General features: G+C 51.9%; 1 protein-coding gene and 2 pseudogenes across 1 annotated transcript; 1 reads left to right on the forward strand and 2 right to left on the reverse strand.

Moving 5' to 3' along the window:
• Nucleotides 1-3,370: 3,370 nt before the first annotated feature.
• Nucleotides 3,371-6,810, reverse strand: LOC140410267 (uncharacterized; annotated as a pseudogene).
• A 22,506-nt stretch (nt 6,811-29,316) lies between these two features.
• Nucleotides 29,317-104,616, reverse strand: LOC140410270 (uncharacterized). Its single transcript, XM_072498237.1, has 3 exons — nt 103,088-104,616; nt 46,522-46,527; nt 29,317-30,851 (listed from the first exon to the last, which is right to left on the reverse strand). Exons 1-3 carry the CDS (start codon nt 104,107-104,109, stop codon nt 29,750-29,752), a joined length of 2,130 nt encoding a protein of 709 aa, XP_072354338.1. The 5' UTR covers nt 104,110-104,616; the 3' UTR covers nt 29,317-29,749.
• Nucleotides 49,346-63,488, forward strand: LOC140411056 (uncharacterized; annotated as a pseudogene).
• Nucleotides 104,617-112,593: the final 7,977 nt, after the last annotated feature.

Below are 112,593 nucleotides of genomic sequence, written 5' to 3' on the forward strand. Positions count from 1 at the left end.
GCAGTAATTTGCTTTTATTACTCTCCTGATAACTTGCCCTGTACTGTACAGTTTGACAGCTCCACTTCTGACGGTTTCAGAGTGAAGAATGGAATGACCGAAGAATGTGTTCTAACCCACTGTCACTTTGATATTTTCTTTTCCATGTTCCTGCCCTCGGCCTTCTCTGCAGAAATGGAAGGAATTTCCCTGCACACTAGGACAGGCAGTAAACTCTACAATCTATCCAGACTGAAAGTGAAGACAGAAATAGAATTTCTCGACACTGCTGATGTCATAGAATTTAGCGCAGAAGGAGGCCATTCAGCCTATCGAGTCTGCACCGGCCCTTGGAAAGAGCACCCTACCCAAGCCCCCACTTCCACCTCCACCCTATACCCGTAAACCAGTAACCCCACCCAACCTTTTTGGACACTAAGCGCATTTTAGCATGGCCAATCCAATTACAAATACTTAGATTGTCTCTCCCATGCCTGCAACTTGTTCAGCTTTACTATAAGCAGCAAGAAAACCATAGTTTTGGGACAGGGTGTTGTCAACAAGTTGTGATTAAAATGAAAATTAAAGAATCTGATAACTGGGAATTTGTTTTGGTGTGTGTAGGGTTGAACAAAAAGCAAACTTTTTAAATGTGAATTGGTCAGGAAGTCAGAAGTGAAGGAACTGGAGTTTTTGATATACCGATTAGCCTAGCAACACCATAACCAGATATTTATCAAAGAGAAGTGGGTAACAATAGAGCATAGAATTTCAGACGTTTAGGCAAAGATGGTAAAAGTTGAAAAGAGAAGATGAGGGGCAGCACGGTGGCATTGTGGATAGCACAATTGCTTCACAGCTCCAGGGTCCCAGGTTCGATTCCGGCTTGGGTCACTGTCTGTGCGGAGTCTGCACATCCTCCCCGTGTGTGCGTGGGTTTCCTCCGGGTGCTCCTGTTTCCTCCCACAGTCCAAAGATGTGCAGGTTGGGTGGATTGGCCATGATAAATTGCCCTTAGTGTCCAAAATTGCCCTTAGTGTTGGGTGGGGTTACTGGGTTATGGGGATGGGGTGGTGTTGACCTTGGGTGGGGTGCTCTTTCCAAGAGCCGGTGCAGACTCGTTGGGCTGAATGGCCTCCTTCTGCACTGTAAATTCGATGATAATCTATGAGGGTGAATTACACACTTAAAAGGTGAACTCATGTAAGAACTGTCGTTAAGGGGGATCTCTGCTTCTGCCAGACCTGCTGAGTTTTCCCAGCATTTCCTGTTTTTAGCACATAAGAGACTGCTGGCCTATCGTCCATGGTCTGGGTAGCTCTGGGGGCCGGGGTGCTTGTGGTGTCCACCAGTATGGTAATATGTTACACCAACAGTATGTATCTCCGGAGTGTCTCACTGGCCCTGGTAAAACCATTCTGGTTTAGTTAGGAAGGTTCTCTTAACCTTTTGCTGATTTTGGGCTGTTTTTGTTTGATTGGGATAGCATGTTCCAAAGAAACAAGACTTGTCTGTTCTGAATTTCTGTCCTGGACTTCGTGATGACTTTTGCAATCTCCATTTACAGGATATTAGAGGCGAGGATTTGCAGACCAGACATCACATCAAGATCTGTCAGTCATTAGATTCATCACGACTTGAATATCTTCAGACTCTGAAAGTGGAAGGAGACATGATTGTCTGTTCTGTCTGTGGGAAAAAAATAGAAACATTATTGTGACTGGAAAAGCCCCCAGACACATACACACACCCGAGTGATAGTGTTCCAGAGACTGACTGGTAAGACCTTTAACCTGTTACACATCCAGAATAAACATCACACCATTCAGTGGGGAGAAACCCGACACGTGCGTGTGGACGAGGATTGAACTGATTGTCCAAACTGGAGAGACACAAGGACACCCGCACTACGGAGAAAAGGTGGAAATGTGGGGTCTGTGACAAGGGATTTATTTTTCCCATCCCAGCTGGGAGCCCATCGACGCACTCACACTGGGGAGCGGCCCGTACACCTGCGCCGTGTGTGGGAGGGGATTCACTCTGTTGTCCCGCCTTGGGTTACATCAGCGAGTTCACACTGACTAGAGACCTTTTAAATGTTCCGATTGTGGGAAATGCTTTAAAATCTCACCGGACCTAATCAAACACCAGCTCATTCACACTGGTGAGAGACCGTTCGCTTGTTCTCAGTGTGAGAAGAGATTCAGACAGTCATCTCACCTCATTCAACACCAGCGAGTTCCCGTCGGGGCGAGGCTGTACACCTGCTCCGTGTGTGGGAAGGGATTCACTTCATCATCCAACCTGGTGACGCACCAACGGGTTCACATAGTGGAGAAGATATTTACCTGTTCTGTGTGTGGGAAAGGGCTTTCTCAGTCATCGAACCTGCTGACACACCAGCAGGTTCACACTGGCGAGAGACCGTTCACCTGCTCTGTGTGTGGAAAGAGATTTGCATGATCGTCTCACTTGCTGACACACCAGCGAGTTCACAAGTGACTGCAAAGGAATTTAATAAGTTTAATGCAATCAGGCAGAGTAACATGTTTTTGTGAAAGGGACATTGTGTTTGATTAATTTATTAGAGTTCTTTGAGGAACTAACAAGAACGTGGATAAAGGGGAAGCTGTAGATGTGGGGAACCTGGGTTTCCAAAAGGCATTTGTTATGGCTCGACATAATCAGACCATAAGAATAGGGACAACAGTAAGCTATTCAGCCCTTTGAGCCTGCTCCCCCATTTAATAAAATCATGGCCGATATAACACTCGCTATGTCCAATATCCTGCCGTTTCTCCGAAACCCTTAATTCCGCTACTTATTAAAATCTAGCAATCTCAGCCTTGAAAATGTTCAGTGACCCGCCCTCCATAGCTTCCAGGGGTAAAGAAGTCCAAAGATACTTTGAAATCAGAAATTACTTCTCAAATCCATCTTCAATAAGCATCTCCTTATTCTGCCACTATGACCTCTGGGGCGAAATTCTCCCCCAACGGCGCGATGTCCGCCGACTGGCGCCAAAGACGGCGCCAATCAGACGGGCATCGCGCCGGCCCAAAGGTGCGGAATGCTCCGCATCTTTGGCGGCCTAGCCCCAACATTGAGGGGCTAGGCCGACGCCGGAGGGATTTCCGCCCCGCCAGCTGCCGGAAATGGCGTTTGTTGCCCCGCCAGCTGGCGCGGAAATGCGGCGCATGCGCGGGAGCGTCAGCGGCCGCTGAAAGTTTCCCACGCATGCGCAGTGGGGAGAGTCTCTTCCGCCTCCGCCATGGTGGAGGCCGTAGCGGAGGCGGAAGGGAAAGAGTGCCCCCACGGCACAGGCCCGCCCGCGGATCGGTGGGCCCCGATCGCGGGCCAGGCCACCGTGGGGGCACCCCCTGGGGTCAGATCGCCCCGCGCCCCCCCCCAGGACCCCGGAGCCCGCCCACGCCGCCTGGTCCCGCCGGTAAATACCAGGTTTAATTTACGCTGGCGGGACAGGCAATTTCTGGGCGGGACTTCGGCCCATCCGGGCCGGAGAATTGAACGGGGGGTCCCGCCAACCGGCGCGGCCCGATTCCCGCCCCCGCCCAATCTCCGGTACCGGAGACTTCGGCGGGGGCGGGGGCGGGATTCACGGCGGCCAACGGCCATTCTCCAACCCGGCGGGGGGTCGGAGAATGAAGCCCCGGTCCTCCACTCTCCCATGAGTGAAAACATCCTGCCAACATTTACCGGTATTACCTCCTAAGAATCTTATATATGATTCAGTCATAACACCTCTCATTCTTCTGAACTCCAAGGAGTACCGGCACAACCTGTTTAATCTTTCCAATTAAAGGTTACTACACAATAAGAGCTCACGGTGCAGGGTTAACATATTAGCATGAATGAAGAACAGGGAGCAGACAGCAGATAATTTCAGGTTGGCAACTACAACTATTGAGAGTGCCACAAGAATCAGTGCTGGTGCTTCAATCATTCATAACCTATGTCAATGACTAATATTTGCTGATGACATAAAGATAGATGGGAGAGTAAGTTGTGGAAAGGACAGCTGCAAAGGAATATGGTAGGTTAAGTGAGTGAGCAGAAAGTTGACAGATGGAGTATAATTTGGGAGAATGTGAACTCATCCATTTTGCCAGGAAGAATAGAAAAGTTACAAATTATTTAAATGGAGAGAATTTGCAGAATTATGGGTACAGCGGGATCCAAGTGTCCTGGTATATGAGTCATGGAAAGTGAGCATGCAGTGAATAAGAAGACAAATGAATGATTGGAGTTTGTTGCAAGGGGGATTTCTCCAGTTGTACAGGGCAATGGTGAGACCACATCTGGAGCAATGTGCACAGTTTTGGTCTATTCATTTTAAAAAATATAATTGTATTAGATGCAGGTCAGAAAAAAAATAATCACTAGAATGATTCCTGGGACACAGGAATTGTCTTGTGAGGAACAGTGGACATGTTGGATCTGTACCGAAGAATGAGAGGTGACCTTATTGAAATATATCAGATCCTGAGGGGACCTGACAGAGTTGCACACTGAGAGGATTTTTTTCTCTTATGAGATAAACGAGAACCAGGGGACACAGTTTAAAATAAGGGTCTCCCATTTAAGATGGAGATGAGAACGTTTTCATATCTCAGAGTGTGTAATTCTGTGGAATTCCCTTCCTCAAAGAGCAGCAAAGGCTGGATCATTGAATATTTATAACACAAGTTCGACGGATTCTTGATTAACTAGGGAGTCAAAGGTTATAGGGGGTACACAGTAAAGACAACATAGTTCATAGAATTTACAGTGCAGAAGGAGGCCATTCGGCCCATCGAGTCTGCACCAACCCTCTGAAAGAGCACTGCACCCAGGATCATTGCCCTGTCATACCCCTGAAACCCCAGCTAACCTTTGGATGCTAAGGGGCAATTTAGCATGGCCAATGCACCTAACCTGCACATCTTTGGACTGAGGAAGGAAACAGGAGCACGTGGAGGAAACCCACGCAGACATAGGGAGAATGTGCAAACTGCACACAGTCACCCAAGGTCAGATTTGAATCCAGGTCCCTGGCACTATGAGGCAGCAGTGCTAACCACTGCCTTGATTTTATCAATTAGTGGAGCCAGCTCGAGGGATTCAATAACTGACTCTTGCTCCTAAATTGTATTATCATATAGTTACTTGTTAATTTCAGACTGGAAACATAAACCTGCTGTTTCACTTTTGTCAGGGACAGATCACGGTTTTACACCAATCTCCGATTTGACAGCAAATTTTCAGCATTCACCACTGTTCTTCCCAACTCTAAACCAAGTTGTAGAGGAGCTTTCCATGTCTAGAAGCTCTGAACCATGGAATACAGTGGCTGGAACAGATTTCTAACACGCCTCTGGATTAACCCATAAGTTCAGCCATAGATGTGATTTAACAGCAGCAAGAACAGCGGAACCCAAACCCAGCCGTCACTCGTGAAGTTGTTGGTGTCTCAGTAGTTGGGATGAGTCAGTGAATCCTTTTCCACACATGGAGCAGGTGAATGGCTGCTTCCCTGTGTGAACTCATTGGTGATGCAGCAGGGAGAATGCTCAACAAAATCCTCCCCACACACAGAGCAAGTAAATGTCCTCTCCCCACACTGGGTGAACTGGTGTCTCAGCAGATCATTGCTGCTTTTAAAGCTCTCCTCACAGTCAGAACATTGAAAAGTTCTTGTCTCAGTGTGAACTCGCTGGTGTCTCAGGAGATTGGATGAATGAGTGAATCCCTTCCCACAGTCTGAACAGATGAACGGCCTTTCCCCAGTGTGAACACGCTGGTGTATCATGAGGTCAGACGATGTCCTGAACCCAGTGCCGCAGTGAGGGCTCTCATCAGTGTGAACATATTGGTGGCGAATCAGTTCCCTGGAACTTTTATAGCACCTTTCACAATCTCGGCATTTAAAGAGTCAGTGTGAACACGCTGGTGTTTCAGCAGAGTGGAGGAATCGGCAAATCCCTTCCCACATTTGGAGCAGGTCAATGGTCTCTCCCCAGTGTGAACCCGCTGGTGTGTCAGGAAGGTGGGGGATCTAGTGAATCCCTTCCCGCATTCAGAGCAGGTGAATGGCCTCTCTCCAGTATCATTTCTCTGGTGTGTCTGTAAGCTGGATAACTGAGTGAATTCTTTCCCACACTTGGAACAAATGAATGGTCTCTCCCCAGTGTGAATATGTCGATGAATTTCCAGGTCAGATGGATAATTGAAACCTTTCCCACAATCCACACATCTCCAAGGTTTCTCCATGGGTGTCCTTGGGTCTTTCCAGGTTGGGTAATCAATTAAAGCTTCGTCGACACACAGAACACATATACGGTTTCTCTCTGCTGTGTTGTTTTCTGAGGCACTTTAACTGGTTGAAGCTCTTTCCATAGTTCCCCAGTCAGTGCACTGGAACACTCTCACTTGGGTGTGTCTCTCTCGGTGCTTTTCCAGTCACACTGATATTTGAAATCTTTTCCCACAGACAGAACAGATAAACATTTCTCCTTCCACGTTCAAAGGCTAATGGTATTCAGGTCACGATGAAGAGCGAGACACTGTCCATTCTTAATGTGATGTTTGGTTATGTCTATATATCGTCGTCTCACCTGGAAAAGGAGTTGATAAAGGTTGTTACTGCAAGTCCAGGATAGAAATTCAGAACATACAATTCTAGTTTCTATGGAACATTGTTTTCCCTCAAAACTGTTAATCTTTACCCCACACAGTCTCCTTTTCCCTCTGCAGGATCCAGATGAGTTCCTTTCCTCCACTCCCAGTGTTCTCCCTCCTTCTCGTCCGTTCTCCAATTCCAGTGTGCAGACTGAGAATTAAAAGAAGTCAATTTTTTTCTCTCTTTGTCACTGGGACCATGAAGCCCCCCCCCCCCCACCTGCTGTCCCCTCACCAAGATGGACATGCATGCGCCCTGGTGGCTGGACAGCCCTGCCTTCCTCGTTCAAATGGCCACCAGTAGCCTGTGTAACCTGGGCCTGCCACTGGGAAGGGATGCCCACCTCCCTGATCTGCCCTGATGCCCTGTTTCTTAAGCAGTCCCTCAATGAGCCTTCTCCATTGAGACCAATCAAAATCCAGGGTCTCCATGAGTTGGTGGGAAGATTTGATTTCTTCGATGGGTGCATTGAGGACGTCTCTTCAGTGTTTCAGCTGATTTCCTGAGAGTCTCCAGTTGTGACTGAGGTCTGAGTAAAACATTTACTTTTGGAATATTGTGACAGGGATTAAAACAACATGTCCCACCCAGCAGAGCTGGTTTTCAGTGAATCTCACCTCGATGCTGGATATGTTGACTTGGGAGAGAACATTGCAGTTGGTCCATCTTTCTTGTGATCAAATTTGAAGGATTTTGTGGAAGGAAAGACTGGTAATACTTCTCCATTGCTTTGTGGTACTGATTGTGGGCTGTCTAAGTCGACAAAGCATTTTGGAGCATGGGAATCATTGCTGCCCGTTACACTACACCCTGAATCTTGGATTCGACATCCTGATCCTCAATGGGGTTAAACAGTACATTTCTGCCAGGATCACTGACAAACAAGCCAGAGGTCCAGGCAAATGCTCTGGGGACCTGGATACCTGGATTACCATCATGGTAACTGGTGGAATTTAAATTCAATTGATTAATGTGAAACTGAAACCTCCTCTCAGAAATGATGATTGTCAATTATTGTAACAACTTATCTGGATCATTAGTGTCCTTCAGGAAGGAAATCTGCCATTCTTGCGGGATTTGGTCTATATGTGACTCCAGACTGACAGCAATGTGCTTCACGTTTAACGGTCTTCTGAAATGGGCACAGCAAGTCTCCCAGTTCAAGGGCAATTAGGGATGGGCAAAAATGCTTGCCTTGCCAGTTACGCCCACATTCATTGACGAATAAAGAAAATACCTTTTTCCTCAATTGGCTGATGGCTAAGCTGTCACATTAGAGCCGATGAAGAATTTTGTCAGCTATGTCTACCTTCGTCGAGAGGAGGCCCACAAGATACAGAAAATGGTCCACATTTTCGAGGAGTTCACCATTATTTGTCATCAACGAGGAATAGGTGGCAGGGCACACAAGATATTACAAAAGGTGGGTAGAAAGTGCACAGGAGATCTAACCGCTCATAGTAACAAAGGCATGTACAGATTCTTCACCACTGTAAAGGCAATCTGTGACCCAAGCACTCAGTGGCCCACCCACTGAGCGCCAATCATGGAGGGGAACTCATTCAGGACAAGGAGGCAGTCAGCGTTCACGAGAGAGAAAATTATGAAATACTCCACAACCAAGACTTCATCTCTGACTTCAATTTTCTCAATTCCTTTACTCAATGGCGAGTCAGCTCAGAATCAGTGCTACCCCAGTCCTGAGTGAGTGAAAAAGCCAGTCGACAGCTGAAAAACAATATATCAGCTGCCAAAATTCCTAAACAAGGCAGAGTTACACAGCTGCACAACCTCATATTTCTCATCTGGGAAAAGAGATGCATGCCAGGGCAACTCAGGCACACTGCAGTCATATTCAAGAAGGGAGACAAGAATAGTGGTTAGCACTGTTGCTTCACAGCGCTAGGATCCCGGGTTCGATTCCCGGCTTGGGTCACTATCTGTGCGGAGGCTGCATATTCTTCCCGTGTCTGCTTGGGTTTCCTCCGTGCGCTCCGGTCTCCTCCCATAAGTCCTGAAAGACGTGCTGTTAGGTGAATTGGACATTCTGAATTCTCCCTCAGTGTACCCGAACAGATGCTGGAGTTGGGGATTTTTACATTGGCTTCATTGCAGTGTTAATGTAAGCCTACTTGTGACACTAATAAAGATTATTACAATTACGTCCCTGCCACAGGGAAGAACATTGCACGGATGCTCCTCAATAACCTTCTCTTAGTGACTACAGATCTCCTTCCAGTTACCGTGCCATTTTCCTCTCAGCGAGAGGCAACAGACATGATCTACACACCACGGTAAATCCAGGAAAAATGAAAGGAACACACCAACTGTGGTTCTTTGACTTTTATGAACTCACAAAAGGCTTTCATAGTGTTAAATGTAAAGTTTTATCCTGTATCCTTCTCCAATTTGACTTTCCTCAGAAATTTGTCATCATCCTTCACCTACTCCAAGATGATATGAGAGCATTGATCCTCATCAATGGAACCACCACAGACCCGAACTCAAGAAAGACTAAGATCAGACAAGGCTGTTTTATTCCACCAACACTCCTCCACTTTCCTCTCTGCACCTTGCCTTGAAGAACCGACCCACAGGTCTGGAGATAATTTACAGGACAGGAAACTTAGATCACCTTCAAAACTAAACCAGAATCAGTCCAACCTCAGACATTTGAACTCCAGAATGCATTTCCTTGATCTGTATGTTTTTTAATTCATTTATGGGATGTGGGCATCGCTGGTTAGGCGAGCATTTATTGCCCATCCCTAGTTGTCATTTAGAAGGTGGTAATGAATTGCCACCTTGAACCGCTGCAGTCCTTGAGGTGTAGGTGCACAAAGTGCTGTTGGGGACGGAGTTCCAGGATGTCAGTGAAGGAACAGCGATATATTTCCAAGTCAGGATGGTGAGTGACTTGGAGGGGAACCTCCAGGTGAAGGGGTTCCCAGGTATCTGCTGCTCTCGTCCTTCTAGATGGTAGTGGCCATGGGTTTGGAAGGGGATACCTAAGGAACCTTGTTGACGGTGCACACGCTGCCACTGTTCATCGATGGTGGAGAGTTTGAATGTTTGTGACAGAGGGAGCAATCAAGTGGGCTGCTTCAGCCTGGATGGTGTCGAGCTTCTTGAGTGTTGTTGGAGCTGCACTCATTCAGGCAAGTGGAAAGTATTCCATTGCACTCCTGACTTGTGCCTTGCAGTTAAATGGTGGACAGGCTTTGGGGGATCAAGAGGTGAGTTACTCGCCATAGGATTCCTAGCCTTTGACTTGCCCTGGTAGCCACAGCATTAATATGGCTAGTCTAGTTCAGTTTCTGATCAATGATAACCAGCATGATATTGATTGTGGGGAATTCAGCGGTGGCAATGCCACCTAACTGCCTTGATTCCATTACCTTTAAAACTCTTGCCTCACAAACAATCTCAGCTTGTAAATTTTCAATTGACCAAATGTCGACAGAGTTCTCGATTTCCTGTGAAGTGATTTCTGACATTGCTGCTGAACAACCCAGTCTGTTACACAAATGTGTATCACTGATTTGTTCGGTTAAATTGCGATATTTTCTTAACTTTGTATGCAACAAACTGAAAGAAACACAATAATAAAGACTAAATGGCGAAGATGGTGTAAATCTGAACTAAAAACAAAGTTCTGGAAATTCTCAGCAGGTTTGGCAGCGTCTGTGAGGAGAAACAGAATCAACATTTCCAATCCTATATAATTCTAAAGAACTTCGTATTTCCAGAATTCAGATTTCATTTTAAACTGCAATTAATCTAAATGTTATTGTGCAAACAGATATCTGATGTAAATCTGATTTCAGACTTTCCTCTGAACAGTTCACAAACTGACCTCCATTCCTTCACCAAAGACCCGGATAGAAAATCAACACCACAAAATGGCGGCCGCTGGTTGCCCAGGTAACCCGCGTCTGTCATCGGAATTCCTCCCCCCCCCCCCCCCCCGTTACATCTTCCCTCACCAAGATGGTCATCCATGCGTCCAGCTCTTTGAACAAAGCCGCCTTCCTCTGCTAAGATGGCGGCCGAGAAGCTCGCTCTCAGTGCGCAGGTGCAATGTGGGTGGGTGTGTTCTGAGCATGCTCAGTGTCAGTCACAGAGAGGGGATTGTGAACAAGAGGGGAGGAATGGACACCGCGGCTGGACTGGGAACTTTATCAACTGCTGGGGTCGGCCTGAGGCCCCGAATAGGCCGTGTTCACCCCGCGGGGATGGGGTGGGAGGGAGTGGGAAAGGTTTTGTGAAGGCGATTTCTAGGCAGGGTTCAGCTCGTGCAGGTTTGGTCTCGAATCCCAAATTGGGTGGTTGTGTTTAAAATAGTTTTTTATTTATTATTTATCTACTGAGAAATATATTCATTTGTTTAAAATGTTTTACAGCATTTGTGAAACGACACGATTAAATTAGCAATAGCCTAATGTATTTCTGATGAGAATTTTAATATTGTTGACTGACAAATGAACATAACGTTTTGGGGAAGGATCGATCCTAAAATTATGTTTTAATTTACTCTCGATTTCAGTTTTTATTTCAAAATATAATTGAGAATATCAGTCCAGGAGCAAATGGTAAAAACACCAGCTGCACTTTCGATCATCTCTCACTTTCTGTGACTGTTGCTGCCTTTGTGCCTCTGGGGGAAGTGGGCAATTTTAGCATTGCCAATCACCTAACCTGCACATCTTTTGACTGTGGGAAGAAACCGTAGCACCTGGAGGAAACCCACGCAGACACTGGGAGAACGCGCAGACTCGTTCACAGACAGTGACCCAAGCTGGTAATGTATGGGAAGGGATTCGCCCAATAACTACTCTACTGACAGACCTATTCACACTGGGGAGAGGCCATTCACCTGCTCAGTGTGTGAGAAGGGATGCATTAATTCTTCCCAGTCGCTGAAACACCAGCGAGATCACAGTGGAAAGAGACCATTCACCTGCTCCAAGTGGGAAAGGATTTGCTCAGTTAAACAACCTGCGGAGACACCAGCGAATCCACAGCGGGGAGAGACCACACACCTGCTCCGTGTGGGGGAAGGGATTCACTCTCACAACATCTGCTGTCACATCAACGGGTTCATAAGTGACAGCTGGGGTTGGATTCTGCTGATATTGCTGCTGTTCATGACGTCTAGGATTGAGAGTTTGACAATATTTAAATTGTTCCTTCTAATCTTAAATGTCTGGAGTTTCATGTTCCAGATACATTGTTGATTTTCATGGTGGCCATGTCCCTTTTTTAAAGGCACTATCTGATCTTTCCCTTAATTCAAGAACTCCAAAACAAACTGGTTTACAATAAAATTCTGAACTTTTATTTCGGTCCTTTTTCAATTAAAAAAAAAAGTGTCCAATTCTTTTTGTCCCCAACATATTTTGAATTGTAGGTGTGAGACCCACGCAGGCACAGGGAGAATGCACAAACTTCATATGGACAGTGACCCGGGGCCGGGATCGAACCCGGGTCCTTGGCGCAATGAGGCAGCAATGCGCCATCATACCGCCCTCGCTTTTATTTCCATCATAAATTGATCTTTGGTGCAAAATCCACAATTCAGTGTCTGAGAGATTCCACTTCTGAGAGATTAACATCTTCAATTAGAAAGTGCTGATTAATTATCGCTTCCCATTTTTACTTACATATTCTTCACAGTGATTCCCTTAGTATAAAATTAAATTATCAAAGACAACAAAATAGTGAAACATTTTACAACATTTATAAAAAATGATGACTAGAATGGGCTTTGGACCAATAAGGAAGATACAGCTGTGGTGTCACCAGGGCCTGTGTGTTGGAAGGACAGTACTTGTCACATAAGATTATCCAGTTTCTTGACAGTGACCTACCAAGATGGCCACTGGAAGTCAACCCAAAGCCTCATGGCAGACTAATGGAAAACACCTATCAGGAATCAGTGCAATGAGGATCAGCTGCGTAGCCTTGCTAGACTATATAAGCAGAACACTGAGTACGGCTAGGGGAAAAGCCAACTGGTGAACGCAAGGAAGCCTTCGAAAGTGAAGAATTTGCCCTGTGTTGCTGACCTCGGACACTGAAAACGCTGATGTGGATTGAACTTTGGCCTGTATGAGGACCCGTACTGGTAATGTGACTGTCGCTGGAACATTTTGCGGTGAGATTTCCCGAGGAAACAAATTCACTGTCCAGGTTTAAATAGGGATATCTTGTGTGTAAAGTTAGACTCAAAAGAAGAGCTAGGTGTTTACTTTCTTTTCTGTTTTTGCTAAGTATCCTAAGACCTTTAAAGAAATGTTCAGTTTTTGGTATTTGAAAACTGAGCTATTGATCTGAGTGAACATCCCACCGATCAGCATCCCCAGCTCCTTGGAACATCACACAGGATAGCACTGCTGGTAATGAGAGTGAGATGGCCAAAGTATCAAGTAATTAATTTGCCTCATTATTTCCCAGGGAGACACAACAGGTCATGGTGACACTGAATGATGAGTTGAGTAATGAGATAAGTTCATTTAAAGGTATTGAACAAATTAATCACACTGAAAGAAGATTAAGTGGTCTGGCTGGATTGAAATCATTAAAAATAAAATTTTAGGGAAGAGCTGTTACTAGTCAGCATGGATTTCGAAAGGGAACATCTTGTCTGACCAACCTATTGAATGTTTCGAGGAGGTAACAGAGAGGGCAGATGATGGTAATGCAAAAACCTGGATTTTCAAAAGATATCCCAAAGCAGGCTAATGAATAAGGTTGGGGAATGTGGAATCGGGAGGGGGGGGGAGTGGCAGAACGGATAGCTCGCTGGCTTCAATGCAGAAAGCAGAGAGTGGGGGTAAAGGGGAGATCAAGGATCAGTGCTGGGACTACTGCTGTTCACAATTTACATCAACAATTTTGACTTTGGAATCAAAAACACAACTTTGAAATTTGGGGATGACACCACATTGGGGATTTGGTCAATACTGAGGAGGACTGCAACAAATTACAGGGGGTGGGATTCTCAAATCAGCAGCTGCCGCGAATTTGGCATCGGAACCTATTTGGCATCGTTTCCCAATTTTGGCATCAGCCAAAGGAGAGTCCTGCCCAGGATATTTATAAAACCCAGAATGGGCAAATAATTGACAAATGAAATTCAACATGGAGAAATTTGAGGTAATATATTTTGGTGGGAAGAATAGGGAAGACATAATCTTTGGAAGGTGTTGAGGAACAAAGGCAACTTGGAGTATAATGGCATCAGTCAATAAAAATTGGACACCAGGTTAGCAAAGATGTAGGAAATGCAAAACAAGCAACAGGGTTTCTTTCTAGAGGGATAGAATTGAGAAGTCGGGTTCAGTTCTTCATTCCACCTGGAGACAGACTGATACTGCCTGCACCTAAGAGAGGCGTTTGTCTGCTCTATGTGTGGGAAGCGATTTGGCAACTCCTCCAGATTCCAGAAACACCAGTGAGTTCACATTGGGGAGAAGCAGTAAAACTTGTGTGTGTGTGTGCATGGGAAAAGTCACTCAGTTATCCAGTCTTTGGATACATCAGTGAGTTCACACCAGTTCATTTGCTGCTATATGTGGGAAAGGATTCACTATGTCCAGCCTCACTGCACATCAACAAATAATTCTGGAAAAACCCAGTGGTTCTGGCAGCATCTGTGGAGATCGCAACAGAATTAACATTTCATGTTGAATATGATACTTCTTCCTCATCTCTGAAGAAGTCACATTGGACTTGATAGGCTAACGGTTTCTCTCTCCACAGATATTGCCAGATCTGTATTTTTCCAGCATTTTCTGCTTTCATTTCAGATTTCCAGCATCTGCAATATTTTGCTTCTCTTTCACTGCCCATCAAGTTGTTCACTCTGTTTAGAGACCCTCTATTTCTTCTCTGTGTGAAGAGTTTTAAAAACAGTAAAGGTCGGATGAATTCTAACTCACAGAAACAATCTACCTGCACTGAGAGTGGGACAGGAGTTACTCAGTCATTCAACCTGCTGACACACCAGTAAGTTCCCATGTGTGTGTGGCTGGATTCCGTTGTTATCCTGACCACTGTCTGAGCCTGAAGCAAACTTTTCATCACCTCAGTGTGGGTTTCACCGTGAGTTGATTTTCTGATCCATAAATTGCTAAATTCCCTTTGTGTCCAAAAAGGTTGGGTTACTGGGATACGGTGGAGATGTGGGCTTAGGTATTGTGCTCTTTCCAAGGGCCGGTGCAGACTCGATGGACCGAATAGCCTCATTCTGCACTGTAAATTCTATGATTCTATATGTGCTCCGTCTCCAAGGCACCCGTTTCCACCTCTCTCACATCTCCTGACTCTCCTGCTCCAGTGTGTTTGCTGTTGAAACCCTCATTTAGATCTTGCTCTGTATTGCACTATTCATTCTATGCATTTCAAACCGTTTAAAGAAGGTTTTCCATATTACTACCAGGAATGGACCAGTTTTCAGGGGAAAATGTTGGATAGGTTAGGTTTATATCCACTAGAGAATAAGAGGCAACTTGATCTAAACCTTTAAAGTCCTCGGGGGAGGGGTGGGGGGGGGGGGGGGGGAGATATTGACAGGGTGGATGTGAAGAGGATATTTCCTCTTGTCAGAGAATCTAGAAACAAGGGTCACAGTTTAAAAATGAGTGGTCGCTCATTTAAAACAAAATTTATTTTGCTAGAGGCTCGTGAGTGTAGAACTCTCTTCCTCAAAAGGCAGTGCAAGCAGAATCTCTGAATATTTTGAAGGCAGAGCTAGATAGATTCTTTATTAACAAGGAGGTGGAACCGGTTATTGGAGATAGGCAGGAATGTGGGATTGAGATTATAATCAGATTAGCCATGGTCATATTGAATGGCAGAGCAGGCTCGAGGGGCCGAGTGACCTACTGCTCCTAATTTGTAAGTTTGTATTCAAAAGCTCTCCTAACCTACCTCTCATTTTCCATCCACTGTTTCTCCAGAACACTGGTATTTTTAAAAAGTAATTTATGGATGTGGGCAAGGCCAGCATTTTTTGCCCATCCTGATTGTACTTTGAATTGCGTGGCTTGTTAAGATTATCTCAGGAAGCAGTTAAGATTCAGCAATTGCTGTAGGTCTCGACTCACATGTAGGGCAGACCAGGTAAGGATGACAGATTTCCTTTATTAAGGGGGATTGATGAACAGATGGGTTTTACGATAAAAATACTCTGGGTGTTTAGTTTCATGGTCACCACTAAGACTAGCTCTTAACTACAGATTGTATTAATTGAATTGAATTTCCACACTGAGATTTGAACCCATGTCCCCAGAGTGTTAGCCTGGGCTTCTGGATTACTAGGCCAGTTATGTTACCACTAGACCTCCCCATATCCTAACCTGCAGTTAGTCCCATTTAACCATTACTTATTGATCAACATTGTTTCTTGGTCTGGCAATGCCTCAATATTACAATTCCCAGATTTGTTTCTTTCAATCCCCTACCTGGTCTCACCTTTCCCCATCTCTGTAATCACTTCCAGTCTGACATTCCTCCAAGATCTTTCCACTTCTCCAATTCTGGACTCCTGCACCCCCTCAATTTTCTTCACTCCACCAGTGCATTCAACTGCCTGGGTGCTAAACTCTGGTTTCCCTCCCTGACCATCTCCACCTCTCTAACTCTCTCTCTTCTCCTTTAAGAGGCTTCTTGGAATCTACTTCTTTGACGCAACATTTAGTAACCTGTCCTTATTTCTCATGTTGTGTCTTTGTGTTAAGATTTGTTTGATAACGCACTTTGGGTGCTTGACTATGTTAAAGGTATTAAATCAAAACCAGTTGTTGCTTCTGTTAATCACATTTAGGATTGAACATCTGAATTTCTTTCTGCTGATATTAATCTTTATATAATTAGGCTGGAGGTTTTGTTTCACACACCATGCTGTCCTGTTCCCGATTATTCAGTGACACAGATATTTCTTCCAGATTCAAAGGTGCTGATATTCAGGTCCCGATGGATCGAGTGGCTCTGTCAACCTGACATTTGGTTTGAGATTTCTGACTAAATCCGCCCCTTCTAATATCCTGTAAATGAGGTTTACAAAACTCATCACCATCAGTACAGGATCAAAATTCAGAACAGGGAACTCGTTTTTATGGAACATGAGTCACTCAGATTCAGAATGTAAACTCTTTCTCACCCCATATGTGCTGTCAGACCTGCTGAATTTTTCTGCATTTTCTGTTTTTATCCCTCCTTACAGCTCCTAACATAGACCCTCCTTGTTCTCCTGAAGGTGCCAATTCATGCTGATCAAGGTTCAAAGGGCTGCGGGCCAGTTTTGGCGAGGTACGATGAGTTTAGTTTATTTGTTTGGTAGGTGAAGAGGTTAGCCAAGGCAGCAGGTAGTCTGCAAGCTCGGCGGGTGGAGGGGGGGGGGGGGGGGGGAGAGCAGGGGATACTGGGTGGGGGAGGGTCAAGGGGATGGGCGGGAGGGGTAGAGATCTAACAGTGACCAAGGTATTTTGTTTGCCTCATCATTTTGGTGGGGCTGGTGGCAATCTTAGGTGGGCCTGGGACCTAGGAAGTTGCAATGAAGCGATGATTCATCACAATGGTAATGGCTGACTCAAAGAGAGGAGGGTGAGAGACCGCACGAAGGCTAGTCGATTCATCACAATGGTCATGGCTGACTCAAAGAGAGGAGGGTGAGAGACCCCACGAAGGCTAGTCAACTGGGATGTGCAGGGTTTGGGGTGGGGGGGGTGCGGGGGGGATGAAAAGGGCGGGAGTCTCCTCTCATTTAAAGAGCTTGGGGGTTAATGTGGTGATTTTACAGGAGACTCAATTACGGGTGCAGGACCAGACTAGGCCATGGAAGGCCTGGGTGAGCCACGGTTTTCACTCAGGCTTTGACAGCAGGGCCCAAGGCGGGGCCTGAAGGGTGGTAATTTTAATCAATAAAAGGGTCCGTTTCCAGGAAGGTCCTGGCCGACCAGGGAGTCGCTATGTGATGGTTGCAGACACACTGGAGGAAAGTCAGTGGTCTAGGTAAACGTGTCCACCCTGAATTGGATGATGTAATGTATATAAGGCGGCTGTTGACCTAGACACACACCTACTAATTCTTCGGGGGTCAGGGAGAGAGAGAGAGAGAGAATTGGATCGCTCCAAGCCAAAGTCGTTGGCCCCTTCTGGGATGGAGAAGGTGCCTTCTGCATTCATGGAGGAGACAGGAAGTGCGGACCCATGGCAGCTTATGACCCTGGGGGTAAAGAGTTCTCATTTTTAAAAAAGTTTCCATTAATCGACGATTTAGCGGGGCCAATCCACCAACCTTTTATACCTTTGGGTTGTTGGGGTGAGACCCATGCAGACACGGGATGAATGTGCAAACTCCGTGCGGACAGTGACCTGGGGATTGAATCTGGGTCCCCCGCGCCGTGAGGCAGCAATGCTAACCACTTTGTCACCGTGCCGCCCACAGTCCTCATTTTTGTCGCCAGTACACAAGGTGTACTCGAGGATAGATTACTTTGTCATGGTAGGACTCTTCGACCCAGGGTGAAAAAGACGGAATATTTCGCAGTGGTTATTTCTGACCATGCTCCACGTTTAGTACATCTAGTGTCGGAGGCAGGCCAGACACAATGCATGGGATGGAAGTTGGATGTAGGGCTTTTGTCGGACATTGGTTTCTGCGGGAGGCGTTTTGAGAGCCATAAGGGAATATGTGTAGTTCTATGAGAATGGGACGGTCTCGCCCTCTACACTGTGGGAGGCATTGAAGGTGGTGATTAGAGGGGAGACCATATCAAATAAGTCACACATGGATAGTGAGGCTAGGAAGGAGTGGCAGAAGTTAGTTGATGAGATCCTGGGCGTGGACTGTAGACATGCGTGATCCAATTCTGGATCTCGTGACATGCACGAAAAAGCTGCAAATACAGTTTGGCCTGCTGTCTATGTATCGGGTGATGCACCAGTAGAGCCGTTTGAGGGGTGTGGTGTATGAGTATGGGGAGAAGGCCAGCTGTCTGTTGGCTCATCAGCTAAGGCGGCAGGAGGCTGCCAGGGAGATCATTCAGGTTAGGGAACCGGAGGTCGGCTAGTTTCCCTCCCAGACAAGCTGAATAGGGCATTTCGAGCATCCCCTATACGTACGTGCTTTTGGCACCGAATCACTGAGCTTCCATTTTCTAGCTGCCAGCGATCAAGGAAAGTGGACTGTGAAGAAAATGCAAATAGGCAGAGTACCTACTGGCTAGGATCACACATCTGAATCTGCTGGAGGGAATTGCTCAAGCAGGATAGAACAGTACGAGTGTTAGCTCTGTACAGAGTTCCAGGGTCTCTTGTTAACAGCCAAAAAAGAAACTTAACTCCGGGAAGGGTGGGGGGGGGGAGCAGAATTAATATGATTTTTTGATGTCTGGTTATGTCAATTGTGCCAATGCAAAAAAGGATACAAAGCTCTTGTGTGTTATATGCAGGGAAATACTGGCAGATCAGAAAAGGTCTAAATTTTGAAAGAAGACACTGCCCACTGGGTCTGTGTTCCAACAGAATAGTACGAAGTCTTACAACACCAGGTTAAAGTCCAACAGGTTTGTTTCGATGTCACTAGCTTTCGGAGCGCTGCTCCTTCCTCACCTGAGGAAGGAGCAGTGCTCCGAAAGCTAGTGACATCGAAACAAACCTGTTGGACTTTAACCTGGTGTTGTAAGACTTCGTACTGTGCTCACCTCAGTCCAACGCCGGCATCTCCACATCATGGCTTCCAACAGAATGGCAATCAATTCCCCCCCCCCTCGCCTCCATAACTCTGCTTGCACCCAACCCAGCATCATATCTATTCATATGGACTCTCAGCAAAATTTCCATTAATTTTCTCCATGAGACTGGGTCACCCAGCAAATTCCATCACACCGGCTCCACCTTTCGTTTCTATCACTCCCGGTTTTCTCCCTCCTCCACTCTAGCTGGGTTCAGTTTCCAAGCCTCTTTGAGCAGTGTGCATACAATTAATAATTGGCGGCATGTGGCGCAGTGGATAGCACAGGGACTGCGGCGCTGAGGACCTGGGTTTGAATCCCGGCCCCATGTCTGCGTGGGTTTCACCCCCACAACTCAAAGATGTGCAGGTTAGGTGGATTGGCCATGCTAAATTGCCCCTTAAGTGGAAAAATAAAAATAATTGGTTACTCTAAATTTAAAAAATAAAATAAAATAGTTGTTAATTTTCTCTCCTGGTCACTGGGACTCTCCTCCCAATATTTATTGCTGCACCAAGACAGGTAAAGCAAGAAAACCTTGAGGCTGTAAATACAGGACCTGCAGGATTTTATTGGGGATTTGGTTGTTTTAGAATCCTCCCCGGCCACCTCCCAGGGTTTCTTTCCTTCCCACAGATCAGAGTCCTCATTGATTTGAGGCTGAAGTGTAACCTCTGATTTATTGTCCCCCCTCCCCCATCCTCTGATGTGAACCGTCCACCACTCGCTGAACCAGGATGGCGGCCATGAACTTGGGCCTGTCGCTGGGAGGGAGAAGCCCCGCAGATGCAAACCAGGGAGCCGACAATAATTCTGAAGGGTTTGTGGATCCACAAAGTGTTTCCAAGTCCTCCCAGTCCAGCCGCCGGCTCCATCACCCCCTTTAACAAAGAGTCATCCAGACTCAAAACATTATCTCATTCTCCTCTCACAGTCCAAAGATGTGCTGGTTAGGTGGATTGGGTATGCTAAATTGCCCTCAGTGTCCAAAGGTTATGTTGGATTACGGGGCTAGGCCACGGGATCAGACCTAGGTGGGGTGCTCTTTCAGGGGGTCGGTTCAGAATGGATGGGCCAAATTGTCTCCTTCTGCACTGATGGGATAAACAAGCGGCTCGCCATCACTGCACGTACACCAATTAACAATGCCCAGGGAGTGACTGACAGCAGATGGAGGCCAATAGGATGTGCGAAGCGTTCCCGCGGCATCTGCGACAACGGATGAACGGACATCGCACGACAATCGCCAGGCATGAATGTTCCCTTCCAGTCGGGGAACACTTCAGCAGTCAAGGGCATTCAGCCTCTGATCTCTGGGTAAGTGTTCTCCAAGGCGACCTTCAGGACGTGCGACAACACAAAATCACTGAGCAAAAACTTATAGCCAAGTTCCACACTCATGAGTATGGCCTCAACCGGGACCTTGGATTCATGTTGCATTATATTGACAGCAGTTCCAGAGCAATAGGAAGAGGAGGCGGTGCTGGAGGACCCAGGGCAAGTGGATCGGAGTGAATGAGGGTCTGAGCCCGGATCTCCCACAGTGGAGCAGAGATCCAGGCTCAGACTCTGGGTGAAAATCCCATCGTAGCAGCTGGTGAAATTTAACTGCAATTCATAAAAACTTGAATTGAGAGCTGTCGCAGTAAGGGTGCCAGGAAATTATTGTCAATTATCGTAAAAATCCACATAGTTGACCACTGCCCTTTAAGCCATGATGTGGAGATGCCGACGTTGGACTGGGGTGAGCACAGTAAGAAGTCATACAACACCAGGTTAAAGTCCAACAGGTTTGTGTCGAATCACTAGCTTTCGGAGCACTGCTCCTTCCTCAGGTGAATCATCAGAAAGCTAGTGATTCGAAACAAACCTGTTGGACTTTAACCTGGCGTTGTAAGACTTCTTACTGCTCTTTAAGGAAAGAAATTGCCATCCTTCCATGGTCTGGATGACATGTGATTCATCAGACATACGGCTGATTCAAACTGACCCCTACAATGGCCCAGCAAAGCCACTCAGTTAAATTAATTGAGAATCGCTTATTGTCACAAGTAGGCTTCAAATGAAGTTACTGTGAAAAGCCTCTAGTCGCCACATTCCGGCACCTGTTCGGGGAGGCTGGTACGGGAATTGAACCGTGCTGCTGGCCTGCCTTGGTCTCCTTTAAAAGCCAGCTCTTTAGCCCTGTGCTTGAAGGATAATTAGGGATGGGCAAGAAATGCTGGCCTTGTGAACGATTCCCACATCCCATGAAGGATTTTCTTTATCAGAAGAATAGGGAGCCTACTTATTCTTTGGCAGGTGCAAGTCTAGGTGGGGTCCAGGACAAAAGGGATTTCAAAATACAAGTACAAAATCACTATAAACCGTGACACAGGGTTAGCAAGGTCGTAAAGATCAAGCCAAGCGTTCAATTTTATTTCAAGAGGGATATAAATGAAAAGGGCTGGTTTAGCTCAGTGGCCTAGACAGCTGGTTTGTAATGCAGAACAAGGCCAGCAGTGCGAGTTCAATTCCCATACCGACTTACCCGAACAGGTGCCGGAATGTGGCGACTAGGGGATTTTTGCAGTAACTTAATACTTGTGACAATAAAATATTATTATTATTAGTCGGAAAGTGATGTTCAACCTATGTCAAGCCATAGCGAGACCACACTTAAAGAGCACTGTGCGCAGTTCTGGTCACCATATTATAAAAAGGATATCAAGACATTGGGAGAGGGAAGGGAGAAGATTGAGAATTATACCATAAAATCAGTATAGACTGGGTCTATGAAAAAGGCTGACCTAATAGAGGTCTTCAAAATGATTAAAGATTTTGACAGAGAGGATACAGAGAATGTTTCCAATAGTGGGGGACAGTAAAACTGGAGATCATTATTACAAGATAGTCACCAAGATATCCAGTAAGGAATTCAGAAATAAGTTCTTTACCCTGAGAATATGGAACTCGGTACCACATGGAGTAGTTGATTTGAATAGTATAGATGTAATTAAGCAGAAGCTGGACAAATATGATTTCAATGAGGGAAGATTTTATGGAGGCTGGAACACAGCAAACTCCCCGGCATGGGATGATTGGGGTGAATAGCTTGTTTCTGTGCTCTATATTCTGTGTGAGCGGGAAGAAATTCAGAATAGTGAATTTATTAACATTATTATTCTGCCAAACCTCACTTGATATTGAAATAGGGCACTATCAAAATATCACTGTACAGAGGGATAATGTCCCTTTAAATATGCAGGTCAAACGCCAGCCATGCTCAGTGTAACAACAGCACTGAGCCTGCATTGCGCCTTTGCAGTGGACACCTGTAAGAAATGGCCATTGAGAGGTTGAATCAACCATAATGGAAAGTCAGTTTTCTCAAACTGAGTGAGTGAGCTCGAGGATGGGTAGGGGTTGAGAGGTGGGTTCAGAGAGAGAGAGGGAAATTAAATAAAATGAGAATCCAATGGGGGTTAAGGGGACATCGACATTGTGGTGGGAAATCAAGAATCTCCAAGCAAAGATGGCGCTGCAAGAGGGCAATATGTGGTGTTGAGCTCAGGTGCGCTGGGGTGGTTTGTGAGCTGTGCCTAGGAGAGAGCAACTGAGCCAGCACACCGACTGGGAGTGGGGACTAGAGCTGCACTGGGACAGAGGAAATCATGGTCAAAAATAAAAGCAGAATTTAATTTTTGATGTATTATTTATTAATTCAAGACATATATAAAAATGTAAATAGATAAACTTTTAAGATATGTGAGACAACAGCAACCTGACCAAGAATCAAACTGTGAGTCTGTCAAGCCTCAGTGCACTCCTCCACAGTGATGAGACCTGGACAGCATTCACTGGTCAGGAGAAAAGGCTGAGCAGTTTCCACCTTCGCTATCTCAAGATGTATCCTCAGGGACTTAAAGGAAACAATTGCAGAGAAATTGGATGCATTGATTGTAATCTTCCAAAATTCCCTGGATTCTGGAAAGGTGCCAGCGAACTGGAAACTCGGAAATGTAACACTGTTATTCAAGAAAGGAGGAGGACAAAACAACCATTTAACCGAACACTTGTCTTTGGGAACATGCTGAAATCCATTAAAGAAGTAGGAAGACATGATTTTGTGAACGGGAAATCATGTTTGACAAATTTCTTGGAGTTATTTGAGCATTTAACAAGCAGGGTAGATAAAATGATACCAGTCGATGTAATTAATTTAGATTTCCAAAAAGCATTCTAAAAGGTGCCACATAAAGATTACTTTGCGAGGTACCAGCTTCTGATGTTGGGGTAATACATACAGTTATAGAATTTTACAGCCTAGAAAGAGGTAATTTGGCCCACTGTGTTTCTGCCAACCATCAAGAACTTATCTGTTCTAATCCCATATTCCAGCTCTGGGATCGTAGCCTTAGATGACATGGCATTTCAAATGCTCATTTAAATGCTTCTTAAATGTTGTGAAGGTTCACCGTTTCAGGCAGTGAGTTCCAAATTACCATGGGTGAAAAAGATTTTCCTGAAATCCTCCCTAAATTACCGCCCCTTACCTTAAATCTATGTCCCAATTTTACCTCGGGGACAGGTTTCTTCCTATCAACACTATCTATGACCCTCAATTTTGTACACCTCAATCAGGTCCCCCTTCCCCCCCTCAGATTCACTGCTCCAAAGAAAACAATATCAACCTATCTTCATAGCTGAACCACTCCACTTCTGCCACTAAGCCAAGTTTGGATCCTATTTGCCAAATTCCCCTCATTCCCAGGGGCTCAACATTCTCCCAAGTGGGACCTTGTCAAAGGCAACACTGAAGTCACTGTAGATTATATTAACTGCATTGCCATCATCTACACAACTAGTCATCACCTCGAAAAATTCAATTCAATTTGTTTGGCATGAGCTCCCCCTGACAAAGCCATGCTGACTATCCTTGATTAATCCTTTCCACTCAAAATTAAGTGAACATCAATTCTCTCCCTCAGAAATTTTTGCAATAATTTCCATACCACAGATGTTAAACTCACTGGCCTGCAATTACCTAGTTCTTCCCTACTTCCTTTCCTGAATAATGGTACCATATTAGCTGTCCTCCCGTCCTCTGGCACCTCTCCTGTGGCCAGAGTTGGAAATTAGTGTTCAGAGGCTCTGCAATCTTCTCCCTTGCCTCACACAGCAGCCTAGCATACATCTCATCTTTGCCTGGGGATGTATCCACTTTTAAAGCTGCTAAAACCGCTCATACTTCCTCCCTCAATGCTAATCTGTTGAATTATATCAACGTCCTACTCCCGCTTTCTACATACCTACGTCGTCCTTCCTTATAGTGAATACCAAATACTCATTTAATACCTGATTTACGTCTTTCAGCTCCACACACAGATTGCCACGTTAGTCTACTGGGTCTTACTCTTTCCCTGGTTACGCTCTTATCATAGAATTATAATTGTCCTTAAGATACTGAGAAGACATCTTGGGATTTCCTTCATTTTGTCCACCAGTGTTTTTTCATCCCCCCTCTTTGCTCTCCAAATTTATTTTTTAAGTAATCCCTGCACTTTCCATACTCCTCTTGGGCATCCACTGTTTACAGACCTCTGTTTCTGTCATAAGCCTCCCTTTTTTTCCTTATGCAATGCTGTATATCCCTTGATATCCTCGGTCCTCTGGACCTTTTTGTCCCACCCTTTTGCTTTAAGGATAGATAAAGTTGGGATAAATGATCATTTTCAGGATGGCAAACTGTAACACATGGGATGGCACAGCGATTAATGTTGGGGCCTCAAATGTTTACAATCGATATCAATGACTTTGGTGAAAGGACTGACTGCATTGTCGCCAAACTTGTTGCTGATATGAAAGAGGTTGTGAGGACACAAAGAGTTTACAAAGGAAAATATATAGGAGAGGCGAGTGGGATAAATTTGACTGGCGAAGTATACAATTCATCCAATACAAATGAGTAATGTGATATATCAGTTTCAATGTTGCTGTGATGTCAACAACGTGGCCGTACACTCCAATGGCTGCTGGATCGTATCAAAATGCATGTCTCCCTGGGGGTCACGTGATGTAAACACGGAAGTGGTTGCATTTTCGGGAACTCTTGCACTACTCATCTTTTAATCCTTTTTTTATCCTGATACACAACCCTTATTTATTTGATCCCAATGTGTATAACCTGTGCTATGTTTCTGGCATATCCCAATTGAATTTTGGCAATGGGAAGCTGAACTCAGTTCAGAAAATCTTTGTTTGATTCTGGTGGTTGGAGGTGGCTGTGGTGGGGACCAGGTTGCCGTGGCGGTTTCGCTGGTGAGCGGACCCCCACTTCGGCGGTGCCGTTGACATCATGATGATGGCTGTCATTGTGAATGAAGTTGTGGGTGATGGTCTCGGCTTCCTGGCACAGACTATTGGTGCCCATGCTGATGAGCTGTGAGATACCCGAAGGAGAATGGATGAAGTGGAGAAGAAAATCTTGTCAGGCGATGGGGTAGTTTGCTCGGTGGGGGCTCACCTTCAGTCCTTGGAAATCCTGCTGCATGGTATAGTGAACATCCTGGTTGATTTGGGTAGACGGGGCCGGAGGAGTATCTGCGTGCCCGGTGTCCCGTTAAGAACTGGGGCTGAATACCCGGCCGAATTTGAGAACTAGCTGCCATGTTTTCACAACCTTGATTTTAAGGCTGAGCGTTTTGAGTTCAATGAAGCACATTGTATCTGGTTTTCGAGGCCTGGGGTCGGTCGAAACTCCAACCACTGGCCTTATGTTGCCCTGTCCTCAGTGTTTGTCAAGAAGGGCTGGAGGTGGCTGGATGTGATGGGTCTTCACCACCCACTGGGCCTGGATACTTTATTTACCAGGGCTTCGGAACGACATGGAGGAGGTACAAAGGTATCAGTGAAACTCTGGATGGATCCTGGTTATTGCTCGACAATCCTGTCATGTATTTGGCCTTGCAAAGCTCCATGGATGGTTATATTACCCTGTAGGCCATCATTAATCCTTAACATTTTTCCCTTGTGATTATACTCCTGATTCCGTGCATTTTATCCTGACAAGGGTTTAAGATATATGAGCACAGAGGTATTTGTCACCTGTTATCCTGCAAAAAAAGTCAGGATTGACTATTTTTTCTCTTTGCTGATATGCATCCACCAGGATGCTCCAATAGTGGAACAAGGGAGGCCTTAGTTTAAGGTGTTTGCATTCAATCTTCCTTTTGATGTGTGGTACCACGGGAGTGAGGTGAGTCTGGGGATCTGCCCACACCCTGCTTCTGGTCCTGTGTTGAACTTTACTCCTCTGGTTCAGTGTTTGCAATACGGAGGTATTTCTTAATTTGGGGATAGATGTAGGACACCTTCTGTCTATTGGGGAGCATATGACATGAAGGTTATGCAGTATTTATCTATTATTTTTGTGCAGTAATCCTTACATTTACACTGAGAAAGTACATTTTTTGGTACCCTGCACTTCATTTATAGATACGATGAGTAACACCACAGCAGGGTGGCAGGTAGGTGGTTTGGCAAAGAGGTGGTTGGTATAGCCTTACAAGTCCTCATTGTGGGTGAGAAAAACTCCCTCAATAGTTCGAACTATTGAGGTTGCATCTTTCTTTTGTTATCCTTGCTTGTCTCCTATGAAGACGGAGACAGATCATGGGCTGGATTCTCCGCAGCCCCATACCAAAATCACGTTTGGTGCGGGGACAGAGAATCAACTTTCCCAACGAAATCGGGCCAGGCGCTGGTCTGGCGATTTGCCAGGCCTTGAAAATCTAAACGTTCGCGAATTACTCCACGCGGCTGGTGCCATTGCCAGAGGCCCATCCAGCGAACCTCCGCTCCCGACCGGCCGGGTTCCCGACGGTGTGGAACTAACATGTTATGGCCGGTTGGGACTCTTGCATATCGGCTGCGGTATCAGCCCGTGGCCGGCCTGGTGGGGGGGCGGGGGGGATCAGCCACCGGGGGGCCTGGTGGGGGGCCTTATGGGCGGCCGGGGGAGAGCTCGGACCGGACGGACCCTAAGGCACACGCCTGATCGTAGGGGCCTACATCTTCTAGATGCCTCCGCGGTCAAAGTCCGCCATGGCGCTCTGCGTGGCGGCCATAGGCCGCCGCCGTACGCATGCGCGGAATCGATGCCGGAAGTGCTAAGGCTATACCAACCACCTCTTTGCCAAACCACCTACCTGCCACCCTGCTGTGGTGTTACTCATCGTATCTATAAATGAAGTGCAGGGTACCAAAAAATGTACTTTCTCAGTGTAAATGTAAGGATTACTGCACAAAAATAATAGATAAATACTGCATAACCTTCATGTCATATGCTCCCCAATAGACAGAAGGCCCCCCGAATCCGCAGCCAAAGCTGTGTGAAGCCCTCCGGGTCCCTGCTAGCCCCCTGAGGGTAAGTGAATCGGCTTGCATTTTTTTCAAGAAACCCGGGAGTGCAATGCCTGCGTTTTTACACCGGCTTGGGGACATAGTCCCATTTTGGGAGAATCCAGCCCCATGTATCCTGGAAGGGCTGGGTTCTTTTTTTTCCTGTTGTTGGCGCCTCTGGTGCTGTTACAGTAGGGGGCAATATGTACTGGTGTGTCCCTGGGTGTGGACAGTTAATCCTTGGATATCTAGCCTTTCTTAGGTTGGTCTAAATTGACTTGCTGCGCGGATAGTGACAGTGATCGCTTGATTACTTGGCTCATGGAATGTACGGTGGGCATATTATCCTGTTCCTAGGTTTTCTTTGGTGAGGGAAAATGAGTGGAATCTCATTGATGTCAAGGCCTTTGTGGTGCCTCTGCGCTGCCTAAAGACAGTGGCAATAGGTTTTGTTCAACGTATAAGAGTGATGGGAGTACACTTGGCCTATCGGCCCCTACTCTTGTGTGTGTTGATCCTGGTTTGGCTCGATTGATTAGGTTAGCGCAGTTGTAACTGTGTTTATCTGGGTCAGTTTGAGGGTGTGTTGAACAGGGGAGCAGGTCACTCTCCCTGAGATGTCCCCTGGAGGCTTCTGGACTGCTCTTATCGAGATTTGGTTTCCCTGGGGATATAGTATCTGGTTGGCTGTGTGGCCTGAGTGCGAGTCTGTGTTTCAGCTTAGCATTATTAGTCTTTCTTCAGTTGGAGATTAGGCTGGATGGAGAAGTCATCCTTCTCAAAATGGTCTGATATAGGAACTCCCAGACTGTCCTCCTTCTTAAGGTTAGGGCTTCCTTGGGGGAGTGGGTTATGCTGCTCTGTTCCTAGTATTCTTTTTGTGAAAGGGTACATTGGTTGACCACGTCTGGTGTCTATTGGCTAATCCTCGTGTTGTTCTCGCTCTCTCAGCAGTTTCCTTTTATCGGGTAGGTGAGCTGCTGATACAGCCTCTGATTGGTTATACTTAATTTTGGAAGGTTTCCCTTATTCTGACAGCAGAGGACAGCTGGATCTCTCCCCAACATATCTCGTTGATGGGTGTCTCGACAATTCTTCTCCTTGTCAGTGGGGTATCCTTGGTGGAAAAGAACTTAAGTTTTCCGGTTTGTGTGTTCAACTGAGCTACAACTAAGAGGGAGGAACCCCACGTAAAAGCTACCTCAATACTCAGTCTTTGGAAACGCTCCTGCAACAATGATTGATAATCTGAACCATTTGAACGAATATTTGCTAGCGTTTTCTGTATGCGTATGTGGAATAATAACTCTATGCTGTCATAGGTTTGGGGGATTTGTTGAGTCTTGTGGTAAAATGTAAAACCTTCAATAAAATGATTCATTAAAAAAAACGTGTGCCTCTTCGGCAGCTCACAATAGGTAGATTACTCACCACACTCAACCAGATCATGATTGTAAAACTCAGAATTTGCCAGGCCATTAGATATGATTCCGTGATTCAAGAACACTTGCTGAATAATGCAGAGTCTGCTAAGAATTGCACCACAGCCAATTTAAGATGATCAGACAGGCTCACAATGTGGCTCACTCACGCTTGGCTAAAAGTTACATATATTCATAAACAGGACCTATCCTCTCCGAGCAGAAGGTACATATCTAATCATTGTGCTATTTACAAATTAAACCAAGGTCTGAGGGATAATGTTCATTGGTGAATTCTTCATTGAAACACCTCTTATGATCATATTTGCATTGTTAACAAACCAGCATAATTTTCCGATGCAGTATAAATTGTTGTTCCCTTTCTTGCACCTGTCCTGATGAGTTCAATATGTAAAGCTTTGATGGCATGTCTCTCCTTTTTGTCCGTAATACGCAACCAAGTAAGTACCTACAGAATTAGAGCATGTCTCTCCCTTGTGTCAGTAATACTCAACAAAGCAAGTACCTACAGAATTGGAGCGGTGCAGTTAGTTATGAACTTGCTGGTGCTTCACCAGGTAGGATGATCGACTGAATCCCTTCCCACACACAGAGCAGGTGAAGGGCCTTTCTCCAGTGTGAACTCGCTGATGGCTTAGTAGATTGGAGACTTGTGCGAATCCCTTCCCACACACTGAGCAGGTAAACGGCCTCTCCCCAGTGTGAAGCCGCTGGTGACTTAGCAGATGGGAGATTTGTATGAATCGCTTCCCACACAACGAGCAGGTGAATGGTCTCTCCCCAGTGTGAACTCGCTTGTGTGTCAACAGGTCTGATGATTGATTAAATCCCTTCCCACACATGGAACAGGTGAACGGTCTCTCCCTGGTGTGAATTCGCTGGTGTGTCAGCAGGGTTGATGACCGAATGAATCCCTTCCCACACATGGAGCAGGTGAATGGCCTCTCTCCAGTGTGAACGCGCTGGTGTGCCAGGAGGCTTGCTGACTCAGCAAATCCCTTTTCACACACGAAGCAGGTGAATGGCCTCTCCCCAGTGTGAACTCGCTGGTGTCTCAACATATTGGAGGCTTGAGTGAATCCCTTCCCACAAATAGGGCAGGTAAATGGATTCTCACCAGTGTGCACTCGCTGGTGCGTCAGCAGGTTGGAGACGTGAGCGAATCTCTCCTCACACACAGAGCAGGCGAATGGTCTCTCTCCGGTGTGAACTCGCTGGTGTGTCAGTAAATTAGATGACTGAGTAAATCCCTTCCCACACACAGAGCAGGTGAACCGTCTTTCCCCACTGTGAACTCGTTGGTGTCTCAGCAAGGTTGATGACATAGTAAATCCCTTCCCACACACAGAACAAATGAATGGTCTCTCCCCAGTGTGAACTCGCTGATGTGCCAGCAAGGTTGAAGACAGAGCGAATCCCTTCCCACACACAGAGCACGTGAAAGGTCTCTGCCCAGTGTGAACTCGCTGATGTCTCCGTAAAGTTGATGACTGAGTGAATCCCTTCCCACACTCGGGGCATGTGAAAGGTCTCTCCCCAGTGTGAACTCGCTGGTGTCTCAGCAGATCGGATGACTGAGTAAATCCTTTCCCACACATAGAACAGGTGAATGGCCTTTCCCCAGTGTGACTGTGTTGATGAGTTTCCAGCTCAGATGGGTGACTGAATCTCTTCCCACAGTTCCCACATTTAGACGGCCTCTCCCTGGTTTGGTCACACTCATGCCTCCCCAGGTCCGATGATCGTTCAAATCTGCATCCACACGGGGGACATGTGTATAGTTTGTCCACACTGCAAATGCTGCTGTACTGTTCCATATTGCCAATAATCTTCAGGTCCTGATAAATAGTGAGTCCAGGAGATCGGTCTGGTATTTTCTCTGTGCTTCCTGTCTGCAAACTCTTTCCCTGTAAAGGAAGTTACCATCAGCAATAATTAAAAACTGAAGGAGGAATTCAGAGCAATTTACTAACTTTACCATATATTACTCCAGAGTGTGCATGAGGTATGGTAATCCTCAAGGTAAATCACCAACAGACATTAGACAATAAACCGTATGACATAGGAGCAGAATTAGGCCACTTGGCCCATCGAGTGTGCTCCGCTATTCAATCATAAAGAACAAAGAAAATTACAGCACAGGAACAGGCCCTTTGGCCCTCCCAGCCTGCACCGATCCAGATCCTTTATCTAAACCTGTCACCTACTTCCCTCTGTTCCCCGCCCATTCATATATCTGTCCAGATGCATCTTAAATGATGCTATCGTGCCCGCCTCTACCACCTCCGCTGGCAAAGCGTTCCAGGCACCCACCACCCTCTGCGTAAAAAACTTTCTACGCACATCTCCCTTAAACTTTCCCCCTCTCACCTTGAAATCGTGACCCCTTGTAATCGACACCGCCACTCTTGGAAAAAACTTGTTGCTATCCACCCTGTCCATACCTCTCATAATTTTGTAGACCTCAATCAGGTCCCGCCTCAACCTCCGTCTTTCCAACGAAAACCATCCTAATCTACTCAACCTTTCTTCATAGCTAGCACCCTCCATACCAGGCAACATCCTGGTGAACCTCCTCTGCAACCTCTCTAAAGCATCCACATCCTTCTGGTAATGTGGTGACCAGAACTGCACGCAGTATTCCAAATGTGGCCGAGCCAAAGTCCTATACAACTGGAACATGACCTGCCGACTCTTGTACTCAATACCCCGTCCGATGAAGGCAAGCATGCTGTATGTCTTCTTGACCACTCTATCGACCTGCGTTGCCACCTTCAGGGTACAATGGACCTGAACTCCTAGATCTCTCTGTACATCAATTTTTCCCAGGACTCTTCCATTGACCGTATAGTCCGCTCTTGAATTAGATCTTCCAAAATGCATCACCTCACATTTGCCTGGATTGAACTCCATCTGCCATTTCTCTGCCCAGCTCTCCAATCTATTTATATTTTGCTGTATTCTCTGACAGTCCTCCTCGCTATTGGCAACTCCACCAATCTTAGTATCATCTGCAAACTTGCTAATCAGGCCACCTATACCTTCGCCCAGATCATTTATGTATATGACAAACAACAGTGGTCCGAGCACGGATCCCTGTGGAACACCACTAGTCACCTTTCTCCATTTTGAGACACTCCCTTCCACCACTACTCTCTGTCTCCTGTTGCCCAGCCAGTTCTTTATCCATCTAGCTAGTACACCCTGAACCCCATACGACGTCACTTTTTCCATCAACCTGCCATGGAAAACTTTATCAAACGCCTTACTGAAGTCCATGTATATGACATCTACAGCTTTTCCCTCATCAATCAACGTTATCACTTCCTCAAATAATTTTTTTTTTCCTGTTATTTTTCTCATCCCCATTCTCCTCATAACCCCTGATCCCCTTATTGATCAAAAACCTATCTCTCTCTGTCTTAAAGACACTCAGTGATTTGGCCTCCATGGCCTTCTGCGGCAAAGAGTTCCACAGATTCACCACCCTCTGGCTGAAGAAATTCCTCCTCATCTCTGTTTTAAAGGATCGTCCCTTTAGTCTGAGATTGTGTCCTCTGCTTCTAGTTTTTCTTTCAAGTGGAAACCTCCTCTCCCCGTCCACTCAATCCGTCCTCCCCTCAACAGTCAACTGGGACTATGGCGACTTAAACTCAAGAACCTTCAATCTCTCACCTCTAAATTTAAATCAGTCACTCTCAGAATGCCTGTCCCTTTAAATCATGAGTGATTGCAGAGGAACAGTGTCCCTTTAAATATGCCGAGCTGCTGCCGGGAGACGCGCATGCTCAGTCGGCTGTGCGCGTCGGACTCCTGAGCAAGGCGGACATTGCAAGGCCGAATCGTGGACGGAAAATTAATTTTCCCAAATTGAGTGAGCTCGGGGATGGCGTCGAGGCGGGTGGAGAGAGAATAAAATAAAATACAAACCTGAGAGTCCGACCGGGCGAACGGTCACCGCCGAAGCAGATGCGACCGCGACGCTGCGATGCGTAGACCACGTGATTCTGAATGCTCGTTGATGCCTTGAGTGACGTGCACACTGACCAATAGGAAGAGGGGGGGCAAAGCTGGAGGAGCGAGGAGGAGGTGGGTGCTCCAACTAATGGCAATGCGGCAAGGGGGCGGGCCATCTGGAGGGAGCTGGTGCGGATTGTGACGCCCTGTCCCCAGGTGAGAGCAACTGAGTCAACAGAGACGAGAAGTGGGAACAGGGATAAGGGAACCAGAAGTGACAGACATATACATATGTATATTTTATACGGATATAACAAACTATATAGATATATATTTTTGTATAGTGAGTGTAGTAAATGTAATAATTGGAGGCTACCAGTGACAAGGCATCTCGTAAACAGGAGATCCAGAGTTCAAATCTCAGCGGTGCCTTTAGACGTGTAGTCGATGCACGGTTTTAGATTGCGAGATGAAGAACGAATGTTGGAAAACTGGGAAAACCTGATGAAAGCATAAAATCATGGGAAAATCTGTACCACCAACTTTAAAGCACACTTTGTCCTGTTCTCTATCATATGTTATGGGCAGGAGGGTAGCATAGTGATTAGCACAATTGCTTTACAGCTCCAGGGTCCCAGGTTTGATTCCCGGCTTGGGAGTCTTCACGTTCGCCCCATGTGTGCGTGGGTTTCCTCCGGGTGCTCCGGTTTCCTCCCACAGTCCAAAGATGTGCAGGTTAGGTGGACTGGCCATGCTAAATTGCCCTTAGTGTCCAAAATTGCCCTTCGTGTTGGTAACTGAGTGATGGGGATAGGGTGGAGGTGTGCAGTTGGGAAGGGTGCTCTTTCCAAGAGCTGGTGCAGACTCGATGGGCCGAATGGAGGGCTCCTGCAAAAATGTCAAATTACAAATTCAAACTATGTTGTAATCCATGTGTCCATCTCAACTCTAGAATCAATCTGGCTGCAAAGGGCCCCATGCTCTTGTAGCTGTATGTACCATCACTCATTGGGTGATCCGGTCCATAACCCTTTTGATGAATGCCCCTTAAAGAGGCTCGCTGCTACATTCATCTCCCATAAAGTCTTTTGTTACGTAGTACATTGATAACTTTACTTTCAAAACATTGGCATATCAGAAACTCATCCTGCCAGGGCACTTTCTTTATCTCTGGGAGTTCCACTGTAGAGGTAGTCAGAGTTGGACTTGCTTCACCCGGACTCTGCTGGGACCATAACGTCACTTCCCACTACTTCCTCACTTTCATTTGGAGCAGCAGTTAGGCCTATTACTGGCTGGTCAGATACTTCGCTCCTTGGACAAACAATAATACTATTTGCTGGCACAATTGGATTAGGCAGTAGCACTGGCTCTCGAGATAGCTTCAGTCTCCTCAAATGATCTGTATGTTTCTTCAAGAATTTGTCCTGGACTTTCACTTCACAGGGCAATGGCCACGTCTTGGCCATCACAACTCCAGGACCCAACTTGGTCCACTTACAAAGTTCTTTACAAATCATCTATCTCAAATGCTCATTCCAAATTTGACAAATCATGGTTCCTTTCCTGGCAACTCTGCCTTGTCGCCACTCTCACTGCCACGTTTGGAATCACCAGGCGCAACCTGGTTCTAAAGCGCCGATCCATCAGCAGCCCAGCTGGAGCTGTTCCAGTGGTTCTATAGGCTAACAGGAACCTTGCTATCTTGGTTTCTATTGGCGCAGGCAATTACTTCATCGCACCAACCTTAAAAGTCGGAATTGCGTGCTCTATCTTTCCATTTGATGAGGGGTTATGAAGTCCATTTCGGATTTGCTTTATTCCATTAAATGTCATGAACTTCTGGAATTCAGCGCTTTTGAATACCGTTCAATTGCCCGAGACAAGTACTTCTGGTGTGCCCTGGGTGGCGAAGCATTGGCGCAGTTTCTCAACATGTGGTATATGAAGTTGCGGACTTCATTCCAAATACCTCCACCCTATTCAACTGGCATCCATTTGCAAAGGAACATCGTGCCTATAAATGGGCCAACATAATCCACGTGACTGTTCACCTATGCCCGACCAGGCCATTCCCACAGGTGTAGGAGGGCTGTAGCAGGTAGCTTGTGCTGAAACTGGCACTGGCCGCATTGTTTCACAATCCTTTCTACGTCAGCATTTATGCCAGACAATCTAGCGGAGCTTCTCGCCAGTATTTTCATCTTTTACATGCTCCGATGTGCACATTGCATTTCTTCCAGCAGTAACTCTCTCCCTGGTATGGGGAGAGAGTTACCACTCTCACTCACCAAATGAGAACACCATCCTCGCAGCTAAGCTCATCTTTCCTGAGCTGATGATGCTTAATTTCCTCTGCGGATCTCTCATTCTGCCTCCCATACAGTATCCAGTTTAGTCTTAGAAGAAAGTGGGTCTCTATTGGTCCAGTACTTAATCTGGCGTGCTGCCAAAGAGTCCAGAAAGTTTAAAACCTTTACAATCTCTTGTATTACCGGAGGGGTAGCATGCTTTCAGGTAACAGAAAGCTGAGAATCGTACGGCAAGTAACTCACTTCATGACTCCCCAAAGCCTATCCAACATCTACAAGGCACAAGTCAAGAGCGTAATGAAATACTCTTCACTTGCCTGGATGAGTGCAGCTTCAACAATACTCAAGAAGCTCAAAACCATCCAGGACAAATCAGCCCACTTGATTGCTCCCCCTTCCACAAACATTCAAACCCTCCACCACAGATGGACAGTACAGCTGTATGTACCATCTACAAGATCCACTGCAGTAACTCGCCACAGTTCCTCAGACAACATCTTCCAAATCCACAACTGCTACCATCTAGAAGGACAAGAGCAGTAGATACCTGGGAATCCCATCACTTGGAGGTTCCCCTCCAAATCACTCCACACCCTGACTCAGAAATATATTGCTGTTCTTTCACTGTCACTGGGGAAACATCCTGGAACTCCCTCCCTTACAGCACTTTGTGTGCACCTACACCTCAAGGACTGCAGCGGTTCAAGGAGGCAACTCATTACCACTTTCAGAAGGGCAACTAGGGATTGGCAATAAATGCTGGCCTAGCCAGTGACGCCCATATCCCGTAAATGAATAAACAAAAATTTAAGGTGACTGCATTGGCTATGTGAGCCCGTAGCTGATGTTCGAAGGTATACACATAAGCTGACAAGAGCAGTGGTCATCACCTACCAGAAGCAAATGGCAGAATCACTTTTTGTCTTCCCTGAAAAGCCCTAAATGTGACTTATGGTCTGTGATGATAGATTGAACTAATGGTGGATGCCTGCCCCACAATCCCCCGCTCCCCGGAATCCGCTCTATCCCTCTCACTAATTTCCTGAGGCGCTGCGATTGCGCGTGCCCCCCCGGGACAAGGCCACTCGCGCGGCATTCTGGGAGGCTACTGTGTTGCGAGTCAGACACACTGGAAACGGGAGAAGAAACCGGAAAACAGCGGCGAGGATGGGGGAGGGGCTGCAGGATCGCTTTAATGGTCACCCCTTATCCCCGACACCAGACCCTCCCCCCAACCTGGGGTCATGTTGGAGAGGGGCCATTGATTGTGCTGGGAAACAACAGCAAGAGGAGCTCAGAGCTGGAGGAGCAAAGGCAGCAGCGAAAGAGAAAATGCTGGAAATCTCAGCAAGTCTGGCAGCATTTGTAGGGAGAAAAGAGATAACGTTTCGAGTCCTTATTAAAGGTTTGACAAAGAGTCATCGGACTCCAAATGTTAGCTCTTTTCTCCATACAGATACTGCCACACTTGCTGAGATTTTCCAGCATTTTCTCTTTCGTTTCAGATTCCAGCATCTGCAGTAGTTTGCTTTTATCCTTCAGGCAGCAGCGAGATGTGTCCCCATTCTGGGGGCGATTGAGGACTGGAACCTGAGTCAGTCAGTCAGGGGAGTCAGTGTGAATCCCTGGGAAATCATTCAGCTCTCCCCAGCGACTTCAACCTGGGGAGAGCTCATTCGCCTGCTCTGTGTGAGGGGAGGGATTCACTCAGCATTCACCTGGTTCACACACCATTGAGTTCACAAGTGACAGAATGGAATAGATTCTGGGGTCACATGTCAATCATGTTCAAGGATTGTGCAGCTAGGTGGCGCAGTAGTTAGCATTGCTACCTCACGGCAGGTTGGATCCCGGCTCTGGGTCACTGTCCGTGTGGAGTTTGCACATTCTCCCTGTGTTTGCATGGACTTCACCCCACAACTCAAAGATGTGCAGGATAGGTGGATTGGCCTCGATAAATTGCCCCTTAAGTGGAAAAAAAAATTGGGTACTCTAAATTTATAAAATAAAAAATCATGTTCAGGATTAACATTCTGAAAGTTGAAGTTTGTTCTGTTGATGTTAATAAACTATATAAATGGGCTGCTGTTTAATATTCTGGATAAATGTCAAATAACATGTCAAGCTTTGTGTTAAACACATTGTTGTAGATTTTTGTCTTTCCCACCTGGGTGTCTAACATCACTTGGCTGAAGCTCAGAAAGGACAATCTGGGGGGAGGATTCTACTGCAGGAACAGAACTTCAACTGGGTCACGGCCCCTTAGGGCCACTGAGAGGAAAAAGCAGAATTCTGTTTTCTGACATCAAACTCCCCGTTTGGGTTAATCTTCAGGCGTGTAAGAAATGTGTCCCAGTTGCTTCTGTGTAGCACATACCATCTAAAGATGATCAAGCTGAAGCTGTGTTGCATCCATGGTTGCAGAGAAAGTGGACGGAAAAATGAAAACTCCCTGAAATCCTCTGATTTATGTTTTGTCACCATCATGTTTCAAAGCTCCCAAGCACAGAGCTGAAGCTCCTTTACAACTGTGGTTGTGCAATCTGAGTCAGGCAGACTGGGAACGTGCTGTTAAATCAGAGATTGGTGTAAAACTGCTCTCTCCTGACTGAAATGGCAGGATTCAGTTTCCAGTTTAGAATGGCTATGGTGATTATCCTATGAAGTTTTGAAGGTAACAGGCCTAACTATATGAGTCGGAACCCCCAGTGGGTGCAGAAGGGATGAGGCAATTTCTGGACCAGTTGAGGTTCCCGAGGGTGGAAGAGGGTCTGGTGGAGGGGCTGGGGGCACCGATCGAGATAGAAGAAATTATTAAGGGGCTAGAGGGTATGCAGTCAGGCAAAGCTCCGGGGCCAGATGGCTTTCCGGTGGAAATGTTTAAAAAAATTTCAGAGATGTTGAGCCCACTGCTGATGAGGCGAGAGAGAAGGGAATCCTCCCCCTACAATGTCGCAGGCCTCAATCTCACTCATTGTGAAACGGGAGAAGGACCCTGAACAGTGCGGCTCTTAAAGGCCAATCTCGTTGCTAAATGTGGATGCCAAGCTATTGGCTAAGATCTTGGCCATGAGGATAGAGGATTGTGTCCCGGGGGTGATAGAGGAGGACCAGACCGGATTTGTTAAAGGCAGGCAACTTAATGCTAATGTGCGGAGGCTTTTAAATATTGTTATGATGCCCTTGGAAAGAGAGGAAGCAGAGGTTGTGGCAGCGATGAATGCAGAGAAAGCTTTCAGTAGGGTGGAGTGGGAGTACCTGTGGGAGGCACTGGATGGGTTTGGTGAGGGCTTTATCGGGTGGGTGCGATTGCTGTACCAGGCGCCTGTGGCAAGCGTGCGCACGAAGCAGCTTAGGTCGGGGTATTTTAAATTGCACCGGCAGACGAGGCAAGGGTGTCCCCTTGTGGTGAGCCACGTATGGCTACGTAAGGCTGTTCGACTGTTCTATTAGTTATCCTTATCTCCACTGTTGTATATACTTATTGTTATTGCTGTTCTGTTATTGGTTGTTGCTGTTGTACTGTTGGAATGTTATTATTGGTGCTGCTGTTGGCTCTGCCTGTGGCTCCGCCCAGCTGTGGAGGTATAAAGCCTGTTGACCTGGGTCGGCCTGCAGTGCGGGAGGAGCTACAGGTCGGCACATATTTAGTTTATGAAAGCATCGGTTCACTGCTTCTCAGCGTCTCGTCTGAATTGATGTCTATCAATTTAATAAACTACATTTTGATAATGGATGCTGCCCTCAAACCTGAACGTCTCAAACTGGATCCGCAGGCCGCTGAAGCGCCGGCTATCTTTGAGCATTGGCTCAGCTGCTTCGAGGCCTACCTCGAATCCTCGACTGCTGCGGTTTCCCCGGTACTCAAGCAACGTCTCCTCAACGCCCGGGTGAGCCACCGGATCTTCCAGTTAATCCGAGATGCGGGCTCGTATATGGAGGCTGTAGATGTACTCAAGGAACAGTTTGTGAGGCTGGTCAACAAGGTCCTTGCCCGACACCTCCTCACCACGCGGCGTCAGCGCCAAGGTGAGTCACTCGCGGTATATCTTTGTGAGTTGAGGGTACTCGCCCGCAGTTGTAACTGCTGGGCCGTCTCTGTATCGGAGCATTTGGAGCTAATGATTCCGGACACTTATGTGGCTGGAGTCCGGTCCAGCTATGTCCGGCAGTGCCTCCTCGAGAAAGGGGCTCTCGACCTCGAAGCAATAGTGAAGCTGGCTACCTCATTAGAAGTGGCTTTCCAGAACCTCGAGGCCTTCTTGTCCGACCACGCGGCATCCTCGGGGACGTCAGAGGCGAAGCCATCACCCGACCCAGGCGTATCTCACTCCTGCGCCGCACGGCTGCCGGCCAGCTCCGGAGGACCTTGCTGTTATTTCTGCAGGCAGGGCCAGCATCCCCGGCAATGCTGCCCAGCTCGCAGCGCTGTGTGTAATGAGTGCGGCAAGAAAGGTCATTTTGCAAAGGTGTGTCTGAGCAGCTCTAAAGTCCCAAAATCAAAAGGCTGTCAGCCTGAGGTTCACAGACTCCACAACGTGGCATCGTGCCTGTCGGGACCGCCCCCTTCCGATGCAGCCCGCCACGTGAGACCAGTGGGCGCCGCCATAAGACCATAAGACATAGGAGTGGAAATAAGGCCATTCGGACCATCGAGTCCACTCCACCATTCAATCATGGCTGATTTCAACTCCATTTACCCGCTCTTAATAGCCTTTAATAGCCCTTAATTCCTCGAGAAATCAAGAATTTATCAACTTCTGTCTTAAAGACACTCAACGTCCCGGCCTCCACCGCCCTCTGTGGCAATGAATTCCACAGACCCACCACTCTCTGGCTGAAGAAATTTCTCCTCATCTCTGTTCTAAAGTGACTCCCTTTTATTCTAAGGCTGTGCCCCCGGGTCCTAGTCTCTCCTGTTAATGGAAACAACTTCCCTACATCCACCCTATCTAAGCCATTTATTATCTTGTAAGTTTCTATTAGATCTCCCCTCAACCTCCTAAACTCCAATGAATATAATCCCAGGATCCTCAGACGTTCATCGTATGTTAGGCCTACCATTCCTGGGATCATCCATGTGAATCTCCGCTGGACCCGCTCCAGTGCCAGTATGTCCTTCCTGAGGTGTGGGGCCCAAAATTGCTCACAGTATTCTAAATGGGGCCTAACTAATGCTTTAGAAAGCTTCAGAAGTACATCCCTGCTTTTATATTCCAAGCCTCTTGAGATGAATGACAACATTGCATTTGCTTTCTTAATTACGGACTCAACCTGCAAGTTTACCTTTAGAGAATCCTGGACTAGGACTCCCAAGTCCCTTTGCACTTCAGCATTATGAATTTTGTCACCGTTTAGAAAATAGTCCACGCCTCTATTCTTTTTTCCAAAGTGCAAGACCTCGCACTTGCCCACGTTGAATTTCATCAGCCATTTCTTGGACCACTCTCCTGAACTGTCTAAATCTTTCTGCAGCCTCCCCACCTCCTCCATACTACCTGCCCCATCACCTATCTTTGTATCATCGGCAAACTTAGCCAGAATGCCCTCAGTCCCGTCATCTAGATCGTTAATATATAAAGAGAACAGCTGTGGCCCCAACACTGAACCCTGCGGGACACCACTCGTCACCGGTTGCCATTCCGAACAAGAACCTTTTATCCCAACTCTGCCTTCTGCCTGACAGCCAATCGTCAATCCATGTTCGTACCTTGCCTCGAATACCATGGGCCCTTATTTTACTCAGCAGTCTCCAGTCTCAGCAGCCATCTTGGCCGACATCGTCGATGCCGCCATTTTGTTATCGCACTGCTGCCACAGATAGTCCTTCGCATTACCCAGTCCCGGCCTTACCATCTGCGAAATTCGATGATGGCTGTCAAACTCAACAGGCAGGAGGCATCCTGCCTCTTCGACTCCGGGAGCACAGATAGTTTTTTCCACCCAGATATGGTAAGGCCCTCCAGGTCCTCCCCGTCTCGCAGACTATATCCCTCGCGTCCGGTTCGCACTCCGTACAGATCCGGGGGTATTGCGTCGCAAACCTGTCAGTACAAGGCGTAGAGTACACTAAATTTAAGCTCAACGTCCTCGCTCATCTCTGCGCTCCCCTCCTGCTCGGGTTAGATTTCCAGTGCAACCTCCAAAGCCTAACACTAAAATTCGGGGGACCCCTGCCCCCTCTCACGATCTGTAGCCTCGCGACCCTGAAGGTCGCCCCTCCTTCGCTCTTCGCAAACCTCACCCCAGACTGTAAGCCCGTCGCCACCCGGAGCAGACGGTACAGTGCTCAGGACAGGGCTTTCATCAGGTCAGAGGTTCAGCGGCTCCTGGAGGAAGGGATCATCAAGGCCAGCAACAGACCCTGGAGAGCACAAGTGGCGGTCGTCAGGACTGGGGAATAGAACCGGATGGTAGTCGACAACAGTCAGACGATCAACCGGTACACGCAGCTCGATGTGTACCCCCTCCCATGCATATCTGATATGGTCAATCAGATTGCGCAGTATTGAGTCCTCTCTACGGTAAACTTGAAGTCCACGTACCACCAGCTCCCTATCCGGCCGGAAGACCGCCACTACACTTCCTTTGAGGCAGATGGCCGCCTCTTCCATTTCCTCAGGGTCCCCTTCGGCATCACAAACGGGGTTTCCGTCTTCCAACGAACAATGGACCGAATAGTGGACCAGTACGGGCTGCGCGCCACGTTCCCGTACTTGGATAATGTCACCATCTGCGGCCATGACCTGCAGGACCATGACGTGAACCTAGACAAATTCCTCCGCACCGCCCGACTCCTTAATTTAACCTACAATAAGGAGAAATGCGTTTTCCGCACAACCTGGTTAGCCATCCTCGGCTATGTCGTGGAAAACGATGTACTAGGGCCCGACCCCGACCGCATGCTCCCCTTCCCCACTGCCCCAAGGCCCTGAACCGATGCCTGGGGTTTTTCTCGTATTATGCCCAGTGGGTCCCCAACTACGCGGACAAGGCCCGCCCACTCATTAAGTTCACCATTTTTCCCCTGACGGCTGGGGCCCGCTTGGCTTTAAACAGCATCAGAGCCGACATTGCCAAGGCCGCGATGCACGCTGTGGATGAATCCCTTCCATTCTAGGTGGAGAGCGATGCGTCTGACTTTGCCCTGGCCGCTACCCTCAATCAGGCAGGAAGGCCTTTCGCCTTTTTTCCAGTGCCCTCCATGCCTCCGAGATTCGACACTCCTCCGTCGACAAGGAGGCACAAGCCATTGTGGAAGCTGTGCGACACTGGAGGCATTACCTGGCCGGCAGGAGATTCACTCTCCTCACAGACCAACGGTTAGTTGCCTTCATGTTTAATAACACGCAGCGGGGCAAGATTAAGAACGACAAGATTTTGCGGTGGTGAATCAAACTCTCCACCTATAACTACGACATCTTGTATCGCCCTGGGAAGCTCAATGAGCCCCAAGATGCCCTGTCCTGCGATATATGCGCCAGTGGGCAAACAGACCGGTTGCGGGCCATCCACAACGACCTCTGTCACCCGGGGGTCACCCGGCTTCTTCACTTCGTCAAGGCCCGCAACCTGCCCTACTCCACTGACGATGTCAGGGCTGTGACCAGGGATTGCCAAATCTGTGCAGACTGCAAGCCGCACTTCTATCGGCCGGACAAGGCTCACTTGGTGAAGGCCTCCCGCCCTTTTGAACGCCTCAGCATGGACTTAAAGGGCCACTCCCCTCCACTGATCGTAATGTGTACTTTCTCACAGTCATTAACCCAGGGCTAGACCGGTCTAGCTCGAGGACAGGCAGGGTGCCAGGAATGGCAAAGGAGCTCAAGGGGCTAATGGAGCAGATGGGGGGGGGGGTTGGACCCATGGAGATTTGGGCAGCCGAGAGGGAAGGAGTTGTCCTTCTACTCGCACATGCATAAAGTATACTCCCGGATTTTATTTTATCCAGAATAGGTCTTTACTGACGGGGGTAGTGGACACTTGGTGTCCACATTAAGGAATTCTACAGCAGGCTGTATGAGTTGGAACCCTCAGCTGGGCCGGAGGGGATGAGGCAATTCTTAGGGAGGCTGAGGTTCCCGAAGGTTGACGAAGAGTTGGTAGAAGGGCTGGGGGCCCGGATCGGGTTGGAAGAGATAGCAGAAGGGCTGAAGGCCAGGCAGTCGGGTAAAGCCCAGGGACCGGATGGGTACCCAGATGAGTTTACAAAAAGTTCTCTGGGATACTGGGGTCACTGCTGATGAGGACCTTTAATGAGGCAAGGGCGAGAGGGGGGCTTTTACCGACGATGTCACAGGCCACTATCTCATTGATCCTGAAGTGGGATAAGGACTCGGAGCTATGCGGGTCCTACAGACTGATCTCCCTAGTAAACGTAGACGACAAACTGTTGGCTAAGATCTTGTCCTCAAGGATTGAAAACTGCATTCTGGACGTGATTGGGGATGACCAGACAGGATTTGTTAAGGGGAGGCAGTTCGTGGCCAATGCAAGAAGGCTGCTGAATGTAATTATGAGTCTCGCTCTACGCAGATGACCTACCAGAAGGGGTGGAAGAAATTATGGGGATTCTGGGAGGTTTTGGCCGGTTTTCGGGTTACAAATTGAACATGGGGGAAAAGTGAGATGTTCGCGATCCAGGCAAGGGGGCAGGAGAGGGGATTGGGGGGACTGCCGTTTAGAGTGGTGGGGGGAAGCTTCCGGTACCGAGGCATTCAGGTGGTGCGGGAATGGGAACGGCTGCGCAAGCTAAATCTGACCCGACTAGTAGACCAAATGAAGGAGGAATTTTGAAGGTGGGACGTGCTCCCGCTGTCACTGGCTGCGAGGGTACAGACAGTGAAAATGATGGTCCTCCCGAGATTTCTGTTTGTGTTTCAGTGTCTCCCCATCTTTATTCCACGGTCCTTTTTTAAACGGGTCAACAAGATGATCTCTGGCTTTATATGGGTGGGTAAGACCCCGTGAGTTAAAAAGGGGATACTGGCGTGCAGCCGGGTGGAGGGCGGGCTGGCGCTGTCGAACTTTAGTAATTATTACTGGGCGGCGAATATAGCCTGGGAGCGAGTAGAGGCAGCGTCATGTAAGGGCACAAGTTTGGGGGCGTTGGTAATGGCACCTCTGCCATTCCCGCTGACACGGTACTCCACTAGCCCCGTGGTGGTTGCGGCCCTGAGAGTCTGGGGGCAATAGAGAAGACACATGGGAGCAGAGGGAGCATCGGTCTGGTCTCCAATCCACAATAATCACCGGTTTGCCCCGGGGAGGCTAGATGGAGGGTTCCGGAGATGGCAGAGAGCAGGGATTGAGAGGATGGGAGATATGTTTATAGTGGGGAGCTTTCCCAGCCTGAGGGAGTTGGAGGAGAAATTTGAATTGGCGGGAGGGAACGAGTTTAAGTATCTGCAGGTGCGGGACTTCCTACGCAGGCAGGTCTCAACCTTCCCGCTCCTACCACCAAGGGGGAGACCGGATAGGGTAGTTTCCAGAATGTGGGTGGGAGAAGGAAGCATTTCGGACTCATGGGGTCAGAGGAAATGCAGACCGAGGAGCTGAAACACAAATGGGAAGAGGAGTTAGGAGGAGAGATAGAGGACAGTCTCTGGTTGGATGCGTTGAGCAGAGTCAACGCGTCCACATAATGTGCCAGGCTCAGCTTGATACAGTTCAAGGTCGTTCACCGAGCTCACATGACAGTGGCCCGGATGAGCATGTTCTTTGGGGTAGAACATAGGGGCTCAAGGTGTGCGGGAGGACCAGCGAACCATGTTCATATGTTCTGGGCATGTCCGAAGCTTAGGGGATTCTGGCAGGGGTTTGCGGATGTCATGTCCAAAGTGTTAAAAACAAGGGTGACGCCGAGTCCAGAGGTGGCGATTTTCGGAGTGTCGGAAGACGCGGGAATCCAGGAGGAGAAAGAGGCAGACGTTCTGACCTTTGCCTCACTGGTAGCCCGGAGACGGATATTATTAGCTTGGAGGGACTCAAAGCCCCCGAAGTCGGAGACCTGGCTAACTGACATGGCTAGCTTTCTCTGCCTGGAGAAAATCAAGTTCGCCCTGAGAGGGTTAATGTTAGGGATCGTCCAGAGGTGGCAACCGTTCGTCGACTTCACCGGGGAAAATTAACCGTCAGCAGAAGGGGGGAGGGGGGTGGGGGGGTTAGGGTGGGGTTTAGTTTAGCTTAAGAGTAGGGTGTTAGAAAAGATGGGACCTGTGAGGGAGGAAGATGGCTTTTGTACTATGTTTATATTTGTGTGTACACTATTTCTTCTGTTATTGTTACAAAACCATAAACACCTCAATAAAATGTTTATTAAAACAAAGTACATGAAAAGAAAACTAAAATAAAAGAAAATACATAATAGGGCAACACAAGGTACACAATGTAAATACTTATACACCGGCATTGAGAGAAGTATACAGTGTAGTATTAATCAGGTCAGTCTATAGAGGGCTGTTTAGGAGTCTGGTAACAGTGGGTAAGAAGCTGTTTTTGAGTCTGTTCGTGCGTGTTCTCAGACGTTTGTAGCTCCTGCCGATGGAAGAAGTTGGAAGAGTGCGCAAGCCGGGTGGGAGGGGTCTTTGATAATGCCGCCTGCTTTCTCCAGGGAGTGGGAGGTGTAGATGGAGTCAATGGATGGGAGGCAGGTTTGTGTGATGGATTGGGCTGCGTTCACGATTCTCTGAAGTTTCTTGGGGTCTTGGGCCGAGCAGTTGCCATACCAGGCTGTGATGCAGCCTGATAGGATGCTTTCTACAGTGCATCTGTAAAAGTTGTTAAGAGTTAATGTGGACATGCCAAATTTCCTTTGTTTCCTGTTGTGCTTTCTATTTTTTATAATATATTCTATTACAAGCATGTATCAAAACAGGTCACAGCGATTAAAAGCCCCGGGAAGCAATCAATTATACATTCTACAGATTTTCCCCCTTTTTCACCCCATTCCTCCCGCCCCCCCCCCCCCCCCCCCCCCACAACGAACAGCCACTCAAACACGGTCACAAACATCCCCCACCTTTCCTCACACCACCCTAAAGAGCCCCTAAACTCTTTATCTTCTCTAACCGTAGGAAGTCGGACAGGTCACCCAACCAAAGCACTACCCCCAATGCCGCCCGCCTCTCCAAAATTCGCTGCCGTGCAATCAGAGAGGTGAAGGCCATGACATCGGCCTTCCCACTCTCCATGACCTCCAACTTTTCTGAAACCCCAAATATCGTCTCCAAAGGGTCCGGGTCCACCTCCCCCTCCATGCTCCTGGCTAAGACCGCGAACACTCCCGCCCAGAATCTTCCCAATTTTTTGCAACACCAAAACATGTGCGCGTGATTTGTTGTCCCCGCCCACACCTCTCATACTCATCTGCTACCCCTGAAAGAACCCACTCATTCTCGCCCAAGGCATATGCACTCTGTGCACCACTTTAAACAGTATCAGGCTCATCCCTGCACATGAGGAGGTCCCGTTTACTCTAAGCAGTGCCTTACTCCATACTCCCCAATTGATCTCCCCTCCCAACTCCGCTTCCCATTTCTCCTTGATCTTCACCACCCGCTTGCCTCCCTGCTCCCCCAGCCACTTGTATATATACACCCAATTCTTCCTTCCCCTTCCACATCCAGAAGCAGCAGTCGCTCCAGCAGGGTGTATTCTGTTGTTCTTTCTTGGTGGTAGCATCGACGTGGGTGGACCAGGACAGATTTTTGGTGACATGCACCCCTAGGAATTTGAAGCTGTTAACCATCTCCACCTCGGTCCCGTTGATGCTGACAGGGGTGTGTATAGTACTTTGCTTCCTGAAGTCAATGGCCAGCTCTTTAGTTGTGCCGGCATTGAGGGATAGATTGCCATTGCACCACTCCACTAGGTTCTCAATCTCCCTCCTGTATTCTGACTCATTGTTATTCGAGATCCAGCCCACTATGTTGTCAGCAAACTTGCAGATGGAGTTGGAACCAAATTTTGCCACGCAGTCGTGAGTGTACAGGGAATATAGTAGGGGAATAAGTACGCAGCCTTGCAGGGCCCCGGTATTGAGGACTATTGTAGATGAGCTTTTCTTGTTTATTCTTACTGATTGTGATCTGTGGGTCAGAAAGTTGAGGATCCAGTTGCAGAGTGAGGAGCCAAGTCCTAGGTTTTGGAACTTTGATATGAGCATGGCTGAGATTATGGTGTTGAAGGCGGAGCTGTAATCAATAAATAGGAGTCTGATGTAGGAGCCCTTGTTGTCGAGATGCTCCAGGGATGAGTGTAGGGCCAGGGATATGGCTTCTGTTGTGGACCGGTTGTGGTGGTATGCGAATTGAAGTGGATCAAGGTGTTCTGGGAGTATGGAGTTGATGCGCTTCATGACCAACCTCTCGAAGCACTTCATTACGACTGATGCCAGGGCCACTGGACAGTAGTCATTGAGGCACGTTGCCTGGTTCGACTTTGGCAACAGTATGATGGTGGTCTTCTTGAAGCAGGTGGGGACCACGGAGCAAAGTAGGGACAGGTTAAAGAGGTCCGCGAACACATCGGCCGGCTGATTCGCACAGGCTCTGAGTGCACGACCAGGGATCCCATCCCGACCCGTCGCCTTCCGAGGGTTCACTTTCAGAAAGGCCGAACTGACTTTGGAAGCTGTGATGGTGGGTACGGGTGTGTTATGGGCTGCTGGGGAAGTCAACAGCGGATCATTGGTTTCCTGCTCGAACCAAGCATAGAATGAATTGAGTTCATCAGTCGACGAATGGTTGCCACCTCCAGGTGAACCCTAACAGTGACCCTCTCAAGGCGAACTTGATTTTCTCCAAACCGAGAAAGCTAGACATGTTCAATAACCAGGCCTCCGACTTCGGGGGCTTTGAGTCCCTCCAAGCTAATAATATCCATCTCCGGGCTACCAGGGAAGCAAAGGCCAGAACATCTGTCTCTTTCTCCTCCTGGATTCCCGGGTCTTCTGACACCCTGAAAATCGCCACCTCTGGACTCAGCACCACCCTTGTTTTTTTTTAACACCGTGGACATGATGTCCACAAACCCCTGCCAAAATCCCCGAAGCTTTGGACATGTCCAAAATATGTGGACATGGTTCACCGGTCATCCCGCACATTTTGCTCACCTGTCCTCCACCCCAATGAATCTGCTCATCCGGGCCACTGTCATTGTATCAGGCTGAGTCTGGCACATGTTGCAGACGCGTTGCCTCTACTCAACGAGTCTGCCCACAGACCATCCTCTATCTCACCTCCCAGCTCCTCCTCCCACTTGTGCTTCAGCTCCTCGGTCTGCGTCTCCTCCGATCCCATAAGCTCCTTATAAATGTCCGAGACGCTCCCTTCTCCTACCCACCCTCTGGAAACTACCCTGTCCTGAATCCCCCTGAGCGGTAGGAGCGGGAAGGTTGACACCTGTTTACGAAGGAAGTCCCGCACCTGCAGATACCTGAATTTGTTTCCCCTCGCCAACCCAAACTTTTCTTTCAACGCCCTCATACTCTCAAAGCTCCCCTCGATGAACATATCCCCTATCCTCTCAATCCCCGCTTTCTGCCATATCCGGAACCCCCGGTCCATACTCCCCACGGCAAACCAGTGATTATCACAGATTGGGGCCCAGACCGATGCTCCCACTGCTCCCACCTGCCACCTCCACTGGCCCCAAACTCTCAGGGCCGCCACCACCACTGGACTGGTGGAGTACCGTGCCGGTGAGAATGGCAGAGGTGCAGTTACCAACGCCCCCAAACTGGTGCTCTTACATGAAGCCGCCTCCATACGCATCCCTGCCGACCCCTCCCCCCCCCACCCACTTCCTGATTGTTGCTCGTTATGTTGATGAACTGCCTTACTGATGAATTCAATGACGACCAAATTCGGAAGTACAGGAAATACTGAGGAAAAATACAACAAAACCCTGGTATATAAAATGCACACATCATTAAAAGATGGGATTTCTGGAAATTCGCTTCAGCTCTTTCTTAATCTGGAGATCAAATGACTTTTGTATATTTATTGCAGCATCTAAAAGATTCTTGTTATTTTAATACAGAGTTCAAATGTTAGAATTTAACTACATTTTCCTATGTTAAAAGTGCTATATCAATACAAGTTGTTGATTTAAAGTGGTAGACTCAGGACTGTCACCTTTTTTAAAAAAAATATATATTTTTATTGAAGCATTTGTAAAATTTTGTAACAAAAACAGAAAAAGAACAATAAACATTAAGCATTAACATAGTGCAAAAATATTTCCCCGAACGGCTCGGTCTTCACAGACCACCTAAAATAACACAACAAAAGAGAGAAAAAACATCAACACAACACTTACCCCCACCCCCCCCCCTCGGAAAGATGCTACTGCCAACATTTTGAATTACATTTCCCCAAGAAAGTCAACGAACGGCTGCCACCTCTGGTAGAACCCTAACATTGACCCTCCTAAGGCAAACTTTGTATTCTCGAGGCTGAGAAACCCAGCCATGTCATTGACCCAGGTCTCTACACTCAGGGGTTTCGAGTCCCTCCACATTAACAGGATCCGTCTCCAGTCTACCAGGGAGGTAAAGGCCAGAACGTCAGCCTCTTTCACTCCCTATACTCCCGGGTCTTCTGACACCCCAAAGATCGCCATCTCTGGACTCGGCACCACCTGCGTACTTAGCACCTTGGACATTGCCTTTGCAAACCCCTGCCAGAACCCTTCAAGCTTCGGGCATGCCCAAAACATATGGACCTGGTTTGCTGGGTTCCCCGCACACCTCGCACATCTGTCTTCTACCCCGAAAAACTTGCTCAACCTCGCCGCCGTCATGTGTGCCCGGTGGACCACCTTAAACTGGATTAAACTAAGCCTAGCGCATATGAGGAGGAATTGACCCTACTTGGGGCTTCCGCCCATAGACTCGGCTCTAACGCCCCTCCTAACGCCTCCTCCCATTTGCCTTTAAGCTCCTCCACCGGGGTTTCCTCCACCTCCGATAGCTCCTGGTAGATATCCGACACCTTCCCCTCCCCACCGGAAACTACTCTATCCTGTATCCCCCGTGGTGGCAGCAGCGGGAAGGCCACCACCTGTTTCCTCAGGAAGGTCCGCACTTGTAGATACCTGAAGCCGTTCCCTTGCGGCAGTTTAAATTTGTCCTCCAGCGCCTGCAGGCTGGGAAAACTCCCATCTATAAACAGGTCACCCGTCCTTCTGATACCCGCCCTCTACCTGCTCTGGAACCCGCCATCCATCCTGCCCAGTAGAAACCTATGGTTATTACATATCGGGGTCCAGACTGACACTCCTTTCATCCTCTTGTGGCTCCTCCACTGCCCCAGATCTTCAGTGCCGCCACCACAACCAGACTTGTGGAGGAGCGGGCCGGCGAGAATGGCAGAGGTGCCTTTACCAGCGCTCCCAAACTGGTGCCTTTGCATGACGCCGCCTCCAACCGCTCCCATGCCGACCCCTCCCCCAATACCCACTTCCTGATCATAGCAATGTTGGCCGCCCAGTAGTAGTTGCAAAAGTTCGACAGCACCAGCCCACCCTCCCCCGACTACATTTCAACAGCACTCTCTTTACTCTCTCCACACAAATCCCGGGATGATCTTATTAACCCGCTTGAAAAAAGCCTTAGAATTATAGAATTTACAGTGCAGAAGGAGGCCCATCGAGTCTGCATCGGCCCTTACAAAGAGCACCCTACTGAAGCCCATGCATCTCCCTAATCCCGTAACCTAGTAACCCCCACTTAACATTTTTCGGACACTAAGGGCAATTTATCATGGCCAATCCACCTAACTCTCACATCTTTGGACTGTGGGAAGAAACCGGAGCACCTGGAGGAAACCCACACAGACACGGGGAGAACGTGCAGACTCCGCACAGGCAGTGACCCAGACGGGAATCGAACCTGGGACCCTGGAGCTGTGAAGCAACTGTGCTAACTGCTATGCAACCTTGCTGCCCACATGGTATGAAGGATGGGAATACTTAGGGATGAAGATGGGAAGGCACTGGAATACAAATAGACCGTCATTTTCACGGTCTGTACCCTCCCCGACAGAGACAGCGGGAGCATGTCCCATCTTTTAAAGTCCCCTTCCATTTGTTCCACCAGCCGGGTCAGATTAAGCTTATGCAACAAATCCCACTTCCAGGCCACCTGTATACCCAGGTAACAAAAGCTCTTCTCTGCCCTCCTCAGCAGCAGCTCACTCAGTTTCTTCTCCAGTCCTTTCGCCTGGATCACAAACTACTCGTTCTTCCCCACGTTCAATTTATACCCCGAGAATCTGCCAAATTTCCTTAAGATCCGCATGGCCTCCCCCATCCCCTCCAGTAGGTCCAAAATATACAGGAGGAGATCATCCGCATAGAGGGAGATCCGATGTTCCACCCCCTCCCCCACCCGGACCAACCCCCGTTAGTTCCTTGAAGCCCTCAGCGCTATGGCGAGAGCAAATACTAACGGGGAAAGCAGTGATAGACATCAATTCAGACGAGACGCTGAGAAGCAGTGAACCGATGCTTTAATAAACTAAATATGTGCCGACCTGTAGCTCCTCCCGCACTGCAGGGCTGACCCAGGTCAACAGGCTTTATACCTCCACAGCTGGGCGGAGCTACAGGCGGAGCCAACAGCAGCACCAATAATAACATTCCAACAGTACAACAGCAACAACCAATAACAGAACAGCAATAACAATAAGTATATACAACAGTGGAGATAACGATAACTAATAGAACAGTAGAACATTATACAACAGCCTTACGTAGCCATACGTGGCTCACCACATTCACCCCCCTTTTAAAAAAAAGTTCGACGGGGGTGAAAGGGACTCATGAGTTCGGTCAAACAGGAGGATGAATTGTTCGCTGCAAATGCCTCTGCTCCGGTGCGGCGTGTACACTGGTGTCAAAACCTTCGGCTCCGGGAGCACATCGTCCGCACAACCGGGTCCCGGATAGGGTGACGACGCAGAGGCAGAGCTAAAGGACCCTGTGGGAGATGTTGGTGAAGGTGTAGGTGGGGAAGTGGGTGGGGAGGTGGCTGGGAGGGGCGCGGTGATAATGGGCGCAGGGGTACCCGCGGGAGCCAAAACTGTGTTCAGTTTTGGTCTCCTTACTTGAGAAAGGACGTACTGGCACTGGAAGGTGTGCAGAGGGGATTCACTAGGTTAATCCCAGACCTGAAGGGGTTGGATTACGAGGAGAGGCTGAGTAGACTGGGACGTACTCGCTGGAATTCAGAAGGATGAGGGGGGATCTTATAGAAACCATATAAGATTATGAAGGGAATAGATAGGATAGATGCGGGCAGGTTGTTTCTACTGGTGGGTACAAGCAGAACTAGGGGGCATAGCCTCAAAATAAGGGGAAGTAGATTTAGGACTGAGTTTAGGAGGAACTTCTTCACCCAAAGGGTTGTGAATCTATCGAATTCCTTATCCAGTGAAGCAGTTGAGGCTCCTTCATTAAATGTTTTTAAGATACAGATAGATAGTTTTTTGAAGAATAAAGGGATTAAGGGTTATGGTGTTCGGGCTGGAAAGTGGAGCTGAGTCCACAAAAGTTCATCCATGATCTCACTGAATAGTGGAGCAGGCTCGAGGGGCCAGATGGCCTACTCCTGCTCCTAATTCTTATGTTCTTATGTTAACTGTGTTTCACACTATCTCCCAAAGGGGCTGAGCTTCCGGGCTGCCAATAGACTGCTCCTCATTGTTTTTTTTTAAATTTAGAGTACCCAATTCATTTTTTCCAATTAAGGGGCAATTTAGCATGTTCAATCCACCTACCTTGCACATAGAATCATAGAATCATAGAATTTACAGTGCAGAAGGAGGCCATTCGGCCCATCGAGTCTACACCGGCTCTTGGAAAGAGCACCCTACCCAAGCCCACACTTCCACCCTATCCCCATAACCCAGTAACCCCACCCAACACCAAGGGCAATTTTGAACACTAAGGGCAATTTATCATGGCCAATCCACCTAACCTGCACATCTTTGGACTGTGGGAGGAAACCGGAGCACCCGGAGGAAACCCACGCACACACGGGGAGGATGTGCAGACTCCGCACAGACAGTGTCCCAAGCCGGAATCGAACCTGGGACCCTGGAGCTGTGAAGCAATTGTGCTATCCACAATGCTACATCTTTGGGTTGTGGGGGTGAAACCCCTGCAAACATGGGGAGAATGTGCAAACTCCACACGGACAGTGACCCAGAGCCGGGATCAAACTGGGACCTCGGCGCCGTGAGACTGCAGTGCTACCACTGTGCCACGGTGCTGCCCTCCCCATTGTTAATGCTCATTATTAATGCTTTGTTGTTGCTTCTGTCCAGACGTTGTTTAATCTGAATTTCAGTTTCAGTGAAATGGGTGGAATTGGATGGTCAGAACTGCTCACAGTCCCTGCAGGGTAAAGTTGAATGGAATTTCTGGAACATTGTGGCCCTCAACCCCCCCCCCCCCCCCCCCCCCCAACCCCAATATTAGTCATTGGTTGGTGTGAGGCAGAATGTTACCGACCTGATTAGGTAGAGTCCCTTTGTGTGCCTGAAAGTGTGTATGTGTGTGCTGTGTGCAATCTGGTATCTGCACAGCCAGGTCCCATTTCTTTTGTAATAATATAAAGTATCTGCTGCTTTCCAGATCCTTTTCTTTCCTCTCACTATTACCCTCGGTCAGTTCACAAATTCCTTGTGTATATCATCCTGAGACACCCACAATCTCCATCGAGAGTTCCATTTGTTTTACAAACTGAAGCAATGGGATTGTTGCTATCACAGGTTTCTTCTGAAGTACGTCAGTCTGATTTTGAGGCCTTTTGGGTCAATGCACTGATCCAGATCTTCCCAGATCAATCCATAATTTACATCTAAATTTCAGAATTTTACATGACTCCTGTAGTAGAAAACATTTAATCCCGATGGACCTGATTTACACCAAACTACAGAGATGACCTTGAGATCAGTTTTCTTTGTAATCAGGCATGTTCTGAATAATGACAATATTAAACTTCTTTGTCAACGGTCCTATCTCTTCAGTCGGTTCATTTATTGCAACATTCCCTGTCTGCCCAGTTATTCTTTTCAGTCAGCCCATGAATTATTTGTGTATTTTTTTCATCATGTTGCCACATCTCACGAACAAATGTTTAAATATTTGCTCCACGCCCATCAGGGGGGGGGGTTCTGTTTGAAGCCACAAGCAGAAAGGTCCAGTTTTCTGCTGGGGTTTGAATGAAATCAGCTTTCCAAATGATGCAGAGTTTCAGTCAATGATGGAGATCTGGTCTCAGCCCCGCCCCTCGTTTTCTCCGATTGGTTGGAGGACCTGGATCGTCGGCCTGATTCCACGTTCCCGCCCCCTCTTTCTATTGGTCCGAAGCTGTCGTCAATCACTGTGCGCGCATTGTGACTGAGCGCATGCGCTGCTGGAGTTGGACATCAGTACGGAGGCGCGTTGTCGGAGTCTAGCGCCTGCGCAGTGTTACTGATGACGCTGGACACGGGAGATGTTTGTCGCGGAGAAACGGAGGCGCCGTTAGGTGGGTGGGAGGATTTGGAAACACTTTGTGGATCCGCAAACCCGTTACAATTATTGTCAGCTCCCTGGTTTGCAACTGCGGGCTTCTCCCTCCCGGGAGCAGGCGGAGGTTCACGGCCGCCATCCTGGTTCAGCGAGTGGAGGACGGTTCACATCAGAGGATGGGGGAGGGGAGGGGGAGGGGCAGGATGGGGGAGGGGAGGGGCAGGATGGGAGGGGAGGGGCAGGATGGGGAGTGGTGGGGGGAGGGGCAGGATGGGGAGTGGTGGGGGAGGGGCAGGATGGGGAGTGGTGGGGGAGGGGCAGGATGGGGAGTGGTGGGGGAGGGGCAGGATGGGGAGTGGTGGGGGAGGGGCAGGATGGGGAGTGGTGGGGGGAGGGGCAGGATGGGGAGTGGTGGGGGAGGGGCAGGATGGGGAGTGGTGGGGGGAGGGGCAGGATGGGGAGTGGTGGGGGGAGGGGCAGGATGGGGAGTGGTGGGGGGAGGGGCAGGATGGGGAGTGGTGGGGGGAGGGGCAGGATGGGGAGTGGTGGGGGGAGGGGCAGGATGGGGAGTGGTGGGGGGAGGGGCAGGATGGGGAGTGGTGGGGGAGGGGCAGGATGGGGAGTGGTGGGGGGAGGGGCAGAATGGGAAGTGGTGGGGGAGGGGCAGGATGGGGAGTGGTGGGGGAGGGGCAGGATGGGGAGTGGTGGGGGGAGGGGCAGGATGGGGAGTGGTGGGGGGAGGGGCAGGATGGGGAGTGGTGGGGGGAGGGGCAGGATGGGAAGTGGTGGGGGTGGGGCAGGATGGGGAGTGGTGGGGGGAGGGGCAAGATGGGGAGTGGTGGGGGGAGGGGCAGGATGGGGAGTGGTGGGGGGAGGGGCAGGATGGGGAGTGGGGGGAGGGGCAGGATGGGGAGGGGCAGGATGGGGAGTGGTGGGGGGAGGGGCAGGATGGGGAGGGGCAGGATGGGGAGTGGTGGGGGAGGGGCATGATGGGGAATGGGAGTGGCATGATGGGGAGTGTGGGGGGCATGATGGGGAGGGGGGGGCATGATGGGGGGGAGGGCATGGTGGGGTTTGGGGGGGCATCTTGGTGAGTGGGGGGGCATGATGGGGAGAGGGCATGATTTGGAGTGGAGGGCATGATGGGGAGTAGGGGGGGGCTGGGTGGGGAGTTGGGGGAGGCAGGATGGTGAGTGGGGGCGCAGGGTGGGGGGCGGGGTAGGGGCGCAGGATTGGGGGTGGGGGGCAGGATGGGGAGTAGGGGCAGGATGGGGAGAGGGGGGGCAGGATGGGGGAGGGGTGGGTGGCAGGATGGGGCGGGGTGGGGGGCAGGATGGGGAAAGGGGGTGGAAGGTAGGGCAGGATGGGGAAAGGGGGTGGAAGGTAGGGCAGGATGGGGAGAGGAGGACAAGAAATCAGACTTTGGCCTCAAATCTGATCCCAGGGAAGGAAGAAAATCCTGGGAGGTCGGCGGGGAGGATTCGGAAACACCCGCTGGAGACGAGACCCCATATCTCCAATAGGACCCATTGATTTTATTGTCAGTCTGCAGACAGAAACTGGAAAACTGAATCCAGACAGAGGAAGGGATAAAACTGGGAGAGGAGGAAAGAAATGGTGCAGATCATTTTCATTTCATTCATTCAGGTGGTGAGATGGATGTGCTTATCAGCCCAGGGAGCAGGGAAAGTGTGTGGGATAGGGATTTACAGCTTTGGGGAAATGACAGGAAAACCTATTCCATTGGAACTAGAATTGCCTGTGCTTACAGTTGAGTTTTGTCAACTAATTTTTGTGGGACACAGGAGGGGAACATTTCCAGGCAGGAAACTCAGCTGTTCCATGTATGGGAAGGAATTTATTCAGTCAACCAAACTCCTATCACATCAGTGAATTCACGCTGAGAAGCTATTCACTTGCTCTGTGTGTGTAAGGATTCACTCATTCATCTGGACTGAGGATACACCAGCGAAGTCACTGAGGCGAAGCCATTCAGCTGCACTTCCTGTGAAAAGAGGCAGTATTCCACCCTCCATGCACACCAGCGAATTCACACTGGAGAGAGACCATTCTTCTGCACTGACTGTGGAAAGAGTTTCAGCTGTTCATCTGCTCTCCTGGCACACCAACGTGTTCACACTGGAGAGAGACCATTCAGCTGTTCTGTGTGTGGGAAGAGATTCACTCGGCCCTTCAACCTAGTGACACATAAGCAAATTCATAAATGGCTGCAGGGGTGGATGCTGCTGTTATTGCTTCTGTTTATCACATCCAGGATTGTTAGTCTGACGATATTGAGTTTGTTTCTGCTGATGTTAATCTTATAATTAGCTGGAGTTAAATATTTGGGAGATAGAACTGGTTTTCAGGGCTGCAGTGTGCCTTTTGAAACACCTGTCTGTGATCATTCCCCTTAATTCAAATATGCTGCAAGGTTAGATCCATCCAATAGAACGTGGGTGACACAAGAGTTAACACAATCTACAAGTACAAACGTGACAGACGAGATGCCACAATAGCTTTGCCCAGCAAAGCTCAGTCTCATTCACTCTCATGATAACGTGCCCTGTACTGTACAGTTTGACTGCTCCACTTCTGACAGTTTCAGAGTGAAGAATGGAGTGAACCAAGAATGTGTTCTAACCCACGGTCACTTTGATATTTTCTTTTCCGTGTTCCTGCCCTCGGCCTTCTCTGCAGAAATGGAAGGAATTTCCCTGCACACTAGGACAGGCAGTAAACTCTACAATCGGTCCAGACTGAAAGTGAAGACAGAAATAGAATTTCTCGACACTGATGATGTCATGTTGTTAACTCAATTACAAATAGTTAGATTGTGTCTCCCATGCCTGCAACTTGTTCAGCTTTACTATAAGCATCAAGAAAATCGTAGTTTTGGGACAAGTTGTGATAAAATGAAAATTAAATGATCTGATAATTGGGAATTTGTTTTGGTGTGTGTAGGGTTGAAAGAAAGCAAACTTTTTAAATGGGAATTGGTCAGGAAGTCAGAAGTGAAGGAACTGGAGTTTTTGATATACCGATTAGCCTAGCAACACCATAACCAGATATTTATTTAAGAGAAGTGGATGACAATAGAGCATAGAATTTCAGAAGTTTAAGCAAAGATGGTAAAAGTTTATAAGAGATGAGGGTGAATTATACTTAAAAGGTGAACTCATGTAAGAAATGTCATTAAGGGGGATGTCTGCTGCTGCCAGACTGCTGGATTTTCCCAGGACTTTCTGTTTTTAGCACATAAAAGACTGCTGGCCTCTCTTCCATGGTCTGGGTAGCACTGGGGGGCAGGATGCTTGTGGTGTCCACCAGGATGGTTAATATGTTCCACCAACAGTATGTGTATCTCAGGCTACAGAGTGTCTCATTGGCCCTGGTAAAACTATTCTGGTTTAGTTAGGAAGGTTCTCTTAACCTCTTGAGGCTTTGTTGCTGATTTTGGGCAGTTTTTGTTTGAATGGGATAGCATGTTCCAGATAAACTAGAATTGTCTGTTCTGAATTTCTGTCCTGGACTTCGTGATGACTTGCAAACTCCATTTACAGGATATTAGAGGAAAGGATTTTCAGACGGGAAACTGAAACCAAACATCACGTCAAGATCTGTTCGAGTCATTAGATTCATCACAACTTGAATATCATCAGACTCTGAAAGTGGAAGGAGACATGATTGTCTGTGGGGAAAAAATGGAAACATTATTGTGACTGGAAAAGCTCCGAGACACATACATTCACCCAAGTGATAGTGTTCCAGTGACTGACTGGTAAGAGCTTTAACCTGTTACACATCCAGAATAAACATCACACCATTCAGTGGGGAGAAACCGTACACGTGTGTGTGGACGAGGATTCAATTGATTGTCCAAACTGGAGAGACACAAGGACACCCGCACTACGGAGAAAAGGTGGAAATGTAGGGACTGTGACAAGGGATTTATTTGTCCATCCCAGCTGGAAGCTCATCGACGCACTCACACTGGGGAGAGACCGTACACCTGTGCCGTGTGTGGGCGGGGATTCACTCTTTTGTCCAGCCTTGGGTTGCATCAGCGAGTTCACACTGATGAGAGACCTTTTAAATGTTCCGATTGTGGGAAATGCTTTAAAATCTCACCGGATCTAATTAAACACCAGCTCATTCACACTGGTGAGAGACCATTCGCTTGTTCTCAGTGTGAGAAGAGATTCAGACAGTCATCTCACCTCATTCAGCACCAGCGAGTTCACACCGGGGAGAGGCCGTATACCTGCTCCGTGTGTGGGAAGGGATTCACTTCATCATCAAACCTGGTGACGCACCAACGGGTTCACACAGGGGAGAAGATATTCACCTGCTCTGTGTGTGGGAAAGGGTTTTCTCAGTCATCAAACCTGCTGACACACCAGCAAGTTCACACTGGGGAGAGGCCGTTCACCTGCTCTGTATGTGGGAAGAGATTTGCACGATCGGCTCACTTGCTGACACACCAGCGAGTTCACAAGTGACTACAGATATTGAATTCTAAAATTTAAAATACTAAATTTAATACGAAAAATTTTGAACTTGATACTCAACCGATCCTGCTGTCATTTTCCCTTTGTGTTAATTCTTGATGTTGGTTCCAGCATTCTGGATATCATTATGTGTAACATGGCCACCATTACTGAGACTAGTTTTATATTCGATAGATTCTACCAGTTAACGTGCTGGAATTTCCACACATGCCACCAGAACATTCTCTGGGCCTCTGGATTACTAATCCAGTGATATTTCCACGCTGGCACCATCTCTCAGGGAGGTCTTGTGGCGCAGTGGGTACCGTCCCTGCCGCTGAGCTCCAGATTTGAATCCCACCCCAGGACTTGATGACCAATGAAGGTGCTTTTACAATGTGCCCGAACTGATTGAGTATCAACCTGCAAAATCCTTTCAACACCAGTGGCAGACAATAAGAGCAAGAAAGGCATGGTAGAACAGTGGTTAGCACTGTTGCTTTAGGGTCCCAGGTTTGATTCACGCTTCATGGGGAGATGGTTGTTATAGTTTCTCTTTCCGCACCTGGTAGCGAGCAAGGCAGACTTGGAGTCTGCGGAGTCTGCACATTCTGCCAGTGTTTCCTCCGGGTGCTCTGATTTCCTCCCACATGTCCCGAAAGACGTGCATGTTCGGTGAATTAGACATTCTGAATTCTCCCTTAGTGTACACAAGGCGCCGGAATGCGGCGACATGGGGATTTTCACAGTAACTTGATTGCAGTGTTAATGTAAGCCCATTTGTGACAACAATAAAGATTATTATTATTATGATCGGGAGTGTCGTCCCTCAAGTATAAGCATCTGGCAACAAACTAGTGACCTGTTCCAGAATAAAACTAGTTTTTGAACAGATGAAAGTCTGCCTTGCTCGCTACCAGGTGCGGAAAGAGAAACTATAACAACCATCTCCCCATTATTAGATTATCAAATGATTATCCCCACGATAGATGATCAAATGTAACTGTTAATCCTTTAGTGTCAAAGTGACTAACTGGAAGTTCAAAGTGACTTGTTGATAGAAAAGAGAGGTTTCGGCAAGGATCTTATCTTGCACGCTGGTATTTGCACAATTCATTTAAAAAAAGAAAATACAGAACAGGTGGCTTCTAGTTATCTGAAATTTACTGACTGGACCAAATTGTAGTTGGAGAGCTTGCATGAAGGAGATCAGAGAGTATTTATCAGATGGATAAATTCATATATTAATAAACATTGAACAGTCAATTGATAAAAGGTTGGATAGGTATGATCCCATTCTTTCAGAACAATGTGCAGTGAGAACGCTGAGAGTCCATTCAGACCTCAGAACATTTAACTGTCAACTGTGCCTTGGAGTTGAGGAATCATCTGTAAGGCTGTGCTTATATTACATTCATAGTCCATCTACCAAGGCTCGGCTCATAGGGAGCCAGAGGATCTGCTGTTTTACACAGAGGTGTTATACCATGGAATGGTCCATTTATCTCGGAAAGATATCTGCATTTCCATTTTTGGATGGTAATTATGGCAGTTTTCTTGGGATGAGATTGGAAACACAAGCACAGAGGTATCAACCCTGTGTTAATGTCATGACTGTTAACACAACTGTAAAGGGCTTTAGAGCTTTTTACTGTGGCTCAGGCTCTATGTAAAACATGCTGTAGTTTATGACTATAGGATGGTAGTCAGTTGCCTCTCTAAACAGTGAACATGTGGATACAATCACAATGCAGAAAGACTGTTCACCAGTTGTACATGGAATAGGATTCACTCGGTCATCACATTTACTGACACACTAGCACCGTGTGTAAAAAGGCAAGTCAGCACCTCGAGCCCACTTTGCCAATCAAAACGATAATCTCCTCTCCTCTCAGCCCCAACTGCACTTTCCTGACTGTTCTCCATAACCCTTCAACCCATTACTACTTAAAAATCTGTCTTATCTCCTCCTTAAATTTACTCAAATGCTGTGGCATCCACTACACTCTGGGGTAGTGAATTCCACAGATTCATGACCCTTTCAGAGAAGTAATTCTGCTCATCTCTGTTTTAAATCTGCTACTCCTTATCCTAAAACTACTTTGGCCACCTGTTACCTCTCCAGATTTAAATTTTATTATTTTTAAAAAATGTATTTTATTTCAAACTCAAACCAGCCATAATTACAGAGAACATCCAGACATACCATTATTATTATATTACCATTAATATACACAATTTGTGCAAATTCTTTCCATTTAATATCCCCCCTCCCCCCTGTTGACAAACAATTCCTTACACATGGATAAGAACGGATACCATCTTGCGCAGAACCCGCCCTCTGACCCCCTTACGGCAAACTTAATCTTCTCCAAACTCAGAAATTCCTGTATGTCCCCCAGTCATGTTGCCATCCTTGGCGGTGCTGTCGATCGCCAATTCAACAGTATCCTCGCCGGGCAATCAAAAAGGTAAAGGCCACCACATGGGTCCCCTCCCACCACACCACTGCAGCTCTGGCATTTCCGACACCTCGAATATTGGCGTTAGGGCGCACGGCGTTACGCCAAATCCCAGTATCTCTGAAAAGACTTCAAACACCACTCCCCTCCCCAAAACAACTCCAATTTCTCACACCCCAAGAACATATGGGCATGGTTCGGCGGCCTCCTCTCACAGCGAAAAGAAAAATCCACTATTCCTGACGCTATGCACCCTGTGAGCCACCTTAAATTGAATAAGGTTCATCCTTGCGCATGAGGAGGTCGCATTGAGCCGGTGCAGAACCTCACTCCATATCCCCCATCTTAGGTCGCTCCCCAGCTCCTCCTCCTCCCATTTTCCCTGAATCGTATTCACCAAAACCGTCTCTTTCCCAACCATTCATAGATATCCCCAATTCTCCTCTCTCCCCATATATTTGGAATTAGCAGTTTTTCCAGAAGCGTATACTCTGGTAACAAAGGCAACCCGGGTAGTCCTTTCCATGGAAAATCCTGCAGCTGTAGGTATTGGAACTCACTTTCCCTAGGCAACTAGAATTTCTCTCAAAACTCAGCCCATTCCACAAATCGCTTCTCTCGATAACGGTCCCTCCCTCCCTCGGTCCACTCCTTCCCCTCTCCACCTCTCACACATCCCATCCACCCTGCCAGGTGCAAGCCTAGGATTCCCACATAACGGGGCCAGCACCGACTCCCGGCCGAGCTTCAAGCACTTCCTCAGCTAGTTCAGAATCTTTATCAAAGGGATCACCACCGGGCGATTAGAATATTTCCCTGTGGCAAATGGGGGGGTTATGTTAACATGGCTCTCAGAGTCAACCCCTTACAGTATAACTTTTCAAACAAGTGACCTGCAGGTGGGTTGTGGGTGGGTCTCAGGAGGGCTGCAGAGCGATCAGTTGTGGCGTTTCTGATCGCGGGAGAAGCACCCAACAGCTGCGACTGGCTTTTAGGTTGAGAATGCCAACCCCGACTGCCAGCAACCGCAGCCTTGCCCCATCTGATTGGCACCCAGATTATCCAATGGGTAAATAGCTTTCCTAATGACTCATCCAGTGCCCCATTGTTCCTGTGACCTATAGGAGGAGGCGGTACCTCCGGTGGTGGGACAGTTGGGGCTCGGGGCTGTGAAGGACATGGAGAGCAGCCGAGTGACGTTTGTGCGAGGTGTGAGGGTGGCGGGTCACGGTGCTGGCAGTCAACACCAGTTCACTGGCTTTCACAAGTACTTCAATGCCAACACCATCACGGGGAGGAGGAATTATGTGATAGCTACATATACTGGATTGCAGGAATTTGTTCTTCAAACTGAGATCCAAGAAGGCACCAGCAGCCTTCACAGAAAGTAAATGACGTGTAGTTCTTCTCTAGGGCAGGACAAGTGGAATTTTAGCACCAGCAGGTGAAATCTGAGTGAATGTTTGAAACCTTGTGACACTATAATGATGTATTCTCTGTTTTAAATCTTCATAAATAAAACTCATGGGAGTCCATGTGCTGCTTAAAAAAAAGAGAACGCAGTCTGCATGCATGCCCCCTCAGGTGGATCTGGCAGTGCACAGGCCCGGTGCAAAGCAGGGTAGATTGTCACCTCCCGACATCAGTACGCTGTCCCAGTACCGTCTCCTGACATCAGCACGCTAACCCAGTGCTGCCTCCTTCTGACATCAGCACGCTGTCACAGAGCTGTCTCCTCCTGACATCAGCGTGCTGTCCCAGTGCTGTCTCCTCCTGACATCAGCGCGCTGTCCCAGTGCCCTCTCCTCCTGACGTCAGCACGGTGTTCCAGTGCCGTCTCCTCCTGACGACAGCACGCTAAGCCAGTGCTGCCTGTTTCTGACATCAGCACGCTGTCCCAGTGCCGTCTCCTGACATCAGCGCGCTGTCCCAGTGCCGTCTCCTCCTGACATCAGCACGCTGTCCCAGTGCCGTCTCCTGACATCAGCGCGCTGTCCCAGTGCCGTCTCCTCCTGACATCAGCACGCTGTCCCAGTGCCGTCTCCTGACATCAGCGCGCTGTCCCAGTGCCGTCTCCTCCTGATGTCAGCACGTTGTTCCAGTGCCGTCTCCTCCTGATGTCAGCACGCTGTCCCAGCGCCGTCTCCTCCTGATGTCACCACGCTGTCCCAGTGCCGTCTCCTCCTGATGTCACCACGGTGTTCCAGTGCCGTCTCCTCCTGATGTCAGCACGGTGTTCCAGTGCCTTCTCCTCCTGACATCAGCACGCTGTCCCAGCGCCGTCTCCTCCTGACATCAGCATGCTGTGCCAGTACCATTTCCTGACATCAGTGTCCTGTCCTAGCGCTGTCTCCCCCTGACGTCAGCACTCTGTCCCAGTGCCATCTCCTCCTGACATCAGCACGCTGTCCCTGTGCCGTCTCCCCCTAACGTCAGCGTGTTGTCCCAGTGTTGTCTCTTCCTGACATCAGGGCGCTGTCCCAGTGCCGTCTCCGCCTGACATCACTGTGTTGTCCCAGTGCCGTTCCCCCTGACGTCAGCACGCTGTCCCTGTGCCGTCTCCTTCTGACGTCAGCGTGTTGTCCCAGTGTCGTCTCTTCCTGACATCTGGGCGCTTTCCCAGTGCCGTCTCCGCCCGACATCAGCGTGTTGTCCCAGTGCTGTCTCCTTCTGACTTCAGCACGCCGTCGCAGTGCCGTCTCCTCCTGACATCAGCACACTGTCCCAGTGCCCTCTCCTCCTGACGTCAGCACGCTGTCCCAGTGCCCTCTCCTCCTGACGTCAGCACAGTGTTCCAGTGCCATCTCCACCTGACATCAACACGCTGTCCCAGTGCCCTCTCCTCCTGACGTCAGCACGGTGTTCCAGTGCCATCTCCACCTGACATCAACACGCTGTCCCAGTGCCCTCTCCTCCTGACGTCAGCACGCTGTCCCAGTGCCCTCTCCTCCTGACGTCAGCACACTGTCCCAGTGCCCTCTCCTCCTCACAGCAGCACGCTGTCCCAGTGCCGTCTCCCCCTGACATCAGCACGTTGTTCCAGTGCCGTCTCCCCCTGACATCAGCACGTTGTCCCAGTGCCGTCTCCTCCTGACGTCAGCACGCTGTCCCAGTGCTATCTCCACCTGACATCAGCACACTGTCCCAGTGCCCTCTCCTCCTGACGTCAGCACGCTGTCCCAGGGCCGTCTCCTGATGTCAGCACGGTGTTCCAGTGCCCTCCTCCTGACGTCAGCACGCTGTCCCAGTGCCATCTCCACCTGACATCAGCACACTGTCCCAGTGCCCTCTCCTCCTGACGTCAGCACGCTGTCCCAGAGCCGTCTCCTGATGTCAGCACGGTGTTCCAGTGCCCTCTCCTCCTGACGTCAGCACGCTGTCCCAGTGCGTCTCCTGCCATCAGCACACTGTCGCAGTGCCGTCTCCTGATGTCAGCTCGCTGCCCAGTGCCGGCTCCTGAGATCAACAGGCTGTCCCAGTGCCGTCTCTTGAGGTCAGCACGCTGTCCCAGTGCCGTCTCCTGAGGTCAGCACGCTGTCCCAGTGCCGTTTCCTGAGGTCAGCACGTTGTCCCAGTGCCGTTTCCTGAGGTCAGCACGTTGTCCCAGTGCCGTCTCCTGAGGTCAGCACGCTGTCCCAATACTGTCTCCTGACGTGAGCACGCTGTCCCAGTGCCGCATCTTCCTGGCGTCAGCACGCTGTCCCAGTGACGCCTCTTCCAGACATCAGCACGTTGTCCCAGTGCCGTTTCCTCCTGACATCAGCACGCTGTCCCAGTGCCGCGTCTTCCTGACATCAGCACACTGTCCCAGTGCCCTCTCCTCCTGACGTCAGCTCGCTGTCCAGTGCCAGCTCCTGAGGTCAGCAGGCTGTCCCAGTGCCGTCTCCTGAAGTCAGCACGCTGTCCCAGTGCCGTCTCCTGACATCAGCACACTGTCCCAGTGCCCTCTCCTCCTGACGTCAGCTCGCTGTCCAGTGCCGGCTCCTGAGGTCAGCACGCTGTCCAGTGCCGGCTCCTGAGGTCAGCACGCTGTCCCAGTGCCGTCACCTGAGGTCAGCACGCTGTCCCAGTGCCGTCTCCTGTCATCAGCACGCTGTCCGATGACGTCTCCTCCTGACGTCACCATTCTTCCCAGTGCCGTCTCCTCTTGTCGTCAGTGCACTGTGCCACTGCCATTTCCTCCTGACGTCAGCACGCTGTCCCAGTGCCACCTCGTCCTGACATCAGCACACTGTCCCAGTGCCCTCTCCTCCTGACGTCAGCACGCTGTACCAGTGCCATCTCCCCCTGACATCAGCACGCTGTCCCAGTGCCGCCTCTTCCTGACATCAGCAGCTGTCCCAGTGCCTCCTCTTCCTGGCGTGAGCACGCTGTCCCAGTGTTGCCTCCTCCTGACATCAGCACACTGTCCCAGTGCCGTCTCCTCCTGACATCAGCACACTGTACCAGTGCCATCTCCTCCTGACATCAGCACGCTGTCCCAGTGCCGCCTCTTCCTGACATCAGCAGCTGTCCCAGTGCTGCCTCTTCCTGGCGTGAGCACGCTGTCCCAGTGCCTCCTCTTCCAGACATCAGCACCCTGTCCCAGTGCCGTCTCCTCCTGACATCAGCACACTGTCCCAGTGCGCGTCTTCCTGACATCAACAGACTGTCCCAGTGCCCTCTCCTGCAGACGTCAGCTCGCTGTCCAGTGCCGGCTCCTGAGGTCAGCACGCTGTCCCAGTGCTGTCTCCTGACAGCACGCTGTCCGATGACGTCTCCTCCTGTCGTCAGTGCACTGTGCCGCTGCCATCTCCTCCTGACGTCAGCACGCTGTCCCAGTGCTGCCTCTTCCTGACATCAGCACACTGTCCCAGTGCCCTCTCCTCCTGACGTCAGCACGCTGTACCAGTGCCATCTCCTCCTGACATCAGCACGCTGTCCCAGTGCCCTCTGCTCCTGACGTCAGCACGGTGTTCCAGTGCCGCATGTTCCTGACATCAGCAGCTGTCCCAGTGCCGCCTCTTCCTGGTGTGAGCACGCTGTCCCAGTGCCGCGTCTTCCTGACATCAGCACACTACTGTCCCAGTGCCCTCTCCTCCTGACGTCAGCTCGCTGTCCAGTGCCGGGTCCTGAGGTCAGCACGCTGTCCCAGTGCCGCGTCTTCCTGACATCAGCACACTACTGTCCCAGTGCCCTCTCCTCCTGACGTCAGCTCGCTGTCCAGTGCCGGGTCCTGAGGTCAGCACGCTGTACCAGTGCCATCTCCTCCTGACATCAGCACGCTGTCCCAGTGCCCTCTGCTCCTGACGTCAGCACGGTGTTCCAGTGCCGCCTGTTCCTGACATCAGCAGCTGTCCCAGTGCCGCCTCTTCCTGGTGTGAGCACGCTGTCCCAGTGCCGCGTCTTCCTGACATCAGCACACTACTGTCCCAGTGCCCTCACCTCCTGACATCAGCACACTGTCCCAGTGCTGCCTCTTCCTGACATCAGCACACTGTCCCAGTGCCCCCTCCCCCTGACGTCAGCACGCTGTCCCAGTGCCGCCTCTTTCTGACATCAGCAGCTGTCCCAGTGCCGCCTCTTCCTGACATCAGCAGCTGTCCCAGTGCCGCCTCTTCCTGTCGTGAGCACGCTGTCCCAGTGCCGCCTGTTCCTGGCGTGAGCAGCTGTCCCACTGCCGCCTCTTCCTGACATCAGCACACTGTGCCAGTGCTGCCTCTTCCTGACATCAGCACACTGTCCCAGTACCCTCTCCTCCTGACGTCAGCTCGCTGACCAGTGCCGGCTCCTGAGGTCAGCAGGCTGTCCCAGTGCCGTCTCCTGAGGTCAGCCGCTGTCCCAGTGCTGTCTCCTGACATCAGCACCCTGTCCCAGTGCCGTCTCCTGACATCAGCAAGCTGTCCGATGACGTCTACCCCTGACGTCACCACGCTTCCCAGTGCCGTCTCCTCTTGTCGTCAGTGCACTGTGCCACTGCCATCTCCTTCTGACATCAGCACGTTGTCCCAGTGCCGCCTCTTCCTGACATCAGCAGTTGTCCTGGTGCCGCCTCCTCTTGACATCAGCACACTGTCCCAGTGCCGTCTCCTCCTGACATCAGCACACTGTCCCAGTGCCGTCTCCTCCTGACATCAGCACACTGTCCCAGTGCCGTCTCCTCCTGACATCAGCAGCTGTCCCAGTGCCGCCTCTTCCTGGCGTGAGCACGCTGTCCCAGTGTCGCCACCTCCTGACATCAGCACACTGTCCCAGTGCCGTCTCCTCTTGGCGTTAGTGCACTGTGCCACTGCCATCTCCTCCTGACATCAGCACCCTGTCCCAGTGCCGCCTCTTCCTGACATCAGCACCCTGGCCCAGTGCCATCTCCTCCTGACATCAGCAGCTGTCCCAGTGCCGCCTCTTCCTGGCGTGTGCACGCTGTCCCAGTCTCGCCTCCTTCTGACATCAGCACACTGTCCCAGTGCCGTCTCCTCCTGACATCAGCACACTGTCACAGTGCCGCGTCTTCCTGACATCAACAGACTGTCCCAGTGCCCTCCTGACGTCAGCTCGCTGTCCAGTGCCGGCTCCTGAGGTCAGCATGCTGTCCGATGACGTCTCCTCCTGACGTCACCACGCTTCCCAGTGCCGTCTCCTCTTGTCGTCAGTGCACTGTGCCACTGCCGTCTCCTCCTGACGTCAGCACGCTGTCCCAGTGCCCTCTCCTCCTGAGGTCAGCACGCTGTCCCAGTGCTGTCTCCTGACATCAGCACGCTGTCCGATGACGTCTCCTCCTGACGTCACCACGCTTCCCAGTGCCGTCTCCTCTTGTCGTCAGTGCACTGTGCCACTGCCGTCTCCTCCTGACGTCACCACGCTTCCCAGTGCCGTCTCCTCTTGTCGTCAGTGCACTGTGCCACTGCCGTCTCCTCCTGACGTCAGCACGCTGTCCCAGTGCCCTCTCCTCCTGAGGTCAGCACGCTGTCCCAGTGCTGTCTCCTGACATCAGCACGCTGTCCGATGACGTCTCCTCCTGACATCACCACGCTTCCCAGTGCCGTCTCCTCTTGTCGTCAGTGCACTGTGCCACTGCCGTCTCCTGACGTCAGCACGCTGTCCCAGTGCCCTCTCCTCCTGACGTCAGCACGCTGTCCCAGTGCCGCCTCTTCCTGACATCAGCAGCTGTCCCAGTGCCGCCTCTTCCTGTCGTGAGCAGGCTGTCCCAGTGCCGTCTCCTCCTGACGTCAGCACGCTGTCCCAGTGCCCTCTCCTCCTGATGTCAGCACGCTGTCCCAGTGCCGCCTCTTCCTGACATCAGCAGCTGTCCCAGTGCCGCCTCTTCCTGTCGTGAGCACGCTGTCCCAGTGCCGCCTCTTCCTGTCATGAGCAGGCTGTCCCAGTGCCGTCTCCTGAGGTCAGCACGCTGTCCAGTGCCGGCTCCTGAGGTCAGCACGCTGTCCCAGTGCCGTCTCCTGTCATCAGCACCATGTCCCAGTGCTGTCTCCTGTCATCAGCACCCTCTCCCAGTGCCGTCTCCTGTCATCAGCACGCTGTCCGATGACGTCTCCTCCTGACGTCACCACGCTTCCCAGTGCCGTCTCCTCTTGTCGTCAGTGCACTGTGCCACCACCGTCTCCTCCTGACGTTAGCACGCTGTCCCAGTGCCCACTCCTCCTGACGTCAGCACACTGTCCCAGTGCTGCCTCTTCCTGACATCAGCACGCTGTCCCAGTGCCGCCTCTTCCTGACATCAGCAGCTGTCCCAGTGCCGCCACTTCCTGACATCAGCAGCTGTCCGAGTGCCGCCTCTTCCTGTCGTGAGCACGCTGTCCCAGTGCCGTCTCCTGAGGTCAGCACGCTGTCCCAGTGCCGCCTCTTCCTGACATCAGCACACTACTGTCCCAGTACCCTCTCCTCCTGACGTCAGCTCGCTGACCAGTGCCGGCTCCTGAGGTCAGCAGGCTGTCCCAGTGCCGTCTCCTGAGGTCAGCCGCTGTCCCAGTGCCGTCTCCTGAGGTCAGCACGCTGTCCCAGTGCCGCCTCTTCCTGACATCAGCAGCTGTCCCAGTGCCGCCTCTTCCTGACATCAGCAGCTGTCCCAGTGCCGCCTCTTCCTGGCGTGAGCACGCTGTCCCAGTGCCGCCTCTTCCTGGCGTGAGCACGCTGTCCCAGTCCCACCTCTTCCTGACATCAGCAGCTGTCCCAGTGCCGCCTCTTCCTGACATCAGCACACTACTGTCCCAGTGCCCTCTCCTCCTGAGGTCAGCAGGCTGTCCCAGTGCCGTCTCCTGAGGTCAGCACGCTGTCCCAGTGCCGCCTCTTCCTGACATCAGCACCCTGGCCCAGTGCCGTCTCCTCCTGACGTCAGCTCGCTGGCCAGTGCCGGCTCCTGAGGTCAGCACGCTGTCCCAGTGCTGTCTCCTGTCATCAGCACCATGTCCCAGTGCTGTCTCCTGTCATCAGCACCGTGTCCGATGACTTCTCCTCCTGACGTCACCACGCTTCCCAGTGCCGTCTCCTCCAGTCGTTAGTGCACTGTGCCACTGCCATCTCCTCCTGACGTCAGCACGCTGTCCCAGTGCCGTCTCCTCCTGACGTCAGCACGCTGTCCCAGTGCCGTCTCTTCCTGACATCAGCACACTGTCCCACTGCCGTCTCCTCCTGACGTCAGCACACTGTCCCACTGCCGTCTCCTCCTGACGTCAGCACGCTGTCCCAGTGCCGTCTCCTGACATCAGCACGCTGACCCAGTGCCGTCTCCTCCTGACGTCAGCACGCTGTCCCAGTGCCGTCTCCTGACATCAGCACACTGACCCAGTGCCGTCTCCTCCTGACGTCAGCACGCTGTCCCAGTGCCGTCTCTTCCTGACATCAGCACACTGTCCCAGTGCCGTCTCCTCCTGACGTCAGCACACTGTCCCACTGCCGTCTCCTCCTGACGTCAGCACGCTGTCCCAGTGCCGTCTCCTGACATCAGCACGCTGACCCAGTGCCGTCTCCTGACATCAGCACGCTGTCCCAGTGCCATCTCCCCCTGATGTCAGCACGCTGTCCCAGTGCCATCTCCCCCTGATGTCAGCACGGTGTTCCAGTGCCGTCTCCTCCTGACATCAGCACGCTGTCCCAGTGCCGTCTCCTCCTCACAGCAACACGCTGTCCCAGTGCCATCTCCCCCTGATGTCAGCACGGTGTTCCAGTGCCATCTCCTCCTGATGTCAGCACGCTGTCCCAGTGCCGTCTCCCCCTGATGTCAGCACGGTGTTCCAGTGCCGTCTCCTCCTGATGTCAGCATGGTGTTCCAGTGCCGTCTCCTCCTGATGTCAGCACGGTGTTCCAGTGCCGTCTCCTCCTGACATCAGCACGCTGTCTCAGTGCCGTCTCCTCCTCACAGCAGCTCGCTGTTCCAGTGCCATCTCCCCCTGATGTCAGCACGCTATCCCAGTGCCGTCTCCTCCTGACATCAGCAACCTGTCCCAGTGCCGTCTCCTCCTGACATCAGCACACTGTCCCAGTGCCGCGTCTTCCTGACATCAGCACACTACTGTCCCAGTGCCCTCTCCTCCTGACGTCAGCTCGCTGTCCAGTGCCGGCTCCTGAGGTCAGCACGCTGTCCCAGTGCTGTCTCCTCTTGTCGTCAGTGCACTGTGCCACTGCCGTCTCCTCCTGACGTCAGCACGCAGTCCCAGTGCCCTCTCCTCCTGACGTCAGCACACTGTCCCAGTGCTGCCTCTTCCTGACATCAGCACACTGTCCCAGTGCCCTCTCCTCCTGACGTCAGCACGCTGTCCCAGTGCCGCCTCTTCCTGACATCAGCAGCTGTCCCAGTGCCGCCTCTTCCTGGCGTGAGCAGCTGTCCCAGTGCCGCCTCTTCCTGACATCAGCACACTGTGCCAGTGCTGCCTCTTCCTGACATCAGCACACTGTCCCAGTACCCTCTCCACCTGACGTCAGCTCGCTGACCAGTGCCGGCTCCTGAGGTCAGCAGGCTGTCCCAGTGCCGTCTCCTGAGGTCAGCCGCTGTCCCAGTGCTGTCTCCTGACATCAGCACCCTGTCCCAGTGCCGTCTCCTGACATCAGCAAGCTGTCCGATGACGTCTACCCCTGACGTCACCACGCTTCCCAGTGCCGTCTCCTCTTGTCGTCAGTGCACTGTGCCACTGCCATCTCCTTCTGACATCAGCACGCTGTCCCGTGCCGCCTCTTCCTGACATCAGCAGTTGTCCCGGTGCCGCCTCCTCCTGACATCAGCACACTGTCCCAGTGCCGTCTCCTCCTGACATCAGCACACTGTCCCAGTGCCGTCTCCTCCTGACATCAGCACACTGTCCCAGTGCCGTCTCCTCCTGACATCAGCATACTGTCCCAGTGCCGTCTCCTCCTGACATCAGCAGCTGTCCCAGTGCCGCCTCTTCCTGGCGTGAGCACGCTGTCCCAGTGTCGCCTCCTCCTGACATCAGCACACTGTCCCAGTGCCGTCTCCTCTTGTCGTCAGTGCACTGTGCCACTGCCATCTCCTCCTGACATCAGCACACTGTCCCAGTGCCGTCTCCTCCTGATATCAGCACACTGTCCCAGTGCCGTATCCTCCTGACATCAGCACACTGTCCCAGTGCCGTCTCCTCCTGACATCAGCAGCTGTCCCAGTGCCGCCTCTTCCTGGCGTGAGCAGCTGTCCCAGTGCCGCCTCTTCCTGGCGTGAGCACGCTGTCCCAGTGCCGCCTCTTCCTGACATCAGCACCCTGGCCCAGTGCCGTCTCCTCCTGACATCAGCAGCTGTCCCAGTGCCGCCTCTTCCTGGCGTGTGCACGCTGTCCCAGTCTCGCCTCCTCCTGACATCAGCACACTGTCCCAGTGCCGTCTCCTCCTGACATCAGCACACTGTCACAGTGCCGTGTCTTCCAGACATCAACAGACTGTCCCAGTGCCCTCTGCTCCTGACGTCAGCTCGATGCCCAGTGCCGGCTCCTGAGGTCAGCACGCTGTCCCAGTGCTGTCTCCTGACATCAGCACGCTGTCCGATGACGTCTCCTCCTGACGTCACCATTCTTCCCAGTGCCGTCTCCTCTTGTCGTCAGTGCACTGTGCCACTGCCATCTCCTCCTGACGTCAGCACGCTGTCCCAGTGCCACCTCGTCCTGACATCAGCACACTGTCCCAGTGCCCTCTCCTCCTGACATCAGCACGCTGTACCAGTGCCATCTCCCCCTGACATCAGCACGCTGTCCCAGTGCCGCCTCTTCCTGACATCAGCAGCTGTCCCAGTGCCTCCTCTTCCTGGCGTGAGCACGCTGTCCCAGTGTTGCCTCCTCCTGACATCAGCACACTGTCCCAGTGCCGTCTCCTCCTGACATCAGCACACTCTCCCAGTGCCGCGTCTTCCTGACATCAGCACACTGTCCCAGTGCCCTCTCCTCCTGACGTCAGCTCGCTGTCCAGTGCCGGCTCCTGAGGTCAGCACGCTGTCCCAGTGCTGTCTCCTGACATCAGCACACTGCCCCAGTGCCGTCTCCTGACATCAGCACGCTGTCCGATGACGTCTACTCCTGACGTCACCACGCTTCCCAGTGCCGTCTCCTCTTGTCGTCAGTGCACTGTGCCACTGCCATCTCCTCCTGACATCAGCACGCTGTACCAGTGCCATCTCCTCCTGACATCAGCACGCTGTCCCAGTGCCGCCTCTTCCTGACATCAGCAGCTGTCCCAGTGCTGCCTCTTCCTGGCGTGAGCACGCTGTCCCAGTGCCGCCTCTTCCTGTCGTGAGCACGCTGTCCCAGTGCCCTCTCCTCCTGAGGTCAGCACGCTGTCCGATGACGTCTCCTCCTGACGTCACCACGCTTCCCAGTGCCGTCTCCTCTTGTCGTCAGTGCACTGTGCCACTGCCGTCTCCTCCTGACGTCAGCACGCTGTCCCAGTGCCCTCTCCTCCTGACGTCAGCACGCTGTCCCAGTGCCGCCTCTTCCTGACATCAGCAGCTGTCCCAGTGCCGCCTCTTCCTGTCGTGAGCACGCTGTCCCAGTGCCGCCTCTTCCTGTCGTGAGCAGGCTGTCCCAGTGCCGTCTCCTCCTGACGTCAGCACGCTGTCCCAGTGCCCTCTCCTCCTGATGTCAGCACGCTGTCCCAGTGCCGCCTCTTCCTGACATCAGCAGCTGTCCCAGTGCCGCCTCTTCCTGTCGTGAGCACGCTGTCCCAGTGCCGCCTCTTCCTGTCATGAGCAGGCTGTCCCAGTGCCGTCTCCTGAGGTCAGCACGCTGTCCAGTGCCGGCTCCTGAGCTCAGCAGGCTGTCCCAGTGCCGTCTCCTGAGGTCAGCACGCTGTCCAGTGCCGGCTCCTGAGGTCAGCACGCTGTCCCAGTGCCGTCTCCTGTCATCAGCACCATGTCCCAGTGCTGTCTCCTGTCATCAGCACCCTGTCCCAGTGCCGTCTCCTGTCATCAGCACGCTGTCCGATGACGTCTCCTCCTGACGTCACCACGCTTCCCAGTGCCGTCTCCTCTTGTCGTCAGTGCACTGTGCCACCACCGTCTCCTCCTGACGTTAGCACGCTGTCCCAGTGCCCACTCCTCCTGACGTCAGCACACTGTCCCAGTGCTGCCTCTTCCTGACATCAGCACGCTGTCCCAGTGCCGCCTCTTCCTGACATCAGCAGCTGTCCCAGTGCCGCCACTTCCTGACATCAGCAGCTGTCCCAGTGCCGCCACTTCCTGACATCAGCAGCTGTCCCAGTGCCGCCACTTCCTGACATCAGCAGCTGTCCGAGTGCCGCCTCTTCCTGTCGTGAGCACGCTGTCCCATTGCCGTCTCCTGAGGTCAGCACGCTGTCCCAGTGCCGCCTCTTCCTGACATCAGCACACTACTGTCCCAGTACCCTCTCCTCCTGACGTCAGCTCGCTGACCAGTGCCGGCTCCTGAGGTCAGCAGGCTGTCCCAGTGCCGTCTCCTGAGGTCAGCCGCTGTCCCAGTGCCGTCTCCTGAGGTCAGCACGCTGTCCCAGTGCCGCCTCTTCCTGACATCAGCAGCTGTCCCAGTGCCGCCTCTTCCTGACATCAGCAGCTGTCCCAGTGCCGCCTCTTCCTGGCGTGAGCACGCTGTCCCAGTGCCGCCTCTTCCTGGCGTGAGCACGCTGTCCCAGTGCCGCCTCCTCCTGACATCAGCACACTACTGTCCCAGTGCCCTCTCCTCCTGAGGTCAGCACGCTGTCCCAGTGCCGTCTCCTGTCATCAGCACCATGTCCCTGTGCTGTCTCCTGTCATCAGCACCCTGTCCGATGACTTCTCCTCCTGACGTCACCACGCTTCCCAGTGCCGTCTCCTCCAGTCGTTAGTGCACTGTGCCACTGCCGTCTCCTCCTGACGTCAGCACGCTGTCCCAGTGCCGTCTCTTCCTGACGTCAGCACGCTGTCCCAGTGCCGTCTCTTCCTGACATCAGCACACTGTCCCAGTGCCGTCTCCTCCTGACGTCAGCACGCTGTCCCAGTGCCGTCTCCTGACATCAGCACGCTGACCCAGTGCCGTCTCCTCCTCACAGCAACACGCTGTCCCAGTGCCATCTCCCCCTGATGTCAGCACGCTGTCCCAGTGCCGTCTCTTCCTGACATCAGCACACTGTCCCAGTGCCGTCTCCTCCTGACGTCAGCACGCTGTCCCAGTGCCGTCTCTTCCTGACATCAGCACACTGTCCCAGTGCCGTCTCCTCCTGACGTCAGCACACTGTCCCACTGCCGTCTCCTCCTGACGTCAGCACGCTGTCCCAGTGCCGTCTCCTGACATCAGCACGCTGACCCAGTGCCGTCTCCTCCTCACAGCAACACGCTGTCCCAGTGCCATCTCCTCCTGATGTCAGCACGCTGTCCCAGTGCCATCTCCCCCTGATGTCAGCACGGTGTTCCAGTGCCGTCTCCCCCTGATGTCAGCACGGTGTTCAAGTGCCGTCTCCTCCTTACATCAGCACGCTGTCCCAGCGCCATCTCCTCCTGACATCAGCACGCTGTCTCAGTGCCGTCTCCTCACAGCAGCTCGCTGTTCCAGTGCCATCTCCCCCTGATGTCAGCACGCTATCCCAGTGCCGTCTCCTCCTGACATCAGCAACCTGTCCCAGTGCCGTCTCCTCCTGACATCAGCACACTGTCCCAGTGCCGCGTCTTCCTGACATCAGCACACTACTGTCCCAGTGCCCTCTCCTCCTGACGTCAGCTCGCTGTCCAGTGCCGGCTCCTGAGGTCAGCACGCTGTCCCAGTGCTGTCTCCTCTTGTCGTCAGTGCACTGTGCCACTGCCGTCTCCTCCTGACGTCAGCACGCAGTCCCAGTGCCCTCTCCTCCTGACGTCAGCACACTGTCCCAGTGCTGCCTCTTCCTGACATCAGCACACTGTCCCAGTGCCCTCTCCTCCTGACGTCAGCACGCTGTCCCAGTGCCGCCTCTTCCTGACATCAGCAGCTGTCCCAGTGCCGCCTCTTCCTGGCGTGAGCAGCTGTCCCAGTGCCGCCTCTTCCTGACATCAGCACACTGTGCCAGTGCTGCCTCTTCCTGACATCAGCACACTGTCCCAGTACCCTCTCCTCCTGACGTCAGCTCGCTGACCAGTGCCGGCTCCTGAGGTCAGCAGGCTGTCCCAGTGCCGTCTCCTGAGGTCAGCCGCTGTCCCAGTGCTGTCTCCTGACATCAGCACCCTGTCCCAGTGCCGTCTCCTGACATCAGCAAGCTGTCCGATGACGTCTACCCCTGACGTCACCACGCTTCCCAGTGCCGTCTCCTCTTGTCGTCAGTGCACTGTGCCACTGCCATCTCCTTCTGACATCAGCACGCTGTCCCGTGCCGCCTCTTCCTGACATCAGCAGTTGTCCCGGTGCCGCCTCCTCCTGACATCAGCACACTGTCCCAGTGCCGTCTCCTCCTGACATCAGCACACTGTCCCAGTGCCGTCTCCTCCTGACATCAGCACACTGTCCCAGTGCCGTCTCCTCTTGTCGTCAGTGCACTGTGCCACTGCCATCTCCTCCTGACATCAGCAGCTGTCCCAGTGCCGCCTCTTCCTGGCGTGAGCACGCTGTCCCAGTGCCGCCTCTTCCTGACATCAGCACCCTGGCCCAGTGCCGTCTCCTCCTGACATCAGCAGCTGTCCCAGTGCCGCCTCTTCCTGGCGTGTGCACGCTGTCCCAGTCTCGCCTCCTCCTGACATCAGCACACTGTCACAGTGCCGCGTCTTCCAGACATCAACAGACTGTCCCAGTGCCCTCTCCTCCTGACGTCAGCTCGATGTCCAGTGCCGGCTCCTGAGGTCAGCACGCTGTCCCAGTGCTGTCTCCTGACATCAGCACGCTGTCCGATGACGTCTCCTCCTGACGTCACCATTCTTGCCAGTGCAGTCTCCTCTTGTCGTCAGTGCACTGTGCCACTGCCATCTCCTCCTGACGTCAGCACGCTGTCCCAGTGCCACCTCGTCCTGACATCAGCACACTGTCCCAGTGCCCTCTCCTCCTGACATCAGTACGCTGTACCAGTGCCATCTCCCCCTGACATCAGCACGCTGTCCCAGTGACGCCTCTTCCTGACATCAGCAGCTGTCCCAGTGCCTCCTCTTCCTGGCGTGAGCACGCTGTCCCAGTGTTGCCTCCTCCTGACATCAGCACACTGTCCCAGTGCCGTCTCCTCCTGACATCAGCACTCTCTCCCAGTGCCGCGTCTTCCTGACATCAGCACACTGTCCCAGTGCCCTCTCCTCCTGACGTCAGCTCGCTGTCCAGTGCCGGCTCCTGAGGTCAGCACGCTGTCCCAGTGCTGTCTCCTGACATCAGCACACTGCCCCAGTGCCGTCTCCTGACATCAGCACGCTGTCCGATGACGTCTACTCCTGACGTCACCACGCTTCCCAGTGCCGTCTCCTCTTGTCGTCAGTGCACTGTGCCACTGCCATCTCCTCCTGACGTCAGCACGCTGTACCAGTGCCATCTCCTCCTGACATCAGCACGCTGTCCCAGTGCCGCCTCTTCCTGACATCAGCAGCTGTCCCAGTGCTGCCTCTTCCTGGCGTGAGCACGCTGTCCCAGTGCCGCCTCTTCCAGACATCAGCACCCTGTCCCAGTGCCGTCTCCTCCTGACATCAGCACACTGTCCCAGTGCGCGTCTTCCTGACATCAACTGACTGTCCCAGTGCCCTCTCCTGCAGACGTCAGCTCGCTGTCCAGTGCCGGCTCCTGAGGTCAGCACGCTGTCCCAGTGCTGTCTCCTGACAGCACGCTGTCCGATGACGTCTCCTCCTGTCGTCAGTGCACTGTGCCACTGCCATCTCCTCCTGACGTCAGCACGCTGTCCCAGTGCTGCCTCTTCCTGACATCAGCACACTGTCCCAGTGCCCTCTCCTCCTGACGTCAGCACGCTGTACCAGTGCCATCTCCTCCTGACATCAGCACGCTGTCCCAGTGCCCTCTGCTCCTGACGTCAGCACGGTGTTCCAGTGCCGTCTCCTCCTGACGTCAGCACGCTGTCCCAGTGCCGCCTCTTCCTGACATCAGCAGCTGTCCCAGTGCCGCCTCTTCCTGGCGTGAGCACGCTGTCCCAGTGCCGCGTCTTCCTGACATCAGCACACTACTGTCCCAGTGCCCTCTCCTCCTGACGTCAGCTCGCTGTCCAGTGCCGGCTCCTGAGGTCAACACGCTGTCCCAGTGCCGCGTCTTCCTGACATCAGCACACTACTGTCCCAGTGCCCTCACCTCCTGACATCAGCACACTGTCCCAGTGCCCTCTCCTCCTGACGTCAGCACACTGTCCCAGTGCTGCCTCTTCCTGACATCAGCACACTGTCCCAGTGCCCTCTCCCCCTGACGTCAGCACGCTGTCCCAGTGCCGCCTCTTCCTGACATCAGCAGCTGTCCCAGTGCCGCCTCTTCCTGTCGTGAGCACGCTGTCCCTGTGCCGCCTCTTCCTGTCGTGAGCACGCTGTCCCAGTGCTGCCTCTTCCTGACATCAGCAGCTGTCCCAGTGCCGCCTCTTCCTGACATCAGCAGCTGTCCCAGTACCGCCTCTTCCTGACATCAGCAGCTGTCCCAGTGCCGCCTCTTCCTGGCGTGAGCACGCTGTCCCAGTGCCGCCTCTTCCTGGCGTGAGCACGCTGTCCCAGTGCCCTCTCCTCCTGAGGTCAGCAGGCTGTCCCAGTGCCGTCTCCTGAGGTCAGCACGCTGTCCCAGTGCCGTCTCCTGTCATCAGCACCATGTCCCAGTGCTGTCTCCTGTCATCAGCACCCTGTCCGATGATTTCTCCTCCTGACGTCACCACGCTTCCCAGTGCCGTCTCCTCCTGTCGTTAGTGCACTGTGCCACTGCCGTAGCCTCCTGACGTCAGCACGCTGTCCCAGTGCCGTCTCTTCCTGACGTCAGCACGTTGTCCCAGTGCCGTCTCCTGAGGTCAGCACGCTGTCCAGTGCCGGCTCCTGAGGTCAGCAGGCTGTCCCAGTGCCATCTCCTGAGGTCAGCACGCTGTCCCAGTGCCGTCTCCTGTCATCAGCACCATGTCCCAGTGCTGTCTCCTGTCATCAGCACCATGTCCCAGTGCTGTCTCCTGACATCAGCACGCTGTCCGATGACGTCTCCTCCTGACGTCACCACGCTTCCCAGTGCCGTCTCCTCTTGTCGTCAGTGCACTGTGCCACCACCGTCTCCTCCTGACATCAGCACGCTGTCCCAGTGCCCTCTCCTCCTGACGTCAGCACACTGTCGCAGTGCTGCCTCTTCCTGACATCAGCAGCTGTCCCAGTGCCGCCTCTTCCTGACATCATCAGCTGTCCCAGTGCCGCCTCTTCCTGTCGTGAGCACGCTGTCCCAGTGCCGCCTCTTCCTGGCGTGAGCACGCTGTCCCAGTGCCGCCTCTTCCTGACATCAGCAGCTGTCCCAGTACCGCCTCTTCCTGACATCAGCAGCTGTCCCAGTGCCGCCTCTTCCTGGCGTGAGCACGCTGTCCCAGTGCCGCCTCTTCCTGGCGTGAACAGGCTGTCCCAGTGCCGTCTCCTGAGGTCAGCACGCTGTCCCAGTGCCGTCTCCTGTCATCAGCACCATGTCCCAGTTCTGTCTCCTGTCATCAGCACCCTGTCCGATGATTTCTCCTCCTGACATCAGCACGCTGTCCCAGTGCCGTCTCCTCCTCACAGCAACACGCTGTCCCAGTGCCATCTCCCCCTGATGTCAGCACGCTGTCCCAGTGCCATCTCCCCCTGATGTCAGCACGGTGTTCCAGTGCCGTCTCCCCCTGATGTCAGCACGGTGTTCCAGTGCCGTCTCCTCCTGACGTCACCACGCTGTCTCAGTGCCGTCTCTCCTCACAGCAGCTCGCTGTTCCAGTGCCATCTCCCCCTGATGTCAGCATGCTGTCCCAGTGCCGTCTCCTCCTGACATCAGCAACCTGTCCCAGTGCCGTCTCCTGACATCAGCACGCTGACCCAGTGCCGTCTCCTCCTCACAGCAGCTCGCTGTTCCAGTGCCATCTCCCCCTGATGTCAGCACGCTGTCCCAGTGCTGTCTCCTGACATCAGCACGCTGTCCGATGACGTCTCCTCTTGACGTCACCACGCTTCCCAGTGCCGTCTCCTCTTGTCGTCAGTGCACTGTGCCACTGCCGTCTCCTCCTGACGTCAGCACGCTGTCCCCGTGCCCTCTCCTCCTGACGTCAGCACACTGTCCCAGTGCTGCCTCTTCCTGACATCAGCACACTGTCCCAGTGCCCTCTCCTCCTGACGTCAGCACGCTGTCCCAGTGCCGCCTCTTCCTGACATCAGCAGCTGTCCCAGTGCCGCCTCTTCCTGGCGTGAGCAGCTGTCCCAGTGCCGCCTCCTCCTGACATCAGCACACTCTGCCAGTGCTGCCTCTTCCTGACATCAGCACACTGTCCCAGTACCCTCTCCTCCTGACGTCAGCTCGCTGACCAGTGCCGGCTCCTGAGGTCAGCAGGCTGTCCCAATGCCGTCTCCTGAGGTCAGCCGCTGTCCCAGTGCTGTCTCCTGACATCAGCGCCCTGTCCCAGTGCCGTCTCCTGACATCAGCACGCTGTCCGATGACGTCTACCCCTGACGTCACCACGCTTCCCAGTGCCGTCTCCTCTTGTCGTCAGTGCACTGTGCCACTGCCATCTCCTTCTGACATCAGCACGCTGTCCCAGTGCCGTCTCCTGACATCAGTGCGCTGTTCCAGTGCCGTCTCCTCCTGATGTCAGCACGCTGTCCCAGCGCCGTCTCCTCCTGATGTCACCACGGTGTTCCAGTGCCGTCTCCTCCTGATGTCACCACGGTGTTCCAGTGCCGTCTCCTCCTGATGTCAGCACGGTGTTCCAGTGCCTTCTCCTCCTGACATCAGCACGCTGTCTCAGTGCCGTCTCCTCCTGACATCAGCATGCTGTGCCAGTACCATTTCCTGACATCAGTGTCCTGTCCTAGCGCTGTCTCCCCCTGACGTCAGCACTCTGTCCCAGTGCCATCTCCTCCTGACATCAGCACGCTGTCCCTGTGCCGTCTCCCCCTAACGTCAGCGTGTTGTCCCAGTGTTGTCTCTTCCTGACATCATGGCGCTGTCCCAGTGCCGTCTCCGCCTGACATCACTGTGTTGTCCCAGTGCCGTTCCCCCTGACGTCAGCACGCTGTCCCTGTGCCGTCTCCTTCTGACGTCAGCGTGTTGTCCCAGTGTCGTCTCTTCCTGACACCTGGGCGCTTTCCCAGTGCCGTCTCCGCCCGACATCAGCGTGTTGTCCCAGTGCTGTCTCCTTCTGACTTCAGCACGCCGTCGCAGTGCCGTCTCCTCCTGACATCAGCACACTGTCCCAGTGCCCTCTCCTCCTGACGTCAGCACGCTGTCCCAGTGCCCTCTCCTCCTGACGTCACCACGGTGTCCCAGTGCCCTCTCCTCCTGACGTCAGCACGGTGTTCCAGTGCCGTCTCCTCCTGATGTCAGCACGGTGTTCCAGTGCCATCTCCACCTGACATCAGCACACCGAGCCAGTGCCCTCTCCTCCTGACGTCACCACGCTGTCCCAGTGCCCTCTCCTCCTGACGTCAGCACGCTGTCCCAGTGCCCTCTCCTCCTGATGTCAGCACACTGTCCCAGTGCCCTCTCCTCCTCACAGCAGCACGCTGTCCCAGTGCCGTCTCCCCCTGACATCAGCACGTTGTCCCAGTGCCGTCTCCCCCTGACATCAGCACGTTGTCCCAGACCCATCTCCTCCTGACGTCAGCACGCTGTCCCAGTGCCGTCTCCTCCTGACATCAGCACGCTGTCCCAGTGCCGTCTCCCCCTGATGTCAGCACGCTGTCCCAGTGCTGTCTCCTCCTGACATCAGCACGCTGTCCCAGTGCCGTCTCCTCCTGACGTCAGCACGCTGTCCCAGTGCCATCTCCACCTGACATCAGCACACTGTCCCAGTGCCCTCTCCTCCTGACGTCAGCACGCTGTCCCAGAGCCGTCTCCTGATGTCAGCACGGTGTTCCAGTGCCTTCTCCTCCTGACGTCAGCACGCTGTCCCAGTGCGTCTCCTGCCATCAGCGCACTGTCCCAGTGCTGCCTCTTCCTGACATCAGCACACTGTCCCAGTGCCCTCTCCTCCTGACGTCAGCACGCTGTCCCAGTGCCGCCTCTTCCTGACATCAGCAGCTGTCCCAGTGCCACCTCTTCCTGGCGTGAGCAGCTGTCCCAGTGCCGCCTCTTCCTGACATCAGCACACTCTGCCAGTGCTGCCTCTTCCTGACATCAGCACACTGTCCCAGTACCCTCTCCTCCTTGCGTCAGCTCGCTGACCAGTGCCGGCTCCTGAGGTCAGCAGGCTGTCCCAATGCCGTCTCCTGAGGTCAGCCGCTGTCCCAGTGCTGTCTCCTGACATCAGCACCCTGTCCCAGTGCCGTCTCCTGACATCAGCAAGCTGTCCGATGACGTCTACCCCTGACGTCACCACGCTTCCCAGTGCCGTCTCCTCTTGTCGTCAGTGCACTGTGCCACTGCCATCTCCTTCTGACATCAGCACGCTGTCCCAGTGCCGTCTCCTGACATCAGCGCGCTGTCCCAGTGCCGTCTCCTCCTGATGTCACCACGGTGTTCCAGTGCCGTCTCCTCCTGATGTCACCACGGTGTTCCAGTGCCGTCTCCTCCTGATGTCAGCACGTTGTCCCAGACCCGTCTCCTCCTGACGTCAGCACGCTGTCCCAGTGCCGTCTCCTCCTGACATCAGCACGCTGTCCCAGTGCCGTCTCCCCCTGATGTCAGCACGCTGTCCCAGTGCTGTCTCCTCCTGACATCAGCACGCTGTCCCAGTGCCCTCTCCTCCTGACGTCAGCACGCTGTCCCAGTGCCATCTCCACCTGACATCAGCACACCGTCCCAGTGCCCTCTCCTCCTGACGTCAGCACGCTGTCCCAGAGCCGTCTCCTGATGTCAGCACGGTGTTCCAGTGCCCTCGCCTCCTGACGTCAGCACGCTGTCCCAGTGCCATCTCCACCTGACATCAGCACACTGTCCCAGTGCCCTCTCCTCCTGACGTCAGCACGCTGTCCCAGAGCCGTCTCCTGATGTCAGCACGGTGTTCCAGTGCCCTCTCCTCCTGACGTCAGCACGCTGTCCCAGTGCGTCTCCTGCCATCAGCACACTGTCGCAGTGCCGTCTCCTCCTGATGTCAGCTCGCTGCCCAGTGCCGGCTCCTGAGATCAACAGGCTGTCCCAGTGCCGTCTCTTGAGGTCAGCACGCTGTCCCAGTGCCGTCTCCTGAGGTCAGCACGCTGTCCCAGTGCCGTTTCCTGAGGTCAGCACGTTGTCCCAGTGCCGTTTCCTGAGGTCAGCACGTTGTCCCAGTGCCGTCTCCTGAGGTCAGCACGTTGTCCCAGTGCCGTCTCCTGACGTGAGCACGCTGTCCCAGTGCCGCATCTTCCTGGCGTCAGCACGCTGTCCCAGTGACGCCTCTTCCAGACATCAGCACGTTGTCCCAGTGCCGTTTCCTCCTGACATCAGCACGCTGTCCCAGTGCCGCGTCTTCCTGACATCAGCACACTGTCCCAGTGCCCTCTCCTCCTGACGTCAGCTCGCTGTCCAGTGCCAGCTCCTGAGGTCAGCAGGCTGTCCCAGTGCCGTCTCCTGAAGTCAGCACGCTGTCCCAGTGCCGTCTCCTGACATCAGCACACTGTCCCAGTGCCCTCTCCTCCTGACGTCAGCTCGCTGTCCAGTGCCGGCTCCTGAGGTCAGCACGCTGTCCAGTGCCGGCTCCTGAGGTCAGCACGCTGTCCAGTGCCGGCTCCTGAGGTCAGCACGCTGTCGCAGTGCCATCTCCTGTCATCAGCACGCTGTCCGATGACGTCTCCTCCTGACGTCACCATTCTTCCCAGTGCCGTCTCCTCTTGTCGTCAGTGCACTGTGCCACTGCCATCTCCTCCTGACGTTAGCACGCTGTCCCAGTGCCGTCTCCTGACATCAGCGCGCTGTCCCAGTGCCGTCTCCTCCTGATGTCACCACGGTGTTCCAGTGCCGTCTCCTCCTGATGTCACCACGGTGTTCCAGTGCCGTCTCCTCCTGATGTCAGCACGTTGTCCCAGACCCGTCTCCTCCTGACGTCAGCACGCTGTCCCAGTGCCGTCTCCTCCTGACATCAGCACGCTGTCCCAGTGCCGTCTCCCCCTGATGTCAGCACGCTGTCCCAGTGCTGTCTCCTCCTGACATCAGCACCCTGTCCCAGTGCCCTCTCCTCCTGACGTCAGCACGCTGTCCCAGTGCCATCTCCACCTGACATCAGCACACTGTCCCAGTGCCCTCTCCTCCTGACGTCAGCACGCTGTCCCAGAGCCGTCTCCTGATGTCAGCACGGTGTTCCAGTGCCCTCTCCTCCTGACGTCAGCACGCTGTCCCAGTGCGTCTCCTGCCATCAGCACACTGTCGCAGTGCCGTCTCCTCCTGATGTCAGCTCGCTGCCCAGTGCCGGCTCCTGAGATCAACAGGCTGTCCCAGTGCCGTCTCTTGAGGTCAGCACGCTGTCCCAGTGCCGTCTCCTGAGGTCAGCACGCTGTCCCAGTGCCGTTTCCTGAGGTCAGCACGTTGTCCCAGTGCCGTTTCCTGAGGTCAGCACGTTGTCCCAGTGCCGTCTCCTGAGGTCAGCACGTTGTCCCAGTGCCGTCTCCTGACGTGAGCACGCTGTCCCAGTGCCGCATCTTCCTGGCGTCAGCACGCTGTCCCAGTGACGCCTCTTCCAGACATCAGCACGTTGTCCCAGTGCCGTTTCCTCCTGATGTCAGCTCGCTGTCCAGTGCCAGCTCCTGAGGTCAGCAGGCTGTCCCAGTGCCGTCTCCTGAAGTCAGCACGCTGTCCCAGTGCCGTCTCCTGACATCAGCACACTGTCCCAGTGCCCTCTCCTCCTGACGTCAGCACGCTGTCCAGTGCCGGCTCCTGAGGTCAGCACGCTGTCCAGTGCCGGCTCCTGAGGTCAGCACGCTGTCCAGTGCCGGCTCCTGAGGTCAGCACGCTGTCGCAGTGCCATCTCCTGTCATCAGCACGCTGTCCGATGACGTCTCCTCCTGACGTCACCATTCTTCCCAGTGCCGTCTCCTCTTGTCGTCAGTGCACTGTGCCACTGCCATCTCCTCCTGACGTTAGCACGCTGTCCCAGTGCCACCTCGTCCTGACATCAGCACACTGTCCCAGTGCCCTCTCCTCCTGACGTCAGCACGCTGTACCAGTGCCATCTCCCCCTGACATCAGCACGCTGTCCCAGTGCCGCCTCTTCCTGACATCAGCAGCTGTCCCAGTGCCTCCTCTTGCTGGCGTTAGCACGCTGTCCCAGTGTTGCCTCCTCCTGACATCAGCACACTGTCCCAGTGCCGTCTCCTCCTGACATCAGCACACTCTCCCAGTGCCGCGCCTTCCTGACATCAGCACACTGTCCCAGTGCCCTCTCCTCCTGACGTCAGCTCGCTGTTCAGTGCCGGCTCCTGAGGTCAGCACGCTGTCCCAGTGCTGTCTCCTGACATCAGCACCCTGCCCCAGTGCCGTCTCCTGACATCAGCACGCTGTCCGATGACGTCTACTCCTGACGGCACCACGCTTCCCAGTGCCGTCTCCTCTTGTCGTCAGTGCACTGTGCCACTGCCATCTCCTCCTGACGTCAGCACGCTGTACCAGTGCCATCTCCTCCTGACATCAGCACGCTGTCCCAGTGCCGCCTCTTCCTGACATCAGCAGCTGTCCCAGTGCCGTCTCCTCCTGACATCAGCACACTGTCCCAGTGCGCGTCTTCCTTACATCAACAGACTGTCCCAGTGCCCTCTCCTGCAGACGTCAGCTCGCTGTCCAGTGCCGGCTCCTGAGGTCAGCACGCTGTCCCAGTGCTGTCTCCTGACAGCACGCTGTCCGATGACGTCTCCTCCTGTCGTCAGTGCACTGTGCCACTGCCATCTCCTCCTGACGTCAGCACGCTGTCCCAGTGCTGTCTCCTCCTGACGTCAGCACGCTGTCCCAGTGCTGCCTCTTCCTGACATCAGCACACTGTCCCAGTGCCCACTCCTCCTGACGTCAGCACGCTGTACCAGTGCCATCTCCTCCTGACATCAGCACGCTGTCCCAGTGCCCTCTGCTCCTGACGTCAGCACGGTGTTCCAGTGCCGTCTCCTCCTGATGTCAGCACGCTGTCCCAGTGCCGCCTCTTCCTGACATCAGCAGCTGTCCCAGTGCCGCCTCTTCCTGGCGTGAGCACGCTGTCCCAGTGCCGCGTCTTCCTGACATCAGCACACTACTGTCCCCGTGCCCTCTCCTCCTGACGTCAGCTCGCTGTCCAGTGCCGGCTCCTGAGGTCAGCACGCTGTCCCAGTGCCGCGTCTTCCTGACATCAGCACACTACTGTCCCAGTGCCCTCACCTCCTGACATCAGCACACTGTCCCAGTGCCCTCTCCTCCTGACGTCAGCACAGTGTCCCAGTGCTGCCTCTTCCTGACATCAGCACACTGTCCCAGTGCCCTCTCCCCCTGACGTCAGCACGCTGTCCCAGTGCCGCCTCTTCCTGACATCAGCAGTTGTCCCGATGCCGCCTCCTCCGGACATCAGCACACAGTCCCAGTGCCGTCTCCTCCTGACATCAGCACACTGTCCCAGTGCCGTCTCCTCCTGACATCAGCACACTGTCCCAGTGCCGTCTCCTCCTGACATCAGCAGCTGTCCCAGTGCCGCCTCTTCCTGGCGTGAGCACGCTGTCCCAGTGTCGCCTCCTCCTGACATCAGCACACTGTCCCAGTGCCGTCTCCTCTTGGCGTCAGTGCACTGTGCGACTGCCATCTCCTCCTGACATCAGCACCCTGTCCCAGTGCCGCCTCTTCCTGACATCAGCACCCTGGCCCAGTGCCGTCTCCTCCTGACATCAGCAGCTGTCCCAGTGCCGCCTCTTCCTGGCGTGTGCACGCTGTCCCAGTCTCGCCTCCTCCTGACATCAGCACACTGTCCCAGTGCCGTCTCCTCCTCACATCAGCACACTGTCACAGTGCCGCGTCTTCCTGACATCAACAGACTGTCCCAGTGCCCTCTCCTCCTGACGTCAGCTCGCTGTCCAGTGCCGGCTCCTGAGGTCAGCACGCTGTCCGATGACGTCTCCTCCTGACGTCACCACGCTTCCCAGTGCCGTCTCCTCTTGTCGTCAGTGCACTGTGCCACTGCCGTCTCCTCCTGACGTCAGCACGCTGTCCCAGTGCCCTCTCCTCCTGAGGTCAGCACGCTGTCCCAGTGCTGTCTCCTGACATCAGCACGCTGTCCGATGACGTCTCCTCCTGACGTCACCACGCTTCCCAGTGCCGTCTCCTCTTGTCGTCAGTGCACTGTGCCACTGCCGTCTCCTCCTGACGTCAGCACGCTGTCCCAGTGCCCTCTCCTCCTGACGTCAGCACGCTGTCCCAGTGCCGCCTCTTCCTGACATCAGCAGCTGTCCCAGTGCCGCCTCTTCCTGTCGTGAGCACGCTGTCCCAGTGCCGCCTCTTCCTGTCGTGAGCAGGTGTCCCAGTGCCGTCTCCTCCTGACGTCAGCACGCTGTCCCAGTGCCCTCTCCTCCTGATGTCAGCACGCTGTCCCAGTGCCGCCTCTTCCTGACATCAGCAGCTGTCCCAGTGCCGCCTCTTCCTGGCATGAGCACGCTGTCCCAGTGCCGCCTCTTCCTGGCGTGAGCACGCTGTCCCACTGCCGCCTCTTCCTGACATCAGCAGCTGTCCCAGTGCCGCCTCTTCCTGACATCAGCACACTACTGTCCCAGTGCCCTCTCCTCCTGAGGTCAGCAGGCTGTCCCAGTGCCGTCTCCTGAGGTCAGCAGGCTGTCCCAGTGCCGTCTCCTGAGGTCAGCACGCTGTCCAGTGCCGGCTCCTGAGGTCAGCACGCTGTCCCAGTGCCGTCTCATGAGGTCAGCACGCTGTCCCAGTGCCGTCTCCTGTCATCAGCACCATGTCCCAGTGCTGTCTCCTGTCATCAGCACCCTGTCCCAGTGCCGTCTCCTGTCATCAGCACACTGTCCGATTACGTCTCCTCCTGACGTCACCACGCTTCTCAGTGCCGTCTCCTCTTGTCGTCAGTGCACTGTGCCACTGCCGTCTCCTCCTGACGTCAGCACGCTGTCCCAGTGCCCTCTCCTCCTGACGTCAGCACACTGTCCCAGTGCTGCCTCTTCCTGACATCAGCACGCTGTCGCAGTGCCGCCTCTTCCTGACATCAGCAGCTGTCCCAGTGCCGCCTCTTCCTGACATCAGCAGCTGTCCCAGTGCCGCCTCTTCCTGTCGTGAGCTCGCTGTCCAGTGCCGGCTCCTGAGGTCAGCACGCTGTCCAGTGCCATCTCCTGAGGTCAGCACGCTGTCCCAGTGCCGTCTCCTGTCATCAGCACCATGTCCCAGTGCTGTCTCCTGTCATCAGCACCCTGTCCCAGTGCCGTCTCCTGTCATCAGCACACTGTCCGATGACGTCTCCTCCTGATGTCACCACGCTTCCCAGTGCCGTCTCCTCTTGTCGTCAGTGCACTGTGCCACTGCCGTCTCCTCCTGACGTCAGCACGCTGTCCCAGTGCCCTCTCCTCCTGACGTCAGCACACTGTCCCAGTGCTGCCTCTTCCTGACATCAGCACGCTGTCCCAGTGCCCTCTCCCCCTGACGTCAGCACGCTGTCCCAGTGCCGCCTCTTCCTCACATCAGCAGCTGTCCCAGTGCCGCCTCTTCCTGACATCAGCAGCTGTCCCAGTGCCGCCTCTTCCTGTCGTGAGCACGCTGTCCGAGTGCCGCCTCTTCCTGGCGTGAGCAGCTGTCCCAGCGCCGCCTCTTCCTGTCGTGAGCACGCTGTCCCAGTGCCGCCTCTTCCTGACATCAGCAGCTGTCCCAGTGCCGCCTCTTCCTGACATCAGCAGCTGTCCCAGTGCCGCCTCTTCCTGGCGTGAGCACGCTGTCCCAGGGCCGCCTCTTCCTGGCGTGAACAGGCTGTCCCAGTGCCGTCTCCTGAGGTCAGCACGCTGTCCCAGTGCCGTCTCCTCCTGACGTCAGCACGCTGTCCCAGTGCCGTCTCCTGAGGTCAGCACGCTGTCCCAATGCCGTCTCCTGTCATCAGCACCATGTCCCAGTGCCCTCTCCTCCTGAGGTCAGCAGGCTGTCCCAGTGCCGTCTCCTGTCATCAGCACCATGTCCCAGTGCTGTCTCCTGTCATCAGCACCCTGTCCGATGACTTCTCCTCCTGACGTCACCACGCTTCCCAGTGCCGTCTCCTCCTGTCGTTCGTGCACTGTGCCACTGCCGTCTCCTCCTGACGTCAGCACGCTGTCCCAGTGCCGTCACTTCCTGACGTCAGCACGCTGTCCCAGTGCCGTCTCCTGACATCAGCACGCTGACCCAGTGCCGTCTCCTCCTCACAGCAACACGCTGTCCCAGTGCCTTCTCCCCCTGATGTCAGCATGCTGTCCCAGTGCCATCTCCCCCTGATGTCAGCACGGTGTTCCAGTGCCGTCTCCCCCTGACATCAGCACACTGTCTCAGTGCCGTCTCCTCCTCACAGCAGCTCGCTGTTCCAGTGCCATCTCCCCCTGATGTCAGCACGCTGTCCCAGTGCCGTCTCCTCCTGACATCAGCAACCTGTCCCAGTGCCGTCTCCTCCTGACATCAGCACACTGTCCCAGTGCCGCGTCTTCCTGACATCAGCAGACTGTCCCAGTGCCCTCTCCTCCTGACGTCAGCTCGCTGTCCCAGTGCTGTCTCCTGACATCAGCACGCTGTCCGATGACGTCTCCTCCTGACGTCACCACGCTTCCCAGTGCCGCCTCCTCTTGTCGTCAGTGCACTGTGCCACTGCCGTCTCCTCCTGACGTCAGCACGCTGTCCCAGTGCCCTCTCCTCCTGACGTCAGCACACTGTCCCAGTGCTGCCTCTTCCTGACATCAGCACACTGTCCCAGTGCCCTCTCCTCCTGACGTCAGCACGATGTCCCAGTGCCGCCTCTTCCTGACATCAGCAGCTGTCCCAGTGCCGCCTCTTCCTGACATCAGCAGCTGTCCCAGTGCCGCCTCTTCCTGGCGTGAGCACGCTGTCCCAGTGCCGCCTCTTCCTGACATCAGCAGCTGTCCCAGTGCCGCCTCTTCCTGACATCAGCACACTACTGTCCCAGTGCCCTCTCCTCCTGACGTCAGCTCGCTGGCCAGTGCCGGCTCCTGAGGTCAGCAGGCTGTCCCAGTGCCGTCTCCTGAGGTCAGCAGCTGTCCCCGTGCCGCCTCTTCCTGGCGTGAGCACGCTGTCCCAGTGCCCCCTCTTCCTGACATCAGCACACTGTCCCAGTGCCGTCTCCTCCTGACATCAGCAGCTGTCCCAGTGCCGCCACTTCCTGACATCAGCACACTGTCCCAGTACCCTCTCCTCCTGACGTCAGCTCGCTGACCAGTGCCGGCTCCTGAGGTCAGCAGGCTGTCCCAATGCCGTCTCCTGAGGTCAGCACGCTGTCCCAGTGCCGTCTCCTGTAATCAGCACCATGTCCCAGTGCTGTCTCCTGTCATCAGCACCCTGTCCGATGACTACTCCTCCGGACGTCACCACGCTTCCCAGTGCCGTCTCCTCCTGTCGTTAGTGCACTGTGCCACTGCCGTCTCCTCCTGACGTCAGCACGCTGTCCCAGTGCCGTCTCCTCCTGACATCAGCACACTGTCCCACTGCCGTCTCCTCCTGACGTCAGCACGCTGTCCCAGTACCCTCTCCTCCTGACGTCAGCACACTGTCCCAGTGCTGCCTCTTCCTGACATCAGCACACTGTCCCAGTGCCCTCTCCTCCTGACGTCAGCTCGCTGTCCCAGTGCTGTCTCCTGACATCAGCACGCTGTCCGATGACGTCTCCTCCTGACGTCACCACGCTTCCCAGTGCCGCCTCCTCTTGTCGTCAGTGCACTGTGCCACTGCCGTCTCCTCCTGACGTCAGCACGCTGTCCCAGTGCCCTCTCCTCCTGACGTCAGCACACTGTCCCAGTGCTGCCTCTTCCTGACATCAGCACACTGTCCCAGTGCCCTCTCCTCCTGACGTCAGCACGATGTCCCAGTGCCGCCTCTTCCTGACATCAGCAGCTGTCCCAGTGCCGCCTCTTCCTGACATCAGCAGCTGTCCCAGTGCCGCCTCTTCCTGGCGTGAGCACGCTGTCCCAGTGCCGCCTCTTCCTGACATCAGCAGCTGTCCCAGTGCCGCCTCTTCCTGACATCAGCACACTACTGTCCCAGTGCCCTCTCCTCCTGACGTCAGCTCGCTGGCCAGTGCCGGCTCCTGAGGTCAGCAGGCTGTCCCAGTGCCGTCTCCTGAGGTCAGCAGCTGTCCCCGTGCCGCCTCTTCCTGGCGTGAGCACGCTGTCCCAGTGCCCCCTCTTCCTGACATCAGCACACTGTCCCAGTGCCGTCTCCTCCTGACATCAGCAGCTGTCCCAGTGCCGCCACTTCCTGACATCAGCACACTGTCCCAGTACCCTCTCCTCCTGACGTCAGCTCGCTGACCAGTGCCGGCTCCTGAGGTCAGCAGGCTGTCCCAATGCCGTCTCCTGAGGTCAGCACGCTGTCCCAGTGCCGTCTCCTGTAATCAGCACCATGTCCCAGTGCTGTCTCCTGTCATCAGCACCCTGTCCGATGACTACTCCTCCGGACGTCACCACGCTTCCCAGTGCCGTCTCCTCCTGTCGTTAGTGCACTGTGCCACTGCCGTCTCCTCCTGACGTCAGCACGCTGTCCCAGTGCCGTCTCCTCCTGACATCAGCACACTGTCCCACTGCCGTCTCCTCCTGACGTCAGCACGCTGTCCCAGTACCCTCTCCTCCTGACGTCAGCACACTGTCCCAGTGCTGCCTCTTCCTGACATCAGCACGCTGTCCCAGTGCCGCCTCTTCCTGGCATCAGCAGCTGTCCCAGTGCCGCCTCTTCCTGTCGTGAGCACGCTGTCCCAGTGCCGCCTCTTCCTGTCGTGAGCACGCTGTCCCAGTGCCGCCTCTTCCTGACATCAGCAGCTGTCCCAGTGCCGCCTCTTCCTGACATCAGCACACTACTGTCCCAGTGCCCTCTCCTCCTGACGTCAGCTCGCTGGCCAGTGTCGGCTCCTGAGGTCAGCAGGCTGTCCCAGTGCCGTCTCCTGAGGTCAGCACGCTGTCCCAGTGCCGCCTCTTCCTGGCGTGAGCACACTGTCCCAGTGCCCTCTCCCCCTGACGTCAGCACGCTGTCCCAGTGCCGCCTCTTCCTGACATCAGCAGCTGTCCCAGTGCCGCCACTTCCTGACATCAGCACACTGTCCCAGTGCCCTCTCCTCCTGACGTCAGCTCGCTGGCCAGTGCCGGCTCCTGAGGTCAGCAGGCTGTCCCCGTGCCGCCTCTTCCTGACATCAGCAGATGTCCCAGTGCCGCCTCTTCCTGACATCAGCACACTGTCCCAGTGCCCTCTCCTCCTGACGTCAGCTCGCTGGCCAGTGCCGGCTCCTGAGGTCAGCAGGTTGTCCCAGTGCCGTCTCCTGAGGTCAGCACGCTGTCCCAGTGCCGTCTCCTGTCATCAGCACCATGTCCCAGTGCTGTCTCCTGTCATCAGCACCCTGTCCGATGACTTCTCCTCCTGAAGTCACCACGCTTCCCAGTGCCGTCTCCTCCTGTCGTTAGTGCACTGTGCCACTGCCGTCTCCTCCTGACGTCAGCACGCTGTCCCAGTGCCGTCTCCTCCTGACGGCAGCACGCTGTCCCAGTGCCGTCTCCTCCTGACGTCAGCACGCTGTCCCAGTGCAGTCTCCTCCTGACATCAGCACACTGTCCCACTGCCGTCTCCTCCTGACGTCAGCACGCTGACCCAGTGCCGTCTCCTCCTCACAGCAACACGCTGTCCCAGTGCCATCTCCTCCTGATGTCAGCACGCTGTCCCAGTGCCATCTCCCCCTGATGTCAGCACGGTGTTCCAGTGCCGTCTCCTCCTGACATCAGCACGCTGTCTCAGTGCCGTCTCCTCGTCACAGCAACACGCTGTCCCAGTGCCATCTCCTCCTGATGTCAGCACGCTGTCCCAGTGCCGTCTCCCCCTGATGTCAGCATGGTGTTCCAGTGCCGTCTCCTCCTGACGTCACCACGCTGTCTCAGTGCCGTCTCCTCGTCACAGCAGCTCGCTGTCCCAGTGCCATCTCCCCCTGATGTCAGCACGCTGTCCCAGTGCCGTCTCCTCCTGACATCAGCAACCTGTCCCAGTGCCGTCTCCTCCTGACGTCAGCACGCTGTCCCAGTGCCGTCTCTTCCTGACATCAGCACCCTGTCCCAGTGCCGTCTCCTCCTGACGTCAGCACGCTGTCCCAGTGCCTTCTCCTCCTGACATCAGTGCGCTGTCCCAGTGCCGTCTCCTGACATCAGCGCGCTGTCCCAGTGCGTCTCCTGACATCAGCACGCTGTCCCAGTGCCGTCTCCTCCTGACATCAGCACACTGTCCCAATGCCGTCTCCTGATATCAGCGCGCTGTCCCACTGCGTCTCCTGACATCAGCACTCTGTCCCAATGCTGTTTCCTGACATCAGCGCGCTGACCCAGTGCCGTCTCCTCCTGATGTTACCACGCTGTCCCAGTGCCGCCTCCGCCTGACCTCAGCACGGTGTTCCAGTGCCGTCTCCTCCTGACATCAGCACACTGTCCCAGTAGCCTCTCCTCTTGACGTCAGCACGCTGTCCTAGTGTCATCCCCTGATGTCAGCACGCCGTCCCAGTGCCGTCTCCTCCTGACATCAGCACGCTGTCCCAGTGCCGTCTCCTCCTGACATCAGCACGCTGTCCCAGTGCCGTCTCCTCCTGATGCCACCACGCTGTCCCAGTGCCGTCTCCGCCTGACCTCAGCACGGTGTTCCAGTGCCGTCTACTCCTGACATCAGCACACTGTCCCAGTAGCCTCTCCTCTTGACATCAGCACGCTGTCCCAGTGCCGTCTCCTCCTGACATCAGCACACTGTCCCAGTGCCGTCTCCTGACATCAGCACACTGTCCCAGTGCCGTGTCCTGACATCAGCACACTGTCCCAGTGCCGTCTCCTGACATCAGCACACTGTCCCAGTGCTGTCTCCTGACATCAGCACGCTGGCCAGTTCCGTCTCCTAACATCAGCACGCTGTCCCAGTGCCGTCTCCTCCTGACATCAGCAACCTGTCCCAGTGCCGTCTCCTCCTGACATCAGCACACTGTCCCAGTGCCGCGTCTTCCTGACATCAGCAGACTGTCCCAGTGCCCTCTCCTCCTGACGTCAGCTCGCTGTCCAGTGCCGGCTCCTGACATCAGCACGCTGTCCGATGACGTCTCCTCCTGACGTCACCACGCTTCCCAGTGCCGCCTCCTCTTGTCGTCAGTGCACTGTGCCACTGCCGTCTCCTCCTGACGTCAGCACGCTGTCCCAGTGCCCTCTCCTCCTGACGTCAGCACACTGTCCCAGTGCTGCCTCTTCCTGACATCAGCACACTGTCCCAGTGCCCTCTCCTCCTGACGTCAGCACGCTGTCCCAGTGCCGCCTCTTCCTGACATCAGCAGCTGTCCCAGTGCCGTCTCTTCCTGACATCAGCAGCTGTCCCAGTGCCGCCTCTTCCTGGCGTGAGCACGCTGTCCCAGTGCCGCCTCTTCCTGACATCAGCAGCTGTCCCAGTGCCGCCTCTTCCTGACATCAGCACACTACTGTCCCAGTGCCGGCTCCTGAGGTCAGCAGGCTGTCCCAGTGCCGTCTCCTGAGGTCAGCACGCTGTCCCCGTGCCGCCTCTTCCTGACATCAGCAGCTGTCCCAGTGCCGCCTATTCCTGGCGTGAGCACGCTGTCCCAGTGCCCCCTCTTCCTGACATCAGCACACTGTCCCAGTGCCGTCTCCTCCTGACATCAGCAGCTGTCCCAGTGCCGCCACTTCCTGACATCAGCACACTGTCCCAGTACCCTCTCCTCCTGACGTCAGCTCGCTGACCAGTGCCGGCTCCTGAGGTCAGCAGGCTGTCCCAGTGCCGTCTCCTGAGGTCAGCACGCTGTCCCAGTGCCGTCTCCTGTCATCAGCACCCTGTCCGATGACTACTCCTCCGGACGTCACCACGCTTCCCAGTGCCGTCTCCTCCTGTCGTTAGTGCACTGTGCCACTGCCGTCTCCTCCTGACGTCAGCACGCTGTCCCAGTGCCGTCTCTTCCTGACATCAGCACACTGTCCCAGTGCTGTCTCCTCCTGACGTCAGCACGCTGTCCCAGTGCCATCTCCCCCTGATGTCAGCACGGTGTTCCAGTGCCGTCTCCCCCTGACGTCACCATGCTTCCCAGTGCCGTCTCCTCCTGTCGTTAGTGCACTGTGCCACTGCCGTCTCCTCCTGACGTCAGCACGCTGTCCCAGTGCCGTCTCCTCCTGACATCAGCACGCTGACCCAGTGCCGTCTCCTCCTCATAGCAACACGCTGTCCCAGTGCCGTCTCCTCCTGACATCAGCAACCTGTCCCAGTGCCGTCTCCTCCTGACATCAGTGCGCTGTCCCAGTGCCGTCTCCTGACATCAGCGCGCTGTCCCAGTGCGTCTCCTGACATCAGCACGCTGTCCCAGTGCCGTCTCCTCCTGACATCAGCACACTGTCCCAATGCCGTCTCCTGATATCAGCGCGCTGTCCCAGTGCGTCTCCTGACATCAGCACTCTGTCGCAATGCTGTCTCCTGACATCAGCGCGCTGACCCAGTGCCGTCTCCTCCTGATGTCACCACGCTGTCCCAGTGCCGCCTCCGCCTGACCTCAGCACGGTGTTCCAGTGCCGTCTCCTCCTGACATCAGCACACTGTCCCAGTACCCTCTCCTCTTGACGTCAGCACGCTGTCCGAGTGTCATCCCCTGATGTCAGCACGCTGTCCCAGTGCCGTCTCCTCCTGATGCCACCACGCTGTCCCAGTGCCGTCTCCGCCTGACCTCAGCACGGTGTTCCAGTGTCGTCTCCTCCTGACATCAGCACACTGTCCCAGTAGCCTCTCCTCTTGACATCAGCACGCTGTCCCAGTGCCGTCTCCTCCTGACATCAGCACACTGTCCCAGTGCCGTCTCCTGACATCAGCACACTGTCCCAGTGCCGTCTCCTGACATCAGCACACTGTCCCAGTGCCGTCTCCTGACATCAGCACACTGTCCCAGTGCCGTCTCCTGACATCAGCACGCTGGCCAGTTCCGTCTCCTAACATCAGCACGCTGTCCCAGTGCCGTCTCCTCCTGACGTCAGCACGCTGTCCCAGTGCCGTCTCCTCCTGACGTCAGCACGCTGTCTGAGGCCCAAAGTCTTTTTTAAAGCGGCAGTCTTCCCACCAGAAGTGTTAGCAGGGAGTAGGCCACACGACCCGTGCTTTGGCTGCAAAAGCACGGGGGAGAGATTTCTCCAGTTGGCAGCAAGCAAGCAACAGGCGTGTGACAAGAACTGAAGATGGATTCGTTTGCAATAAAGAAAAGAGGGCCAGAGACACAAACATGCCAGGATCTCACAACTGAATTAGCTGGAGAGAGCTTCGCAGGAGAGTCCACGGCAGGACAAAGCAGTGCTGGTGTGAGCTCCAGGCCCTCTGATGAACAACCCATTAAGAAGCTAAAATCAGGAACACAGCAGTATAAAGATGATTTCTTGAGGTACAGCTTTATTAATTGTGCTGATGCAAAACACAATGCAAAGCTCATGTGTGTTATATGCAGGGAAATACGGGAAAATGAAAGAATAAAATCCTCAAAATCTCAAAGGCATTTGAAGACGAATTTGAGGACAAACCTCGTGATTTTTTTCTAAAGGATGCAGCGAGAACAAAAATCATCAACTGAAGTCCTTAGCATGAATGTAACATTGAATGAAAAGGCAAGTGAGATCATGAGGACCAAGCAGGCTCACCTGTCGCATTAAAGGCAAGTGAAAATAGTGGGTAGCAAAGTTCAAGTGGCGTGGATTGTGAAGTTCGGGCCGGCATGGGTCCTGAAAATTAGCCAGTTAGCATGGGTCCCAAAGGATGGCCGTTTGGGAAAAATGGGTCCTCGGAAAAAAACTAACAATTTGAAAAGTGTTTGAATCACTGCATTCTGAATGCACATTGGAAACAAAACACTCGATTGGGGGAAATGATTGGTTTTATTGAATGTAAGATTGAAGGTATTTTTCAGACTTTGATCAACTCATTCAGAACAAGAACAAAGAAAATTACAGCACAGGAACAGGCCCTTCAGCCCTACCAGCCTGCGCCGATCCAGATCCTTTATCTAAACCTGTCACCTATTTTCCAAGGATCTACTTCCCTCTGTTCCCCGCCCGTTCATATAACTGTCTAGATGCATCTTAAATGATGCTATTGTGCCCGCCTCTACCACCTCCGCTGGCATAGCGTTCTAGGCACCCACCACCCTCTGCATAAAAAACTTTCCACGCACATCTCCCTTAAACTTTCCCCCTCTCACCTTGAAATCGTGACCCCTTGTAATTGACACCCCCACTCTTGGAAAAAGCTTGTTACTATCCACCCTGTCCATATCTCTCCTAATTTTGTAGACCTATAAAGAAGGGGTGAGGCAGCAGTGCTAACACCAGCGCCACCGTGCTGTCCACAAAGCTGCTTCTTTAATGTGTGAATGTAGTTGTATTGTGAATTAGGTTGAGTGAGAAGAATAAACAGTGATAAAATGATAGAAGAGCTGTCAAAGCAATTGCTTTGTTCTTGCAGGAGAGTGGTGATTCTTGTGCAATGGAAAACTCAACCCTCTCCACCTCCATGAATACAAAGAGCATTGAACTTACTTTTACCTATAACTCTTGCGAATTTACCTTTTCCTTTGAGTTTTAATTGCAGCTTTTGAAGAAAGAAGAATGAAGACCAGTGTCCATTTCCTTTGTTTTCTTTGAATTTTCTATTTTTATTTCAGGTTTAATTGTTAAGATTTAATTAAAGCAAAATATTGTGGAGAAGTATGAATATGGAAGCTTCCATGAATATATGAGTGTGTGTGTTTAATAAAGAACTTGTATGCATTTTCTTTGTTGTGTTGCTAGCTTTAACGTGGTATTTCCCCAAATTATGATTTTGCAATAGTAGCTTCAATACCGAAAAATCAAATGGGAGCGGTGAATTGGATTAAAAGTGCAATTTGAAATAAGATAAATGTTTGAAATTCCTTAATCTTGATTACTGGCCATAATCACTGTTCAAGATATAGATGTATATGAGAGAGTAATAATGATCAACATTTTGGAAGTCACTTTCAATAGAATTTTCTGGAAGAAAATGGACAATTAAAAAAAAAAAATCAAGGTATATAAACTGGAATTTGGAAATTGCCAGTTTAAGTTTGGAATAATCCTGGGTACATGTCGTTCAAAATTGTGGGGAAAAAAGGATCTAAAGTTTGGAATTTGAGGATAGTGATCTTTGATTCAGGAGACCGTGAGCTCCTTTTTTTTTTATGTGGCAGTGATGATGTCATTACATTTGAAAACATTTGTTCTGATTTCCCAAACAGACAGGGATTTCACTAGTTTCTGCTCAGTTCATTACACATCTAATTTTCTGACCGAGAAATTGACACAATACATCCAGACCAAATTAACTCATTTGGCTCCAAATCGAATGTAGCTTTGTGCTTTTGTTTCAAAATAGATGGATCAGAGGTCACAGAAAACAAGCAAATCTGGCAGCTTCAAGACTGTTTATTATAACACAATGATCACTGGGGACTAAAGGCTTTGCCTTTTGTAAAAAAGATGGTTAACTCATTCAAACCTGTCACCTGTTGAGCTAAATTGTTTATATAATTAGTTTGACGTAATTTCCATACCAATTGTAAGCACTACTGTTTTTGATAATTTGGTTGTTCTTCCATTCCTGATGTAATTGTTCTTGATATTTAATTGACTGCATAAATTGAATGCGTGGAATAACAACTCTTATAAGAGGCAAAGTTACCTAAAGGTTTAAGGGGATAAACAGATTTTAATCTTTGACAAATAAAAGTTAATGAAAAAATGGTCAAGGAAAAATAATGTTTTTTGCTATTCGAACAGAGATATTCGCAGCTTATGATGTCACTATTTGAAGCTGGGATAATTATTAAATAAACAATAATTTTTCTGTTTTTAGAGTTACCTATAATGAGTAAATGTTATCAGAGGTAATGCATATGTGAAGATGTAAAATCTGTTGCTTTAATTCCATAAACTTAGTTGTGGGGCTTAGTTTTACAGCTGGTTTGTGATGCAGAGAAAGGCCAACAGCGTGGGTTCAATTCCCGTACCGGCTGGAAGTTATTCATGAAGGCTCCGCCTTCTCAACCTTGCCCCTCGTCTGAGGTGTGGTGATCCTCAGGTTAAATCACCACCTGTCAGCTCTCCCCCTGAAAGGGGAAAGTAGCCTATGGTCATCTGGGACTACTATGACTTTACATATTTACTTAATTGGAATTAATGACTTTTTGTGAAAGGATAAGGACTCTTATGTGTTCATGAGAAAAGTGATCTGTAGGTGGAGAACTGGTGTTAAATCTAGAGAGTCGATAAAGTTAGTAATCATGTGGGGTTGTGGAATGAAAGTCAAAACCTTAGAAGAAGGATAAAATACAGAAGGCGCGCAGATCACGAACAAAGAAATGTGAAGAACAATGATGAGATAATGGAGGGGTTTACTCTACTATTTGTTAAGGTGGCTTAAAATTTGTTCAAGTTACTTTTTACCTGTACTGAGTTATTTAAACTTTAAGGGGACATGCTGGTGGAGACAAAGAAGTTTGACCTATGACTACTGAGAATTTAGGTTTACAACGATAGTTGTGACAAAGAGATTAAGTAAACAAATAAAATATGTTAAAGTCTTGGATCATATGGAATGTTTGATTTCTGCATGAAAAGAATAAATATTGTGTTGGAATAGTAGTTGGATTCAGGTCTGAATACAGAGAAGAGGCAAAGCTTTGAGAGATCTCTGATTTCCAATGGGGACTGGGTAAGCGTAGGAGGCTCCATCAATGTTACCATCGTTTGCCTAAAGCCCAAATTCTGGCCAGAATAGGTACCAATAATGGATTTATCCCAGAAAACCTGCAATGGATTAAACAACAATGAACTAAAACCCTTTGGACATATGTAGATGTTATCCAGCGAGCTAGAGACACCAGGAAAGAGATTGAGATGAGAAAAGAAACTAGCTTATGGGATGATATTTAGAATTGGGGGCACAAACGTACAAATATATTCGTGAATAAGAATTGCTTTACACATTATGATTATCGTAATCATTTTGGTATCTGTTAATAAGAAAGAGTGAACTAGTGTTAAAATGATACTGAAATTGCGACATGGCTTAGACTTGAAGGCATACTCGGAAAGTAGGCAGGTATAATTATGATCCAATTTGCTAACGCTTAACAGATCAAAGGGGGGAAGGGAACTGTAGCCTGATGGGTGTTTTTAAATACACCAGCAAAGTGAAGACACCAGCAAAGCCTGATGGTTAAAAAGGATAACTATCAGCATAACTGTATCAGCATAAGCAGCATAAAGAGTGGGGATCTGCAGTGAAGAACAGATGTATAGCCAGGGAGTGAGAACAGGAGCTGACTGGACAATGGTTGTTATTATGCCTTGGACAGCCAATAATTGAACACAGACCCACTGTGTGTCGTGCTCCTGTGAGGAAAATGACCCTGAGTAAGTCAGAACTCTGAGCATTCGTGTCTACAGGATCAATTAGTGTCATCTATAAGATCTATATTAAAGGAGAGACAAAGAGACTTCTGAAGCAATAACCTGGAAGAATAACCATCATAAGAAGCCGTGCCCTGGATCCGGGACTATGAATTTTAATAGCTTTAATAGAACAGAGTTTCTGTGAAATACTGTGTTGAGTAAGTAAAGTCGCCATAGTCCCAGATGACCATAGGGTGCTTTCCCCTTTGAGGTGATTTAACCGGAGGTTCAAGGTGGTGATTTAAACCTGAGGGGCAAGGTTGAGAAGGCAGGGCCTTCATGAATAATCTCAGCTAGTACAGGATTTGAACCTGCGCTGTTGGTCTTGTTCTGCATCACAAATCACTGTCCAGCTAAATGTGTAACAGTTTCTGATACCCTTTATAGTGGTGTTTTGATACTTTTGGAGTACCTTGGTAAGGTACAATAAAAGAGATTGTTGTGCAATAATTTAAGAGTTTGAATGTTTTTTCTGTAACAAGTTTGAGGTGCAACAGAAGACTGCCAACAAAAGACAAACACTTTTAAGAACAAGTATTTTGTATGGTTAAATATACAAAGTGCACCCCAAAAATTGCAGAATTTCAAGGGGTTAAAGGGAGGAAGAAACTTAAATTGATCACAATCACTAGAGAAAAACTACTAGGGAAACTAATGGAATGAAGTGATTACACCTTTCCTTGATCTGGTGGACTGCATCTCAGGGTCTTAAAATGGATGCATTGGTTGTAATCGGTGATTCTGGAAAGGCCCTAGCGAATTGGAAATTGGAAATGTGACATTGATATTGAAGGAGAGAGAGACAGAAAAAACAATTAACCGAACGTTGGTCATTGGGAAAATGATGGAATCCATTATTAACGTACATTGTTTTATGAAAGGAAAATAGTGATCAACAAATTTATTTGAGTGCTCTGAGGATTGACAAGTGGCGTAGTTGCAGGGAAACCAGTCGATGCAATGTGTTTGGATTTCCAAAAGATATTCTAAAAGGTGACACACAAAATGTTACTACACACTAATGTTGGGGTAATAAATTAGCATGCATGGAGGAGAGTTGGGATAAATAGTCATTTTCAGGTTGGAAAACTGTAACTAGTGGAGTGGCACAGGGATTATTGTTGGGGGCCTCAATTATAACTTGGCTGAAGGGACTGACTGCATTTAAGTCAAATTTGTTGCAGCTACAAAGATAGGTAGGAAAGGAAGTTGTGGGCAGGCTAGAAAAAGTTTGCAAAGGGATAGAGATAGGATAGGTGAGAGTGGTAAATTTGGCAGATGTGGGAAAGGCATGGGTTTCCACGTTTTCGTGCTGCTGCTGTGCAGTAACAACACAAGTGGTATTTTCCACTCACTTTCGCTGCCTTCAAGCCAAAAATACGTACTGCCTACAACACATTGAGTAAAGTGATATATGAGTTTCAGTGCCGCTGTGATGTCAGGTATGCAGGCTGTACACCCCAATGATTGCTGGATCATACCAAACTGCATGTCCCTTTGCCTGCTCGCAATGGGTAGTTACTGGCCATTCTCAACTAGCTTATGGTCAAACAGGCCATTAGATTGGATTCCGTGATTCAACAAAACTTGCTGAACAATCTTAAGAATTACATCAACAACCAATTTCACATCATCAGGCTCAAATGTGGCTCACTTAACACTTGTTAGATGCTACATATATTCATAACTAAGGATCTGTCCTCTACAGGCAGAAGGAACATGTCCAGGCATTGTGCCATTTTTGAAGTAAACAACAGTCTGAGGGATAATAGTTCCTAGGTGATCTTCCACAGTAGTACCTCAAACAATCAGAGTTCACTTGTTAACCATAAGCACCTTTTCCGATGCAGTATAAATTGTTCCCTTTGAAATTTGGCATTCTTGCAACTGTACTGATGAGTGCAAGATGAAAAGCTGTAGCAGCATGTCTCTCTTTTCCCAGTAATACTCAACCAAGTGAGTACCTGCAGAATTGGAGCAATGCTGTCAGTTGTGAACTTGCTGGTGCTTCACAAGATAGGATGATCGACTGAATCCCTTCCCACACATGGAGCAGGAGAAGGGCTTTTCCCCAGTGTGAACCCGCTGGTGGCTCACCAGGTTGGAGCGTTGAGTGAATCCCTTTCCACACACTGAGCAGGTGAATGGATTCTCCCCAGTGTGAACCCGCCGGTGGCTGAGTAGATTGGAAGCTTGCGCAAATCCCTTCCCACACACAGAGCAGGTGAACGGTCTCTCACCGGTGTGAACCCGCTGGTGTGCCAGCAGGTCCGTTGACTGATTAAAACCCTTCCCACACACAGAGCAGATGAAGGGTCTCTCCCCAGTGTGAACTCGCTGGTGTCTCAGCAGGGTTGATGACAGAGTGAATCCCTTCCCACACACGGAGCAAGTGAATGGTCTCTCGCCAGTGTGAACCCGCTGGTGTGCCAACAGGCTTGCAGACTCGGCAAATCCCCTTTCACACACGAAGCAAGTGAATGGCCTCTCCCCAGTGTGAACTCGCTGATGTCTCAACATATTGGAGGCTTGAGTGAATCCCTTCCCACAGACTGAGCAGGTGAAAGGATTCTCTCCAGTGTGAATTCGCTGGTGTGTCAGTAGATTGGAGGCATGAGTGAATCTCTCCTCACACACAGAGCAGGCAAATGGTTTCTCACCAGTGTGAACTCGCTGGTGTGTTAGCAGGTCGGATGACTGAGTAAATCCCTTCCCACACACAGAGCAGGTGAATGGTCTCTCTCCAGTGTGAACTCGCTGGTGTCTCAGCAAGGTTGATGACAGAGTAAATCCCTTCCCACACTCTGGACAGGTGAATGGCCTCACCTTGGTGTGATTGCATCGATGAGTTTCCAGCTCAGATGGGTGACTGAATCTTTTCTCACAGTCCCCACACTTACAAGGCCTTTCTCCAGTTTGGTCACACTTGTGCCTCCCCAGGTCAGATGATTGTTTGAACCTGCATCCACACATGGAACACCTGTACGATTTGCCCACACTGCAAATGTTGTTCTTCTCTTCCATGTTGCAAATAATCTTCAACTCCTGATGTATGAGTCAGACAGATCAGTCCGGTATTGGCTGTTTCCCTGTGATGCAAGTTTCTATCATCAATAACTAAAAACTGAAGGAGGAATTCAGAACAGTTTACTGGCTTTCCTATAGATTACTCCAGAACCCACAGTCTCGTCCCTCGTATTGAAATCAGTCTTTCTTAGAATGCTTGTCCCTTTAAAACATAAGGGAATACAGAAGGACCGTGTCCCTTTAAATATGCCGAGCTGCTGCTGGGAGACGCGCATGCTCAGTTGGCTGAAACTGCAGGTCCGGCTCTGCGCGCTGAGGCAGGCGAACATTGAAAGGCCGAATCATGGTCTGAAAATTACTTTTCCCAAACTGAGTGAGCTCGAGGATGGTGGAGAGAGAGAGAATCAAATAAAACACAAATCTGAGAGTCCGACCGGGCTAACCGGTCAGCATGAAGCAGATGCGACCGCGACACCGTGAAGCGGAGGTCACGTGATTCCGAAGGCCCGATGATGCTGTGAGTGACGTACAAACGGACCAATAGGGAGACGGTAGGCGGAGCTGGAGGCCCGAGGAGGCAGTGGCTCCTCCAACCAATGGCGGTGCAGTAAGGGGGCGGGACATCGAGTGGGAGCTCAGGTGTGCTGGAGCCGATTGTGAGGCGTGTCTCCAGGTGAGAGCAGTTGAGTCAACAGAGACTGGCAGTGGAGGCTGGAGCTGCCCTGGGACAGGGGGTGGAGGCTGGAGCTGCTCTGGGACAGGGGGTGGAGGCTGGAGCTGCTCTGGGACAGGGGGTGGAGGCTGGAGCTGCCCTGGGACAGGGGGTGGAGGCTGGAGCTGCTCTGGGACAGGGTGGAGGCTGGAGCTGCCCTGGGACAGGGGGTGGAGGCTGGAGCTGCCCTGGGACAGGGGGTGGAGGCTGGAGCTGCTCTGGGACAGGGGGTGGAGGCTGGAGCTGCTCTGGGACAGGGGGTGGAGGCTGGAGCTGCCCTGGGACAGGGGGTGGAGGCTGGAGCTGCTCTGGGACAGGGTGGAGGCTGGAGCTGCCCTGGGACAGGATGGAGGCTGGAGCTGCTCTGGGACAGGAGGCACAGGGAGAAAGCAATCACAGGTAAGATACATGATGCACGATCAATTGCACAAAGACTAAAGTTGGGTACAACTGTGGCTTTATTACAGTCAGATGCGTGGCCTCCTGCTGCAGCTGGCGAAATGGCAGGGCACTGGAGGTCATGCATATTTATACAGTTCTCCCTGGGCGGAGCCAGCCGGCAGGATTATTATTGGCGGTGCACAATAGTGACCGAATGGAGTGTAGAGCGTCAGGGAGGACCTCCTGCCAGCGAGAGGCTGGGAGGTTCCTGGACCGTAGGGCCAGCTGGATGGCCCTCCAAACCGTCCCATTCTCCCGTTCTACTTGCCCGTTTCCCCGGGGGTTGTAGCTGGTTGTCCCGCTGGAGGTGATACCCCTACAGGAACTGACGCAGCTCATCGCTCATGAATGAGGATCCCCTGTCACTGTAGATGTAGGCGGGCAAACCGAACAGGGCAAAGATGGTGCTCAGGGCCTTGATGACGGTGGCAGGCGTCATATCGGGGCATGGGATGGCGAAGGGAAATCTGGAGTACTCATCGACCACACTGAGAATGTACGTGTTACGGTCGGTGGAGGGGAGGGGCCCTTTGAAATCCACGTTCAAAGGGGTGGGAAGCCTTCACCAGGCGCGCACAGTCTGGCCGGTAGAAGTGCGGCTTGCACCCCACACAGACCTGGCAGTCCCTGGTGACTGTCCTTACTTCCTCGACTGAGTAGGGCAGATTGCGAGCTTTGACCAGATGGTACAATCGAGTGACCCCTGGGTGACAAAGGCTGTCGCGTAGGGCCCGGAGTTGGTCCACTTGTGCTGGCACATGTACCTCGGGAGAGGGCGTCTGGGAGCTCGTTGAGTTTACCGGGGCGATACAAGATCTCGTAATTATAGGTGGAGAGGTCGATTCTCCACCGCAAGATTTTATCATTTTTGATCTTGCCCCGCTGTGTGTTATTGAACATGAAGGCTACCGACCGTTGGTCCGTAAGGAGAGTGAATCTCTGACAGGTAATGCCTCCAATGCCGCACGGCTTCAACGATAGCTTGGGCCTCCTTTTCGACATATGAGTGTTGAATTTCAGAGGCATGAAGGGTGCGGGAAAAGAATGCCACGGGTCTGCCTGCCTGGTTTCGAGTGGCGGCAAGGGCGGCGTCTGAAGCGTTGCTTTCTACTTGGAAAGGCAGTGACTCGTCCACTGCGCGTATCCCGGCCTTGGCGATGTCTGCTCTGATGCGGGCGAAAACGTGTTGTGCCTCGGCCGCGAGGGGGAATTGGGTGGACTGGATGAGTGGGCGGGCCTTGTCTGCATAGTTTGGGACCCACTGAGCGTAGTAGGAAAAGAACCTCAGGCAGCGTTTGAGGGCCTTGGGGCAGTGGGGGAGGGGAAGTTCCATGAGCGGGCGCATGCGGTCGGTGTTGAGCCCGAGAAGTCCGTTTTGGACTATATAGCCGAGAATGGCTAACCTGGTTGTGCTGAACACACACTTCTCTTTGTTGTAGGTCAGGTTGAGAAGAGTGGCGGTGCGGAGGAATTTATCGAGGTTGGCATTGTGGTCCTGCTGGTTATGGCCGCAGATGGTGACGTTATCTAAGTACGGAAAGGTGGCCCGGAAACCGTACTGGTCGACCATTCGGTCCATCTCTCTTTGGAAGACCAAGACCCCATTTGTGACACCGAAAGGGACTCTAAGGAAGTGGTAGAGGCGACTGTCCGCCTCGAAGGCCATGTATTGCTGGTCCGACTTCCGGATGGGGAGCTGGTGGTAGGCGGATTTCAGGTCAATTGTTGAGAAGACCCGGTACTGCGCAATCTGATTGACCATATCAGATATGCGTGGGTGGGGGTACCCGTCGAGCTGCGTGTACCGATTGATGGTCTGGCTGTAGTCCACGACCATCCTGTGTTTCTCTGTGTTTTAACCACTGCCACTTGTGCTCTCCAGGGGCTGCTGCTGGCCTCGATAATACCCTCCTTAAGCAGCCGCTGGATTTCGGACCTGATGAAGATCTTGTCCTGGATGCTGTACTGTCTGCTCCTAGTGGCAATGGGCTTGCAATCCGCAGTTAGATTGGCAAAAATGAAGGGAGGATCGACCTTGAGGGTCGCGAGGCCGCAAACGGTAAGGGGGGATAAGGGCCCGCCGAATTTGGGGGTGAGGCTCTGGAGATTGCACTGGAAGTCCAGGCTCAACAGGAGTGCAGTGCAGAGATTAGGAAGGACATCGAGGCGGAAGTTACTGAATTCTACACCCTGGACCATACAAAACCCTCGGATCTGGACGGAGTGGGATCCGGAGGCAAGGGAAATCCTTTGATTGGCAGGATGGACCGCGAGGGAGCAGCGCCTTACCGTATCTGGGTGAACGAAGCTTTTGGTGCTGCCAGAGTCCAGCAGGCACGAGGTCACGTGGCCGTTGGTTTTAACCGTCGTCGACGCGGTGGCCAGGTTGTGCGGGCGAGATTGGTCCAGCGTCATCGAAGCGAGCTGCGGGTAGCCATCGGATGCTTCGGGTGGCGACCATGTGCGGTTCCGATGTCGGGATGTCTGGGGAACCTGTGGGGAGCAAGATGGCGGCGCCCATGCTGCGCACATTGCGGGCTCGGGACAAGGTGGCAGCGCCCATGGTGCGCACATTGCAGGGTCGGGACAAGTTGGCGGCTCCCACTGTGTGTCTGGCGTGGGGGAGGGGGCGACAGCGAGTGCGATCGCAGTGACTGCGCGGGCCTGGAACACAGCCGCGAAATGGCCCTTTTTACTGCAGGCTTTACAAACTGCAGTGCGAGCCGGGCAGTGTTGGCGGGGATGCTTCTGCTGACCGCAGAAGTAGCAGCAGGGACCCCCGGGGTGCGCGGATCGGCGTGCGGCGCAGGCGTATTGCGAAGGCAGGGCCCCGGCTGAGTAGGTCGTCGGTGGGGTCCAGGAGGGGTAGGACGGGGTAGAAGGGTGGGCTGCACGGTGGGAGAGGTACGATTGTACGTTACGGGATGCGACCGTCATGGAGAGCACCAAGGCTTTAATCTCCGCGTGGCCCCTTCCAGCAATCGTTCTCGGATGCGGTCCGATGAAATCCCCGTCACGAAGGCATCGCGCATGAGGAGATTTGCGTGTTCGGCATCCGTGACGGCCTGACAGTCACGGTCCCGGATGAGTGGAATTAGGGCCCGCCAGAAGTCTTCGATGGACTCACCAGGTAGTTGCGAGTGGGTGGCCAGTACATGCCTGGCGAAAAGTGTGTTCGCCTTCTGCGCGTAGTGGTCTTTGAGGAGTACCATTGCTTTTGTTTAAGTCGTGGCGTCTTGGATCAACGGGAACACGCTGGAACTCGGTCTGGAGTACAGGACGTTGATCTTCTGAGCCTCCGTTGGCGCGGGTTCCGCCGCGTTGATATAAGCCTCGAAACATGCTAGCCAGTGAGTAAAGTCTTTCCTGGCGTCGGGCGAGTGAGGATCCAGCTGCAGGCGATCGGCTTAATTCGAATATCCATTCTGTGGAAAATCTGACTGTAATAAATTGATGCACGATCAATTGCACAAAGACTAAAGTTGGGTACAACTGTGGCTTTATTACAGTCAGATGCGTGGCCTCCTGCTGCAGCTGGCGAAATGGCAGGGCACTGGAGGTCATGCATATTTATACAGTTCTCCCTGGGCGGAGCCAACCGGCAGGAGCTACCGGCAAACCTGTAGTGCAGGTCCTACCTTACATCTCCTATTACAGTGGATCACCACAATACATACACATAATGCTTATTTTTATACCAGCCAGCCTTAATTGTTCACTCCTCCACCAACCCACAGAAGTAGCAGAGTGCAGTCTCCATGAGCTGCGGCAAGTCACCCAGCATTCTCAAATAGCACCTTCCAAAACTGCAATCTCTAAAACCTGGAAGGACAAGGGCAGCAGATACCCTTGCAAATTTCCCTCTAAACTGCACACCAACCCATCTTAGAACGATATTACAGTTCCTTAGCTGCTGCTGGGTCAAAATCCTGAATCTCACACCCTATCAGCACTGTGGGTACACCTACTCCACATGGACTGTAGCGGTTCAGGGAGGCAAATAATTCATCACCTTCTCAAGGACAATTAGGAATGAGGAAGAAACGCTGGTCGTGCCAGCAACACCCACTCCTGTGAAAGAATAAAAAAATATATTGTATGAAAACAGTAAATGCTGGAAGAGCTCCTCCAGCCTGAGCAACTCTGGAGAGAGAAACAGAGTTAAAGTGTCGGATCCAATATGACTCTTCTTTGGAATTACCGAAGGAGAGAGGGAGGGTTTTAGATTGCTGGCTGAAGATCCTAGAAGGTTTCCAATGGAGTCATATCACAACTGTTTCTATCTCCACAAATCCGTCGAGACATGGAGTTTTTCCAGCATTTTCCATTTTTTTATTGCAGATCTCCAGCTTTTACACATATACATCACAAAATGATTATAGTTGCAGAAGGAGGCCATTTGGCCTACTGTGTCTGAACCAGATCTCCAAATGAGCATCATCACCCAGTGCCATTTCCCTACCTTTTCCACATACGCCTGAACATTGGTTCTATTCAAATGATGATGTATTGCCCACTTGAATGTCTCGAATGAACCTGCTTCCATCACACTTCCAGGCATTGCATTCCAGACCCGAACCAGTCATGTGAAAAAGATTTTTCTCGCATCACATTTGGCCTCTTTTGCAAATCACTTTCAGTCTGTGCGCTCTCCTTCTTCATCTGTTTATGAGTGGGAATAGTAGGGCAGCAGGGTGGTGCAGTGTGTAGCACTGCAGCATCACGGCACCGAGGTCCCAGGTTCGATCTCGGCTCTGGGTCACCGCCATGTTGAGTTTGCACATTCTCCCCATGTTTGCGTGTGTTTCGCCCTCACAACCCAAAAGATGTGCAGGGTAGATGGATTGGCCAAGCTAAGTTGCCCCTCAATTGGAAAAATGAATTGGGTAAGAACCTCTCACAAAAACGTTTATCAGCCAACAACAAAGTATCAAACCCTCCAAAGCAGGTGCTGAGTGCGATCCAAATACAACCATCATGTCTACATAGTGCCGGGTATGATCAGAGACCATCATTGCTGAGTGTGTTGACTCCACCACCCCCGGCAGCAAGGGACTACCAACTACAAAAATGTCAATCCTAGAATAGACCTGGTCGACCTGAGAGAAGAATGAGAAATCCCTCTTCCCCCGGGAGTACCAATCTCCAATGGTCAGCTGCCCCCATTTGCTCCATGATGTGTCAACAGAGCCTTCACCATCCCAGCACACCTTTCGGTTTCGATTTATCCAGTTGGGGAACAAAACACAAGGTCCCCCCCCCCCCCCCGCCAGATCAGCTGTTGTGAATCCAAATCTGGGATCAGCGACAGCAACCTATTCATAAAAGTTGCCATCCCAATTTGGGGCTTATACATTACCCAGTATGTCCGGTGCACCCGCTAACAGCTCATTGACCATGACATACTTGCCATTTGGGTCTGTCAAAATCCTCCCCAATGAAAATTCTACTTGTTGATCAGGATCACAGTCCCCCAGGCCCTGCCATTGAACCCTGAATGAAACACATGCCCCACCCAGCTTCTCTGTAACCTTATCTGGTCTCTAACTCGTAAACCTGCAGCAGCACTAGAGGGTGGTACCGAAAAGCATTCTGGGGGAAATCAGTGCAGTCACCAGAACTTGGAAGGGGTATGAGAAGAAGGACCCTTGCACTCAACAGGAGGAACAGCATTCACCAGTGGGTGGTACTGAAAAGCTTTCTATGAGAAATCAGGGCAGTCACCACAACTTGGAGGGGGATTGAGGAGGACCACTGCCAAAGATGGAATAGCCCCAAACATTACATTCCTGTAGTGTTTCCATCCCTCCTTCCTCAAACCCCAAAAAAGAGTGAGGAAGACAGTGATTTAGGAAAGCACCAGACCTGCTAGGGGCACTCTTCTGAGTGTGAATTTAAGAACAGTAAGAAGTCTTACAACACCAGGTTAAAGTCCAACAGGTTTGCTTTGAATAACTAGCTTTCGGAGCACAGCTCCTTCCTCAGGTGAATGAAGAGGTGGGTTCCAGAAACATATATATGTATAGACGAAGTCAAAGATGCAAGACGATACTTTGAATGCGAGTCTTTGCAGGTAATTAAGTCTTTACATGTCCAGATGGAGCAACTGGAGAGAGGGCTAATCACAGGTTGAAGAGGTGTGAATTGTCTCAAGCCAGGACAGTTGGTAGGATTTTGCAAGCCCAGGTCAGATTCCCCCCCCCCCCCCCTCCCCCCTCCCCACCATCTGGCCTGGGCTTGGGAAGATACTGAGGGGCAGGATTTATTCATATTTGGAAGCAAATGGACACGTTAGTGACAGGCAGCATGGTTTTGTGTGGGGGGGCTTACCAACTTGATAGAGTTTTTTGAGGAGGTGACAAAATTAATTGATGAGGGAAGGGCTGTGGATGTTGTCTGCATGGACTTTAGTAAGGCATTTGAAAAGGTCCCTTTTGGCAGACTGGTACAAAAGGTAAAGGCGCATGGGATTCGGGATGTGCTGGCTAGGTGTACAAAGAACTGCCTTGGCACAGGAGACAGAGAGTCACAGTGGAAGGGAGTTTTTCAGAATGGAGATCTGTAACTTGTGGTGTTCCTATTGCTGTAATATATATAAATGATCTGAAGGAAAATGTAAATGGTCTGATTAGCATGTTTGCAGATGACATAAGCTAGGTGGAGTTGCAGATACTGAAGGGGACTGACAGAGCCTTAAAAAGGAAATGGATATATGGGCGGGTTGGGCAGAGAAATGGCAGATGGAGTTCAATCCAGAGAAATGCGAGGTGGAAGTTCAAATTCAGATGTGTATTGTACAGTAAATGGTAGAACGCTGAGCAGCATTGACATACAGAGGGATCTGGGTGTTCAGGTCTATATTTCCATGAAACTGGCAATGGAGGTCTATCAGGTGGTCAAGAAGGCATACAACATGCTTGCTTTCATCGGCCAGGGCATTGAGTTGGCAGGTCAAGTTACAGTCGTATAAAACTTTAGTAAGGCACATTTGGCATATTGCCTGCAGTTCTGGTTGCCACACTATGAGAAGGACATGGATGCTTTGGAGAGAGTGCAAAGAATGTTTACCAGGATGTTGCCTCGTCTGGAGGGTGTTAGCTTTGAGGAGATGCTGAATAAACTCGGATTGTTTTCATTGGAGAGACTGAGGCTGCGGGGAGATCTCTGGTATAGACAGGGTGAATAGTCAGAATCTTTTTCCCAGGGTGGAAGACTTAATTACAAGGGCCACAGGTTCAAGGTGAAGGGGGGAAAGTTGAGGGAAATATGCGGGGAACGTTTTTCTCGCAGAGGGTGATGGTTCCCTGAACACGTTGCCAGTGGAGATG

Source organism: Scyliorhinus torazame, chromosome 4 (assembly GCF_047496885.1).
Source record: "Scyliorhinus torazame isolate Kashiwa2021f chromosome 4, sScyTor2.1, whole genome shotgun sequence".
Lineage (NCBI taxonomy): Eukaryota > Metazoa > Chordata > Chondrichthyes > Carcharhiniformes > Scyliorhinidae > Scyliorhinus > Scyliorhinus torazame.

Coding starts and splice junctions, on each gene's coding strand:
- LOC140410270 (XM_072498237.1), bottom strand. CDS start 104,109: ATGGAAGAGAAGAACAACATTTGCAGTGTGGGCAAATCGTACAGGTGT.